Source organism: Rhinolophus hipposideros (assembly GCF_964194185.1).
Source record: "Rhinolophus hipposideros genome assembly, chromosome: 5".
NCBI lineage: Eukaryota > Metazoa > Chordata > Mammalia > Chiroptera > Rhinolophidae > Rhinolophus > Rhinolophus hipposideros.
The window spans coordinates 26,318,313-26,462,491 of record NC_138051.1 but is presented as its reverse complement, the minus strand read 5'-3'; positions in this window follow the sequence as shown (position 1 = coordinate 26,462,491).

Below are 144,179 nucleotides of genomic sequence, written 5' to 3'. Positions count from 1 at the left end.
AAACAGATTCTGAGAGGGCAATGCATATGCAGGAAGTTTACTAGAAAATGATCTTTAGCACAATAGCTGTGAGGTAGTAAGGAAAGCAAGTCTGAGCAGAGGAGAATGTTGAACTGAGATCCATTCACAACCTAAGATCCAAAATGTTCACAACGGAAGTCTGGAGGTGGGATTGTCCTTCATAATTTTCCTGAATTGAGCCAAAGAGAACGGGCCTTGGTACATCATATAGAATAGTCATTGAATGTGGGCTGCCTCTGGGGATTAGGAGCATAACCTTGGGCAAGACAACCACTTTTTGCTGAAGTCAGTTCTCAGGAAACGATTCAATTGTGAATTGTCAACAGTAACATTTCTGCCAGTTGAGGAAATGGGGTCCTGGAGATGGGATCTGGGTGGGGAGGATGGGATCCAGAGCATGCACTGTTATTTATCTGGTAGACGGTAAACACAGTTTTTTGTTTTTGTCTTTTTTTTTTAACAGATTTATAGAATTAGATGTATTTGAAATATATTTACAAATGGTTAAAGTACAAATGTGAATTCTACTTTTTGGATACCCTATTATTTTGATCTTAATAAAATTTAGAGACTGTAGTTCTAAACCGCCATCTTGTATCCTCTCTGTAGTTCTTAAACTTAATCTTATTTTATGTTCTTAGTCACTGCCTCCTACATCTCTGATGTATCTTCTCCCTTCCATTCCACTCTAACTGCCATAGATCAGCACGTCATTATCTTTTGACAGGAATATTCTGGTAACTTGCTCTTCCTGACTTATCTCTGTCCTCTTCAGTCTGATCCCACATTGCCACCATGGTGATCCTTCTACAGTACAAATCCTCTGCAGGCGATTTACCTTGGTTCAATGATATCCCTTTGCCTATAAGAGAAACTCTAATGACTCACCATGACATGAAAACCTTCATCTAGTTTCTATCTTCTTTTATTAGGTTGGTGCAAAAGTAATTGCAGTTTTTCAATTATTTTTAACCTTTTAAACTGCAATTACTTTGCACCAACTTAATACAATGTCATCTCCATAGTCTCTCCTAACTGCCCGTAGGCTCCAGCCAAATTTTTAACCACTTACCAGCTCCCTGTTCTTTCATAATTCTTGAGAGTTTTCGCATGCTGAACCCTCTTTCAGTAAAGTTTTTCCCTCCAATCATCAAACTTATGAACTTCTAATGAGTATTCAGGACCCAGCTAAAACATATGAAACTCTCAAGTGACTCAGGTGACTCAAAGCATTATGTTACCAATTTATCTGGTACATATTTATATTAATAAGCTATGTTCTCATTTTCATTTGTCTATTTCCAATGCTCAACCACGAGTTCCTTGAAGGCAGGTACCACGTCTTATTCATCAGTGGTTCCCCAGTATGTTGTATTTATTTGGTGTTCATGAATGTTGAATAAATGAATGAATTAGTGAGTGAATCACTAAGAGGGCTTTGTTCCTCTTTCCTTTACCTAAATGTATTCTATGTGCCCCATGAAATCTTTATGTAAATAGAATAAGTTTCATAGGCAGTCAAATACATTGTCCTTCCACATATCTTTCTAATAGGTTTGATCCTGTACGATAACCTTTTCTGCTTCTTCATTTTTTCTTTTTCTCCAGCTCCTACTGGCCTTTATAATACATATATAAGTTAATAGACCAAGTGAAATAGTTAACTGGTAAATGAATTGGTAAGAATGAGGTCAAGAAGAGAAAAAATCGTATTGCTAATGCCAGCTATATCACTGCAAATTTTAAATACCACCACACTTGTAAAATCAGTAAAGCAGACAAAAATGCATTTTCAAAAGTGCATTTCATCATCTGAAGATAACCATAATTTTTTCCCTTAAAATAATGTCTTTTAGTCTTAGCATGTATGCACATATATTTATTTTTGCAGTGTGGATCATACTATGCACAAGTTCAATATTCTGCAATTTTACTTACTATTTTATCATGAACATTTACTCATTTCTTTCCAAAAAAAATGTATTTTAATGAACACATAATATTGCTTTGTGGAGTTCGTATAATCAACTCTTGATTTTCTAAGCTAGAGGAGGCAAATTATATTGAGAGTGAGGTGACTCTAATACCTAGTAGGATGGCTAGAATTTGTCAAATATTAACTGCAATATAAGGAAGTTAAAGGGAAAGAGAAATGTTGAATATAAACAGGTATTTATTGAGTTTTTTTCCTCACAGAAGAAATTTATTGATTATCATTTATTTGATATTAAGTAGTCAAAAAGACTTTAGCAAGTTACCTAAAAGTCTTAAATTAAAAATTGATTGATTAATATTTCTATACAATTTCCCCCCCATTTCATTTAATCAATATGGCACTTTAGGCCTTTTCTCTCTTGCATCATTATGCACTGACCTTTCCATTGTTAATGCTTCTATTCTATGCCTGAGTAGAGAGATTTTTTTCCCCCTCTTTTCAGAGATTAGCTGCAAAGAAAATTTATGTGACATTCAAAAGAATTATTTCCAGCCTACCCTTTCAAATGCCTCCCTGACATCTAATGATGTAATTGAGCTACATTAATTTTAGGGAGCACCTATATCTGCATAATACTAATTTTATTTTAATGTACTTCAAAATATGCATTGCTTGATAGTTAATGCAATATTTTTTTTGCAAAAGATACTAAACCACATGTAGTTTTGTTACTCCATCACAGTATACTTTGCATTTTATGGTTGTTATAAAATTTGAGTCAGTATCAATATTGTAAGGTTTATTCACTCTATCCTGACACCAATATGCAAATTTTCTCACTAAGAGCCATTTGTTGATGCCCAGGGTACCCAACACATCAAAAATATTTTTGATACAGATTATATGCACAATCACATTATCTAAGTCCAAGCTTCTCAATATCTGTTCTATGTATCTTTATTACTTTAGGATAATAAAGGGAACTATGTGAATAGGAGTTTTTGGCTACATAAATTAGCATAAAACTAAGTTTAACAAATTACATGTTTCTTTTCTGATAGTACTTCTTGGAACCACTATAGAATAATAGAATAAGAATAAATGAGTAGAATAAGATTCTCTCTAAACCTCAGAAAGGATGCAGTACTCCTACTTCTCCAGCCATTTACCAGGAAACTCTATTCTTACATCATGGGACTGATTATTCTGTGATATGCGGGTCTAAATATGTTTTTACTATTCCAAAGATTTTTATTTTTCAATTTTCTGTTTAATTGGAGGTGGGGAGGCTAAATGACATAGTAAGAATATTGTGAGTTGCAGGAGGGAGAAATGGACTGAGGAACACTAAAAGGGAATGGTCTAAATGTGCATTAGAGAAGAGATGTTAGCTAAGTGTCCAAAAATGTCTGTGTCACCATGCTTCTATCCCACAGAGCAGAACAGGGTTCTGCTCAGGCAAAGTTTGAGACATTTCCCAGTTTTAGAGATGCTTAAGATTTGTTTTTCTGCTTCTTTCTTTGAAGGATTGACCTTTAAAATATATTCGGATTCTGATCATCTCTTACTACCTTCATCAGGAAAGTTCTAGATCAAGCCACCACCTTTTCTCTCTAAGTACTGCAACAACAGTCTCTTCAGAGGATTCTGGACTTCCTTCGTGGCTTTCTAGCATCTGTGCTTGACATAGCAGCCAGAGTTATTCCTTTAAAAATGTAAGTCAGGTCTAGTTTGACCCTCTAGTGGCTTAGAGTTAAAACCAAAACCTTTGCCATAGCCTATAAATTCATTAGTGATCCAGCCTTGCTCTCCGCTTCAAACTTTTCTTCCCAAACATTCCTTCCCAGACTTGCCACCTGCTTTTCCTCGAATATACCAAGTCTGCTTCCATCTCAGTCTTTGCCTTTGCAGTTCTCTCTGCCTCCCCAAATATCTGTATGGCTTATTAACTCTCTTATTTCAGAGAGTAAATGAATAGATGAATGTGTTTTAAAAAGTATACAATTGTCTATGAGGGAAATTGACCTGTGTTATAGAGTAAACAACACCAGCTTATTTGACCTTAACTCTTTATAATTATATACATTTTAAGTTTAAAAAGAATGACCCTAATGTGAATATAAAAATATTTAGGGAAACAAAATCAGAGAAGGAAAATGTGCTGAATTCTCTACTCTCCATTTAGGATTACATAGACCATGATAGACCAAGAGCCAAATATAAAAGTTCTTCTCTCTTTTTTTTTTCTTTTGATTCATAGAAACCACTGTGGTAGAGCTAGATATTATTCTACAATAACCTCCCCATTTTCAAACTAAAATGAAACACAGAAAATTAAGTGATTTCTCCCCAAATCTCACAGCTACCGTTAGAAGATCACAAGTAGTATGCACATTTTGTACCTCCTAATCCAGTGTGCTTTCCACTACCCCAGACATTTTTACATTTTGTACTATAACGTGAGATATCCAGAGGCACATGCATGCATTGGCCATGGTGCCATAATTACATCTTTGGGGTACAAATGAGACAGATTTGGCTGGATTTCTTTGTTTAGGGCTAAGAAAAAATAATCTGATAGGCTGGGTATTTTCCCTTCTTGCAACTTAAGTAACATCTTCCAAAATGGCTTCCAGCTTTGCCTCACTTTCTGCAAAAAAATTAAGCTCAAGTAGAAAAGCATATGAAACTGTTAAAGGGGCTTACAGTTGTATCCTTTTCCATATCAATATTCTTTATGAAATTTAAACAGTTTTAGTACAAAGTCTATACATCCCTCTGGCAGAGAATACCTAAACCTTGAAGCTACCTTTCATGGATAACTTCTAAACATAAAGCAGAATATTTTCATGTGTGAGATACTTCTTAAAGCAACACAGAGTTTTAAAGACCAGAAAGGAAAACATTTTCTTTCTGAGCAAATACATGGTTATTTTTGTGCTCCCCTTCCGACTCCCATCAACTTTTGGTGATTTTTGTACTTCAACTTTGAAGAAAACACTCTAATGTGTAGTTATAAATGTTCTTGATTAAAAAAAAATGTGTAGTATACTTAATCATACTGCATATAAACCAATTGTAAGATTCCTTTCTTGTCTTGGAATCCTTTTAAAGTGCCATTGACAAGTACATGGGCCACCTCTTACACTCTCCTACTAATGTAGGACAGAAAAGTATCAGAAATACGGACTTAATAACTCTTGTCAGAGGTATTTATAAACAAAAACTTGAGGGAATAATATATTCTTGTGAAAGAAATTTTGGTGAATTCTAAAAATAGGCCCCAAATAATTCTGTTTCATTTGTGGGAGAGCCTTACTGGTATTCCTTTCAGTCATGTCATTTTCTTTTCATTTTGTCTCTTTCAATCTACATTACAGGATTATGATAAGGAGGAATAAATTTTAAAATAATTTTAGGGGAAAGGAGATGTTCTACCGATCTTTATACTGATCAGCTTGCACATAAGCAGATTAATTTCTATTTTCAGAGAACTTTATTAATATTTTTTTTCTATAAAACTTTCAGGGGAGTTGTCATGCAGGGTGGTATGTGGGGTCTCTGGTCCCACTCCCCACATAAGAACGCAGTATATGGTGAGGCCAAAAAGGAACACCCACGGAGCCATAGATAGGGGAGTCATACCACTACATTCTCGCTGGCGGCTGGGTTGGAGACACAGGAAGCAGCAGCCACACTATCTGCAACCTGCCGTCCACTTCTCTCTGCCACTCTCTCTCTCTGCCAACCTCACTTGCTAGCTGGAATCTGTCTCGCTAACTGCAATCCGCTCTTGCTAGCTCAGCCACCATCTTCTTGCTAGACCCAATTTTTCTGCTAGTGTAGCCAAGGCAGTTATATTACTGGCCAATGACTCATTGGTTACAGCTGACGGCCAACTAGCCACAGCTGATGGCCATCCAATCACAGTTGATGGCCATTTACTACCTGAGCCAGCACCTTTCCATGTGTTGGCGAGAGCCTGGAAACTGCAGGAGTGTTGTCGCTCAGCATTATCAGCATTTCTATCCACATACCAAGTAAGCAAAGAAGCTGCTTATATGGAAAATCAGTGGCAGTTTGAGTGAGATATGTACCCATATCCCTAACTGCCACGTTGTACTAGTCCCTTTGTTACTATTGCAGTATACTCCCTACTGGCCACCTTGCAATTTAGTTTGCTCTCGGAACCAAATTTGTTATATTGCTGTTCTCTTTTTGTCATAACTGTTAAATCCACTTGGTTCCACAATACTACTATTGTTTTTAAAATATTTATTTGCAATAAGTGTATATCGAAAAGCTGTCCTGTACCCAATAAATACCCAAAATGATTACTAGAGTAGCTGAATAAATCAAGACGATTGCTTGCGTAATTCTACCTAACTCTACTATGCGCGCGCGCGCGCGCGTGTGTGTGTGTGTGTGTGTGTGTGTGTGTGTGTGTGTGTGTACTATCTGGTCAAACACAGTAGACATTTCAAAGATAGAAGGAGGGATAACATCCTTCCTAGAAGTCAGGCACTTGGAACAGGCACAGACCAGCTACTGAGGGAAACTTTGTGACTGATTACAAATTCTGTTGATTTTAGTATTTGCATTCTCAGTTGGGAAGCTACTAGTAAAACAGGAGATTGACAGAGACAACATCCTTTCATTTCTCTCCCCAAAATTATTAATTTTCACAAAAGATAGCACTTAGTATTAACATTTAAAGATCAGGAAAAGAGGATCAGCATTTGGGAAAGGGTCCTATGAGGCAGAGTGGAATCTCTGGGGGCGGTCCACAAAGAGCTCATGAAATAAAAAACTTGAGGCGAGGCTTGGTCTCTGGTTTATGTTCTCATTTTTCTCGCACCTCTGTGCTTTCCTTCTTTCTCATTTTATTAGTCTGTTAATGAGAGTTTTCTACTTCTCTTGAGTGAGAAAAAATGTGCTTGTCTCTTATTCTTTTATTTCAATTTAGTCAGAAAGGTCACAGAGACATTTTAAAATAGTACTTCTTGGCAATATTTTTGGGCTGTTAAAATCTCTTAATTCTCAAAGATTCCACCAGAATTGCCACACTTTTTTAACTTGATGACAACCCACAAAAAGAAACACCAAATGCCATTTTGTTTCTCCCCTCCCGCTTTTGTGCAAGGGGAAGAAAGTGTCAGAGAGAAGAAATGGGTTCTAAATGGACTAGGTTAGGATTCTACCCAGACTACAAACACTGACACATGATAATACTTTTCAGTTATTAGATCAAATTCAGAAAGGGTCACACAGTTCAAAATAGCCTTTAAAATTAAATCAGAAGGTTGTCCCCATTTCAACACTTTCTGGAAAGAATTATATTGTATCCCAGATGCACTTCGCTCCATCCTGTTTGTTAAAGCTGCTTCATTTTTCTCTCTGGAGTTTCCTCCATAATGGGGAAGGGACCGCAGTAGTTAAGTCATCTTCCCTGAGCTTTCTCTCTCACCCTTGAAATTCATTCTTTGGCTTCTGATCTGTGGATGGGCACACTTAATAGGGTAAAGTTAATTAGAGTGAAGCTTTTGAACATCTTCTCCCCGAACACCTTTAAATCCTCAAACTGTAGTGCAAATAGGTGATTAATTTCTGTTTTCTCTAGCTTACCATCTGGATGGCTTACAACTTTTGGCTCCAGCATTAAGTTGAAAAAAGAAAGCACCAGGTGTCATCTTTGTTTTTGTTTGGTTTTGGTTTTGCTTGTTTTCTCAATAAAATTTATAATTGCCTTTATTTTGTGTTATTGTCTCCCACCCTTATCCTTTCCTAGTGGCACAAGTGATGAAATCTCTTGACAGGAGAATGCAATTAAGCTCAGGGCTGCACCACCTCCTGCATCTCTGTGCTGACATTAGAGTTGGTCATAATATACCAGTCAGCTACATACAACCACTCTGGGGAAGCAGAGTCAGTGGACGCAAGGGAGAAAGAGAAGGACTGTCTCTTAAGTTCCTATTGTGCCGGACATGGTGAGCCCTGTTTTATACCTAACACTCTATGTAGTCTTTTTACAGCAACTTTACGTTAGATTACCTTCACATTATAGGTGCTGAAATTCAAGGTCAGATAGGTCTGTGTGATACCAAAGCCCATAGCATGAAGTCATTATGTCAGGCTCAGAAAGGGGATGTTATGGACTAAATGTCTCTGTCCCCTCCAAAATTCACATGTCGAATTCCTAACCCCGCAGTGTGATGATATTTGGAGACAGAGCCTTTGGGAGGCAATTAGGGCAACATAAAGCTGGTCCTTCATACACGAGTAGTGCTCTTGTAAGAAGAGACACCAAAAGCTTGCTCTCCCCTCTTCCACTTGCTCTCACAAAGGCGAGATGTGAGCACGCAATGCAAAGACACCAACTGCAAATCAAGGGGGAGACACCTCACCCAAAACCAGTCATATTGATATCCTGATCTTGTACCTCCAACCTCCAGAATTATGAGATAATTAATTTCTATTATTTAAGCCACCCAGTCTGCGGTGTTTTGTTATGGTAAACTAGTCTAAGACAGGGGATTTCCTTTCCATTATATTTAGAAAGAGTTGGAAATAACCTGTGAGACTGCATTTCTATACCCAGAAATATGGAAGATGGCACAGTATTTAAAACTGTGGAAGAAATGAGTTTTTATAATAAAGTGTTTTTAAATTCATTGATTTGATGCCAAGAAATTAAGAGAAATTCTTAGATACTAGATATCAGAAGGGGAGAATCCAGAGAGGTGTGAAAACACTGAAGCAGGCTTTTGCCCTCAGGCATCTGCCAATTCTTGATGGCCTAGAGAAGAATTTTAACTGACTGAAAAAACTGAGGTGCAGATTAAGGCCCATCCAAAGAGAAATGTCAAATCAGAAACTCAAAAATAAAGCCAAGGCCCTAGAAAGAAAATAGCTAAAGAGGCTAGACTTAAACATACACGGGCGTGCACGCATGCACACACATGCACTCGCATACAAACACACACATATATACAGATGAAAATCATAGGAATAATTACATATCTTTACTTTGGCTGTAAACAAAATGGGGAAAAAAATTGTCTCCCCTATGATTTCTTTAACAACCCTGTGCAGGTGCAGGCCAGAAATCATATTACTATATATTCTCCACCTGCCCACACCCAACAAAATACAAACTAGAAATTTACTTTAATGTGGTTCTGAATCAAGCTTTAGTCAACCTGTGTGGCTGTTATCATCGCTCTGAATGTCAACCCCTGTCAAACAGAGATTAGGGCAAAGAACCTTGCTGGGCACCTGAGAGAATGAAAATGAAAAAAAGGTGGAACGGAGGTAAAAATTAATGATCTCAGTAATGTGCCAGATGCTCTTTGCTCACTATTCTATATAATTCTCATACCCACCAATGACATAAGCACTGGCTTCTCCATTTGAAGATCAGGTCACTGATATTCAGAAAAGGTAGATAACTGGCTAAGGTACACATAGAGAGAGCATGGTGGAGCCACCATGGTAGTTGAGTTCTGTCTCCAAAGTTTTCATTTATTTACAGCCAAAACCATGTCCCATGATAACTATAAAGTGGAGACTAACGCTCACATTTCACATGGATATCATTAAGATCAAAGTGAGCTTTTGTTTGTTTAACTTCCATATTGTCCTCAGGCAACACTGGAAAAATCTTTTAAAATTCCAGGTCTTCAGGACGTCATTTTAGTGGTCCTAGAATTTGTAAAACAAATTGTTATGAACAGGCTTTTTAAATTGTTTCTTGGCAGTACTTGAATAATCAACTGCAATGAATTTCATTGATTACAGAAAAAAAAATGTTTCTTTGAGCTTATGCAGCAACTGTTTTGGGTCTGTTTGTGGCTTGAAATGTGAACTGATACATTGAGTACTCATTAGGTTTTGCTATTAGAAAAGTCTTCAGTGGAAAAAAATTGGAAATGCTTAAAGTAATGTGAATTATTTTTTTAAAGGATGCTTTCCAAGGATGTGAAAGTGATTGCCTCTCTAGCCTCCCTGCTTAAATCTTACCTTGATTCTATTTTCTGTGGCTTAGACATTCATTCTCCAAGGAGAGGCATGATTAAAACCATTCAGGTGCTCATGATTCTCAGGTCTGCCACTAATTAGTTGTGTGGCTTTGGTCAAGTTGTCAAACCTTCCTGCCTCAGTCCTTTCCTTTCTAAAATAAGGGGAATGATAATATCTACCACCTCACATAACCTTGTAATGACTAAAGGAGTTAATATCTTAATATGTTACCTGCAACCTGATAGGCAGTCAACAAATATTAACCGATATTATTAGTAATAGTGAAAATAACACTCAGTATCTCTTAGATAACATCTGCCATTACTGAAAATGTATGGATATAATTCTTGGATTGGCTTTTGGTAATTCTTTGAGATTTACATGGAATGAGAGAAATTACAAAATATAAAGATAATGAAAAAGAGGGAAACAAGAAACTATATTCCGGCAAGCTGGACGTACATAGGTAGAAAATGCTTGCAGCAGTGACTGGGTCTTATATGCCATTAGTTTCATATTCCAGTCTGTCCATGTTGAGTCCTGGCCTTCCATGTTATTTTCCTGTAGGCTGCTGTAACAAAGTACCACAAACTCTGTGGTTTAAACAATGAAAATTTATTGCCTCGTAGTTCTTAAGACTAGAAGTAAAAAAATCAAGGTGTTAGTCGGGTTGGTTCATTTCCAGGTCTGTAAGAGAAGGGTCTGTTCCAAGCATCTCTCTTTGGCACATAGTTGACCGTCTTCATGTTCACATGGTTTTCTCTTTGGATCTTCACTTTGTCTTCCCCCGGTGCATGTCTTTGTGCCCAAATTTCCCCTTTTTTGAAGGACACTGTTATATTGGATTAGGGTCAACCCTAATGACCCCATTTTAATTTGATTGCCTCTATAAAGACTAACTCCAAATAAGGTTATCTTTTCAATTACTGGAGGTTATGACTTCAACGTATTAATTTGAGGGGGACACAGTTCAACCCATAACCCTCTGTCCTTTGCCCTTATGTCTTTCTCATATACAAAATATATTCTCCCTGTCCCAACATCCCCCCAAATCTTAACCCCTGCCAGCATCAACTCTAAGTCCAAAATCTCACTTAATATTATCTAGATCAAGTATGGATGAGAAAAGAGGTATGATTCATCCTGAGGCAAAGTCCTTTTCCACTTGTGAACCTACGCAGCCGACATCAAGTTATATAGTCAGTGGTCAGAGAATATATGTACTAAGATTAATAGGTTTGAGCATCGGCCCATAGGAAGTCGCGTGGTCTGATTTCTAGATTAGATTTCGGAAAATAGTATAGATATCTTACTTTATCCCCCTCAAGACATTTATTACAAAAATTGAAGATAGGAGGAAAAAAGAGAGATACAGGAAAGTATACACTGAAAAGTCTGATTTGTATATCTAGAAAAATCTTCTTGCAATGAAATGTGGAGTCTCAAAGGAGAAGTGAATCTCCAATCAAAGGATGGATGACAAAATTAGAGAGGGTTGCAGATGCAGAATATATTTTTATATTGAATAGAAGAAATGAGCATGTAATTGTAAGGTACCTAAAACCTCAAAATCCAACTCAAAGCCCTTCCTTCTAAACAACACAATTTCTTACAGAAAGCAACAAAACTAGCTAATATACAATTTTGCCCACATAATCACCCTGAAGCATTTATGTAATCAAAAGCAACCTCTGGGAATGGAAACTGGAATCTGGAAGTGAAACTCAAGAAAGATTTCATCATTGCACAAACAATTTCAAATTAAGCACTAATCAGAGGGGAAAATTAGGTTTATTCACAGGGGCCACTCAAAATAACCCTCTTAATAATGTAGAAATTGGCTGTAGCTAAAATCCCACAAGTCTAGACACAAATACATTTAAAATACAGCAAAGCCAGTCAATATAAAATGTAGCAAATACAAGAAGTCAATGTAAAATAGATTTCCCAGTTATGAGAAACATGGTTCCAGGATTGTAAGCAAACTGCTCAGGAAAAAAAAAAAAAATGCATGTGATCTAGCAGAATTTTAGGCTTACAAGAAATATCTTTGCTTTTATTACTGCCCTGCTGTTGAAATGTCATTTCATATTTCCCTTTCTCTAAATAGGATTGATGCTGACCCAAACCAAAAGGGGCACTAGGCATTGAGGTCACATTTGTCAAGGTGAAAAAAAAAAAAAAAAAGTAACCTAAAATAAAGGGGGAATAAAAAGGGCACAAAATAGAAGCCAGTCTACCTGAGGTGTCCTTAAACTCCTCTGGAGTTGAATTTAGATAGACTCTTAAGAGTAGAATTAACAGACTGTTCCTCTCCACTTTCAGTTGCCCCCACATACATCACCAGATCCTGCTACACAAGCATCTGTGGCTGATTGGAGTATAAGTTTTCTGGTAAGAGGCCCCGGATTCCTGGGAGTAGACACCCAGAGGCAGACTGTGGCTAAGATCATCGTCAGTTCCATTCTCACTCAACATGGGTATTCTGACTCTGTCCTTTTCCTTCTTCCTTGTCCTTCCCCGCTCTCTCTTTTTTCACTCCTCCTCTCACTTTTCTTCATGCCTCCCTGGCTCAAGACCCTTGTACTAACATTGTTTATTCCTGCAGATAGCCAAAGAGGTTGCTGACCTCTGCCTTTGCTCATGAAATTTTCAAACACACCTGCTCCCATGCCTTGCAAATGAGCCCTATGTGAACCTCCAGTCCCACCAGGGTGCTCTGCATCACTAGCTGGAAAATATCTGGTCTCCAGGCAACCAGAAAGGAGCCTTCTGTCTTCAGAAAAGATACTAAGTGCTCTCTTGCCCTGGAAGCCCTATCAAGTTGAGGGGAAGGGGTCGGAAGAGAATCGAACCAAACTTTGTAAGCTAGCCCAGCTTTCCCTGTTGATGAGTCATTCTAAAAAAAAAGAAAAGAAGAGAGTAGCCAAAGAAGATATTAACTCTCAGTCATCAGCACATGAATAATACAGAAATGTCAGAGATAAAACAATTGGCCTAAAGCTGCACTGGCCAATTTGATACCCATTAGCCATATGGGGCTATTCAAATTTAAATTAATTTATATTTAATGAAATTGAATTCCATTCCTCAATCACAATTGCCATATTTCAAGTTCTCAGTAGTCCCGTGTAGCTGGTGCCTATTGCATTGGAAGGTGAAAATATAGAACATTTCCAGCAGCACGGAAAGGACAAATGGACAATACTGGAAAGTCCTGCAGGTGCAAAGAAAGAGATACAGAGAGACAGACAAAGGGAGAGAAAGAAGAGAGAAGAAGTGAGGAGACAAAGAGAACAACAAAGAGGAAAGAAAAAGAAATAATTAAAAGAGAGTAAAACTGTAGTTCTAAGATTGACACTTTTTCCTCCAGACTCAAGACACTCTGAGATACAAGACAAGGTAATACTTAGACGTAAAAAAATTAGAAGAAGAAAAAAAAAAAGACACTCTGAGAGTCATGTGAATAATATGTTAAGAGGAGCATCTCCTCAGCATTTAATTTTAAGAGGTTGTCTTGGCTCTAAGCAAAATAAGTGTGGACACCTACCTATATGGGAGGTTAGAGTTCTCGTAGGCAATTAGTTGCTTTGACCTGAATCTACTCGTTTTCATTTAGATGTTTTCTTGCAGTCCACAGTGAACATCCCACATCACTCCCCCATCTGCTCCTTTCTCTCAGTCTGGGAATGACCATGGCAATGAGGCTGGAACAGCACATGTATTAGAAGTGAAGAGCATCACTGAGAATTTAGACACTGTTTCTGGTTTGGAGGAACCCAAGGGAACTTCAAGCAAAGTAATCAGAGTGAGTAGGAAATGATACATAATGCAAAGTGTTCCCTCCAGGAACTTTACTTCAACAAGAACAAGAGCATTTCCCCGAAGGACATGAATAATGTCAAACGTAACTGTTCACCATGCTTCTCCAAGGCACCAAATGGGCTTTTAAGCCCCACTTTCCTGTGGGTTTAACAATGGATTCAAAATAGGAACTGTACATTTGTTCTCTGCCTTTCTAAATTTGCAATGAGAAACAGACTATGTTGGGGTTGTGATGTGACCTGACTGCAATATCTGCTTATAAATCAATGAGAAGTGTGTAAAAAAAAAAAAAAAAGAAATAAACAACAACAAAAATGGATCAGTGACAACTCAGAGGTTTCAGCATTTTTGACCCTCTATTTTATGGGGTGAACCACAGGACCGACCTAGAGCAAAACGTCTGGGAGCTTCTGAAAATATTTACAGAACGCATTGTGGAATGTAGGTTTATCTTATGAATAAACAATAATAATAAAGGTTTCATTTTCATTTATAATCCCTTAGAATTAATGAGCCTCTGTGTTAATCATTTTCTCAGAGGACAGAACAGGTCAAATTACAAACACTCTATGAAGACAGAGAAAACCACCCTTGTGACCCCAGACACTGCTGTAAGGAGAACTAGCCTGAAAGCTCTTCCACCCTTTACCACTGTACCTCCACTTCCAAAACACCATTTTTGCATCAATCTATCCCTTCTCTGTGGCTTTCCAAGGAGGAGCCCTATGATCCCCAATTGCCAACAGAAACCTCTTGCTATAGACATTCCTATTATTCCTAGACAGAATGATTTGTCCTGTTCCCCACTCTCTTTGGATCCTAACCACTTAACACCTTAAAAGAAGATTTCCCCAATGCTGAACCTCCAGGCCAGAATAGTGAGATTACTTAAAGCAGAAATCTGCAGCCATACCTCCTGGGTGTGAATTCTTTGCTTTGCCATTTCTTGTGTGTGTTTATGTTATTTAATCTCTCTGAACTTCTGGTTCTTCCTCTGTAAAATAACATTAGGAGGACCGAATGAGTTAACATTTCTAAAGTAGTTATAACAGTGCTGATAAATAAATAGATGAGGACAGATAGACAGATAGATAGATAGACAGACAGATGGATAATAGAAAGATAGACAGATACTTGGGAAGTAGTTCAGTTCGGGAGGATAGTCAAAGTCTGGCATTTATCCTTCATTCATTCATCTTGTACATGAAAGGCACTAAGGATACAAAGATAGCTAAGACATAATCCATGCACTTAGGCAACTCAAAGTTTAATGGGAGACAGACATGTATAATACATTATAATGGCTGTGGTAGAGTCAGATACTAATTGCTTTAGGAGTACAGAGGAAGAAGTAATTAATTCTCCCTGAGGGTTTAGGGAAAGATTCATGGATGAACCAGGGCTGCCCTGCAATTTCAATACCCATCCAAAAGCCACTGGGAATGAAGTCAAGGGCAGGCAAGTAAGGACCAGATACAGCATGCCTGTGGATGTAGCCTTTCGTAGTATAGTTCTCCCCACACAGGGTTACCTGTACACACTTATTGTCTGCAACTGAACAAACCCTGTACCTTGCTTTTGCCCTTAACACTCAAAGTGTTAAAGCTTCTCTTCAGGTCTATTACTTTCAAAGCAGCCTTCATTTCGAGCAGTCAGTTGTTAGAGCCACAAGGAGCCAACCACTTAGGTATATGCAGACACACATACATACATGTACTCATATGTATATTAAGTAAACAATATACATACATATATATCAAGCATTTATACATACATATATATTAAGCACTTGGGTAGGTAGCTCTTTGCTAGAGCTCAAAGGATAAAAACAAGTAGGATACCATAAAAAGTTTACAATATAGTGAAAGAGATGTCATGCCATCTCATAGGCACTGGTAGCAAAGGGGAAAAGGTGGGGTGAGGGGGGGTATTTGTAATACTGTCTTTAGCTCAAGCCACCACGGAGAAAGTATATTATGAGATATCCCAGTATTCTACATTTGCAAGCACTGTTACCACTAAGTGGCAGATAAAAAGGTAAAGAGAAAAAGGAACCACTACTAGATATAGTATGTTCATTATGTATATCCTGTGACTATCAGGAAGCCACATCCGTTCAGCAATGTCTCACTCAAGATATATGCTGTCTCCCCAGCCATATTGCCCAGAATAGTTTTTCTTAGGGTTCATGAGTGTAGAAGAGGAGTCCTATCTGGGGGTCAGAAAGTCTACATTCTAAACCAAATATGCCTACAAAACTAGTTGAGTGCCATCAGCCACTTTCTAGCTTTTTATTTCCATCTAAAAATGAAGAGATTGGCCTAAATGATCAGTAAAATGACTTCCAATTCTGATGTTATCTTAAAGACACAGGCAACCAATCCTGGGACCCCAATTGTACCTTTTTTGTGTTTCTCTTTTTCCCCAGCCAAAAAGGTTTCCCCAACCTTTTCTGTGTTTCTCTTTTTCCCCAGCCAAAGTATTCCCATTTTATCACACAACCAAATAATTCAAACTACAGTTCCCCTGGGGAATGAAGACAGTCACCTTGGATTTCTAAATGTTGGTCAATTCAAAATCTCTTCATGTGTTTATTTTCAAATGTATTTTGCCTGTGACAAGAATGTGAATTTGGAGGGTCCAGAGGGCAAACTGTTATGAACTGAATGAGATCACTCCCAAATTCATATGTTGGAGTCCCAGACCCTAGTACCTCAGAATGCAACCATACTTGGAGCTAGGTCTTTAAATGGGTAATTAAATTAAAATCAGGCCATTAGTGTGCGGCAGTGATCCAATATGACTGGTGGCCCTATAAGAAGAGGGAGAGACACGATGAAATGCACCAAGACAGAGAAAGGCCACGTGAGAACACAATGAGAAGGTAGTCATCTGCAAGCCAAAGACAAGGTCTGCAGGAGAAGCCAAACCTACCAACACCTTGGTCTTGACCTTGGAATCACAGCCTCCAGAACTATAAGAAAGTGAATTTCTGTTGTTTAAGCCACCAAATCTCTGGTATTTTGCTATGGTAGACTTAGCAAACTGAGGTAGTAAGCACTCAGAAGAATAAAAAGGAATTAATATCTTCTAAATCACAAATTCCTTAAACAGCATGATTCTGTGTATTTACATATTTCACAAATTTCCAAAAAGCCCAGGAAGTAGGAATCCCTAAAGAAAGGATTTCAGAACGTAGAATGGTTCACTCACCTAGCATTTGTATTTGAAATTATTTTCTTGTCTTCACAGAGACAGATACCACTTCTAGCAATCACTTTTGGGGAACCCAATATCTGAATAAGTGGGTTCACATAGACATCTCACAAGTGTATGTATGAATTCTTCTACATGTAGGAACTGTCAGCTATGTAAGCTACTCTGAATTGAAGAAAATTATGATATCAGAAGATGATCCTATGCAATGTGATTTGAAATCCCCTAAGAAAAGCTGTCCTCCACAAGTGCAACTTTTTTTCTTCTTCTGGTAAACTTTGTCTTAGCAAGTTTTATTCAGACCATCTGAGCTAAAAGCACAGTTGTGACTTGATTGATACTTACTTCCAAGTGAAAAACACTGCAAAGTTTCTTCTGCATTGAATAGTGTCTTCCAGCTGCCTAAAAACCCACAACGAATTCACAATGCATTAGGGATCGCATCAGGGGGTTATTTATGGGTGAGAAGCATGCTTATCGCCACCTCTATTGTGCTATCTATATGCCAAAGGCTCAGAGACTTATTATAGGGCCCTACTTGGACATTATTCCCACCCAGAGTGAATGACTGTTTCTGATTAGTCTTAAATTAGCTTCTCTGCAATTTATTCTTTTACAAAGGAAGCATTCATTTGCTTTCTTATAAAATAAGAGTTTATGCTGATCTGTCACCATGTCCTGCCATAAATCTGAACAGAGTGGCCTGTGGGCCTGAGCTACAGCTTAGTCACTAAGCACTAACACGTGACCCAATATGCTCATCACTGAGGTGTGAACTCAATCAGTCTCTTATCTGGCTCCACAACTGAAATAAATAAATAAACAAGCCGCTGAAAAATGAATAGAGCCATATCTTATTCAAAATGTTATCTGCATCTGCTGAGGAAGAACCCAAGGCAGTCAGCTCTGTTGTGGGGTTGATCTATGATGTTAAACATCATAGGGCATGCTGTCTAAGGAGACAATGCAGCACAGAACCGAGACCCCCATATCTGATTGGAATTTACGCAATATGAAGTAAATGATGAACTCCTGGATTCTTTGTTCGGCAACAGGCCTAGGTTTTATCATGGTCATGGTGATTTTTAATGAATGGGAATGAATCTGAAATAAAACTGCAGGAAAAAAACCACGAAGCTGAATTGAACTAAATATCTGTTCTCTGAAAGAAATGATTCTATCTCCCCCAAACCAAGACATGCAGCTTCGTCTGTGAGTGCTACCGAGTAATCAATAATCAAAGGCAGAAATCCTTTCAATGCCAAAAGCTTCAAAAATAACAAGAGAGAAGAAGATGGATAGAAGAAAATAAATGGAGAAATAGAGGAGCCAATTCTACTTTTAAATGATGCTTAAATGAAGCCTTACCTAATGAGGGATGACTGCAATGTCAAAAGAAAAAAAAAAGAAAATAATAACAACAAAAGCATACAAAAAATTTGATTCCATTTTTAAAACATAAAGCTTTTCCAACTACCTTCTCTTTGAAATAGCTATAGTATAATGTTTCTGAGTATACACACGCAATCTAGGAGATGAATTTTAGTTATTCTGTGTTTTTTATTTCTGTTGAACTTGGGGCTGTACAGATATCCCTCTAAGTTAATATCTCACTGTCAAGGATGGTGCCCCATAGGGCAGTTCAGTCACTTCCTTCAGAAGTTCTTTCAGATCCTACATCTCACTGTCAAAAAATTCTGGCATCTTCTATTGGTTTTTCATTCCCTTTTATGTATTTCCTTTTTATTGTTTTTTTTCTTTTTCTTCTTTATATGTTTTCCCTCTCTCTCCTCCCGCTGTTCTTATTATCTCTAGTCCCACAGGTTCTCAGCTGTTGTTTTCTTTGTTTTCTGTGTTTGACTGGTAGCTTCTTTGACTCGATCTCGGTATCTCTAGGATTCTCTTTCAGCATTTGCTTTTCCTCTAATCAATGCCTTTTTTATTTAAAGCTACAGTGGTCTTCAGTTTGTCCTGTGGGCTATTTGCCTTATTGTGACAACAAGGATGAATAGTCTTCTGCTTTTCCAGCAGACCTAAAGTGCTGCCATCGATCAACCTGGAGATGATTTCAAATATTTAGGATGTCAGGGACCGGAATGATACTAAATCAGTCCTTGATTGAAAAGTCCCAGTGAGGTTACTCTTATTCTCTGTGAAACCCCAATCTCTGGTTAGCAGTGTCTGCCAACAGAGAGATCAGTTACTGATCAATTTCATTGCCATTAACTTAAACTCTCAACTATTCATGTGGGTCTGCCAGTGTTTTTTTGCAAAACACCAATAGGAAGAAATATAGTATTTGCTAGTTAAACTACTTTTCATGTTTATGTTTGTAATCGGTGGGACTGAGAATTCTCTACGCAGATACATGTAACATGAACTAATTTTATCTTCAAAACTGTACAATATTCATATGACCCCTGAACACTCAAATAGCTGAGATGAAATGTTTATTTTTTATTTTTTATATATAATTTTATATAAAAAATTATATATATAATTTTTGTCAATTCCCAAGTAAATACTTATGTAGGTAAATTGTTTCTATACTACAATTTAGTTCTGAATATCTCGGATTTCTGAGCAAGTATTCAGTCAAATTAAGTCATAATTACTTATCAGTCAGTGATCACAGGTCATGCCCCTATCTCTTTCTGAATTCCCCCTGTTGTCTGTCTGACATTAAAATCCTCAAGTAGCCTTACTCGCTCCAATACCCCCAGAAGGAAGGGCAGCAGGGAGAAGAGATTCTACTTGTATGACTAACAGTTCATTGGTGATAAGAGACACCTCAGTTTGGTCTGGTTCCATTTCATGACTATCACCTCTCAAAGATGAGTCATGCCCCATTGCCATCTTTATGTGTAAGTCTTATAACATGAGAAAGCTCCAGTAAGTCAGCCATGTGTCATTTTCCTATTTACTGACTTCCTCTTCTCCAAATGCTGAGAGTCAAGGGAAACCTGGAGCAGGCATCTCTCTCCATTCTTTCTTCACATCTTCCTCACTGGAGTACACTAGTGAGTCTCCAGCCTTCAGACAAGAAGCAGGCACTAGTTTCTATTGTCAAGTACTCTGAACTACAAGAATATATGCCAAGTGCCCAGAAGGTCAGTGCAAAATGAAAACGCAGGACCTCTTGTTAAAAAATTAAGAACTTTAGGACAACTATCAGAGAGTATTAAACCAAGCTTCTTCTGAGTGCTGGGCTCTGTGTGACGGCCCAGGTAGCACACCAATAATACCAGCTCTACCAGGGCCCTGCTTTCTACATTATGGAAGAGCTCCAATGACTTGCTCTAAGAACAGCTGCTCACATAGTCTCCTCCAACCCTTTTGTTATATCTCCTCAGTGAAAAAGTGGTTCATCCTCTCTTAAACTTAAAGTGTACCAGAGAATCTCAAATATTGAACTAAATTTTCTTTGAACTTGGATGGTGGGAATTAATGAAACATGCTTTAAAAAATGCAGTCTTTATCTAGAGTGTACCTGAAATACTTGGTGATCTTTTGTTGTTATTTGGTAAGCCAGATTCTCTCCACACTCCTTGACTACCATTATAATCTCAGGGACAAGGGAGAGCCAGATACCATCTGAATAAGCAATATAATATCAGGGGCATAAGTTCTATGATATCTCAATATGCAATATGATATCAGGGGAATATGCCTGCCATACAGCAAAAGGAAAAAGTGAGCAGACCACTATTTCTAGTCCAATGGTTATGTGACAAAAGTAGATATGGAAGAAAGGAAAGGCATAGTCATATATATGTTTTGATTTTTTCTCTTTCTAGGTTTTCTCTGTAAAGAAGGGAGTCTTTTGCACTTGTGAATGAAAAGGGGGCTTTGTAATAAATCAGTGTCCAAAAGTAACCTCATAGGGTGATGTGATCACCAATTCCTAACAGGTCACGGTGGGTAGTCACAGCACATGTCTGTTTGGAACTTGGGAACATGACTGCTGTGTGCGGCAACCTGACACACCCTAATATAACAAAGAGAGAAGATCACAGAGGTAAGGTGGAGAGGTCTTCTACTTTACATACCTGGGTCAAACATGGCTTCTAGGTGGTATGGATCTGAAGAGGAGAAGAATATACTACCCCAAAATGTGTCACTTTGGCATGTGGATTACATTGAGGTGAAGCCAATCAAGACCAAGCACACTCAAGAAAAATGTCTACTTCTCCTATGATTACCTAAGACAATTTGGATAGGGGCCTAGCTCAGAGAGAGAACTATTACCAGAGATAACTTTTATCTGAATGACCTATCTGTATGGCAGGACAAACATCTAATTACCAAACATCTGCTCTTCTTATTGTCCTGTGAATTACCCTCCACCCCTTGGAAGCCCCAGGCCCTCATCCCATTCCATGGCATGTTAGCCTCAACTACCTGACTTGCCCTTGGGTCTCATGTTTTATGTGGTTCTCATAAATATGAAATTAAAAATTTGTTTTTCTCCTGTTACTCTGTCTTACGTCAATTTAATTTTCAGACTAGCCAAAGAACATGGAAGTATGAAAGGATATTTTCTTCCCCAACAGACTTTACTTCAAGAGCCAGGGGACCTGTTCTGGGCCCAACAAGATGAGTGTGTGGGGGAAATGATGAGATGATCCTGTGGCAGAGTCTGTGAGGTGGACAGGCTAGGCCTTGCGCTAAACAGATGACAATGAAAAGACTCAGAGGGGTTTGTAGAGGCCACAGAGGATAGGAAAGGATAAATCACCATGGTGGCATCACTAGGCCCTGGCCAAGACAAGAAGAAAAATAATTGATTATTCTCAGATGTCAGTAGTGGACGGCAGCTATAGGTAGGGGAGGAAAAATTATTTTTCCTCTATCCTTCTGAGTTCTTGGTTGAAACCCCTACAACAAAAGACATATTAACAAGAGAAAAATAAACAGAAGTGTTTTTTGTTTTGTTTTGTTTTTTAACATGCATAACTCGTATTGGTGGGGAAAAAACAGGAAAATATGAGTAACTCCCTAAGGGGTCCAAAACTATCAGTTTGAATACCATCTTCAGCTAAAGACAGAATGTTGAAAGAAAGAAATATGAGGAGAGGCCAGTTATGGGGACGGGACCAGGAAAAGCATGGTAAACAAAAGTAAGTTTGTTATACAGATTTAAGCCAGTGCCTACTCCATTGATAAGATCCCCTTGTGATTTAGAGTAATCCTTCTCTTCCTGGTAGAGAAAAGAAGACACCTTTAGGAATAGAGATTTCCTTTATAAATGTAAATATCCTTTACCAAAGGGTACCTCCTACTCTGTTCTCAGAGCTTCTCCAGTGTCTGCTGTTTCTCAAAATAATCAGCTCAAAATAATCCCTATGCCAAAGAGATATATTTTGGGGAGACACATTCCGCTACTCTTCACAACAGTGCCCCATGTACTAGTTAAGGTCACACTACCTTTCAGTGGGCACAGCAAATCCCACACCCCACGACCAGTACAAGCTCAGGGGTTAACTTCTACTACTTCTGTAAGGTCATGTGTTCCTCTTTTCCATGAACACAGATGCTGTTTTAGCAAAAAGAAGGGAGTCAATATCTGAGACACTCACTGAGCATTTTGCCTAAGAAACTGAGATAGCCAAAAGAGATAGATTGGAGTAGCCCTGATTGACAGTTAAACTTTAAATAGGGTAAATGCTGAAATGAACAAAAGCTTGTTTAAACCAGCATAGAAGAGGTTGCTAATTAGCCTCAGTGACAAGGTGCATTTCAGCAAAGAACAAAGCAAGGTGAGGAACTGAGACATGAGAATATAGCATATGGGAAGAATATTCCAAGGAGAGAGGAGAGCAAGGACAAACAAAGTCCCTGAGGTTGGGGGAAATGACTAAAATGGTCAAGAAATAGCAAAGGGGTTGCTGGAGTGGGCTGAAGGAAGGGGATAAAAAATAAAAGATAAGAGCATAGAAATAATGAGGAAATCAGATGTTGAGAAGCCTTTTGAGCTATTATAAGAACATTAGCTTTTTTTCTGAGTGAAAAGAAAGCCATCATATGGCTTTCCCATAAGAGTGACATGATCTGACTTCTATTTTAAAAGGATCTCTTTAGACTGTAGGAGTTAAATAAGAAGCAAAGAGATTGTTTAGAAGATGCTACAATAATCCAAATGAGATATAATGGTGGCTTGAACCAAGATAGTTATAGAGAAGTGAGAACTTTAATTTGGGGCATTTTAAGCTTGCATTAAGGTAGTGATACAAATCTGGGGAAATCTGTATCAGGGAATCAGGTCTGGAAATCTTCAGCTTCTAGATGTTATTCTAAGCCATAAGACTGGGTGACTGAGTGTAAAGATGAGAAAATTAGACATCTAAGGATTAACCTCTAAAGTAATTCTCTATTTAGAGGCCAGAGAGATGAAGACAAACCAGGGAAACAGACACATAAATGGTATCCAGGAAAAGTGGAAAGAAAACTAGGTAAGTGTTAGTATCTTGGAAACAAACTAAAGAACAACTTTCAAGAAGAAGAAAGAATATGATGTCAAATGATACTGATAGGCCTAATAAGATGAAGATTAAGCATTGATTGGATTTGGCTATACAGAAGCCATTGGTGAACTTACCAAGATCAATTTTGATGCAGTGATGAGGGTTTCTAATTGGAATGGATTCAAGAAGAAATAAAGGAGGAAAACTGGAAATGGCAAGTAAATACCACTCAAAATATTTTGCTGTAAAGAGTAGAGAAATGAGGCAATCGCTAGTTATATAAGTGGAGTCAAGAAGTATTTTTATCTTCAACATCAGAGAAAAGATAGCATATTGTAAGTTGGTGAGAATGATCCACCTGGGGAGACAGGGAAGATTTTGGGATGCAGAAGAGAGAGGCGAGAATTGCTAGGTAAGGTAAGAGGAGATGGCATATATTGCAAGTAGAGGAGTTACCATAAGAGGGAACCAGACAGTTTATTTCTATAACAGACAGCAGACAAGTTTTGACATGCTAACAATTTTCCAATATCTCATAAGGTATAACAGAGATTGCAAATACTGTCATTTTAGTTATAAAGGTGAAGAAGAAACATACACATGGTGATTTTCAAAGGCCAAGGAGGCAATGAAGCATAGTAACTTAGAGCACAGACCAAGTCAAAGGGGGTGAGTCCAGTTCCGCCATCCTAAACTCAAGTTTCTTAATCTTCAAAAAGTTATTGTGAGAATTAAGTTACGTACTGAGAGAGCTAATCATAGTGAGGGAGAGCCTAATGGCAGTTGCTCCAAGCTATCCATATTCTCTCTTCCTTGGCACAGTGCTTTGCCATATTTCCCAGCTATGTTTGCAGATAGGTAGGGCCATATGACTGAGTTCTGTCCATATGAATGTGGGCAGAGTGATAAACATCAGTCCCCACTCTAACTTCTATCACATTTTTCCTTTCTTCTGCTTCCATCATCATTCTGCCAGCAAGGGATAAATGCATAGAGGATTTTGAAGCCGTAGAAGATGACAGAGACACTAATTGGAAAGATAATGGGTCCCTTCTGACATGACCTGAGCAAGAAATAAACTTTTATTACATTGAACTACTAAGATTCTTGCCTTATTTATTAGAGGTGCAAGAATTAATTAACTAATGTAGCAAGTCTTTAATAAGTGTTAAATATCAGTATTAATGTAGTTAGCCCCAGACCACAACAACTGATGATGGAGATCAGCAAACATTCAGAATTCCTCATTCCTTGCCTAATGCTCTTCTACAATCTGAACTAGATATTCAATTTTTTTTTCCCACTGTTCATAAGAAACCATATCCCTTTCAGAGCATAAACTTGACTGTGCTAGGAAAGAAAGAGCAGAGTTAGGTCTTGTCAGAAACTCAATCTACAAGCCATCTTATAATTACCTTAAGCAGCAAACTCTGTTGCTTTGGTTCTCTCCTTTTAAGTTGAAATGTAAATGAAAATAAATAATTGAGGTTATGAATAAATCAGATCATGGGCATTTGATTTATTGATGCAGAATATCTGGTACTCTAAGGTTATTATCACAACTAGATCACAAGAAGCAACATTTCCAGCTATCATCTCTAAACTTTATGTGGGCAGACAATGGTTGACATTTTTCAATTAGCAATGTGATAATTTCTAGCCAAAATTTGCTTAATTTGTTCAATTAAAAAAAATCCAATTTTATTTCTTACACCTTTCTGCTTGTTTAATTGGAACATAACATTAGGAAAAACTCTTTAATATTCAAGAAGTATATCTCAAATAGCATCATGTCATGAATATTCCCCACTGTAAAGTCATACTTCTGCTTTGACCTTGTTGTCATTGTTTTGTTACATAAATTATTCAGCCTGGTATGTCTTATAGATTAAATACTCTAGAAACAAATTAAAAAGCATCCCAGTGGCTTAGAAATGTCAAGTAAGTCTTCTTTCTTCTGAATACCTCTTGTAAAATGGGATAGTAAAAATAACCCCACAAAATAGGCAAGATGATCTGTTTAGAGATCAAATTGCCAAGTGAGATAAGCATCTTTCTTTAAAAAAAAAATCTTACAACTCACTTCTCTTTGTTGAATTCAAATAGGCATATGCAACTTGTCCATTGATAGGTGGAAGACAGAAAGCAATACTCTTTCTCGTACTCCAATACCACAGGCTTTTTATAATCAGGACAAGGAGAGTTAAAACAGACGTATTTTCCCCAGAAGGCAGCCTACTAAAGCTTCCTTTCCCCATTGAAGAGAGTTGCCAGGAAGCCAAGAGAGTTCCTGAGCAGAGCTTTCCAACAACAGAATAGTGTGAGTCCTGGCCCCTAGAAATTTGCACCTAGAAGTTAGATGGTCAATTGTGGCAGCAGGTACAAAAGGGTTTCTTAATTGAATCAAAGACTCATTTATTTATTACTTCAAAAAACCTCTACTAAGAAACTAATCAGAGGGTAGGCACTGAGAATACAAATAGAAAAAGACAATATCCCTTGAGAAGCTACTACCTCTCCTCTAATATTTTCCCTGTGCCAGAAGCTGTTCTGAGCAAGTCTTAACTGTACAGGTGTTAATTCATCTACTTCTAATTCATATACAACAACATCTAATTCATCTACAACAACCCTATGAAGCTGGTCTTATTATGATACTTACAGATGATAAACTGAGACCCAGGGAGATTAAGAAAACATGTCCAAGTCACATAGCAGATGAGAAAGGGCTTGGACGCAGGCCCCCTGACTCCAGAGTTCATGGTCCATTCTCTGCCTCCACCTTCTGTAGGCTCTGAGGCTCAGCAGTCTACCAGAAGTGACTAATTGAGGCAGCAAGAACTATGCTTTGATAAGGGTGAGAGTAAAGTACAGGGATACTCATGTCTAGCAGGAATTTCCAGTTTGCTTTAAAATCTTTATGTCTGATTTTAAGCTCAAACTGACTACAAGAGGGAGAGCACAGAGTGGATTTTTGATTTATATGTTTTGTCCCAAATTTATATGATAGCATTGCTGCTACATAGAGTAGGACCTTACACATGTGAAAAAGGGCATCTGGCCTTCCCCCCTTCATAACACCACTCCTGTACTTTGTGAAAAGCTTTCTAGCTATGAACACTGTTGCTATGTCAAGCCAGCTCTCTCCCCCAATATCAGGAGAAACAGGCTGATGAGGCCATGACCTTAAAATTTAAAAACAAAAATAATAGTTATTTTAATAGTTAATTTAAGTTCTGGGAGTCACTTTCACATTAAAATGAATGGACTTCAAGACTATTATGATCAGCCATATAGAAAATGATCTATCAGAAGCTCTAACAAACCATTTTCCCTAAGATACAGTTGATTCTGCGGTTGTTTATAATTGCAGCCTAACTAGAAAAGGCAATTATTGTAAAGCCCATCCAGTAAATATTTGTGACTTCAGTAAATATCCCTAACATGTTCATGTTACACCATTCTTTTTTGCAAACCCATTACACACCCTGATAAAGATAAAGCTGCATTATTCAATTCTCTCCAAAGTTCCCTTCTCCTTAAAGATGGATATTAGTAGCTCTGATTTAGAGATAAAAGCAACAGTTTGTTGGTCTTTTTGCTTCAGAAATAAACCTCTCCATTTAAGAATAATAATTACCATGGTAACCCTAACAGCTTAGGAATCATTCAAGCATGTAGTTTCTAGGGAGAAAAAAATATCTCAGCATTTCTGAAACATGTTTAACCCTTCAAGATTCAATGTCCATTTTTTTTATGGCAGAGTTAATTTGGTTTAACCTTTTTGTCAAAATAGATAAGAAACCTTCTCACTGGAGGCATCAAAAAAAAAGATGGAATGAACAGAATGAAAATAATATATTTAATAGTAATCTAATTTCACTTAAAGAAGTACATGCCAAATAATTGTATTTGAAATAGCCTTTGGCTCAGACACAGATAGCATTCTTGCACATCTCAGCTCTCAGATGAAGGTATGAGTAATGAATAGCTCAGTCAGTATTATGCAATTAATGGGGAGATGGTACAGCGAGCCACTCAGAGTTGCCTATCCTTTTCCTCGTGTGGTACACAACTCAAATCATGTAGGAAATGAACAACCTTGGTAGCATAATTTGGCTGTAATTGTACCTCTTGAGTGGAAGTCAGAGGCTGGACCATTTCTCACAGTTTCTCTGTCTGCCTTTTTCTCTTACCTCACTCTGCCTGATGGCATGTTGCCTGCAGTATCAAATGTGAGAGCCAAACCAAAGCCTGAAATGTTGGCTACACGTGCAATTTAATTGGAGCAGATACATACCTCCTAGAAAAGTACAATTTCTACTGAACAAACACTGAATTGGATTTGCGCAACCATATTAGAGTATTAGAATAAACTCTCAGCTAATCTAATAGACTATGCACAAAATCTTTAAAAAAATTGGATATTCTTGCCAATATTACTTATTAGTATTTAGTAGAATAAATTCTTGTTCTGAATCCCTCTCCAGTAAAAACTATTCTGTCAATGCATTTGTAATACCAGTAAGAGTGATAATCAAAGGAAGAAATGGCAAATTATACTGTCCACATACAAGTGCATTCATCTTGTCTCCAAGTAAACCTAAGCTTGATGCATGAGGTTTTTGGTTAATATCTCAGAACGTATTTTTTCTTATTTATTTTTCTCCATTGTTTGCAATTTATCCATTGTTTGTAATTTAAATTGTATTGTCTGTGAACTCTACAGCTCATCTGGTGAAATTGTTTTGTCAGTAAGATTGCTTCTTTTGTGTGTTTATTAAAATTTTAATAAAAGTTTTAGTAGTAGGCAAACCAGTAGTACTTTCAGAGAATTGTTTAGTATGTTCTTCGTGTTGATGAAGATGTAGAAAGGGAAGGTAAAGGATGGAGGGATCTGATCTGAGCACAGTATTCTAGCAAAGATCTGAAGAAGATGATGATTAGCATTTCTTTCTTCTAGGTGTTCTCTCATGAAAAAAAAGAAAAAACAAAATCTAATAAGAGGACTAGCCAGGCACGTTTTTTGCCCTCACGCCCCCTTTATCTTCCCATCAAATCTTGATGCTCATACAGAGCAATGTGCCTCTGAAAATAATGGTTTTTGGCCTTGATAACTGAAGGCAAGAGCAATATAATCATTGCCGGATCTCGTGATGGGAATGAAATAAACTTCTATCACTACTTTTCTTCTTTCTTCCCAATTCTTTCACACCTTCAAATCATTCTTCACTTTACAGCCTTTAGTATTGCACTTCATTATTTATTTTATCCAAAAATATTGTGCCAAAGTCTACAGCCAGAGGAAAAACTTGCAGTCGACTAAACAAGATTCTTTCTCGAAACCATTTTAGGTGAGCTTTTCGCATTCCTTTGATTTGAATCCGTGAGCTTATATAGCACTGAATTCATGATACCAGGTTACACAGTTTTAACCTTCATGTTGAGAAGAAGATGGTTTGATAATAGCACCTTCCAAAATGACCCCAAAGTCCATTTGGCTGGCATCCAACCCTCCTTTTTATCACCTCCTAGCCCTCACCCACCTTCTCATTAGTGTGTTCATCTTTATTCATAAATATTATTGCCTCAGCTATCTTGAATGTAGTGAATTTAAGAAATTTTAAAGTATTAGGAGACGTTAGATAACTTTCCATAGTGTCTCTAGCAGACCTCCATTGGAGAGGCACCAAGAAATGTTATGCTTTCAGATCTCCTTTCCTTCTGTTTGCTATAGTGCCCAAACTTTCAGTGTTAGAGGCCCATTCTTGGGTAGGATCGTATTTTTTTACTGAATGGCTTCCTCTCTTAAAATGTAACTGCTCCAGAGAGGAAAAAGGCGTTTAGTTATCTCTAAGGTTCTATGTGAATTCCTACATCTGAACTCATATTCTTCCCCTGACATGCAGCTTAAATACAATATCAAGGGAATAGTATTTATTATTGGAAAAATTAGGAAGGCTATTGTGGTTATTTTAGAGCGTTGGACATTCTCAGGGGAATGCATAGTTAGGTGAAAAACCTCCATGAAAACTGTAGAGGGATTATGGAGATAATGTTTGCAAGCAAAGAGAAAAGAGGTCCAGATAGGAGATGAGATAGCAGATGGAATTAAAGAAACTCACTTCCTCATTCTATTACCTAGGGCCATGGGGCACATCAGGGTAATACATAAAGCCCCCGGGGACATAAATTTAAACTAAACCTTCTATCCCATGCATTTTAAAACTTATAACCTAATCATAACATCTTTGAAATGAGTTCCAGATTATTGGAACCACCAAACACAGAGGATGCCAAAAAAATGTATAGACATTATAAGAAAGGAAAACACTGTTAGAATTGTAATACTCAATACATACTAATAACAAAACATGAATACAAGTCACATTTGACTTCTGCAATTACAAGAGGTGCTCAAAGTGGTTATCATCAGCATCCAGACACTTCTGGTTATGGCAAACTACTGCTTGAGCAACGTTGACCAAAGTGTCCACGTGTATAGAGTTTTTGGCACCCCTGGTATACAGTTAGGTCTTAGGGTAGATGTATAAATATATATAATGTATATATGTACATATACAAATATGAATATATGTATATATATATATATATATATATATATATATATATATATAATCACTGCATCATCAGATTGACATGGGGTTTTATCAATTTTTCTTTTGCCTCCACCGAGTAGCTACACCCAAGTTAGAGACTAGGTCATTTTAATGTTTTTGGCAACAAAATAGAAAGATAATTTAATACTGTTCTGCTTTAGGATAACTATTTAACCAATTGTGTACTGAAGGGATAAAGAAAGTACAATAGAAGTGAGTGATGCAATGTTATACTAGAATACAAACTATTCCTTTTCAAGATAGCTGGGAACATGCACTGTAAAACAACTAGAGAAAAACACATTTAAAAAAGAAAAGGTGGGAAATTGGGTAAGGGGCATACAGGAACTCTGTACTATCTTTGCAACTTTCCTGGAAATCTAAAATTCTATCAAAATAAAAAGTTTTCTTAAAATAACAGAAAAGAAGAAAAAAGGAGGTGAAGAAGGAGGAGGAGAGAGAGAGACCACAATATTAAGATGGGTGAAAAGTAAGGAAATATGGGTAACTTTTAATGAGTTCCCACTCCCTGCCAGGCACCCAGCTAGATGCCTGATATTTTTTTGTGCATTAATTCTGACACTATTTTTAGGAGGTAGCTAATATTCTCATTTTAAGACAGACTACATTAGGATTCTAGAGGATAAAAATGTATGGATCACACAAATAGGAAGCCAGCCAGATAGAATTTGACTCAATATGTCCCAGATTTACAATTCTCTTCTAATATAAAGTTGTATGTCAATTGTACCTCAATTTGAAAAAAAATAATTCTCAGAGTTTTTCCTCAGGTTTACTTTCACCTCTGTGCCCCATGGTCTTCATTTTCGCCACACAACTATTTCATAGACAGGTATCCTATCAAACTCTCCTCCTATTCAGTTGATGTAATTTTTTTGCTTTGGCATAAAATATCCTGTCTTCGTGAAAGATCCAGGTCTGTGTTTAACTTTGTAAGGCCATGAGTTCAAGGAAAACCCAGCTGAGATACCCAACCCTCAGTGCTGTGGTAGGTGCATTTTATATCAAATAATCCTCTAATATTCTCTTTGACAAGTAGAATCCACACTCCCTCATGTTAAATTGTTAATGGCTTCCCTTGTGGTTGGCTTCTGGTTCTGATTTCATCATAATTTAGACTCTCCATTTTATGTCAGTAAAATCGCCTAGAATAACATCATGGCCCTTGGCTAGAAGCCCTTGATGTGTCCAAGAAACAAGTTGTATGTTCACATAAGACTCTTGCTTTCTCTCTTGCTCTTTCATTCTTTTTCTCCCTCTCCCTGGATGTTGATTGTTTCTCTCTCTCTCTCTCTCTCTCTCTCTCTCTCTCTCTCTCTCTCTCTCTCTCTCTCTCTCTCTCTCTCTCCTCTCTCTCCCTCCCCTCCATTTTGCTTGTAATATTTTTATTGTTTTTAAAAATATTCTCCAAGTGATTCTGTAATGTATCTATGTTATTTTGTTAGCAGGTATTCCAAAAAGATGTATCTGATCTCAAAATCTTTAGCTGCAATTGAGTGATGTATTTCATTACAGATTTGTGCATCATTGTTCTGTAAATATTAGCTATCTCAACCTTTGGGAAAAGGCAAAAAAATATTTAGCACAGTACTTTTTTCTTCTGGTGCTTTAGGCCGTGTTTTTATTTTATTTTATTTCATTTTTTTTGCTTGAAGGATTCTGTTTAGACAGTGAACTTATTTCAATTTGAGTACACAGATTTCTCCAGTTTTCATAACAAGCATCAATACTTTGGAGTGGCCTTCAATAAAATGCAGCACAGGAATTATTTATTCCTCTCAACATTCTCTCAAAGGCTGAAGTTACTTATTCTTCATATGTCCTGGTACCTACTAGAGTTGATGCAGGATACTCTAAAAATCTGCTTTCCCAAAGCACAGATTCACAGTGCTCTTCTCATACCAGAGATGTCTAAACCTATAATGCCATACTCTGAGACAAAACAAAACAAAAATCATAAAATAAAAGTAAAGGAAAGTTTGCCTGGCTTCTTTCAACCAGTCTATCTGTGATGGTCAGGGATATTTGCCCCTACAAAAACCCTCATATCCATCTCTCCACTGAAGTTTATGTGCTGGAGTTCTCTTCGATAGCAAACCTGGAACAAAGTAGGACAAAGCCACTGTTAATTAGTCTTATAATTACAGGGTTTATATAACTGATCTCCAAACCAGGACTCTTTGACAGTGAAACTAAAAGGTATTTTATATATACTAGGAAAACATGTAAAAACTGGGAATATCTTATGTAAGCTGGGATGTATTGTCATTTTATTGTTTCATGTAATTATCAATAGTATTCCCTTGCAATCTCAAAGTGTCCTCATTTGGGGCAATATATTACATTAGTGGTTCTCAAGCTTCTTGGTCTCAACTCCTTAAACCTATTAAAAATTAATTAGAACCCCAAATCGCTTTTGTTTTTATGGATTACATCTCTCAGCATTTACATGTTGTAAATTAAAACTGAGACATTTAAAAGTATATACTTATTAATTCATTTAGAAATAATAAAAGCAAATAAAAGCAAGTACATCATATATTTATATAAATAACACATTTTTACAAACTCTATTTTATAAAACCAATCAGTGAGAAGGTGACACTGTTTTACATTTTTGGAAATCTTTTTAATGTCTGGTCTAATAGAAGACCAGATTCTCAGACAGCTGATTCTCACTTTTGCTTCAAGACCAAATCTGTTATGATATCACATGTTTGTAGCTTCTGGAAAACTCTCACGAGAAAATTAGGGAGAAAAAGGAAAATACCATCTTAGTATTATTATTATGAAAATAGTTTTGACCTTCCAGACTCCCTGACCACACTTTGAGAACTGCTGGATTATATTCTCCTTTTATTTATGAGCAGGAGAAGGCTACTTCACAAAGCTTCCCAGAACTGGCAAAACTAGATGTGCCTTTTCTATTTTTAGCTGCCTAAGCACACACACACATGCACACACACATGCACATGCACCATCTTCAGTTGGCCATTTCCTTTATGTGGTTAACTCTAATGTGGTTTCCTATACAAAGTCTTGCCTGATTTCCAGGAAACCAGGTCAGAGGCTTTGCCTATTTGTTTGGAAGGACCACCATGCTTCCTTTATCAGAGTACTTATTGTAATTCTACATCATTCCTGATGGAAATATCTGTCTACTTCCCAGATGGTCAATCTCAAAATGGTGAGGACAAAGTCTCTGTCCTTCTGAACATAGCACATTAGACTGCTCAGCCACCCTGACTTCCCTAGCTATCCTTCTCAGTGGTGTGCTCCTACCACCAAAACAGTGTCTGACACACAATAAAAGCTTAATAAGTATTTTATGTTCAAATTATTTGTTGAATGAACCAATTAAAGATGTGCCTAACCTTCATATCCTGAAAGCCAGGTCATCTGTTTGTGACTAGACCAAGATAAGGCTACTGTCTGTGACACAATAAAACTAAATAAAACTTAAGTCTCATAATTTTAGTATAAGTTGTAATAAATACTCAGATACAGACCAAATTATAATAAGGACAAAGTAAAGGCAGACCAGAGATTGCAGAAATGATGAGACTTGGCTACTCCAAAAGCTTTCTATGAATAAAAAGCAGCTTAGTTGCAGCACACACTTATTACTTGTCTTATATTACATGGTCCTTCGGTATCTCATCTTCAATGAACCCTTCTTCTTCTGAATTTCTGTATTACCAAGTATTTTATATCCCTAAGATCCTTTTCTTATATTGCCCATAGACCGTCATTATTTTTTGTGAGCTCTGTCATATCCTTTACTAGATGATAAATTTGAGAGCTAATACTCTGTGCCTCATAACTTTTTCTCTCCCCATAATACTTATATAGGACAAGAACCTGCACTCAGTAGGCACTGACAAATATGTATGCAGGATGCAGAGTATACATTAACAGAACACCAAATTGCATCAAGTTTACCCTATTAAAAAAAAAAAAAAAGCAAAGGTAACAAAAAAGTGTTATGTGGGCTACGGAAAAGTTTGAAGACAAAACAATCTGTTCTTGGAGCCCTGCCGTGTATCCTGACTGGGACCCTTTGTGATGAATTTCTAACCTTTAGCAAATTTGCTACCCATGGGTATTCATGAGGGAACAGAGCTCCAGCTCCACAGTACGTCTTCAGCCTCAGGGTTTAGCCCAACTCATCCTCTTTGAATTATGGGTCCCTGTTCTTTTACTCAGATTTATGAATTCGGACAGCATCATAGGAGACAGGTACAGCACATAAATCAAATAACACAGGCGTGTGGCACAACCTGAAAAATTATCATTCTCCCTTTGCATACTTTACAATGTCAGAGTGAGGATGTACCTATTAGTGTAGAAGCTTGCAACAGTTAATGTGACTCATTAAGTGCCTAGCTTTTTCATGTGGGTTTCATCTAGGCGCAGGAAAAGGACTGGTTTCGTATATTTCTGCACTCAACCATAAATTTATAGCCTAACTGCATAAGACACAACATGTGATTCTGTTTGTTAGAAAATGGTGTTCGACTAGACATTCTCCAAGGTTTCTTCTAGTTCTAAAATTCTACATTTAATGAGATGATACTTTAAATGTTTGCTATTGTTTAATAACACTGGTCCTGAGAGCATTAAAAATGATCTTCCTCATTAAAAACAATAACATTTAGTGTTTCTCAAAGTATTTCCACCCTTCAGAGAATACACAGTGATAACTGTCAAAAAAGTATTATCTTTACACTAACAGATTTTGAATGGTCTAATCAAAATAATCATGTAAGTGTAGTACAGAGAACTGGTTTTTCATCAAAGACTCATGCTCACATCTCTGGTTATACAGCTGTTTCTGGGAACTAATTGCCCAGCGAATATTTACAAGTCCAAGTTCTCCTTTCATCTATGTGGACAATGGAATATAGCCATACAACTGTAGCCAATGAAACCTGTGCACAAAGGCTATATATCACTTTCAGGACTAGCCCATAAAAAAACTCTGTATAATCTTTCACATCCTCTTTTTTTACACTAGAACAATTTCAGAAACCAAACAATGCACATCAACAGAGCCTCTATTTGCCTGGGGCCCTGAATGATTCCGTGGAGCAGAGCTTCCTTCCCACTCTTTGAACAACCTACCCTACCCCCCAACCACTAATGATTGAACTTTACATGAGTAAAAAATATGCTTCTATTTTCTAAGGCACTCATATTTTGGAGTTTATTAATTATACATCAGCTACTACTACTGTAGCCAGTACAACTGTGCTTATATACCATTTCTTCTGAAACAAACCACAACAAAAAGTATTATTTTCTTTAGAATTTTTAAGAATGTTTTCTTTTTCCTCCCATGAATCTTGACATAAATGCATATTTTTGAAAAGCAAAAGGATGTGTTTTGGTTGAAATATTAAAGTAGGTTTATTGTAAGTGCCTACGTTACTTAAATATTAAATTCTGAAGAGAATTTAATATTGACAGAGAATGAGGTCATGCAAAATAGGATTTCTACTATAGCTACAATATTTAAAAAAAAAAAAAATTCCCTAGAAGGGTTAGACACAGAGTAGATTTCATACGGTTTGAAGTACCTACATTTTCCCCAAAGGATCTGTCATTTCAATTAAATAAACTAATTTTTCCATGCTGGTAAAAATGAAATTTGGGGTAACAATTCCCCTTGTCATTTCTATTCTTCTAAAAACTGAAAAAGAATGTGTTGAATGCTCTATTTTTGACTGAAACTTTTTCACAGTTGTTCAGACAGCTGAGTTCCCTCCTCAACTCTATAACAGTTTGAATGCCTGTTCTGGTGCACCATCACCCTTCTCCTCTCTGACTGGGTGGTCTTTAGCACACTTACACAACTGTATCATTAGTTTTGTTTTGCCACCCTTTTATTTTTACTCAAAATTTACCCAGATGGGATTCAACTCCAGGTTTGTACATTGGCCTGCAGGGAATTTTCTAAACACAAACTGCTTCTCTGCCTTTCTTTCTAAAATGCCTGAATCTTTGGGATTTACTACATCTTTTTCTTCAGTTATTTCTGTTACAGAATGGTACCAAGTCTCAATTTTACCTAATATGTTATAATCACTTTGCTACTTTACAATCTCAAATTCACTTTATTGTTATACGAGGTTTGGACAATTACATTCACAAACTCATCCTAGAAAAAAAGTGCTACATACCTCATTGCTGAATATCACTATGGTAACCTTCGAAGTACTCACCTTGGGAAGTTATGCACTGATGTCAGCACCTAGTCCACCCTTCAAAGCAATTTTGGAACTCTTTTTCTGGAATGGCCATCAGAGCTGTCGTTGTATTACCCTTGATTTCCCGAATGACGTCAAAATGTCTTCCTTTCAATATTTTCTTTATCTTTGGGTAAAGACAGAAGATCGGATGAGAGGAGAGGGTGTTCCAATGCAGTTATTTGTTTACTGGCTAAAAACTCCCTCACAGACGGTGTTGTGATGTACTGTTGTGATGTAGGAGTCATGAATTTTCAGTGAAAAGTTCAGGTCATCTAAATTTTTCACACAGTCTTTTCAGCACTTCCAAATAGTAAACTTGGTTAACTGTTTATCCAGTTGGTACAAATTCATAATGCATAATCCCTGTGATTTCAAGAAAGGTTAGCAACATCATTGCAACATGTTTGCAAATTTAATTGTCAGATCCCATACTTTGTGCTATAATTTATAGATATTAGAGTCACTGAATATTATTTTCAATCCTTATGCCAATTATTTTTTCTTGTGATAACTTCATTATTATTATACCCACATCATATAATATATTGACTTATACAATTTCTCCAAGAAATTCATGGGTGATTTTATGAAATTTTTAAAGAGATTAATTACTCTACAATACTTTTTTTCTTGAATCGTCAACCTACTAATTATCTATTATAGAGAAGCAATAGTTGTTTTAACTCAAACTACCAAATTTGAGATTATTCTATTATGTCTTAGGTTTAGATTACATGTTTTTATTACTAATAATCATCTTTTACTAATACTAATACATCTATTACTGATAATAATTTTTTTTGAAATCTATTTACTACTACCCAATTATGTTAAATTTATGTGCCTGATTTATGTTTTCACATATTTGTTTTTTTAGAATATTTCGATATTTGTCCATTTTCAGTCTTGTGCCATCAATCACATTTTTCATTCCTCTCCATGATTAATTGTAAAAGCTATGAAATAATATGAAATTTCCAGGCATAAATTAATCTCAGTTTAATGTTTTCTTTCTATATCCTGACATTATCTGGTCACAAATTTGAAGGTCTTTTTCTTAAATGAAAGTAAAAAAGAGTTGAGTTAGTTGTTTATCCCCCTGTTTATCTTTTTTCATCTTTCCCAACAGTGTGCCTATTCTTTCCTTATTGACCTTTCCGATTGGATGATAAACTTAAAAGCATTATTTTTTTGTTGATATGAATATGTGTAGGTATCAAACAGGTCATTTGGCGTTTTAACCAAATGGACATATTCTGAGGGTTTCCGGTTACTTCTTTTGTTTGTGTCCCTGTTTATGTGCAGGTTTTTCTATAAATTATTGTTGTCCTTTTAAAGTTTCAGTTCATGTGTAAGCGTTTTATTGTTATGTTGATTTAATGAAGGAAATTTTGGAAACCTAGAAATTAAATGACCTGTGAGAGAGAAAGAGAGAGAGAGAGAGAGAGAGAGAGAGAGAGAGAGACAGAGACAGAGACAGAGACAGAGACAGAGAGACAGAGAAAAGGGAAGAAAGAAAGAGAAAGAAGCAAAGATAATGTTTGTAATGCCAAAGAAGGAGAATCTTTGAAAACTCATTTTCATGATATTTGCCTGGTTTTCACTTGTGTGCTTTTCCAAGGCAATTTCACTCCATGATGTATTCACATAGCAAAAGCATTATATGCAGTTATGGCCCTTGCATCCTTGGAAATTTCAGGAGCAAAAGTCAGTGAACTTCAATTATACTTGTGCTCAATTAGCACCTCCCTGCCTTTCATTTTGCTTGCCTTTCTCAGTTTCAATGAAATTTCTACCTCTAGAGGTTTACCTGATTTCAGATCAAAACTTTGAAAAGGTTGATGTTGTAAAGTTTCTGAAGAGAGCTTAGGGTCTTTAAATTTGATATCTTTCAAAGATTTTCCTGGGATCTAGAATTTCCCTTCAATGAGAAAGATATATTCCATAAACAGAGGAATTTTCAACTTTATGGCTTGCAGTTTCTTTAGAGCTATATTACTTTCAAAAGCGTGTTTTGATTTGGGTTTTGGTTTTACATTTCAATCAGGATCACTGCTCTCTATTAGGCCTCATACTCTGTGCAAGCTATTTCAAAGTGTTCATGGAAAAGGAGAAAATCTTTCATACTTTAAGATAAAAATTAATTCATAAGGCAAAATGAATACTGAAGCCTGTAGATACAATGACTAAAAGAGAAGTGTTTCAGTTGTTGCTCCAGGGGCCATCTTAGAACACTGCTGTCCTTTGTGATCTTAGAAATCTTGTTTTTCATGACTTCTACTGCTGTTTACACACCTGTTTTTACTTGTTTTGTCATGCTGTTCAGAACAACAAAAATACATACTGCTTTCTCATTTTTCCCAGTTCCTTAAATGGAGGATGTGTTTCAGCCATTCGTATGAAAACAAGAATAACTTTATCCATTTCTTCCTGAACAGGGTCCTGATGAAGCGCTACGCTTGGCCATAATTTACTCATGATTACATATTAACTGTGAAAGCAGTATTAAAAATTTCTTTTCATTTCTGAAAAACAGACTGCATCTAGGCTTGTAATTTATTTTAATTGGATGCTGAGAGAATTGCTGGCTGGAAAACAGAGGAAAACAGTTCATTTGGATCTAAAAGAAACGGATACAAAACCCAAATGCTTGCAGGGGTCGGGCAGGGAATATAAATGAGTGAAGTGGACAAGATGGATTCAGCAGTAAGCTGGAGAGGCTCAAGCCTTACCCAAGGTGGTGCTTCTGCTGTTGAGAGCTGGCTAGCCACTGGGTGCCCTAAGGGATTTTGGTTTCCCGATCTTCTCATTTTTTAAAAGATGCCAGGATCCTGGACTTTTATTTGAAACATTCTGCTTTTCAAATGCTGGCAATCAACTCAAGATATTTTAAAACCTTATGCACTCCTTTAAAATAGGTGGGGGGGAGGCAGTGGAAAAAACGTACTTGAGGATAGATTGGGCCTGGTAATTAACTTCTCACAATCTGTGTTCTAGTAGGTGAGAAATGAGTTTTACTCTAGGTAGACATGGTTTTCAGTTTTTTGTTATGGCTTCATTCTCTTTTATTGCATCTTTTTTTTGTTCTATTCCCTGGTGTGTTGCAATCAAAAGATTTGAAGAAATTAGGATGAAATTAGATTTATATATATATATTAAAAATATTATATATTAAGAATATATAAGTATATGTATACATACATATATACGTTTAGAGGCCAGAGAAGAGAGGAAAACAAGTACTTACTTTTTTAGAAATCCTGAAGTAGGAAAATTGTCAGAACCTCTAAAAGATAGTGACATTCAGAAGATAACATGAGCATAAAGTTCAGTACACTTCATCATCTTGAACGAAGGCCATCAAATCTGAATATGTGTGGATCTGTGTGTTTATTTATAGTGGTAACCTTAAAGCACTGGATATGCTCTGATTAGTTTGCACTGTACCATGGCAATTTATTCCATTGTAGAATTCAAAATAGCCTCTGTATTTTTCTTTTCCCTCTATCTTTTAAATCTCCATTTCAGCGATTTCCTAATTATGTGATGGTGGCATTATTTTGTGTATATGTGAAAAGTTTCACTAGGCTCAAATAGTATGACTAAATATTCACAACTCTAATTGATTTGCATTCTTTTTCCAGTATTAGAAATTATATGTTATTCAAAATATGCCTCATTATTTATAGAAAAATGAATTACATTAAATTAACGTATTAGAATATTTCATATCCCTAAGTCATTTTTTAATTCTTTTCTCATGATATAAGAAGATTAAAACAAGAATAACAACATCAGTTAATTATATGTCTATATTCCTGAGACCTGTTAATTTGTTTTGGTTTAGTTGTTCAGATTGGAAAGCAACTGGTCCATTTGGTCAACTGATTCCATAAAATAATCTTTGGGAAAAAAATAATTATCTATGCCAGTTTTACTTGGCACTTATTAATTAATTATTATATTCTACTCCCCCTAAATATTTAGAATGGTATAAGCAGCTATATATATATTAAATGATCATCTGATAAGTAAAACATATCTATCAATTGATTTCTCTGTCTACATTAGGTTAAACAACATTTTTTTTTTTTTTTTTTTTTTATGTCTCCCTTTGTTTAATTCTTTTCATAATACAGTATTTTTATGACATCATCCAATTCCTGCCCCCCCCCACCCCCATATTTCTCCCTTTACCTTCATCTAATTCATGCTGATGGTGGTTAGTTTTGTATTCTTTGCCTCAGGGAAAGTTAAACAACATTTTTAATAAATTATTTAAAAATGTATCTTTTTATGATGTAAACTAATATTGTTACCTCTAATCTTAAATAATAAATTTGGAACAACTTGTAAAGATAATTACTTTCCAATATAATCTATATTTATAATTTATTTGACTTTTCCCTTAGATCTTGCTTTGACTCATTTTTTTTTCTCTTTAGAGTCATATTAGTTATGAGTCTTACAATTACTTTCTACTTAGTTACTATAAAGAAACCTTTAGTCTCTCTACCTCAACAGAAAACAATCTAGCTCAAATTGTTATTAATTCATTAATTAATATTCAGAAGAAAATAGACATAAATCTTCATTATGACTTACGTGATGGTTTCTCAGATGTGACAGAAAAAGTGATTATAGGAAAAAAAATAAGTTGGACTTCATACTGATGGGGCAACTGACCTAAACTGGTGACCTGAGCAAAGAGAGAAGTCCCCAGCCTAAGCCCCATCCCACTTCTGCATAAACCCCTCCAAGCCACACCCCGAGCCAATCACCAGACGACATCTACCTCTTCCCCGACTCAAGGAAGTCCCCAACCCATAAAAATCTGCTCAGAACCTTGCTAGGGGCTCAGTATTGGGGGAAAGATCCCGCTGAGCCTGCCGTAATAAAGCTGAGCTTCCTAACTCTCTGAGTACCGTTTGGGTTCTTTCTGGTGCTGGTATCCATAACAATACAAGCTGAACCATTCATGACACAAATGACACCATTAAGAAAGCGAAAAGACAACTCACAGATTAAGAGAAAATATTTGGAAATCATATATCTCATAAGGGATTTGAATCTATAATATGTGAGAATATGTAATATATAAAGAACTCCTACAACTCATTAATAAACAGATAAATATTGCAATTTAAAAACAAATAAAGGATCTAAGGAGACATTTTTCCAGAGAGGATATACACATGGCTGACAAACACATGAAAGGATGCTCATCATGAGCCATTAGGGGAATGCAAATCAAACTCACAATGACATTCTGTTGCCACGCAGCAGCCTACCCATCTGTCTCCTCGTACCTGCCCCTAAAGAAAGGAGAGTCTGTGAGACAATCCTTTCAGGGACTTTGCTTTACCTTTGTACTTGTACCTTATGTCTCCCTGTTTGGCCCCCAAAAGATGGCTGGTCAGCCAATGACGAGTAAGATTCCCCACGGGGGGGGGGGGGGCAACTCAAGCCAGGCGCAGTCCAGTGGGGACCAACAGGAGAAGCCACAGGGTTCATAGAGGTGGGCACAGCCCCCCACCTTCCCCCAGCTAAGGAAAGCCTCTGCCTCTGGCTGCATTCCTTCCCAAAACCTGCAAGGGAAGTGATTCAATGATGTGCTCTCCATCTATTCAAATGCATAGAGGTTTTGTCCCTTGGGAAAGTACACACATCCTGAGACTTATGGTTCAGCTGCCTGTAGGCAAGAGTGATTGAATTGAATCAGTTTCCTATTATGATGTATAGGATTCACAGATCTTGAGGTTGATGATAAGCTTTATCTTCTTTACTTCCCCACTTAACTAAGAAAAGCTAATGCTAGGCCAGATTAGGCGTGTCTAGTCCTTGAGGCTGGAGTTCCCTTGGCCCCATGGCTGCTGTCTTTTCTTAACCCTGCCCCACCCTCCTCACTCCCCACAACCCTCCTCGCATGGGACGGGACAATATTCCACTTCACATTCACTAGGATGTGGTGAGGATGTGGAGAATTTGGGACCTTCATACATTGTTGCTAGGAATGTATAAAGTTGCAGCTACTTTGGAAAAGTTTGTTGGCTCCTTAAAGGGTTAAACACAGATTTACTATATGAGCCAACAATTCCACTGCTAGCTATAAATCCAAGAGAAATGAAAATATGTCCACCCAAAACCTTGGACAAATGATCATAATAGCCAAATAGTAGAAACAACCCAAATTTCCATCAGTGGACGAATGGATGCAGAAAATGTTGTATATTCACACAGTGGACATACAGTGTTGAATAGAAGTGGTGAGAGGAGACATACATGTCATTTCCTGTCTTTGAGGAAAACCATTCATTCTTTCACCATTAAGTATGTTGTTAGCTGTGAGTTTTTCATGTGCTCTTTATTTGATTGAAGTTCCCTCTATTTACAGTTTGTTGAACATTTTTATCATGCGAGAATTTTGAATATTGTCAAATCTTTTTTTCTGCATCTATCAACATGATTATATGATTTTGGTCCTTTTTCTAGGAATATTGTATATTACATTGATCATTTATCAGATGCCATACTGTAAGAGTAGGTTAGCATAAGAAAGGAAGCCATTTTCTGGATGACCTTAACAGGGTGTGGACCAGATGTCCTGTTTGAAAAGAGCTTATCTTGTTAACTGCCGACTGGGTGGGGTACAAGCTGGCTTATCTTCTCAAATCTCTAGAATGTGGTACAAGCCCATGATATGTATACTCTTTGAAGCTATGGAAAATTACTGAATGCTTTAAAAATGCTATATAAACCCTTGGCTTTGAGTGCTCGGGGTCCTTGTTGAAACCCGCTGCATCGGGCAGATACTCGGACCCCAGCTAGCTGGAAATAAACCTCGCTGTGTGACTTGCATTATCGCGTGTGTCCTTTGTCCAATTGAGGGGTGGTCGATTCTAGACCTTAACAATACCAATTTTATATTGTTGTAAAGAATCCCCACTTGCTTATGGTGCATACGTTTTATGTATTGCTGAACTTGGTTTGTTAATATTTTGTTGAAGATTTTTGCTCCTATATTCATAGGAAATGTTGTTCTGTAGTTTTCGTGGTCTGGCTTTGTATCCAGGAAATACTGGACTAATGGAATGAATTAGAAAATGTTCCTTCCTAGTTTAGTTTTTAGAAGGGTTTGTGCTAATTTTTTTAAAGTTTGGTAGAATTCACTAAAAATGCTCTCTGGACCTGGGCTTTTCTTTTGAGAAGTTTTTAAATTACTAATCAATTTATTATAGGTTTATTTAGATTTTCTATTTCTTTTGAGTCAGTTTCAGTAATTTTTGCCTTTCTAGAACTTTATCTATTTCATCCAAGTTATCTAATTTATTGACATACAGTTGTTTGTGTATTCCCTTATAATATGTTTTATTTATGAAAAGTTGGTCATGATGTCCCTTCTTTTATCCCTGGTTTTAGTCATTTGAGTAATCTTATTTTCTTAGAAATCCAAACAAAGGTTTGTCAATTTTGTTGATATTGAAAAAATCAACTTTTGATTTAATTGATTTTTCCCCTACAATTCTACAGAAACTCTCCCAGAAGAATCAAAGAGGAAGGAATATTCTACCTTGTTTTATAAGGCCAGCATTATTCTGATATCAAACACACAAAAATATTCCACAAAAAGAAAATTTCCCTCATAAACACAGATGCAAAAATTCTTATAAATAATTTAGCAAATAAATACAATAGTATATAAAAAGATAATATATCATGGTCAAATGGGATTTATCCCAGGAGTAAACAGTTGATTTTAAATTAGCAAATCAATCAATATAATTAACTATATTAACATATCATATGAAAACCATATGATCATATGAAAACCATATGATCATCTCAATACATGTGTCATGCAGGGTGTCATGCTGGGTCTCTGGTCCCGCTCCCCACACAAGAACGCAGGACATGGTGAGGCCAAAAGGGAACACCCACAGAGCCATAGATAGGGGAGTCATACCACTATAGTATCGCTGGCTACTGGGTTAGAGACACAGGAAGCAGGAGCCACAGGATCTGCAACCCACCGTCTATTTGTTTCTGCCAACCAACCTTACTTGCTAGCTGCAATCTGCTGTGCTAACTTCAATCCGCTCTTGCTAGCTCAGCCACCATCTTCTTGCATTTTCTGCTAGCGTAGCCATGGCAGTTATATTAGTGACCAATGGCTCACTGGTTACAGCTGATGGCCAACTAGCCACAGCTGATGGCCATCCAATCACAGTTGATGGCCATCTACTACCCTTTCCATGTGATGGCGAGGACCTGGAAACTGCACTCCTGGCTCTGTCCCTACAACATACAAAATAAGTTTCTGACAGCATTCTAAATCTGTTCCTAATAAAAACCCTCAGCAATCTAGGAAGAGAAGAGAACTTACTCAATCTGATAGAGGATATCTATGAAATACCTACAGCTGATAATCATAGTAAAAGTTAAACGACTGAATGCTTTCACCCTGAGATCAAGAACAAGGCAAGAATGTCTGCTGTTGTTATTTCAATTAAATATTGTACTTGATGTAATTAGGCAAGCCAAAGAAATAGAAAGCATCAAGATTGGGAAAAAAGAAGCAAACTATCTTTTTACTCAGGTAATATGATCGTCTGCATAGGAAATCCAATTGAATTTACAAAAAGAGCTCCTGGAACTACCGTGTTTTCCCGAAATTAAGACTGGGTCTTATACTAAGTTTTGCTCCAAAAGACACATTAGGGCTTATGTTCAGGGCATGTCATCCTGAAAAATCATGCTAGGGTTTGTTTTCTGGTTAGGTCTTATTTTGGGGGAAACACAGTCGTAAGAGAATTTAACAAGACTGTACAATATAAAATCTATATACTAAAATCAATGGGAGATCAGAAATTAAATACCATTTAAAATAGTTTCAAAACAGTAAATTGCACAGAAGACAACATAAGTACTAAACTTATGGGCCTAGGTTTTAGAGGGGATTTTATGAATCTGACCTCAAAGTCAAGGGAAGTAAAAGCAAAAATAAATGAATGGGACTATATCATTAAAAAGCTTCTGCACCTCAAAAGAAACTGTTAACACAACACAGGCAACCAATTAAATGGGAGAAGATATTTGCAAATAACACCTCTGATAAGGGACTAATGTCCAAAATATATAAATAACTGATACAACTCAACAAAAGAACAGACAATCCAATTAAAAAGTGGGCAGAGTACCTACACAGACACTTCTCAGAAGAAAACATACAAATGGTCAACAGATATATGAAAAGAAGCTCAGCCTCACTAGCTATTAGGGAAATTTAAATAAAAACTACAATGAGATGCCACCTCACACCTGTTAGAATGGTTATCAACAAGGCAAGTAATAACAAGCGTTGGAGAGGCTGTGGAATCCTTAGTCACTGCTGGTGGGAATATAAATTGGTACAGCCACTGTGGAAAACAGTATGGAGGTTTCTCAAAAATTAAGAATAGAATTACCATACGACTCAGAAATCCCTCTTCTGGGTATCTACTCTCAAAACCTGAAAACATTTATCTGCAAAGATATAAGTAACCCTATGTTCATTGCAGCATTATTCACAGTGCTTAAGACAGGGAGACAATGAAAATGTCCTTTGATAGATGACTGGATAAAGAAGATGTGGTATATATACACAATGAAATACTACTCTGCTTTAAGAAAAGATGAAATACTGTCATTTGCCACAACATGGATGGATCTTGAGACTATCACGCTAATTGAAATAAATCACACACAAAAAAGTTGAGAACCATATGACTTCACTCATATGTGGGATATAAAACTGACAGCAACAAACAAACAAAGACAAAAAAACTCATAGACACAGACAACAGTTTAATGGTTACCAGATGGTAAGGGGGGAGGGAGGTGATAGAAGAGAGAAAAGGGGATCAAACATGTGGTGATGGAAAGAAAACTGACTCTGGGTGGTAAACACACAATGCAATACATAAATGATGTATTATAGAATTATACACTTGAAAACTATACAATTTTATTAACCAATACCACCCCCATAAATTTAATAAAACAAAACTAAAATAAATAAATAATAAAATAGCTTCAACTTATTAAATACTCAGGTAAAAATTTTATTGAAAGATATACAAGACTTTTATGCTGAAAATGACAAAATACAGCTGAAAGAAATTAAAGTATACCTAAATAAATGGAGAATATACTGTGTTCATTGATTTAAAAACTCAGTATTATTAAAATATTAATTCACCCAGGTTTGATCTATAGATTCAACACTATTCCAATAAAATTACAGCAGCCTTTTTCCTAGATACAGGCAAGCTCTTCTAAAATTCATACAGAAGAGCAGAGGAACTAAAATAGCCAAAACAACTTTGAGAAAGATAAAGAAAGTGGGAGAAGTTACATTACTTGACTCTATTATAAACTTACAATATCAAGACCGAATGGTACTGACACAAATATAGACAAATAGATGAAGGGAACTGAATGAAGTTCAAAAGCAGACCCACACTTGTATTGTCAATTGACTTTCAAAAAGTAACAAAGATGTTTCCATGAAAAAAGGAGTGTTTTAATTAAATGGTACTAAAATAATTGAATATCCATATACAAAATTGAACTTTGATTATTATCTCACATCGTATATAACAACTAATTCAAAAGAGGTCATAGACATACATGAAGGTCCTACAATTATAAAATTTCTAGAATAAAACGTAGTAGAAAATCTTTGTGACTTTGGGTTAGGAAATGATTTCTTAAATACAACACAAGCAACATCTATAAAAAAATATATATAATGAGATTCTTCTACACCCTATTAGTATATCTAAAATTTAAAAAGACTGACCATACCAAGTGTTGGCAAGGATATGGAGGAACTGGAACTCACATATTTGTATACTATTTATAAATTCCTTGAAGGTAGTATCTGACTCTAATTCAGCTCAGTATTCCTGTTAGTAACAAGCTAAACAAATATTCATAAAAGTTAACAATATAATGTTTATAATTTGTTAATAACTAACCAATTATGACAAAGTAGAATCGAATTATATCTCTAATCATAATACTGAGATAAAAATTCTCAAAATCAAATGGCATGTCTAAATCACTCTGTCATTTATTATAATCCTAATATACACAAATTTGTATTTACCAAAAATAAGAAATTATTAATGGATGCTTCTCTGGTCTATTTTCCCCCCAAATTCTATAAATTTATGATGAGGAAATTCTACTCCTTGCATCATTTTCCTGTTTGGAAATGTTCACATAAATTATCTTTATTTAAAGAAAAAGACAAGCAGACACAACAGGAAAAATGTGAAAAACAATCCCCGCTGCAATCTTCCTTTATCTTTTAAATTATAGAACAAAGTCCTCTAGCCATTTCTTGCCTCATAGACCTTGGTCCCTCCTGCCAGTTCTGATACTTCAGTTAGTTCTCATTATACGCACTTCCCATAGGGAACTGGCTAACCCGTCCACAGTCACAAGTTTAATAATTTGGAGCATCTTCTAGTTTTTACAGTAGGGGTAGGGATATCCTTTACTTAAATGTGGCTCATTAGCTAAGAGTTGAAGAACTTTTAACAGCCTTTTTGAGCTGCTTTCCAGTTACGAAGTTTAATATTCCTATGCTAGAGCAGTAAATGTTCCTTGTGAAATATGATTTCAAATTTTATTATCAGAATGGTGCATATACCAGGATGATGTCCTCATGATTATTTTTTATAATCTATGCTGGCAAAGATCTCCCTTTGTCTCAGGACCATGACAACTATACATGCATCTTCTATTAGTTTTTTCTCTGTCTGAATTTAAGATGGGACAAAATTGATAATTTTTTACTTTACTAGTTATTTTGTTGCAAAAACGATCCATCATTCTGCAAATATATTTATTTGGTGAGTCCCTGAACATGTTGCTATCTGAAAGCTGCACGTAAAGAATTAAACAGCTCTGGTTCCTACCCACTAAGAGATTAGATATGAGAATAGGCATTAAATTTACTCTGCTGAATTGGAATGTCAAGTATGAGGTATGGATTACAGAACTTCACCTAGCTGTCTGGAAGAAATAAAGCTCTTAAAATAATGGAAAGTATTGGTGAAAAATCACCAAGTAAATAATTGTAAAATGGGTTACTGATTTTTATCTATATTAGTTAAGAGATATTTTATATTTAAAATAAACCTTGGAAGATGATGTAAAGTGAGAAGCAATAAATATAAGATGCATGCGGATGAACCTTCTTAAAAAGGCGAAGCATACCTATTCTTAGTAATATGATGCTTTTAAGGACAGGATAAAAAGATTTGCTGAATCCTGAAATTCTGCATAGGGGTAATTATTATAGCAATGAAAGTTTCCCTTACTGTTCACATATGAATTCCCTGCAAAGCTTTTGTTGTTTTGGAACAGTAGTAATCATACTTTCAAATGAACTGCATCTATCAAAAGGGACAGAAACAATTAAATAATGTTAACCAATTATCATGAGTGAAAAACATGCATAACTCCAGTTGCAAGCACTTGTGTACTAATGATTTCCACCATGGGGTAAATAGGTTGCTAACATTTTGTGCGTCTACTCTGCATATGTTACAGAAAATAGTTGTCAAGAGGTCTAAGCTGTTAAGATAGATTTGAAGTTCAAGGAACCAAATTTGAGAATAGAGTGGTAGAGAACATAGAGAATGGATTGCCTTAGAGACCACTCTGGTGGGCAAACCTTTCAAATTCAAAAACGTGCATCTCTTTAGTCTCATGATGACTTAAAATATAATGTTCCATATACATATATATATATATATATATATATTCCATATATATATATGTGTGTGTGTATATATATATTCCATATATATGTGTGTGTGTGTGTGTGTGTGTGTGTGTATATATATATATATATATATATATATATATATGTGTGTATATATATATATATATATATATATATATATATATATATATATGTACTGGTGGTGCCCTAAAAACCTATACAAGTGAACACTTTGGACAATGTTGCTCAAGCAGTAGTTGGCCATAATCAGAAGTGTCTGGATGCTGATGGTAACCACTTTGAGCACCTCAACATACTTAAAAAGCTGCAATTATAAGTAATTGCAGAAGTCAAACGTGACTTGTATTCATCTTTTGTTATCGGTATATATTGAGTGTTATAATTGTAATAGTTTTTTTTCTTTCTTAAAATGTGTATACATTTTTTGGCCCTCTCTCTCTCTCTCTCCATATATATATATATACATATATATTGAAAGATATCTGTGTATATATATATGTATATATATACATACATATATATTGAAAGATATCTGTATATATATATATATATATATATATATATATATAGAGAGAGAGAGAGAGAGAGAGAGAGAGAGAAATATATATCTGTATATAGAGATATGTAAAATGTTCCATTGAGCAGCTAAAAAGTCATCTACTTGGCTCCAAATGTGAGAGACAAAAGACCTACTTGCTAAACTCTGAAAAATGTAAATTTAGTTTTGAAGAGAGACAGAGTTAAATGAGCTTAAATCACTGAATGAGAAAGAGGAAGAGGGAAAAAAAAGGCCGAGTTAGAGTACGGGAAGACTTGCCAAATTGAGGTCCCATTGGCTGAGCTTTCAGAACTCCTGACTCCTGACTTAGCACCAGGAAGAGTTAGGATTCAAGTGCAATTAACAGAGGTGGGGAGAAGGAAAGGGTTAGCAGGTTTTAATATTAAGTTGGGAATTAGACTAAATCCCCAAGTTCATCAGGGAGAAGTGACAAAGATGTATTTAAAATTTGCTAAACTCTTGGGAAGATAAAGCCCTTTGAAAAAGATAATAGAAATATGATGGATGTATATCCTCTTCCCTTTCCTCTAAGAAAAGGATGAGTGTGGTTTATTACCCTTAATTATTGTAGTCAGACTCCTTTGATTCACCTGGCAACAAATTGACTTATCAGCCAGGGACTATTACTTGTGCATTAACATCAAGTTAGACACAGTATTAGTTTTCAATAAACTCAATGAATAATAGCTTTACATTTGAACAGAGCTTTATAATTTGAAAACTATTTTTCAAAATATTATTTTTTCTCTTTCCTTTGAGACCCTAGACCAGGGGTTGGCAAATTACAGCCATGGACAAAATCCTCTCAGGCACCTGCATTTATAAATATTTATCAAGACACATCCATGCTCATTCTTCTATGTATTGTCTATGACTGCTTTTGTGCTACAAAAGCAGAGTTGGGCAGTTACAGCAGAGACTGTATGACCTGCAAAGACTGAAATATTTACTATTTGGCCCCTTACAGTAAAAATTAGCTGAGCCTTGCCCTGCAGCTCAGTCACTGTGACTTCCTAAAGTACAGGCTACTTGAAGGCATGAGCGGTGTTGGACTCATGTTTGTATTCACTGAAATACTTAAAACAGATTATGAAACTATTAATAAAATTATCTTATTTGATTCTCTTAAAAATGCTACCAGATTACAATCCTCATCTTTCAGATCTGTAAATGGAATAAAATAAAGTGGGGGTTTGTCTTATTGTCACATGTAACTGATTTTAAAATGCTATTCAAATACATTAAAAATATGTATTTTTATTTGTTTTCAAACTTCATTGAACATAACATTTTCTTTATGTTTTAAAACAATTTGTTAATGGTGTTGTACATTATATTTGCAACCAGGACTTACTAAATCAACGTGTAATCAATATTTCATTATCCGTTACATACATGGGCACTGTTTATTTGGTTTGTAGGTGAAATAAATTTTTCAAGGCCTTTCTCTGTCTCTATTCATAAATTAGTTAGACTCTTTAGAATAAGCATGTTGCATGTCAAGTCATTTCTAGTAATGATTAGTTATCAATAGGCTATAATGGCACCAACAGAGAAACTACGAAGTATTCTCAGTAAAGCTAATCTTCTCATCTGAGTATCAGCTGTGCCTATAAGTCATCTTTTTCCGCAGTCAGCACCTTTGGACTCAGGAAAAAGCATACCCAGTAAGGCAATGAAAAGAGATAGAGACCAATTCTCTAAAATCTCTTCCAGAAAATAAATGCAGAGGGAATACTTTCAAATTCATTCTACTGTCCAGTATAGTCTTAATAACAGAATCAGAAAAGACATTACTAAGAAGGGAAATTACATACTAATATTTCTTATGATCATAGATGCAAAAATCCTCAGCAAAATATTAACAAATTAGATCCAACAATGCATAAAAAGAATCATGTACCAGGACCAAGTGGGATTTATTTGAGGTATGCATGGCTGGCTCAACATTTGAAATCTATGAATATAATCTACCACATGAACAGTTTAAAGAGGAAAAATCATATGTACTATCAATAGATGCTGAAAAAAGAATTTGATAAATTCCAATACACATTAATAATAAAAATAAGAAAAGAAAATTAGAAATAAAGGTAAATTGTCTTAACCTGATAAATAACATCCAAAGAAAAACTAAAGCTACCCTTATACTTAGGGGTGAGAAATAGATATTTCCTCCTAAAATGCGAACAAGACAAGGATCTTCTCTCTCACCACTGCTATTTACCATCATACTGGAAGTACTAGCTAATGCAATAAGACAAGGAAATGGCATAAAAAGTATACAGATAAGGGAGCAAAAAATAAAACTGTCCTTATTTGGAGATAAAACAAAACAACAACAACAACAACAACAAAAAAAACAACAACAGGAACTAATAGACAATTATAGCAAGGTTACAGGAACAAGGGCAATATAGGAAAATCAATTGTTTTTCTATATTCTAGTAATGAACAATTATAATTTGGAATATAAAACAAAATATTACTTATATTAGCACCAAAAGAATAAAATAGGTATAAATCTAACAAAATATGTTCGAGGTCCGACAATTAAGTTCATGAACTCATCCTAGAAAAAAGTGCTACATACCTCATTGCTGAATATCACTATGGTCACCTTCCAAGTACTCCCCTTGGGAAGCTCTGCACCAACACCAGTGCCTAGTCCACCCTTCAAAGCAATTTTGGAACTCTTTTTCCGGAATGGCCATCAGAGCTATCATCGTAGTACACTTGATGTCCCTAATGACGTCAAAATGTCTCTCTTTCTATATTTCCTTTATCTTTAGGTAAAGAAAGAAGTTATTGGCGGCCAGATCAGGTGAGTACGGAGGGTGTTCTAACACAGTTATTTGTTTACTGGCTAAAAACACCCTCACAGACAGTGCTGTGTGCGCTGTTGCATTGTCGTAATGCAAGAGCCTTGAATTGCTGGCGGAAAGTTCAGGTCGTTTTCATTTAACTTTTTCACACATTCTTTCCAGCACTTCCAAATAGTAAACTTGGTTAACTGTTTGTCCGGTTGGTATGAATTCATAATGAATAATTCCTTTGATATCAAAAAAGTTTAGCAATATTGTTGCAACAAGTTTGCTAACTTAATTGTCAGACTTTGTGTAAGATATTTATGAGGAAAACTATAAAACTTTGATGAAAGAAATGAAAATCTACATTAATTAAAAACTTTTCATGGTCATGAACAGGATGACATTATTAAGATATCAATTTTCACAATTTGAGCTATAGATTTAGTGCATTCCCAACCAAAATCCCAGCAGGTTGTTTGGTGGATAACAACACACTACAGTTCACCCTTGAACAGCAAAGGGGTTAGGGATACTGACCCCCTACACAGTCAAAAAACCCATGTATAACTATTGACTCTCCCAAAACTTAACTACCAGTAGTCTACTGTTGACCAGAAGACTTACTGATAACATAAACAGTTGATGAACACATATTTTGTATGTTATTTGTATTACATACTGTATTCTTACAATGAAGTAAGCTAAAGAAGAGAAAATGTTAAGGAAATCATAAAGAAGATACATTTACAGTACTGTATGTATTTATTAAAACAAAATTCGCATATAAGTGGACCAGGCAGTTCAAATCCATGTTGTTTAAGGGTCAACTATAATTCAAAAGTTTATATGAAAGGCAAAAACTCAGAATAACCAACACAATACTGAAGAAGAATAAAGTTAGAGGAGACTGTCCCTAGCTGATTTCAAGACTTAATATAAAGTTATAATCAAGAGAGTGTGGTCTTAGCAAAAGAATTGACAAATACATCAATGGAACAGAAAAGAAAGTCCAGAAATAAACCAACATAAATATAGTCGACATTTTCTGAGTTCTCCTCCGGATTTTATTACAAACGGGACATATAACCCATCAAACAACTCTTCGCTCATCACGCAGAACAGCTAAGAGACTCCTAAGAGACTCGTGTAAGGATTACTTGAAGCTGCGCAAATTGGGCGAGCAGGGGAAGAAAGAAGGGAGCGGAGAGGAAACGCGCGGTCGCGCGGTGGAATCAAGCCGGCGGCGGCGGCTGGCGGTAAACTGCAGCTCTAAAGACACAGGGAGATATAGAACACGCAGAACAGCGGGGAGACTCGTGGAGGAATTTGCCTGAAGGTGTGCGCGGATTACAAGCAGGGGAGGAGGCGGGACAGCGAAGTGGAAGCGCGCCCCCCCACCCCCACCCACGCGGAGCCGAGGCCGGCGGCGCCGGGACTACGGAACGCAGACTCCTGGAAGCGGAGCACAGGCCGTGCAGCGTTGCTGCGCGGCTCCCAGGTCGGACGGAGGCTCGTGGAAGGTTTGCTTTGAGGTGCACTAGGTGGGCGAGCGGCGGGGAGGAGCGTGCTCACAGAAAAAGTGGAGGGCAGCACCCGGGGCTCTAGAGTCCCACGGGAGCCCAGGGTGTGGCGGAGAGCGTAGGGTCCAGGAGGTGAGCTCTTTCCCTGCGTCCCACAGTTGATCGCTCCCGCCGGGGCGGGCAGCTCGTGGGCCCTAGGGCAGACAAAGAACTGAGACGCCACACCTGGGCCCCTCACCACGCTTTTCGAATCCTCCCCCCCGCCCTTCCAGAGACTCAAACTACCCCTAACTGAGAAACAGTGTCAGATTACAGAGGGGCGTCTGCGCTCAGGCGCTGGGAAGATTGGCAGCCGGCTCTGACCATCGGAAGAGGCTGGGAGGAGGGGATTTTCGCTGGACGAGGAGAGAGGAGACTCCCACACCCCCAGCCACCACCTTTTCAGGCCTGCGGGAGGAGTGTGAGTGGCTGGCCTGGGAGGGAGGAGACCCCTCCATCCCCAGGCCCCACCCTTTCTGGCTGGCCTGCGGCGGGGCAAGGGCAACCACGGAAGCAATCCCTGAGTTCAGCAGTAAGCAGCAGTCGCAGCTCCCGGCTTTCAGCAGCTTAGAGATCTCCCGCCCGCCCCCTCCCACTCATCCTTGGAAGGAGGGCCCTAAGACTCAGGAGTACTGGGCACAGGGCTGTTGGAGCTACTCTCAGCGTGCATTTGTGCAGGAAAGGACAGAAACTGCATGGTCTCTCTGAAAACTGTCATCCAGACCCCTCAGCCCCTCGCATTTAAATCTACACTCCCAAATTCACTCTGGGCACCAGGTGACTAGCGATGCCTGCGCACTAGGCAGGGAACTCTTTGGCACAGCGGAGGACAACCTGGAGATCACCTGGTGGGCTTAAGCCAAGACTGGTGCTGCTTTCTGTTTTGCTTTGCTTGGTGGTCTTTATTTTTATTTATTTTTTTATTATTATTTTTTATTTTTTATTTTTTTATTTTATTTTATTTTTTTTTCTTTCTTTCTCTTCTTTTTTTTTTCTTTTTTCTGCTTGTTGTGATTTGCTTTGTTCTGTCTTTATTTCTTTGATATCTTTGCCTATGTAGAGTGGGGATTGTCGGTTGTATTTTATTTGTGAATGTACTTGATTTGTTTTCTTTGTTGTTGTTGTTGTTGTTGTACTTGCTAACTTTATTTGTGCTGAAACTGCCCTACCAGGGCCCAGCTTAAGAGGCACAAGATTCAACATATCCAGAAGCCAACTCTGGACCAAACCAGAGTACTACCGGGTTTGACCTACAAGTCACCCACGGAAGGAGGGCCCTAAGACTCAGGAGTACTGGGCACAGGGCTGGTGGAGCTACTCTCAGTGTGCATTTGTGCAGGAAAGAACAGAAACTGCATGGTCTCTCTGAAAACTGTCATCCAGATCCCTCAGCCCCTCGCATTTAAATCTACACTCCCAAATTCACTCTGGGCACCAGGTGACTAGCGCTGCCTGTGCACTAGGCAGGGAACTCTTTGGCACAGCGGAGGACAACCCGGAGATTACCTGGTGGGCTTAAGCCAAGACTGGTGCTGCTTTCTGTTTTGCTTTGCTTGGTGATTTTTTTTTGTTTGTTTGTTTGTTTGTTTGTTTTGTTTTGCTTTTTTGTTTTTTTGCTTTTGTTTTTGTTTTGTTTTGTGTTGTTTTGCTTTGTTCTTCTCTTTTTTCCTTTCTTTTCTTTTTCTTTTTTTTCTTTCTTTCTCTTCTTTTTTTTTTTCTTTTCCTTGCTTGTTGTGATTTGCTTTGTTCTGTCTTTATTTCTTTGATATCTTTGCCTATGTTGAGTGGGGATTGTCGGTTGTATTTTACATGCGAATGTACTTGATTTGTTTTCCTTGTTGTTGTTGTTGTTGTACTTGGTAACTTTATTTGTGCTGAAACTGCCCTACCAGGGCCCAGATTAAGAGGCACAAGATTCAACATATCCAGAAGCCAACTCTGGACCAAACCAGAGTACTACCGGGTTTGACCTACAAGTCACCCATGGAAGGAGGGCCCTAAGACTCAGGAATACTGACCACAGGGCTGGTGGAGCTACTCTCAGCGTGCATTTGTGCAGGAAAGGACAGAAACTGCATGGTCTCTCTGAAAACTGTCATCCAGACCCCTCAGCCCCTCGCATTTAAATCTACACTCCCAAATTCACTCTGGGCACCAGGTGACCAGCGCTGCCTGCGCAATAGGCAGGGAACTCTTTGGCACAGCAGAGGACAACCTGGAGATTACCTGGTGGGCTTAAGCCAAGACTGGTTCTGCTTTCTGTTTTGCTTTGCTTGGTACTTCCTTTTTTTTTTTTTTTTTTTTTTTTGCTTGTAGTGATTTGCTTTGTTCTGTCATTATTGCTTTGATATCTTTGCCTATGTTGAGGGGGGATTGTCGGTTGTATTTTATTTGTGAATGTACTTGATTTGTTTTCTTTGTTGTTGTTGTTGTTGTACTTGGTAACTTGATTTGTGCTGAAACTGCCCTACCAGGGCCCAGCTTAAGAGGCACAAGATTCAACATTTTCCAGAAGCCAACTCTGGACCAAACCAGAGTACTACCGAGTTTGACCTACAAGTCACACACCCAGAGGGAATTCTCTGAAGGCACAAGAGCCCATAGAGGCCAAACCTCATTTAAGTGGCCAACCCTCACTTAGCAGAACACCCTGTGGTGAGCAGAGCCAAGTTTCACAACTAGACGGCCTAGGAGTTAAGCCCACCTACTCACAAGCAAAAAGCAATCAAAGTTCTTCTTGAACAGGACGATATACTAAACACACGAGCCTCCTGTGGAGCACATGCAGAGAAGAACGAAGTAGTCCAAGTCAAATATAAAAGACACATACTACATAAGATAACCCAGCAAGAACTAAGAGCTCTAGGGGATCTTCCTAATACATCAAAGCAAACACAGAGAGTCAGTCAGAATGGGGAGACAAAGAAACATGTCCCAAATAAAAGAACAGAAGAAACCTCCACAACTGGAACCAAATGAAGCAGAGGTAACCAACATGTCAGAGACAGAGTTCAGAACACTGGTGATAAGAATGTTTAAGGAGCTTAGAGAAGACATAAAGAAGGATATAGAAATCATAAAGAACAACCAGTTAGAGCTAAAAAAGGATGTAGAAATCTTAACAAACAACCAGCTAGAACTAAAAAACACAATTACCGAAATTAAGAACTCACTTGAAGGAATGACCAGCAGGTTAGATGAAGCAGAGGATCGAATCAGCGACTTAGAAGACAAGTTAGCAGAGATCACTCAAACTGAACAACAGAAAGAAAAAAGAATAAAAAACAATGAAGATGGGTTAAGAGACCTTTCGGATAACATCAAGCGCAACAACATGCGCATCATAGGAATACCAGAAGGCGAAGAGAAGAAGCAAGGGATTGAGAACATATTTGAGGTAATAATGTCCGAAAACTTCCCTAACCTGATGAAGGAAACCAACATACAAGCCCAGGAAGTGCAGAGAGTTCCAACCAGGATAAACCCAAACAGGCCCACACCAAGACACATTATAGTTAAAATGGCAAAGCTTAAAGACAAAGAGAGAATCTTGAAAGCAGCAAGAGAAAGGCAGAAGGTTACATACAAGGGAACTCCCATAAGACTATCAAATGACTTTTCTACAGAAACATTGAAGGCAAGGAGGGAGTGGCAGGAGATACTCAAAGTGATGGAACACAAAGGCCTACAACCTAGATTGCTTTATCCAGCAAGGCTATCATTTAAAGTTGATGGAGAGATAAAGAGCTTCCCAGAAAAGAACAAACTGAAAGAATTTATGACAACCAAGCCAGCATTGCAAGAAATACTAAAAGGACTTCTGTAAATAGAAGAAAGATGAAAAGAATTTACTACAAATCTAAAAATGGCAATAACTATGTACCTATCAATAATCACTTTAAATGTAAATGGATTAAACGCTCCAATCAAGAGACATAGGGTGGCTGAGTGGATAAGGAAACAAGACCCTTGTATATGCTGTATACAAGAGACTCATTTCAGATCAAAAGACACACACAGGCTGAAAGTGAAGGGTTGGAGTAACATATTTCATGCAAATAAAAGCAAAAAAAAAGCTGGAGTTGCAATACTTATATCTGACAAAATAGACTTTAAAATGAAAAAAATATTAAAAGACAAAGATGGGCACTATATAATAATAAAGGGATCAATCCGACAAGAGGACATAACCCTAGTAAACATCTATGCACCTAACATAGGAGCACCTAAATATATAAAACAGGTACTGATGGACATAAAGACAGAGATCAACAGCAACACTATCATAGTAGGGGACTTCAACACACCTCTGACAACAAGGGACAGGTCCTCCAGACAGAAAATCAATATGGAAACAACAGCCTTAAATGATACTTTGGAGCAGTTGGACTTAATTGATATTTTCAGAGCATTTCACCCCAATGCTGCAGAATACACGTTCTTCTCAAGTGCTCATGGAACATTTTCTAAAATAGATCATATGTTAGGACACAAGACAAGCCTCGATAAATTTAAGAAAATTGAAATCATACCAATTGTCTTCTCTGACCACAGTGCTATGAAATTAGAAATGAACTACAGGGGAAAAAAACCAGGAAGATACACCAATTCATGGAGGCTGAATAACATGTTGCTAAATAATGAATGGGTCAAGCAGCAGATCAAAGAAGAAATCAAAAGATATCTTGAGACAAATGAGAATGAGAACACGACGACCCAAAATCTATGGGATGCTGCGAAAGCAGACCTAAGAGGGAAGTTCATAGCACTGCAGGCCTACCTAAAGAAACAAGAAACATCACTAATTGACAGTTTATCTTCACACTTAAGGGATCTGGAAAAAGAACAGCAAAATAAACCCAAAGGGAGCACAAGGAAGGAGATAATAAGGATCAGAGCAGAAATAAATGAAATAGAATCCAGAAAAACAATACAAAAGATCAATGAATCCAAGAGTTGGTTCTTAGAGAAGATAAACAAAATTGACAAACCTTTAGCCAGACTCATTAAAAAAAGGAGAGAGAGGACCCAAATTAATAAAATCAGAAATGAAAGAGGAGAAGTGACAACAGACACCACAGAAATACAAAAAATTGTAAGAAATTACTATGAGCAACTATATGCCAACAAATTTGACAACCTTGAAGAAATGGACAATTTTCTAGAGGCGCACAACCTTCCAAAGCTAACTCAAGAAGAAACAGAAAGCCTGAACAGTCTGATTACCACCAGGGAAATTGAATCAGTAATCAATAATCTCCCAACAAACAAAAGCCCTGGACCAGATGGCTTTACAGGTGAATTTTTCAAAACGTTCAAAAAAGAATTATCACCTATTCTCCTCAAGCTCTTCCAAAAAATCCAGAAGGAAGGAAGACTCCCAAACACTTTTTACGAAGCCACTATCACCCTGATCCCAAAAGCAGACAAAGACACCACAAAGAAAGAAAACTACAGGCCGATATCTCTAATGAACATAGATGCAAAAATTCTCAACAAATTATTAGCAAACAGAATTCAGCAATACATTAAAAAGATCATACACCATGATCAAGTGGGATTCATCCCTGGTATGCAGGGGTGGTTCAACATCCGCAAATCAATTAATGTGATACACCACATTAACAAAATGAAAAATAAAAATCACATGATCATATCAATAGATGCAGAAAAAGCATTTGATAAAATACAGCAACCTTTTATGATAAAAACCCTTAAGAAAGTGGGAATAGAGGGATCATATCTTAACATAATAAAGGCCATATATGACAAACCCACAGCTAACATCATACTCAATGGGGAAAAGCTAAAACCATTCCCCCTAAGATCAGGAACAAGACAAGGTTGCCCACTTTCTCCACTTCTATTCAACATAGTGCTGGAAGTTCTAGCCACAGCAATCAGACAAGAGAAAGAAATAAAAGGCATCCAAATTGGTAAGGAGGAAGTAAAATTATCATTATATGCAGATGATATGATACTATATATAGAGAACCCTAAAGACTCCACCAAGAAACTATTAGAACTGATAGATGAATTTAGTAAAGTAGCAGGATATAAAATTAATATTCGGAAATCAGTTGCATTTGTATATACCAATGATAAAATAGCAGAAGGAGAAATTAAAAAAACAATTCCATTTACAATTGCTCCAAAGACTATAAAATATCTGGGAATAAATCTAACCAAAGATGTAAAGGATCTGTACTCAGAAAATTATACAACACTGAAGAAAGAAATGAAAGAAGACATAAATAGATGGAAACACATTCCATGTTCATGGATAGGAAGAATTAATATAATTAAAATGTCCATACTGCCTAAGGCAATATACATATTCAACGCAATTCCTATCAAACTACCAACGACGTTTTTCACAGAAATAGAACATATAATCCTAAAATTTATATGGGACCATAAAAGACCCCGGATAGCCTCAGCAATCTTGAGAAATAAGAACAAAGTGGGAGGTATAACGATACCTGATTTCAAACTATACTACAAGGCTACAGTAATCAAAACAACATGGTACTGGCATAAAAATAGATACATAGATCAATGGAACAGAATAGAGAGTCCAGACATAAATCCATGCCTATATGCCCATCTAATCTACGACAATGGAAGCAAGAATGTACGATGGGGTAAAGATAGTCTGTTCAATAAGTGGTGTTGGGAAACCTGGACGGACACATGCAAGAAAATGAAGCTGGACCACCTCCTTACACCATATACAAAAACAAATTCAAAATGGCTTAAAGACTTAAATGTAAGATCTGAAACCATAAAATATCTAGAAGAAAATATAGGAAGAAACTTCATGGACATTACCCGGAGTAAGATTTTCACTGATATATCCCCTCGCGCGAGCGAAGTAAGAGAAAAAATAAACATGTGGAATTACATCAAACTAAAAAGTTTTTTCACAGCAAAGGAAACCATCAATAAAACAAAAAGGGATCCTACTGTATGGGAAAAGATATTTGCCAATGATATATCTGATAAGGGATTAATATCACAAATCTATAAAAAACTTACTCAACTCAACTCCAAAAAAACAAACAACCCAATTAAAAAATGGGCAGAGGACTTGGGGAGACATTTCTCTAAGAAGGACATACAGAAGGCAAGAAGACATATGAAGAAATGCTCAACCTCACTAACCATCAGAGAAATGCAAATAAAAACCACAATGAGATACCACCTCACTCCAGTCAAAATGGCTATTATCAATAAATCAACAAACAACAAATGCTGGCGCGGATGTGGAGAAAAGGGAACGCTAGTGCACTGTTGGTGGGACTGCAGATTAGTGCAGCCACTATGGAAAACAGTATGGAGGTATCTCAGGAATCTGAAAATGGAACTACCCTATGATCCAGTAATTCCACTCCTAGGCATCTACCCGGAGAAATCCAAAACTCCAATTCAAAAATCTGTATGCACTCCTATGTTTATTGCAGCACTTTACACAATAGCCAAGATATGGAAACAACCAAAATGCCCATCGGTAGATGACTGGATTAAGAAGCTGTGGTACATTTATACAATGGAGTATTACGCAGCCATAAAGAAGAAAGAAATCTTATCATTTGCAGCAACATGGATGGATCTAGAGAACATTATGTTAAGTGAAATAAGTCAGAAAGAGAAAGACAAGTACCATATGATCTCACTTATATATGGAATCTAAAGAAAAGACTATGTGAATGAACTAATCAGAGTCAGTTTTGGGGACGCAGAGAAAAAACCGAGAGTGGTTAGATGGGTGTGTGGGAGGGGGTTGGGGATAAGGGGAAAGGTGAAGGGATTTGGAAGCAGCTGGTAACCACAAGATGGCCTCAGGGTTTTTCTTTTGAAAATTAATTTGGGGAAGGTATTCTATAATGTTGTAAAGATTTTGTTGGGTATCCGATGGACATGCGTCCTATTTGGGAGACCACCTCAGGGATACTGTGGATACCTGATCATGGCATTGTACATCAGAAGCTAAACATTAGTGAATGCCAACTATAATTTTATATATATAATGTGATGGTTCAGTGTGAGGTCGGAGGGATAGTGGATGGGGGGAGGGGGGTTCACAGTATGAGGGATATAAATGATGAACGTCTAAGTATTACCTTGTTTTGTACACCTGAAACTAATAAATAAATTAATTAATAAAAAAAAAAAAAAAAAAAAAACATAAATATAGTCTTTGACTTATCTTTGTCGAGGAGCAAAGGCAATTTAATATAGAAAGGATAATCTTTCCAACAAATGGTGCTGGACAACTGAACAAATACATACAAAAAATAAATAAAAACAGGATCTACATTTAGAGCTTTCACAAAAATTAGCTCAAAATGGATCAAAAACCTAAATGTAAAATGCAAAAATATAAAATTTCTAGAAGATGAAATACATGAAACTCACCCATAAGATTAAAAGCCAATGGAAAAAATATAAGTTAAATAGCAAACGAATAATTTACAATTTTCTGTTACTTGAAAACAGTGATTAGGCTATTCATCTATGACTAAAGCTTGTCTTCAATACAACAACATATATAGCTATTACTTATTGCATAAGGATGCAGGCACAGGAGTAGGCAGCTGAGTTCTCCTGGTTGGTGCCTGGTGGTAGCCCACTGTGGTCTCTTGCCCCACTCAGTCACCTTTCATGGGACACCAGGTAGCAAACAGCTTGCTGGAGAGCGGACCCACTGAGTATGAGAGCTACATCCCTCTGGAATGCTGCCCACTTTTACCTAGTCCTTCTAGGAATTCCAATTAACCAACTCTATAATTTAATATCAACAATTCTTATCTCATATATAATAAGAAATAGCTGTAGATAGAAATAACAAAATATATTTTTGAGATTTATGTGTAATGAACTCTCTAACTTTGTTCCTTTTTAGAAATTAATTTTAAAGCATCTTCTAATTTCCCAGTAGAATGAAAAAGACAGTAAGTTATATAAGAATGAAGAGAAGGGAAAAGCCCCTGGAGGCCATGGTGTTTGAGCAAAGCTTGTGACAGAAGGGAAACTTGGGCTAGACTTGGGAACAAAAAAGGGATTTAGTTAAGCACGGAGAAGGGGGCACTGGGGAACAATCACTACTGTAAGTTCGATGAGGCACTAGAACTACAGCTTCCAGAAGGACATTGACTATCTTAACCCACTTTCCTTTTTTGTATTGAGTTAGCAGAAAACTCCTCATTAGACTCATCTATTTAATCTCTGGCTCTCCTTTCACCAAACCATGATAGGTGAGAATCTGCATCCCCTTCCCTGACCTCTGCTGTCTTGACTGTGATAAGGAAAGGTAGCTAGTGTTTTTGTTAGAATCAATCCTCTACCCTCCACTGGCCAACAGTTCATAAGCTTCATTGGCATAATCCTTTTCTCCTGCGGTAGATGAAAAGCTCTCATGTCAAGAGCAGAGGAAGTCCACCCTAGAAAAATTAAGAATAACTTGTCTTAACTCGTCAGGATGAATAGGCTGCTCAGTTTGGCATAGGAACTTCAAATTTCACCTTCTATAGTATTCTTCAAGATGCTGCAGTATATAATAATTTGTATGTCTTCTACTTCATTTCCTTCAAGGCCAGTCATCAGTAAACATGGGAAATGCACTCAGGGAATCTTAAAGAAGCTTCTTTAGAAGGAATTTTATAGTAATAATCATGTTGCACTTGAAACAAGAATTGAAACTTTAATCTGTTTTAACATGCAACATACCTAAATCTATCGGCTTTATTTTGCTTACTACGTTAGAGAAATCTAACACAATTGGCATGGGGGATTTAAAATAGGGATGATTAGAAAGGAGAAATATGCTTGGGTATATGGATGATATACTTACCAGGCAGGGTTATGGAAGACTAAACATAAGCCCCACGAAAGTTATTCAAGAAGAGGAAGAAGCCAGAAGTCGAGATGGTAGCATTTGGAGACCTGGCTTGGAATGCTGCCTTTATCACCCACCATTCTGTGATCTTGCACATTTGTGACTATTATTATACGTTCAGAGAACAGATGCCCTTAGGATCTTGGGGAACTTGTCATGGTTTCTACACTTTCTAGATGTCTATGCGTATTCTAGATATAATTGTAAAAATGGCCAATTGTCTTTCATGAATTCAGGTACCTTTTCTTTAATAAAGCATAAAAACTGAAAAGGTTTTAGTTGTGGCAATTGTGATGAGGTGTTAGTATTTTATCTCCCAACAAAGAATTGTAAGTTTGTGGAACTTCAGACATTGGTAAACAAACAGGGTAAAGACAGAGGAAGTCTCATTTTGATCTTTAAAACCACATCATGGAATTGTTGATATGTAAACAAGAGTATTAATGATAATCACTAAAGTATTGACAGGTGAAATGATATGATGTCTGAGCTTTATTTTAACATAATCCTTGAGGGAAAGAGGGGGAGTGAGTGGACCAATAGAGGTAATTATTGATAATTATTGAAGTTTTTGATGGGGCATGGGACAATATTACTAGTCTAGGTTTACGTATGCTTGAAAATATCGATAATAAACAGTTTTTCAAAATCGACCCTTAGAGTGGGTTATACAGAAATATAGGGTAAAGCTTATCCTACAGATATACTTCCTGTCTTTACTGTACCTTATACAGATTGACAGACTTTAACTAATTAGAGGAGAATCAGACTTCAGAACTTAACACTTATTGTGAAGGTTCCATAATAGCTTTTTGTCCAAAGTGTTAAAAGTTGAGACTCAAGCAACCATGTTCATTTTCATGTGGATCTCAATAGCCAGCAGCAGCAGCAGTAATGCCCACCCTGAAATTGAAGTTATTGAGTGTGATGCTGGGCAATAAAAATCTCTGTGCATTAAAACAAAATATAAACTCATCAGACTTATTACTAGTGGGAATAATAGCAGCCATACGATCATTGTTTTTGTACTCTGATCTTGGCATGAACTTCTTAGGGACAGCTGAGATCCCATTCAACTACCCATCTTCTATGGTTTTGCACACATGATGTTTAAAATCCTGGAGACGATGCCAGCTATATGAAAAACAGCATTCCGAAACCAATTTACCAATTTTCTGGGGAGCCACAATTAGTCAAAACTCTTCTTCAGTGCCTTGGGGACCAAGCCGTTGTACTAAGATGACAGTGGGGACACTGTGTACATTAGCTCCTTTTCAATGAAAAGTTCTTTCACTCGGTGATTGTCCTTATCCAATTATTGAGGATGTTGCTATCACTTTATTTCTCCACCCATTTTCTCCCAAAGCACAGCTCAATTTTCCATTGAGCATCCATTGACAAATTCAGGCTATAAGGATTTTGTGCATATTCATGCATTTAAAAACATTAATATTTACACATACACAAACTACACACAGACACATTAAGCAGTGACTACATGGTCAATGTTCAGTAAATACTTTTTTGACTGATTGATTGAAATATACAGATTTTTTAATGGAATAAGAAAAATGTTGTGACCCAAATTTACCATATAAAATCCAAATGCTATTTTTATCATATAAATAAATGCTGATTATGTGTGAAACATCTTACTAGTCCCATGTGGAAACAAAAATAAATAAATGGCTCTTTCTCTCTAAAAGCTTACTATCCGGAGGTATAAGCATAGATTGATAGATGATAGATAGATAGATAGATAGATAGATAGATAGATAGACAGATAGATAGACAGATAGATATAGATATAAATATATAGATATAAACATATAGATATATGAATGAATTAAGTGAAATCAGTTAATGGAAGAGTAACAAAGTTGGTATATTCTAGATTTATTCCAGGATGTTGCTCTAATGATCTCAGGTTGCCTCCATATTTTCCAAGAAAATCTATTGACAAATTCTTGGCCCCCCTACTGCCAACTCTACTAATCTAATGAGTAGTAATGATGACACACAGTCAAATATCAGTCTCATCTTTCCTTAGAAGACTGGGGAATAGTTGTAGAACCTGAATCAGTAGTTTTGTTTTTGTTAAGTTTTTTTATTCATTAAGGTTTTTATTACAATATAGCTCACATACAATATTATATTGGTTTCAAGTGTACACCATAGTTATTCAACATCTATATATCTAAAGAAGTGGTCACCATAAGTCCAGCAACCATCTGATACCGTACGACGCTATCACAATATTATTGACTCTATTCCCGATGCTGTACATTACATTCCCATGACTTGAATCAGTAGTTGTTTTGTCACTGATGCCCAGCCACTGTTTTTTCCATTAAGCCATGTATTTAAATGTATTGATCATGAAGCACAGCAGTGATCCTGAAAATGCTGTATCATCACTTGACACAAGTTTAAGGTGTTTGTTCTTGCAAGTATGCAATAAAAAAGTGGCTTCTTGATGTAAAATTTGAATTTGTTTGCCATGACATTTAGTTAATGGTCTCAATTAATTGGTTAAGAAAACCTTTCTTATCTTCCAGAAGAGGTGAATACATGAAAGATAAATTCCCTTGCACAGGATTCACTTAGAGAAGATCTCTATCTCTTTCTATTACTTTTAATGGAATTGTAGCTTACTTAGATTTGTTTAAAGTTTTCTTCTGAAAATAAAATCTGAACAAACTTTTTATCCATTTTATAGAAAGGAAAACTAGAGAACCACTAAAATTACATAAAAAATACATGTGGTATTTGACTCTCCATTTCTATGTATACAATTATAACTGGAAGTTGATATTTGAGAATAAAAATTATAAATGAAAAAACTTCAGTGAATTGCCCTAAAACAGAGCTTGGGGGCTTTAATTTTGAGCTAGAAATTCTTAAATAAAATTATTTGGTTTTATAACATCTAAGTTCAAATTGCATTTATGCACCAGTATTCTGAGCAAAGAATGAATAAAATCCTGGTCTTTTCCACAAAATTCTAAAATCATATTACTCCACAGTTTTCACTTTATATATTTACTTACAACGTGATCACAAAACTTATTAAAAAAAATATTCCGGGGTACCATCAGTTTTCTCAAAATCTTTACAAAACCTTTGATAATTAAATTATTTTGACTGATTTGTGCAATTGGTTTGCATTGAATTTTCTGATGTTCATCAAAAGATTGATAAGCAAACTTGATAGGCAAGGGTAGATATTGGTGTCAGGAGGGTTGTTTGAGCAAAAACTTATTTTATAAGTTACAATATTAGTAAAAATAACTCTCTTGACAATAACTTTTACTTTTCTATGCAACTTCTGTAACTGGAGGGTCTGAAACAGGAGTGATGAATATTCAGGTGACAAGGATAACTTAGTAAATACCACTTGTAGCTGGATGCTGTTGTGCATACCCATGTTCCTCCTTCAACACTGAGCTGCGCATTCCCCCAGCTTCTGAGGGTGTTAACCCTCTGACAGCTCACAGTTGAGCCCTTTCCCAGAAGTGGCCCACGACTGAAGGTCTCATTATCTCTCTCCCTGAGGTTAGCCCTCATGACTAGTTAATGCACAAGGACAAAAGCCCAGGAAACTTACTTCAACTAGAATTCTGAAGAGCCAATTCCAATTTAAAATTTTCCCAAGGGATTAGCTGACACCCTTATTGTAATTTCATCACGATTCAGATTTCCCCTCTACCCAGTTCTAGTCCCCTCATTCTTTTTACAGGTATTGTTCCAAGGAGCACTTGTTGACATATAGCTGAATGCCTACCTCCATCTTAGAGATTGTTTCCAGTGAACACAACCTGAAACTGTTGGTGCCCTGAGCAATTCTATTCAGAAAAATTTAAATACAAGTTTGGAGTTGGATCGCCTACCAGCAGGCTGGCAATAATCGACAATCACCACTTGTAAGCATAGTACTGACAGTCCTTGGTATCAAGTAGGAATAATTGTCATGGTGGTGAACTGGAATGGGATTTTTCAAGAATACAATATACTGGCAGGTGCAAGATCTCAGCCATTTTAGAGGTTTCAGAAAATGAGCAATTATGAGGATTCTTATATGAGATCTATTGAGGCATTGGAGAAAGACATGAAAGACTGAAGGTGAATAGTCACCAATTTAAAATAAAGTATGAACAAATGGGACATATAACCCATCAGAGGACTCTGCTCATCACGCAGAACAGCTAAGAGACTCATGGAAGGATTACATAAAGTTGGGCAAATTGGGCAAGCAGGGGAAGAGGGAAGGGAGTGGAGTGGAGATGTGACCCACATCTGCAGCTGTGGAAACGCGGTCTGCACTTGCAGCGGTGGAAACGAGGCTGGCGTCTGCGGCTGTGGAAACGCAGCCCGCATCTGTGGGGGTGGAAATGCGGCTGGCACCCACAGCTGCAGAGATGCAGGCGATCCCAGGATGGAACAGAGGACACAAAATCCAGGAGGTGGGCTCTTTTCCTGCATCCCACAGCTGATCTCTCCCGCCGAGGGGGCAGCTAGGTGGGCTCTAGGTCGGACAAAGAACACAAACTCCCTACCTGGGCCCCTCCCACTGCTCTTCCAATCCTACCCCCGCCCTTACAGAGACTAAAACTGGCCCCTCAAGTGAGGAGTAGTGTCAGATTACAGAGGAACCTTAGTGCTCAGGCTCTGGGAATACTGGCAGGCAGCTCTGACCCAGGGAAGAGGCTGGGAAGAGTGTGATTTTTGCTGGGCTGGAAGAGAAGAGACTCCTCCACCCCCAGCCACCACCTTTTCTGGCCTGCAGGAAGAGTGTGACATGGCTGGGCTGGGAGAGAGAAGACCCCTCCATCCCCAGCCCCCACCCTTTCTGGCCTGCCTAGGGCGGGGCAAGTACAACTGCAGAGGCACTCCCAGGGATCAGCAGTAGGCAGCAGACGCAGCTCTGGGCTTTCAGCAGCTCAGAAATCTCCCGCCCGCCACACACACACACACACACACACACACACGGAAGAAGTGCCCTAAGACTCAGGAGAACTGGACACAGGGCTTGTGGCACTTTCTCTTAGTGTGCATATGTGCAGGCAAGGGCAGAAACTGCACTGATTTTGTAAAAACTACCATCCAGACCCCTCAGCCCCATGCATCTAAATCTACAGTCCTAAAGTCACTCTGGGCACCAGGTGACCAGCTCTGCCTACACAATACGCATGGGACTCTTTGGTACAGCAGAGGACAACCTGGAGATTACTTGGTGGGCTAAAGCCAAGACTGGTGCTGCTTTTGGTTTTGCTTTGTTTTGTTATGATTTGTTTTGTCTTCATATCTTTGATATCTTTGCCTGTGTTGAGTGGGGGTTATCAGTTGTTTTTACATGTGAATGTATTTGATTTTTTCTTTGTTGTTGTTGTTGTTGTTGTGCTTGGTGATTTGCTTTGTTCTGAAATTGCCCTACCAGGGCCCAGCTTAAGAGGCACAAGATTCAACATATCCAGAGGCCAACTCCAGACCAAACCAGAGTACTACTGGGTTTGACCTACAAGTCACACACCCAGAGGGAATTCTCTACAGGCACAAGAGCCCATAGAGGTCAAACAACATTTAAGTGGTCAACCCTCACGCAGCAGAACACCCTGCGGTGGGCAGAGCCAAGTCTCACAACTAGTCAGCCTAGGAATTGACCCCACCTACTCACAAGTGAAAAGCAATTAAAGATCTTCTTTAACAGGACAATATACACAACACAAGAGTCACCTTTGGAGCACACGCAGAGGAGAAGAACGAAGTAGTGCAAGTCAAATATAAAGGACACATACTACATAAGATAACCCAGCAAGAACTAAGAACTCTAGGGGATCTCCCTAATACATTAAAGCAAACACAGAGAGTCAGCCAGAATGGGGAAACAAAGAAACATTTCCCAAATAAAAGAACAGAAGAAACCTCCAGAAGTGGAACCAAATGAAACAGAGGTAACCAACCTATCAGAGACAGAGTTCAGAACAAAGATGATAAGAATGTTTAAGGAGCTTGGAGACGACATAAAGAAGGATGTAGAAATCATAACAAACAACCAGTTAGAACTAAAGAACACAATTACCAAAATCAAGAACTCACTTGAAGGAATTACCAGCAGGTTAGATGAAGCAGAGGCTCGAATCAGCAACTTAGAAGACAAGTTAGTAGTGATCACCCAAACAGAACAACAAAAAGAAAAAAGAATAAAAAAACAATGAAGATGGTTTAAGAGACCTCTTGGATAATATCAAGCACAACAACATGCGCATCATAGGAATACCAGAAGGTGAAGAGAGGAAGCAAGGTATTGAGAATATATTTGAAGTAATAATGTCTGAAAACTTATCTAACTTGCTGAAGAAAACCAACATACAAGCCCAGGAAGTGCAGAGAGTTCCAACCAGGACAAACCCAAACAGGTCCACACCAAGACACATTATAGTTAAAATGGCAAAGCTTAAAGACAAAGAGAGAATCCTAAAATCAGCAAGAGAAAGACAGAGGGTTACATACAAGGGAACTCCCATAAGACTATCAAATGACTTTTCTACACAAATATTAAAGGCCAGGAAGGAGTGGCTGGAGATACTCAAAGTGATGGAAAACAAAAGCCTATAACCTAGATTGCTTTATACAGTAAGGCTATCATTTAAAGTTGATGGAGAGATAAAGAGCTTCCCAGAAAAGAATAAGCTAAAGGAATTTATTACCACCAAGCCAGCATTGCAAGAAATACTAAAAGGACTTTTGTAAATAAAAGAACGATGAAAACAATCTAACTACAAATTTAAAAATGGCAATAACTATGTACATATCAATAATCACTTTAAATGTAAACGGATTAAATGCTCCAATCAAGAAACACAGGATGGCTGAGTGGATAAGAAAGCAAGACCCTTGTATATGCTGTATACAAGAGACTCACCTCAGATCAAAAGACACACACAGGCTGAAAGTGAAGGGTTGGAACAAGATATTTCATACAAATGGAAATGAGAAAAAAGCTGGAGTTGCAATACTTATATCTGACAAAATAGACTTTAAAATGAAGAACACATTAAAAGATAAAAATGGGCACTATATAATAATAAAGGGATCGATCTGACAAGAGGACATAACCCTAGTAAACATCTATGCACCCAACATAGGAGCACCTAAATATATAAAACAGATACTGACTGACATAAAGACAGAGATCAACAGTAACACTATCATAGTAGGGGACATCAACACACCTCTGACAACAAGAGACAGGTCTTCCAGACAGAAAATTAATATGGAAACAACAGTCTTAAATGATACATTGGACCATTTGGATTTAATCGATATTTTCAGAGCATTTCACCCCAATGCTGCAAAATACCCGTTTTTCTCAAGCGCACATGGAACATTTTCCAAGATAGACCATATGTTAGGCCACAAAACAAGTCTTGATAAATTTAAGAAAATTGAAATCATACTAATTGTGTTCTCTGACCACAGTGCTATGGAATTAGAAATGAACTAGAGGAAAAAAACTGGAAGACACACCTATTCATGGCGGCTGAATAAATTATTACTAAATAATGAATGGGTCAAGCAGGAGATCAAGGAAGAAATCAAAAGATACCTTGAGACAAACGAAAATGAAAACACGACGACCCAAAATCTATGGGATGCTGCGAAAGCAGTCCTAAGAGGGAAATTCATAGCATTGCAGGCCTACCTAAAGAAGCAAGAAACATCACTAATCAACAGGTTATGTTCACACTTAAGAGATCTGGAAAAAGAACAGCAAAATAAGCCCAAAGGGAGCACAAGGAAGGAGATAATAAAGATCAGAGCAGAAATAAATGAAATAGAAACCAGAAAAACAATACAAAATATCAATGAATCCAAGAGTTGGTACTGAGAAGATAAACAAAATTGACAAACCTTTAGCCAGACCCATTAAAAAAAAGAGAGAGAGGACCCAAATTAATAAAATCGGAAATGAAAGAGGAGAAGTGACAACAGACACTGCAGAAATACAAAAAAAATTAAGAAATTACTATGAGGAACTATATGCCAACAAATTTGACAATCTGGAAGAAATGGACAATTTTCTAGAGGCATACAACCTTCCAAGGCTAACTCAAGAAGAAACAGAAAACCTGAATAGACTGATTACCATCAGGGAAAGTGAATCAGTCAGTAATCAACAATCTCCCAACAAACAAAAGCCCTGGACCAGATGGCTTTACAGGTGAATTTTACAAAACGTTCAAAAAAGAACCTATTCTCCTATCACCTAAGGAACCTATCACCTATTCTCCTCAAGCTCTTCCAAAAAATCCAGAAGGAGGGCAGAATCCCAAACACTTTTTACGAAGCCACTATCACCCTGATCCCAAAATCAGACAAAGACACCACAAAAAAAGAAAACTACAGGCTGATATCTCTAATGAACATAGACGCAAAAATCCTCAACAAAATATTAGTGAACAGAATTCAGCAATACATTAAAAAATCATACACCATGATCAAGTGGGATTCATCCCCGGTATGCAAGTGTGGTGGAACACCCGCAAATCAATTAATGTGATACACCACATTAACAAAATGAAAAACAAAAATCACATGATCATATCAATAGATGCAGAAAAAGCATTTGATAAAATCCAGCAGCCATTTATGGTAAAAACCCTTAAGAAAGTGAGAATAGAAGGATCATATCTCAACATAATAAAGGCCGTATATGATAAACTCACAGCTAACATCATACTCAATGGGGAAAAACTAAAACCATTCCCCGTAAGATCAGAGACAAGGCAAGGGTGCCCACTATCTCCACTTCTATTCAATATAGTGATGGAAGTTCTAGCCACAACAATCACACAAAAAAAAGAAATAAAAGGCATCCAAATTGGTAAGGAGGAAGTAAAATTATCATTATATGAGGATGATATGATACTATATATAGAGAACCATAAAGACTCCACCAAGAAACTATTAGAACTGATAGATGAATTTAGTAAAGTAGCAGGATACAAAATTAATATTCAGAAATCAATTGCATTTGTATATACCAATAATAAAACATCAGAAGGAGAAATTAAAAAAAAAAATCCCATTTACAATTGATCCAAAGACTATAAAATACCTGGGAATAAATTTAACCAAAGAAATAAAAGATCTGTACTCAGAAAATTATAAGACACTGAAGAAAGAAATGAAAGAAGATACAAATAGATGGAAACACATACCATGTTCATTAATAGGAAGAATTAATATAGTTAAAATGTCCATAACTGCCTAAGGCAATATACATATTCAACGCAATTCCTATCAAACTACCACCGACGTTTTTTCACAGAAATAGAACATATAATTCTAAAATTTATATGGGACCATAAAAGACCCTGGATAGCCTTAATAATCTTGAGAAATAAGAACAAAGTGGGAGGTACAACAATACCTGACATCAAATTATACTACCAGTCTACAGTAATCAAAATAGCATGTTACTGGCATAAAAACAGACACATAGTTTAATGGAACAGAATAGAAAGTCAAGAAATAAATCCATGCCTATATGGCCATTTAATCTATGACAATGGAAGCAAGAATGTACGTTGGGGTAAAGATAGTCTATTCAATAAATGGTGCTGGGAAACCTGGACAGACACATGCAAAAAAATGAAGCTGGACCTCCTCCTTACACCATATACAAAAATAAATTCAAAATGGCTTAAAGACTTAAATGTAAGATCTGAAACCATAAAACACCTAGAAGAAAATATAGGAAGAAACTTCACAGATATTACCCGGAGTAAGATTTTTACTGATATATCCCCTCGCGCGAGGGAAGTAAGAGAAAAAATGAACATGTGGGATTACATCAAACTAAAAAGTTTTTTCAGAGCAAAGGAAACCATCAATAAAACAAAAAGAGATCCTACTGAATGGAAAAAAGATATTTGCCAATGATACATCTGATAAGGGGTTAATATCACAAATCTATAAAAAACTCACTCAACTCAACTCCAAAAAAAACCAAACAACCCAATTAAAAAATGGGCAGTGGACATGAAGAGACATTTTTCTAAAAAGGACATACAGATGGCAAACAGACATATGAAGAAATGCTCAACCTCACTAACCATCAGAGAAATGCAAATAAAAACCACAGTGAGATACCACCTCACCCCAGTCAAAATGGCCATCATCAATAAATCAACAAACAAGTGCTGGCACGGATGTGGAGAAAAGGGGACACTTGTGCACTGTTGGTGGGATTGCAGATTGGTGCAGCCACTATGGAAAACAGTATGGAGGTATTTCAAAAATCTGAAAATGGAACTACCTTATGATCCAGTAATTCCACTCCTAGGTATCTATCCAGAGAAATCCAAAACTCCAACTCAAAAATCTTTATGCACTCCTATGTTTATTGCAGCACTATACACAGTAGCCAACACATGGAAACAACTGAAATGCCCATCGGTAGATGATTGGATTAAGAAACTGGTACATTTATACAATGGAGTATTACGCAGCCATAAAGAAGAATGAAATCTTACCATTTGCAACAACATGGATGAAGATAGAGAACATTATGTTAAGTGAAATAAGTCAGACAGAGAAAGACAAATACCATATGATCTCACTTATATGTGGAATCTAAAGAATAACTGAAGAACTAATCAAAAACAGTTTTGGAGACAAAGAGGAAAAACTGAGGGTTGCTATATGGATGGGGGTGGGTGGGGATAAGGGGAAAGGAGGATTAGAAAACAGTTGGTAACCACAAGATGGCCACGGGGTTTTGAAAATTAATTTGGGGAACGTAATAAAAAATGTTGTAAAGATTTTGTAGGGTATCCGATGGACACGTGTCCCATTTGGGAGACCACCTCAGGGATGATGTAGATGCCTGATCACTGCACTGTACACCTGAAGCTGAACAATAATGAATGCCAACTGTAATTTTATATATATATGTGTATGTATATATATATATATATATATATATATATATATATATATATATATATATATGTATACACTTACAAGAAGTGGAGTACAGCATTAGGAATCGAGACAGTGGAAATGTAATGGCTCGGTGCGATGTCAGAGGGATAGTGGATGGGTCCACACAGTGTGAGGGATATAAATGATAAACGCCTAAGTATTACTTTGTCTTGTGCACCTGAAACTAATAAAAAAAAAAGTAATTTTGATAGATATGTAAAAAAATAAAAAATAAAATAAAATAAAATAAAATAAAGTATGAAAGCAGAGTCCCTTCTTAATTAAAAATCAGGCTGATTAATATTTACTTATAAATAATTATTTAATAATATTTATTAATCGAGTCCAGCTCCAGAGAATATTGAATTTGCAACACTGGCAAGTCTGCTATACCAGGTCATCATATAGTTGAAATTGAATTAAACTCTGAGAATGGAATGGAACCCCTTATCAATGAACTTGAAAACCTTGAAATCTGAAAATTTCCCAAATCCTTTGAACCTGAGAACTGGCCAATTTCTCCTAGTTGAAGTTGAATGTGCCTCCACTGCTTAAAGATATCTAGAGTACTCTGCCTTGCAAGATAATATACCTCCCCCAATCCTCGTCCCCAGGATCTACCCCACCTTCCTTCCTGGATGGCTGTTCAGTAACTAAAATCAGGTCACAGCAATACCCAATCAGGGAAGTTCTAGCAAAGGGACTATAGCCTGAAGGAGTTCCAGGACTTAGCTAATATATCCTGAAGGATATGGGAAAGTATATAAGATGAAACATAAACTTCAATAAAGAAGAGCTTATTGATATGGAAGCAAACTCGTGATACAAAAATCAACACTCTGGCAAGGACTTTGGAAAATAATGCTAACACATTGCTAGACTGCCTGTTAAAATCTTGGAGAAAGCAATGTCCCACATTAAGCGATGAAGAAAGTCCAGATAGTAGAATTAGGGATTAAAAAGCTCAAGAAAGTAGATTGGGTAGAACGAACATATTATTGTATTAGTTTAATAAAATACAAGACTGGATGGCTTAAACAACAGAAATTTATTTCCCACATTTCTGGAGTCTGGCAGTTCACAACCACGATTTTGGCAGATTTGGTTTCTTCTGAGGCCTCTCTACTTGACTTGCTTTCTTGCTGTGTCCTCACATGGTCTTTTCTCTGTCTGCACACATCCCTGGCATCTCTTTGTGTGTTTGAATTTCCTCTTTTAACAAGGACACTGGTAAGATTGAATTAAGCCCCACCTAACGGCCTCATAAAATGACCACCTCTTTAAAGGCCATATCTCCAGATATGGTCACATTCTGAGGTTAGGGTTTCAACATGAATTTGGGGGGTGGGGTTAGACACACACAATTTAGCCCATAGCACTACGTGAAGCTAAAAACCTCATCATCCACTATGTTCCAGGAAAGGGCCTAGAGGACATTCCTTGTACTAAAGTAATAATGGATGTGCTGGTGAGAAGGTCACCTAATACCACTGAGTAATTCAGTAACACCACATGTGAGCTTGGGCAGAGTCATTATTGAAGAGCAAGTTTGCCCGCCCCCTCTGTTACCCACCCCCATTGCACTGCTGCTGCTTTCTCAGATCATATCTGTGGCTACATGGAACCCTTATGACTAGCAGACAAAGGATGAACATGTGAAAGCTGGGAAAGAGCTCCTGCTGCAACACATTGGCCCCACTCAGTGATATTCCTGAAAAGCAGTGGTAAGGGAGAAGCTTCACCTGATTATCCACTTTCTGTGGGAAGGTAAGTAGCCCGAAGTAAGACTATACATGGACCCATGGGTAGTCACAAATAGTTTGGCTGGTTTGCCACAGGCTTGAAAGGAGAAAGATTAGACTATTAGGTGCAAGGAAGTACAGAGCTCACCACATTCCCAGAGAACTCCTTGAAAGTTTTTGTATTTCTCATTCCCACCATTCTATGTCCCGACCGGCAGGACAATGCAACGTGGGACGAGGGGAAGAAACCTGTTGAGGATGAAAAAAAAAGGGGGAGACAGGAGACGCGAAGAATGGAGGCAAGACAGGGATCTGATCAAGCCTCAAAATTTTATTAAGATGGCGGGTTATATATATAGCTATGTCAGATGGGGGTGGGATATGCTATGTCATAGGGTGGCGAGGTACTTGTCGCGGGCTGATAGGCTAGGACAGGGCGATGCCATATGAGGTACAAGGAAATGGGCAGGCTCTGGGTTTGGCGCGCGCGGGCTCTGGGTTTGGCGCGCGCGGGCTCTGGGTTTGGCGCGCGCGGGCTCTGGGTTTGGCGCGCGCGGGCTTTGGGTTTTGTGACCAGGAAGTTCTGCCTAGGCAAGGCCTGGGGATTTCTATGGCTTCCGACATCTCCTCCCTTTTTGTTTGTTTTAAGGAGGTGGGCCTTGACCGAGTGAGGGAACAGAGGCCTGGTTCCTCCAACGAGCAGAGCTCGTTATTGGATGGTTTGGGGTATCTTTTGTGGAGGAGAGGTAGAGATTTTTTGATACCAACCTCTATGCAAACCAGGTATGTTCTCAGGAAAGTTAAAGGGAGCCGACCGTTGTGAGTCGAGCCCTTTCCTTGCAAATGCTTTGCTTTGCACTCACCTCGGTGCCCATACCCCTCCCCAACTCGTGGGGGGAGTAGACATACCCTTAGTATTATGTCGTCCCCGTGGGGAGGAAGCCAAGATAGCCTTCTTCGAGACCGTCCCCTGTTGCTAGCCGCTGATAATGGATTTGGATTGGTTTGGCCAAAACAGCATCGATTTGGTTTTTAATGAGGTCAGTAATGCGCCTAAAAGCCCATGGCCCGAAGGCTATTAAGAGAAGGATGCATAGGAGGGGGCCAAGGGTGGGGAGCAGGTAGGGGAGAAGTCCGTTGAGACCCGTCCAGAGTGGGTTTTCGAAGAGTTCTTTGCGTCTTTTTACTAGGTCCTCTTGTAGTTTTTTGATCTTGTCTCGGACGATCCCAGACTTGTTAGCATAGAAGCAGCAGCGTTCCTGTAAAGCTAAGCAGATACCTCCCTGTTCTGCAGTGAGAAGATCTAGGCCTCGACGGTTTTGTAAGACTACTTCAGCTAAAGAGTCAATCTGATCTTGGAGATCATTGATGGTCCCAGAAAGTGTTTGGACATCATCTATCAGCTGGCGTGATAGTTTATTGTAGGACTGGACCTACTCCCGCGGTACCCGAGGCTATTCCAGCAGTAATTCCTAGCCCTACGAGTAAGGGAATGGCTGTAATAGCACGCTTGTGGCGCCCGGTGGCAAATTCTAGGCTGGGGAGAGGGACAGGTGTGTCTCCTGGGATAATAGAGATATCAGGGAGGAGACTAGCTGAGACACAAAGTCCAGTCCAGTTGGTGGGTAACGTGGTGTAAGCGAGGCTGTTCCCACATATGAAAACTTGTCCAGGGCTAGAACACAAGGTTCCGTTAACTTGAATGATGTCAGAACAGTTAGTAAAAGTGACAAACCCTAGATCTACATCAAAAGTGTTGTTTTGAAATCGTCCCTGATAGCAGGGGGAGGTATTAAATCCTACAGGTTGAACTCTAAGAGGAAGGGAGAGACGGGAACAGTTAGAGATTTGTGTGTTTACTGTGATATTGGAGGGGATTGCAGTAGGTATGGGAGTTCCCATAGTCATGCAAAGCCAGCAGTCCTGGGCAAGAGAAGGGTTGGAATGATTTAAGGCCCAGAAGGTGGATTCGAGAATGTTGTTGGTTTGTGTGTCTAAATCCATATCCCGGGATTTTGGGAGAGCCAAGGGGTGGTAAGTTAAAGGGGGGAATAGGTGGTGGAGTATTTTTTGAATGTGCTCAGTGACAAGAGTCTCTTTTAATATGTCATTTGGCCCTCCGCCATCTGAAATGTGGACAGGCATTTTAGTTGGCCAACAGACTTTATTTCCAATTGTACCACTGCAGCCCGCCTGACTATATTTGTTATTGTCAGAGAGGGAGGTGGAGTCCCAATCGCCTCCGAATGTGGCGGACCTACGTCTCAATAACATGGCTGTGAGATAAGTTTGGTTGTCTGAGCCAGTACAAATTTGGGTGGTTGTGTAGCAGGAAGAATGCATTTGATCAAAATAGCTGCATTCGCTGGGGCAGGGCGGTGGTAGTCCTGCAATGGGGGGAATAATGCGGGGCTTATTGGTACAGGTCCATTGTGTTTCATCTATTCCTAGTCCGAATCCCCCCTTTATATTAGGATTATAGGCGAGGTAGGCTACTTTATTACCGCAATCAGTGGATGCTAAGTATGCTAAATCTACCTGTCCTTGTGGGGCTGGCTCCTCGGTGTGGGCACGGAGGTATCCACTGGGCACTGTGCCTCCCGGGCAGTCACATGGGTTGCCATAGAGCTGTCTGTATAGCTGCTCGCGGCTTACGGGGGGCCCAAACCCTCCGTAAACGGGGATGATGAGGAATGTGAAGAGTGTCAAAGTGAAGGACTCCATGAAGAACTTTATGTCCTGTGAAAAGAGAGAGAGATTTTCTCAGGGAAGATATCCCTGGAGTCTTTATGTGTTATTTGGATTTGGGGTGTTGACAGGCTTAACGAGACGCTCTGGCAGCCATCGCGCGCCGCCTTCCTGAGAATCATAAATGCAGGCTGACCCACGTCCCCAAATGAGGACTGGATCGGGGCCGTTCCATTTGGAGGTTAATGGATCTTTCCACATAACTGTAGCATATTGATTTTTTGTTTCTTGGTGCCAGAAGCGATCGGCAGCCGATTTTCCCTGAGCGTCAAGTTGTAGGAAATTAAGGGTAAATAATGCATGGCTGAGAACATTACGAGGAGATCCTTTGGTCGGATAGGCAGTGGTGGTTTTTAACTTGTTGATGGTGTTTTTGAGTGTCTGGTGGGCTCGCTCTACAATGCCCTGGCCTTGGGGATTGTAAGGGATGCCAGTGACGTGTTTGATTTGGAATTGAGCACAAAAGGCTTGAAATGCCTGGGAGGTATACCCTGGTCCATTGTCTGTTTTTATAGTTTGAGGTTTTCCTAGTGTGGTAAGGCATTGGAGGGTATGGGCTATGATGTTTTTTGTAGCCTCGCCCCCATGAAGGGTGGCAACCATGAAGCCGCTGAAGGTATCTATAGTTACGTGTACATACTTTAAATGGCCGAATTCAGGAATATGTGTAATGTCCATCTGCCAGATTTGTCCAGGGAGTAAGCCCCTTGGGTTAACTCCTAGGTGAGGAAGAGGCAGAAAGGTTATGCACCCTGAGCAACTTTTAACAATGTGTCTAGCCTGATCTCGGGTAATTTTGAATAACAAGCGAAGTGTGTGGGCATTGACATGATGTAAGTTGTGGAATTGGGTGGCTCGCGTTATAGGATCTAAGGTTAAGGGACATACTAAGCGGGTATGATTGTCTGCTATAGCATTGCCCTGTGAAAGGGGTCCAGGGAGGTCAGTATGAGCCCGAAGATGACTAAGGAAAAATGGGGTCTGTCTTTGTAGTATGAGATGTTGTAGTTGTTGAAAAAGTTTGGCAGCGCTGGTAGAGGGCTTGATATATGGCACTGTTTCTAGTTGGGGCACAGACAGGGCGATATAGGCACTATCAGTGTACAAGTTAAAGGGTGACTCCTGTAGTTTTTTAAACACTTTTATAACGGCATAAAGTTCAACAAGTTGGGCAGACTGAAATGGAGACTGCACCTGAAATCTTTGTGAGTTAATGACATATGCTGCTACGCCAGAAGAAGACCCATCCGTGAAAACCAAGGCGGCATTTTGTAATGGTTTAGTGGCTGTTATCTTTGGAAAAACAAAGGGATGTAGTCTGGAGAACTGTAGGAGTTTATTAGGGGGATAATGATTATCTATCTTGCCCTGAAATGATGTAAGGGAAATGATCCAGTCATCGTTATTTTGGGTTAGCCAATTAAGCTGTTCTTTAGTGTAGGGGAGAATGAGCTGATCAGGGTCCCTGCCAAAGTGTTGTCGGCTTTTTTCTCTTCCTATCTTAATAAGTTTGACTACCAGGGATGGGTATGTGACTAGGACCTTAGACGGGGAGGAGGGTAAATGAACCCAGAAGAGGGGATTATCTTGCCATAAGACCCCAGTAGGTGTATGAGGGGTTGCACAAATAATGAGGGAGAAGGGCTGTTTGTATGATAGAAAGGTGACTTGTTGTTGTTGAATTGCCTTTTCTAGTAATTGAAGAGAGCCCTTTGCCTCAGGCGACAGCTCTCGAGGGGAGAGAGGGTCTGAGTCTCCCTGAAGAATATCAAAGAGGGGCTTGAGGTCTCCTGTAGTGAGCCTTAAGTATGGTCGAAGCCAGTTAATATCTCCCAAAAATTTTTGAAAGTCATGTAAAGTGTATAAATGACTAGTTTTAAGTTGGACTTTTTGGGTGGTTATGGACTGATTATGTAGCTCAAATCCCAGATAGTAGTAGGGGTCTTTGAGCTGGATCTTATTGGGGGCAAGTTGGAGTCCATAAGTGGTAAGATTGTGAGTTAAGTGTTGGCAGCATTGGAGTACCTCTGTGGTGGTCTTTCCTGCTAGAAGGATATCGTCCATATAATGAATAATATAAATAGTGGGCCATTGTGTTCTAACAGGATCCACAGCTTGTGCCACAAATTTTTGGCATAGGGTGGGACTATTGGCCATGCCTTGTGGGAGGACTTTCCACTGAAAGCGCTGCATAGGACCCTTGAAGTTGGTTACAGGCAGGCTAAATGCGAAACGCTCTCTGTCCAGGGGGTGTAAAGGAATGGTAAAGAAACAATCTTTAAGGTCTATAATAATCTTGTGATAGTTAGCTGGGATAGCTGTCGGGGAAGGGAGGCCTGGTTGGAGGGCTCCCATGGAGAACATGGTTTTATTAATTTCTCTGAGATCCTGAAGGAGGCGCCAAGACCCAGACTTCTTTTTAATAACAAAAATGGGTGTATTCCATGGCGAAGTAGTTGGTTCTATATGTCCTGCCGCTAATTGTTCCTGCACTAACCGAGAAGCTGCGGACAACTTTTCCTCAGGTAGTGGCCATTGGTCCACCCAAACGGGGGAATTATCTTTCCATTTTATCTTCTCCGCATGGGGTGCAGGAGGATCAATGGCCGCTAGGAAAAATCCTGACTGCCTAATCCTTGTCGGTTAGGGTTGGGCTTTATAGAGAGGGGATTTTTTATCCCTTGACCAGCTTTTCCCAGTCCCTGTCCAGGGAGATAGCCTTGGTTAAGCATCTGTTGAGCAACTATTTCGTTGGGGCTGCACATGATAAGTTTGAGTTGTGATAGGATATCACGGCCCCACAGATTAATGGGAATTCCAGAAATAATATATGGCTGGACCTTACCAGTATTGCCCTCTTCGTCTTCCCATGAGAGTATTTTAGAGCTTTGTCTGGGATTGGCTGATTGTCCTATGCCCTGTAGATGGGTATATGAGGCTTTAGAGGGCCATGTTGAAGGCCAGTATCTATCTGAGATGACTGTTGCGTCCGCTCCCGTGTCTATTAAACCTTGAAATTTTTTTCCATCTAAGTACAGGGTTAAAAGTGGCCTCTCTAAAGTGACCTGTTGTATCCAATAGGCATCTGAGGAGCCGAAGGCGGACTCCCGTCTCTTTGGTGTCAGATATTGTTTATTAGAGGTGTCTAATGGGAGAAGCACAAGCTGTGCTATCCTTTGGCCTTTTACTATGGATACAGGGCCCAGAGGGGCCGAGGCTAAGAGTTGTATGAGTCCTGTATAATCATTATCTATGACTCCTGGGATTATATTCAGGCCAGCGAGGGAAGAGCTGCCCCGTCCCAATATAAGTCCAAATGTTTCCGGGGGCATAGGTCCCGTCGTGGTGGTGGGAACGAGTTGGACCCCTTGGTCTGGGGTTAGTATCGAGTCGGCGGCGGCACAGAGGTCCAGTCCTGCGCTTCCGGGGGTAGCCCGGTGGAGGGAACCGACACTTGAGCTGGGAGGATCTGAGGACTTGGTTGTTGGGGAACAAACCTGACAGCCCCTAGGTTGTGTCCCGATGGAGGGGCCAGGGGCTGGCCCCGACTGGGGTTTCCCGGTTTCCTGGAAAGGGGGATACCTTCAATATCTGTTTTAGAATAACAATCAGAGGCCCAATGTTTGCCCCGTCGACATCTTGGGCACACGGTGGAAGGCATTGGTCTGGAGGGTGTCGGTGGGGGCTGTGATGAATTTTGGGGTTGTGGACCTCTATTTTTTATTGGGCAATCTCGACTAAAGTGTCCAGGTTGTTTACAGGAGAAACATAACCTAGATTGTTGATTAGGAGGCTTGTTTGAGGCAAAGTCTCGGAGGGCGGCTCCGATAGCGAGTCCCAAGGTATGGGAGGCTCCAACCCCTGAGCATAGTTTAATGTAGTCAGCAAGGTTGCCTCCACGGTGGGGGCGAATGGTTGCCTGGCAAGTGGGGTTAGCATTTTCATAGGCTAAATGTTTAACAAAGGCGCTGTCGTTCTCGCCTTCTCCGACCAACCGTTCGGCGGCGTCGGTGAGTCTGCTGATAAACTCACAATATGGCTCCTCGGGGCCCTGACGAATCTTTGCCAGGGAGGTGGTAGCGGAGCCTCTTGGAGGTAGGCGGCGCCACGCCTTGAGACCAGCGTTCTGAATTTGAGCTAACAGCCCCGGGGGAAAAGTTGCCTGGATTTCATTGGTATGATAGGGTTTTTCTCCTAGTAATTTATCCCGAGTCCATGATCTTGTTGTTCTATTTTCACTATTGCGCTGTGCTATCTCTCGGCAGTTTTCTTTAAACTCTGTGTGCCAGAGGACGTGGTCCCCCCCAGAAAGGGTGGCACGAGCTAATTTAAACCAATCATTGGGTGTGAGCCAACGGTCACTGAGACCTTCAAGAATTGCCAAGGTGTAGGGCGCTGTCGGGCCATAAGAGCTTACTGCACCTTTTAAATCTTTAATATGTTTGATGCCTAGCCGGTGATATTTTTGGCCAGTGGGATCATTGGAGTTGGGAGTGTTATCTTCTGGGTCTTCTGTGTCAGAGGCCTCATCGGCCGAGGGGGGATTATGAGAGTCGGGGGGTTCATTGTCAGTCTCTTCCATTGTATCCCCTTGAGAGGGTGGGCCACGGTTTTGGCTGCGGGTAACTGGAAAGGTCATTAGGGTCTTTTTATTAAGTATTGGGCCTTTTTGAGGTTTTTCAGGGTTTTGGTTAGGCATTAAGGTTTTAAGTTCTTTTTCAAGGGCATGCAGCTCCTTTAGGAGTTGCATATGTTCGCGTTTTTGTTGGAGTGTCTCTCTAAGAGAAGAAATTTCTTGGGTTAAAGATATTTTTGCCTGCCTAATGGGATCGGTTAAGGATGGGGTGTTTTGAACTAGGATGTCTTGAGGGAATAGGGGTGGGTTTGGGTTTAAGACTGGGTCATAGAATGTTGGGAGTTCCTGAGGGGGGACATAAGGGGGAGGGGTATGTATTTTTTGTGAAGGGGCGCGCAAGGTTGGCGCGGCAAGGCCCCAGGGATCTTCTTTTTTATTATAGCGGGCAGCTTGTTCCTCTAAATCTATCTGGTCTCTTGGGGAGAGCTGGTCCTGATTATTAAAGGCCAAAAGGGAAGGGTAGATTTTAGGGGGGTCTTTTAATGGGTGATTCTCTAAGGCAGAGGCTTCCTGATTATCAGCTTGTTTTTTAGGTTCCTCTGGCATGTCTATTGAAACAGATTGGCAGACAGAAGGGGGGCGGGAACTCTCTTTTAGGACTGTTTCCCCTGTCTGTAAGATCTCTCTAACATCTGGGTCTGAGGAATGTATTTTTAGGATATCATTAATCAGATTCCAATATGAGAATGCCGATACAGGGACCTTGTTGGGTCCAAAAACCCGATAGTAATCATTAAAACAGTCTCCAACTCTCTTCCAATATTTTTGATCAATCGTTCCTTCTTGGGGGAACCAGGGGCAGATATCAGAGACAAAACTGAAAAACTCACGTAAATCTTTTTTTCTAGCCTTAACTCTCCGCATCTTGAGAGATTCCTTAATACCCTTAAGGAAGAGTTCATGTGAACTCAACTCCTGTCCCATGTCAATCACCTACTCACCAATCTCTCGTCCTTCGCTGGGCGGCTACTCCAACGTCGGGCAAACTTGGAGTCTTTTCTTACGGGTGAATACCTCGTGAACTCCAAACGAGCCTTTTTACTGCCGAGGGGGCTGTCGAGTCTTGTCCCTTACGGGCTCGAAACAAGCCACACTCGCGCCGGGGAGGCCCTCGAGTCTTGTCCCACGAGTGAAAACTGCGTGGGCTCGAAAGAAGCCAGCCCGTGGAGGCTCAGGGAGGGGGGGGGGGCGCGGCGGTTTCCAGAGTAGGTGTCCTCATAGAATCTTCGTACCTCGGGCCCCACGTTGGGCGCCAAAATGTCCCGACCGGCAGGACAATGCAACGTGGGACGAGGGGAAGAAACCTGTTGAGGATGAAAAAAAAAGGGGGAGACAGGAGACGCGAAGAATGGAGGCAAGACAGGGATCTGATCAAGCCTCAAAATTTTATTAAGATGGCGGGTTATATATATAGCTATGTCAGATGGGGGTGGGATATGCTATGTCATAGGGTGGCGAGGTACTTGTCGCGGGCTGATAGGCTAGGACAGGGCGATGCCATATGAGGTACAAGGAAATGGGCAGGCTCTGGGTTTGGCGCGCGCGGGCTCTGGGTTTGGCGCGCGCGGGCTCTGGGTTTGGCGCGCGCGGGCTTTGGGTTTTGTGACCAGGAAGTTCTGCCTAGGCAAGGCCTGGGGATTTCTATGGCTTCCGACAATTCTACGCTGAGAAGGAACAGAGATCCTCATTCTTAGGGCAGGGGGCACTTCCACCAGGAAACATTGCAAAAGTCCCATTAAGCTTGAAGCTATCTGCCACAAATTTCTTTAGGTTCCTTGTGCCAAGAGGCCGGCAGGCAGGAAAGGAACCACCTTCCTACCAGAGAAGGGATGATGATGTTTGCAACAAGGTGATTGATTGGTACTCTCCTGCACACTTTTAATTTTAAACAAGCAAGTACAGCAGCCACAGCCTGAGCAGAGTGTGATGACCAGTTCTCAAAACCTGTGGGTTGGCAGCCAGTGTCATATCAAGGGCAAAGTGAATCCAGAATAGGTAGAATAGAAGGGGTGGTGAATATCAGTTGTAGCTGCAAGACAAACTGTTGTGACAGGGGCTGTACTAATTTTCTCTCCCTCCCTTCCTCCCTTCCTTCTTTCCTTCCTCCCTCCCTCCCTCCGTCCGTTCCTTCCTTCCTTCCTTCCTTCCTTCCTTCCTTCCTTCCTTCCTTCCTTCCTTCCTTCCTTCCTTCCTCCCTTCCTTCCTTCCTTCCTTTTCTTCCTGTTTTGCAATTTTCCCCCAGAAAAAGAGACTAACCAGAATTCTAGAGAAGCTATTCCTAGATTTGTTGAACTTATATAAAGCAAGAGGATCTGAGCAACACACGTAGTGACCTGTAGTAAAAGTTGTGATGTGTGCAACCTGGAACATCCACCCCCCCACCCCCCACCCCCGCCAAATCGCTGAGACTGAAGAGAGCTGCCTTGCCCAGCATTATGCCCATCCCCAGAAGCAGCTTGCATCCATCTACTGACTGGTGGAGTAATTTCAAAAACCTTCAGCCCCTTTGCCTCAATACAAGGCAATCTGAGTTATTTCTGAAGCCTCACACTTCAGAGAGCTCCCTGAAATGGTGGAGTTCTCTCGTATTGCAACCATATCACAGTGCAATGTTTCCTTTTGCCAAATCCTGGTTCCCTCACTCCATTATAGGTGTTGTTTCAGGAAGTACTTTCCAATAAATATCTGCTCACAAATCTTCATCTCAGCCTGTTTCAAACACTAAGACATTGCTAAACCCATGACTGTACCCAGTACTCCCACCAGCACCACCCCTATTACTACTACTACTAAATGCTTATCAATTATGGAAATATGATATCTATTTCTGGAGTTAAAAACTCTCAAAGCCATATGTGCTGTTCTTTTTTTATTATAAGTTTGCAATTACTTAATAATATCTAACATTTATGGAGTGCTAAGATGTGCCAGCAAGAAGTTTTTATACATTAAGTCAAATAATCCTCACAAAGAAGGGCTTCTGTTACTAGTCCTTTTATACGGAAAAGGAGGCAGAAATATCAAGAAGTTAAATAAATTACCCCAAATTGCACAAGACGAAAATGGCAGCTAAGATATAGAAACGGGGACTGTTTAGCTCCAATGCTCAAGCCCTTAGACCACTACCACTTCACTTGCAGGATATACTGTATAAAGTGACTTCATGGGTTGACAAACCTTCTTTTCTAAACTCATTGTGATATTCCACTTGTGTCCCTCTGATTTTGTTGATGGGAGAAAGGCCAAGATGCAATACGGACTGGGTTCTTCCTTCTAGACATTCGTTTCTTCATGGGAACCCCATTCTTCCTTGGGACACCTTTTTGTTTGCCTGACAATTCCATCATGATGGTAACCTAATGGTTACCATATTTTGGCCTGACAATTAAGTTCATGAACTTGTTGCAATGAAGTTGCTAACCTTTTTTTGATATCAGAGAGATTATTCGTTATGAATTTGTACCAACTGGACAGTTAACCAAGTTTACTATTTTGAAGTGCTGGAAAGGCTGCATGAAAAAGTTAGATGACCTGAACTTTTGGCCAACAATTCTTGCATCAGGACAATGCACCAGCTCACACGGCACTGTCTGTGAGGGAGTTTTTAGCCAGTAAACAAATAACTGTATTGGAACACCCTCCCTACTCACCTGATCTGGCCCCCAATGACTTTTTTCTTTACCCAAAGATAAGGAAATATTGGAAGGAAGACATTTTGATGACATTCAGGACATCAAGGGTAATATGACGACAACTCTGATGGCCATTCAAGAAAAAGAGCTCCAAAATTGTTTTGAAGCGTGGACTAGGTGCTGGCATTTGTGCATAGCTTCCCAAGGGGAGTACTTCGAAGGTGACCATAGTGATATTCAGCGATGAGATATGTATTTTTCTAGGATGAGTTCGCTAACTTAATTGTTAGGCCTTCATATGTCTGTTCTATATACTGATTGTGATGTAAAACTATCCAGTTATACTTTCACCTTTTAAGAAGCCCTTCTATGTACTTATTTCAGACTAAATCCATCTTAGCAGACTGGCAGCTTTGTGTTCCTAGCCTGCCGTTTTATGCAGAATCACAGCAACATCTTTTCAAATCAACATCTTTTCTAATTTAGTAAATTTCCCAATGAAAGGTGAAGTGGAAAAGGTAGATGCATATTATCAGAGGAACGTTTTCATTTTTAACATGTTCTTTGACCATATTTTCTGCTTTTCTTTCTAACTGTTGGAAATTTCAACTGCTGGCCTGTGGCATAAACATAGGATATTTCTAGCATGTATTTTTCCCACAAACATGTTCTATGCCTTATTACGATTGCTATGAACCTACCATAACCAGAATCCTTGCAGAGAGTATGGAAGAGAGCAGGGAGAGCTTAAATTGCAGCAGCCATAGTCCGTGGACTGTACTGAAATCAAAAGCAAAAAAGAGGAAGATAGTCTCTACTTTGACCAATTTTCAGTTGAATCTTTTCTCTCATACTGGCTGACTTCTGAAAAATAGATTGCCTCCCAGTCTTGGATTATAAATCTTTGTGGTGTCTATTGTAAAAATGCTTTCTACCATCATAGAATCTGATAGCTGCCCTCCCTCCTGAAATGCATCACAGTCTGGTAACACTCAGAGCTTTTAGCTTGTTAGTGCAAATCAACTTTTATTGCCTGCATTTGAGAGAAAAGGACAGTGAAATTGCACATCCATACATTATTTGGGCTATTTGTAAAAGGTTAAAAAAGAAGAATGGAGGATAAAACTGCAGCATTTTCTGAGGGCTTACGAAATTACTTTGAAACTCACATGCACACACACACACACAGGCACACACACAGCAGCTGTGAGTGGTTCCTGATAATACACCAAAGACAAACTAAATGTTAGCTAAGTGATTTACTGTCAACATGGGATGACATGTTGACATGCCTTGTTTTTATGTGTTTCCATTTCCTGTATGAAATGTGTGGAACTTTTAAAGCTGTTGGACTCCAGAAGCCTGCTTAGCTGCTCTGACCACTGAAACCGTACAGACAGTAAGTGGCAAGGGGAGGTAAAGAATTACACATAAATTGGGAGTTGAGAAGCAAGAGTGATAAGTGAGGCAAGTGTTGATATTAGAAACTTTGATTTGGGGGTTTATAAAGGTAACTGAATGTGACATTCAGTCATCTGGATTCTGAAATGGGTGAGTGCCAGGATTACAGATGATAGCTTTTAGAGAAGGGCAAAATCTTTTAAATCTTTTATGGCTGAAGTTTCAAGGCAAAGTCAAAACTAGATTAGAAGATAATCAATACTCTGAGGCTTACCAGGAAGGAACTTTAGAGCATTTTTACTCAGAATACCTATCTTACAAAATGGGTTTGGAAAACTGTCTCCAAACGGTTTTGAAGTAGAACCAGTAAAAGGGGCCTTTTTAAGGTAACAGAAAAATATATTTTAAAAATACAAAATGATAACAACCTGCATATAATGTTAGCATTTCTGATGTGCAAAAATAAAAAAAAAACTTCTATTAAGCTAATCATTTGACTTCACCAGTTTTTTCACACAAATTAGAGGACTTTGGCAATTAGAAGATAATCTGACTGTTTCCTTCTAGCGTAGGGTCTTGATACATTCTGTAGGTCACAGCCGGAGCAAATTGACAAGTGTGGTTTTTACAGTTGAGCCTTTTAGAGATTGTGGCAAAAAGTGTTTTTGAGGGCTCAGACGGTTGGAGCTCTGTGCTCCTAGCACCGAAGGCTGCCAGTTCGATTCCCACATGGGCCAGTGGGCTCTCAACCACAAGGTTGCTGGTTCAACTCCTCAATTCTCACAAGGGATGGTGGGCTCCATCCCCTGCAACTAAGATTAAACACGGCACCTTGAGCTGAGCTGCCACTGAGCTCCCGGATGGCTCAGTTTGTTGGAGCGTGTCCTCTCAACTAACAGTGACAACTGGACCTGGAGCTGAACTGTGCCCTCCACAACTAAGACTGAAAGGACAACAACCTGACTTGGAAAAAATCCTGGAAGTACACACTGTTCCCCAATAAAGTCCTGTTCCTCTTCCCCAATAAAATCTTTAAAACCAAAAAAAAAAAAGTGTTTTTGAACTAAGTCTGGTATATGAAAACATTTTCTTAGTTTTCCATTGACACTTAATTATAAATTTGTTTTTATAACTAAAACATTACTATTTGTTGACAAATGTGTATTAAGCCTGTACCAAACACTATGAACACCTATATGTGTAAATGTTTCCTAAAGCTTTCTACAGCTTGCTAGATATTTCTCCTCTCAAAATTCCTGCCCCATACTTGCCCTACTTCTCAGGTCATTATTCTGCATTACACTTAAATGACAAAATCCAAATATCCTCATTTTTCATTTTTCTGCCTCTGTATCCACTTTTACCTCATTCTCAATTTTTAAAGAAATTCATGCATCTATTGTAGATCAAACTTCCCCCACTGGCTCTAGCCTTCTGACAGGCTTTGCCTTCCTTCCCTTTAAAAAAAATAAATAAATAAATAAATAAATAAATATATATATATATATATATATATATATGTATATTAAATTTATTGGGGTGACATCGTTTAGTACAATTATATAGGTTTCAAGTGTACATTTCTGTAGTATGTCATCTATATATCACATTGTGTGCTCACCACCCAGAGTGAGTTCTCTCTCAATCACCATATATTTGACCGCCTTTTCCCTCTCCTACCATCTCCTTGTCCCCCTTCCTGCCTTACCCTGGTAACCACTAAACTGTTATTTGTGACTATGAGTTTTTGTTTGTTGGTTTGTCTTATTCGTTTGTCACTTTTAGTTTTATATCCCACATATGAGTTAAGTCATATGGTTTTCAACTTTCTGTCGGACTTATTTTTACAGGAATACTACCCTAAACATGCCCGATCTCAGAAGCTAAGTATGTCTTTCATGATTGTACCATCAAATTCTTTCTCTGCCTTACCTTTCCCATTAGCAACATACATGCTTATTTTTACAATTCAGGAAGAATCCTCTTAGTCTCATATTCTCTCCAGATATCACCCTTTTCATATTCAACTTTACAGAACAACTTTTCAAAAATTGTTTGTACTTGCTGTCTCCATTACTTCACATCACTGTTACTCCTCATTCCACTCAATTTGGGCTACATCTCCCCTCCCTGACTCCACTGAAAAGTTATTTATTCCAAGATTACCAATGCTGTCTGTGACGTTAAGAAGAAGGCTTCTTTTCTTTTGTAACTTCACCTGCCTCTCAGCAATATTTAGTGGGGTAGACCACACCCTTATTGAAATACAATCTTCCGTTGGCTTCCAGGACACTACTCTCTTCTGGCTTGTCTCTGACTTTTTTGACCTAATTTTCTCAGTTTGGTCTGTGTTGTTTTGTTTTGTTTTTCCTATTGACCACAGAGCACGGTTCCAGACTCTCTATACTTTTCTCCATAGCCTTTTTCATCAGTGACCTCATCCATTCCAATGGCTTTAAATATTATATTTTAACATCTACCCAAAAAACTTTGGGTAGAAGTTAAACTTTGGGTGGAAGTTATCCAAACTTTGAGTTTGGATATTTTGAGCTCCAAACTCAAATATCCAACTATACCTTGATATCTGGAATTGGAAGGCTCACCATCATCTCCATCTTCAAGCAGGTTGAAATGGATTTCTTGATTACTATCTACTCTCCCACCGATGTCTTTCCCATCCTTTATCTTCTCATACATGGCACCATGTAGCCAGTTTCTCAAGTCAGAAGGCTAGAAATCACTCCTGACACCTCCCTCTACATCATTTCATTTCATACATCCAACTATCAGCAAGTACTGACACTTCTTCCAAAATGTATTTAAAATCAATTTGCCTGCCTTGATCTCCACTCTCACTACCCCTCGTCTAATTTCCCATCACCTCTTGCCTGGACCAGTACCATTTCCGTCACTGTATCTCCCTGCCTATCCTTTTACCTTTCTACAATTTATCCTTTCCACAAATCCATACCAATTGTTTTAAACATAAATCACCTCCCATTACTTTTCTGTTTATAAACTCATCAATGACTTGCACTTGAATAAATCCAAATCCTGTACATGCTAGAGCTGTTTTCTCTAACTGCAACACTCTGTGTCCTCAAACACTCTCTGTCCCCAAACACTCAGTGTCCCTAGTTCTTGTTCTTTAGACCTGGGCAATTGATACTTCCTCAGAGAACACATCCTGACCACCTATGAAGATTTCTAGATATAGGGCTTTATTTATTTAATGGTACCCACTGTAACAATTTGTTTATTTTGTCTCCATTACTTGGTGCCAAACTCCTGAGAGCAGGAACAATGATTGTTTTCTTCCTTGACACATTATCCAGTACCTACTTTGTGCCTGGAACACTTAGTAGTTCAATTATTACATCTCAATCAATGAAGGAAAAAATAAAAAAGGAATACGATTCCTAGCAAATTTATGAGCACTTGGTCCAAATCATTCAGTTTCAAAACTTGGAATACCTGGGCTCAGCAGTTTAATTGTTGTGACAACCCATTTCAATGAAAGAAGAGCTGGACATAATTCATGTTTCCTATCTTTCGATCCACAACTCCTTCATTTATAATACAGGGTCATCCTATACACTATTACTTTTTAAATCTATTTAGCCAGCTTTAATTTATCAAAATGGTCATTCAATTTTCTCTCCTAGAACAAACCTGAGTGTCGCATGCAATTTTAGTTTCAAGCAAAATATAAGCACTGTAGTATTATACTTATTTTTTTTTAAAATAGACTTCATTAAGCGATGAATCTCTGTACATTGTATTCCATGTTAAGAGCTCATCAAATGTTAAACACGATAAAGAAAGTTTTGTAAATTTCACCATTTTCACAGATTCCATGTTTCCTTAGCAGTTGAATTATTTATATGATATACTTAGAGATGATATAACTTTAAGGACGACTACACTGAATCACAAGTTTTCAGACAAGTTAACAATCAGCCCCTTTGGGCAATGGAATATTATCAAATATTACTAGATGTTAGACGCCTTTCTTATTAAATGGAATTAGATGAGACTGTTCAGATGAGGTTTAGACTTTAGGGTGTGACTTGCATCCATCTGGAATTGGGTAGATTGGTACAGACCGGAGCTAAAGGAAACCAGCATTGGCCTGATAAAGGTCCAGAGTGTCCTTGTGAAAATTTTAATATGCTTCCACTTCTTGGCCCTTTACATCCAGTTTTTAAGAAGATCTATAGTTATTGAATAACCAAGAGGCTGTATTGATATATGACTATTGAATCAGTCATTTTTCCATTAAATCAGAGCTTTTCCTTGCTGTGATCCTGATGATCAATATCTATACAATCAATTGGATTGGACACTCGATCAATATGGACTGACAGTGGAGAAATTGTTATTCATCGGATTCACATTTCTAAATGCTATATTTTTACCATAAAACCTAGTTTAAATTGGTTTTCTTTGGGCAAATGTCTGCCTTAACTCAGTGTGAGAAAAGCAGGAACATTTAACAAAAGAGCACATATTTGCAATGTTTAATGGGGAGCAAGGCGAAGAACCCCAATAAATGCTAGGATGAAACTCTGCTTGTTGCATGCTCTGTTGCACTTCTGTATCATAACTTTCAGATTTCCATCTAGACTCTAAGTTCCCTAAGGCAGTGTTGTAAATTGTATTATTGGCAAAAACATTCACTGCCCCTCATTTCCAGTATGGCTTGACAGAAGGATTATTCTTTCTAATTGGCTTGTAGCTGGGACTTAATTTGGCCAATGAACTGTGAGTCAATGTAACATAAGCCACAACCAAACAGAAATTTTAAAAGCCAATGCAGGATCCTACCATTGTTGTGTTCCCACCATGATGATACTGGTATGAATGGACAGAGGTGTTCCTTCAGCTTAAATTGCAAAATGAGGACTGACAAGGAGCAGAGTCAAAACTGCTATATAAGATATAATATAAGCAGATGTGTAATATAAGCAACAAATAAGCCTTTGTCATTGAAGACATCTAAGATTTTTGGTGGTTTCTTTTTTGTTGTTGTTGTTATTGGAATAAAACTTATCTTAAGCTGACAAGTGAAAGCTATATGACCTCAAATCCTGGCAGAATATATGGTGCAAAGAAGATGAAAATTTGTTGAATGCACAAATGAACCAGAAAAAGAGACACTAGATGCATTGCTGCTCATTACAATATTTTATTCCTTTACAAACCACTACTGGTATAGAGATATAATGTACTCTAGTCACTAAGATGAATTCAAGTTCAAAGTGGAGATCTATGTAAAAGGAAGTTGTCAGTAGCATCAATACTCTAAGAAAACTAACAGCAATTTTGAAACTTGGAGATTTCAAGGTTTTAAGTAGAGCAAAATATTTAAGTACATATATTATTAGTTCTTTCAGATTAATGGTAATCTCTATCTCTTAACTTCTCCTGCCTGTAAAGCTTTGACATCAATAAATGATGTTGTGTGGCCTATGCTTAACAGACAGGCATGCATTTCCTAAGGGGAATATCTATCAGGCACCCCTACTGCCTGGGGGGGGGGGCTTTAGTCAATGTAAGAGGAAATAATAGCAGTTAAGCTAGCCTTAAGCATCCCTACACTTAGTTTTGGTAAGTTCTTTGAGTGTCTTTACTTCTCCTTCCCAATTTAAATGTTAAACTATTAGCATTTCACAACCTATCACAAGCAGCATCCTGAGGAACTTCTGTGTTCCATTGTCTTTGCAACCTTCTTTTTTTTTCCTCCATGGAACTGACTATTGGTCTTAGAGTCTTGCCTATTTTACCTAGGAGTCATCTGTGGAACAATCGTATACTCCAATCAAACATGATGCAAAAGTGTAAGTCTGAATTTAAATAGCACTGGACAGGAAAGAAATCTGGCAATTATGTAGCAAAGTTCATCTGTATACACAGGTATATTTGGATGTAATTTGGGGTGTCTGCATGATTGGCCATTGCAGTTTTCATTCATGGTTATACACTGGCCATCTTGATGACTCTCTCATGATCAGAGGGTGATTTTTGCCCTCCTCTAAGAACGATCTGGAACGATAAACAAGCAGGATACCAGGAAGAAGAAATCTGTCATTTGGCTCTCTCCAGCAGGTCAGGAGCAGAGTTAATCACAAGGAACATTTTCTTCCTCCCCCCCCCCCCACCTTTCGTCTTCTACATCACTTAGAACGAAAGTAAGGCTGAGCCAAGATATAAATAAAAAATACTTATCCAGTCACATAGTAACATGAGTTACTGTTCTAGATAGGAGAGTATGCCTCTGGTTCTTACTAGATTTTTAAAAAATATATAAGAAAAGGGAAGAAAGCAGTCTGATTTCTAACAAATCCAATGACCCAGTTACCAAATAATCATTTGAATTCAAAATATCTCATTTGGGGATATTTGACAGTAACATAGATGCTCAGAGCTCCTATTTTTGTCTCCTAGTGAAGCACCGTGAAGACCTTCTTTGGTACTTTTCCTTTCACTGTATTCTACTCATGATTGAAAGCAAGTAATTTATAATGAATGATGCCTTCAAGGTAGGGCGAGATTGCTACCTACTTTTATAGCTTGTAATGGAAAAGCTGCAGACATGCTGGGTAATAACTTACCTCATTAATTTTCTCAGACGTGTTTTAGGCAATAAACATCTGATTTGAAACTTTTTGGGTACACAAAAACACCTTGGTCTTCAAGGTGGAACATATCTGCTCCCATAACACGCCAACTTTTGATATTTGTTCCATTTCGTGTCTAGTGAATTAGGACATTCTGAGTATGGCCTTACCTTCTATGGGATAATATATATATATGTGCCACTTTGCCTTGCTTTCATCATGGAATCACATTAAACGAGAAAAGTGCATCTGTGTGGTTTGTGAATGGAACACAAAGGTAATTTCAGAACATTTGTCTGTAATTGAAGAGCCCCTGCCTATGAAGCTACAAAGACTGGGTGACCCTGCAGATTCTTGTTTTGAGAAAGTAACTAAAGTGCTTATATTCAGGCACTGTCAATACATGAAAGTTTGCTCTGATGGGTGATTCAGAGAATAGCAATAATGAAGATAATGACAATGATGATCATAATGACAGTGGGAGTATTTTTGGAAAACAATGTTCTGCCTCATTCAAAGCTAACAAAACAGAGTCACCAGGGGAGCCTGTCAGGCATAGAAACTGTCTACAACTGTCTACAAAGGGCTGCTGCCCTTTTCAGGCAATCCAGCTACTGTGACTATACTCTCTCAAACACCTTTCCAATATCTGTGGAGCCCAAAATATTTATTTTTATGAAAAGCGAAGCAAAACAAAGCAACCACAACCTTCCTACTATTAGCACTACCTCGAATGAAGTGAAAAATCCATTCATTATCAGGGCTGCCCTCACCCAGGAACCTTCTAAGTTGGTTTCGTTATTAGGAGAGTAGTAGCTTCAGAAGGTTCTTTTCCTGGTTTCACAATGGTACCACAATATTTTCTACATCCTCAGGATAATTACCCTGAAGGGTCTGCTTATTGCTGAGAACACATTCTATATTCACAGTAGGCAATGGGAGGTATTCAGATACAGTAAGGGAGCTCAAGTCACCATGAACATCAAACTAGAGAAGCAGGAAATTATTTGTATATTCTGAAATTTAGGAAGGAGTGTAGCTTTATGCCTCACACAAAGAATCCCAAACTGTCAAGTTGATCTGTTTTGGCCTTCTCCACCTCTCATTTCTCCTTTCTCTTTGAAAAGTTATGCCTCTATTCTGCTTATCCTGCTATCATTTTAGCTATACTCTCATTCAGATTTCAGTATATTAAAAAAAAAATCCATAAGAGTGGGCTATATAATTAATATAGCCATGTTGACAAGGATTCAAGCAACAAAGCTGGATGGTACATTCAACAAAGGCCCACAACATTCTCATAATGTCAGAGATAGTAGTCTTTCATTTCTTCTTCCTTTTCACTTGTTATATATATATATATATATATATATATATATATATATATATATATATATACTTTGATTTATTCCCCCAGATGACAAGGGAAATAAAATTATCTACCCTCCAATTTATGACATAAGATTCTTCTGACCTTATGTTTTTATGTTTATTTAAATTTCACTTAAAATCATATATAAAAATTGCATACATTTCTGAACTTTTGTATTTAAATGCTTACAAATTTTAAGAAGCATAAACATGGATGAAACCTTTGTAAGATTGCTGAGAAAACACATGGAGAAAAATATTGGAATATGGTCATATTATAAAATCAAATGGAAACTGCTGTAAAATCAATAAAGAATATTGAAAAGAGAAAAAACTTGTTAAAAGTGTAGGTGTGAAACAGAGCACTGTAAAAGTAATTGAATGGATCTAGTCAATGCAAATAGTCACCAAGCTGCAATATATATGGAAAAATAAACTGGAAATAAGTGTTTCAGTTGTAAGCATTACCACATACATGTTATGAAGGGTTGGATCGTTGAATTTTTTTGTCTTATCTAAAAATAAAGTGTTTGTTTTTATAATGAAAAATGCAAATATATAAATAAATTAATGATGTTTCATTGATAATAATTAAGATCTGCTAGTATAGTATATGTTGAGTACCTGTGACTATTGAAATTTTTAGGAAGCTGTAGATTGTCAGCAAATTTTTTACATTGCGAGATTTAAATTTGGTCATCAGTTTTCAATGTGTCCAAAAATTTTGTGGAGTTATCCTGCCACACTAGAGTCTATAAGCAATGGAGAAACACAGGGCATTTTCAGTAAAGAATGACATGGAGAAAACTGGACTTAGCCTGATAATAGAATGTTATATGAGTTGGAGAAGGAAGTGATTAGATTTTCCCTAGATTGAAATCGCCCTCATTAGCCAAACCTTAGCACTTTCTTACAATTTCCATCAGCATACCAGTGACATACAATTATTTTGTTTTGTTCTACCTACATTCTTATTTGCCCCAGTTGCATTGAGGAGCAGCAATTTGTATCCTTAGCTTTAGAGAAGATACTTTAGGAAGACACTGTGCTGATATTTTTTTTTACTCCTTCTCCTAACTTTTCCTGGAAATATATGAATGTGAAATTTAAAGCTGCTCTCCAGCTCTGCTAGGTGGTAACTGAATTCCCTATTACTGACACAATCTCGGCATCAGTGGAGAATACACGAGGCTGCCAGCTCTTTCTTCTTTTCTGTCTTTGATCGCTGCTCCTCTAAATAATATAAGAGATTTTCAGGATTGGGCTTTAGTGTCAATTTATTACAAAGGAAGCACTGTTGCTTGTTATTGGTTCAAGCCGCATTCCTATGGAAGCCTATTTTTGTATCAAAATTATTACCAACCTGGTAAATGATGAAGCTTTGGTGTATTCAAATGATGTCGCATCGTGGGGGAAAATCCACCCAGAGAATACATTTAGGCATTGAGCCTTTGAAAATTCTCTAGACTAAGCAATCTCCAATTTTCCACCTCCAAATTGAATGAGAGAAGATTCTTTTAATTTAAGCTTTAAAGTTTCTATTCAGTTCCCTAAGCAGAAGGTAGGGAGGAAAGAAAAATAGAACCTTTCAGGGAGATCTGTATCTTTTTTGTATAAGATGAACCAATCAGTGGTATTAGTTTAAACTGAGGCTGCTTTACAAACTAGTTGATTTAAAACATTTCAACCTAATCTCAGACACCAAATTTTCTGAGTTCCTTGAAACTTTAAAACAGCAACCACTGACATGAAAATGAAATTGATTAAATAATACAGGCCTCCATATGTTAATGGCATAAGGTAATAATGCTTTTCTACTTAGGAGACACAGAGGAGCAAACTACTATTAGGGTTTTAATTTAACTTTATTTTTTTAACGATCTGGTCCTGTCTCTCCCTTCCTCCAGTTCCCATCCTTTCTTCCTCTTTTCCTCTTTCGCTCTCTCCTTCCTTCCTCCCTCCCTCTTTCCTTCCCTCCCTCCCTTCCTTCTTCTGTTAAAAGATAAACTAAGGCATTTAGAGTTTATTTGTGCAAAAATCTATTTGAATTGGGCAGCCCCAAGCTGGAAATGAACAGCAGTTCAGAGAGAGACTTTAGAGAAAAGGCAGAAGCAAAGTACAAAAATTACTGATTAGCTAATGCTTAAATCCTAGTTGGCTGTTTGTGATTGGTTGTCCTTAGAGTTTTGATTTTGTAAGTTTCAGGCATTTACAAGCTTAGATTTTGGTTCACTTAAGTAAGACACCAAAGCATTAGAGCCACATCAGTTTAATGACCTCTTTGTTTAATTCATTTAACATTAAGCATTTAACATTTCCATTAAGCATTTAACATTTCCTCCTTTCTTAACATTAAGCACTGAACATTTCCTAAGAAGGACTCTCTTCCTGGGAGTGACGAAACAAGTCAGGACACAGATTTGAAGATGTATTCTCACATATACAAAAAATAATTGCTCTATTTGTTGTGCCACCTAAAAAAATTGACTCCTCATTCACGCTAAGCTCCATCTGAACTAAATAGAATCTCAGCTACTGCTGCTTTCTGTCTAAAGAGAACCACAAGGTATATGGTTATGGATTTTCCCATATTTTTGCCAGCTAATTAAAAGCTGAAATTTTTCTAACATTCAATGAAAGGAGGAAGTAAAGAGGTTAACTTATCACTCTTTTGTAGTCTTTGTATTTTTAAGATGCTTTGAAACTTCTTAAAATGCTTTAAAACTTTCTGTTAATAAAATTCTTGAAAACCTTCTAATTTTTAATAATTGAACTACTATTTAGTAATAATCACATTGCCTATAAAATGCATTTTAGACCTGAAGAGTCAGTAAGTGCATTATTTAAAGCATCTAATGGTGTACTGTTTGCAAAGGGTCAATGTTTATTAAAGCGTTATTTTTCATTCACCAGTAAGTTTGAAAGCTGTGAATTTGAAATATTCTTCTCAGCAAAAAAATATGAAAAAAAAATCATAACTTTGTCTTTAAAAAAGGCTTTGGTGTTAGGTGGAATTTAAAACATGATTTGAATTTGATTGGTGACCTCAAGAAATAGGAAAAAAAAAAAAACTAGTGTTGCCTTCTAATCAGTTAGTAATTCACACTTCAGACACCTTCTTAGCTGATCCCTGGTGGACTGAACATCTTTGAACAAAGATTCCTAAGGGCTCATTAGAGTTTTATCTTCCTGAAAGTGAAATCGTTTCTCAGATATGAGAGAGAAGGCACAGAAGGAGCACTGGGGAATATGTGGTTGGCAAGGAAGTTGCCCAGTTGATCAAACACTTTAAATGGAATTGATTGGTATATGGCAAAATACATTACATTCCTAAGTAAATCTGAAACATTAATATAATGGAGGACAACACATGTGATACAGAGTATACTAGTAGAATACAGTTTTTTCCATACATTCTCAAGTAACAAAATCAGGAAATCTAATAAGAAAAAAATAGATTTTTGATTGTCTTTGAATATATGCCAATCCATAGACTAGGTAGAAAAGCCAGCTGGAAATTTTGAACAAGGAAGTAGATTTTATCTCATATGCTTTGAAACTTGGTGACATGGGATTCATGTCTAAAATGGGACAATAAAAATATATCACCTCTTCTAAAGATACTGATTTAGGAGAAGGATAGCATTAAAAGTAACATGATTCCACACCTCTGTAGCCATGACCACATGAGAAACAGGCCGTTTAGTCAACAGAATCTAACGGATTTTTTTGTTTGTTTCAGGTGTTTCTTTTTTTCTTATTTTCTTATTATTAACTTTTGTGTGTGTGTGGTCTACTGATTTTTTCCATGCCTCTGGATTACATGAGGTCTCAGATCAAAGCTAATGAGAGAATATTTCACAAAAAATTTATCACTGTCTAGATGACAATAAAGTCTCTGGTTTCCTTGCAATATAATCATTCACCAATACAGTTGACTCTTGAACAATACAGGTTTAAACTGTGCAGGTCCAAGAAAAAAGAAAACAAAACTTTTTTTTTTTAATTGGGGTGACAATTGTTAATGAAATTACATAATTTCAGGTGTACAATTCTGTATTACATCATCCATAAATCCCATTGTGTGTTCACCACCTAGAGTCAGTTCTCCTTCCATCACCATATATTTGATCCCCCTTACCCTCATCTCCCACCCCCCACCCCCCTTACACTCTGGTAACCACTAAACTATTAGAAAACAAAACTTTTAAATCTACATTTTCAGTAGGATGACTAACAAGGAAGACAGGGATGAGCTTGATGCTTAGGGAGGTTATTGGGACATCAGATGTCTGAGAAGATGCAAATCAACAATCAAGTGATCACCTTCCGAATGTGCATGGTCCTTCAAACTAGGCATGGAAGAACAGGATAAAGAGGAATTTTACTTTAGGATAAGAAAAGTAACATTTCACTTTAACTCATTCTTAAATAGATATCTGTCTCCTACTAGTAGAGTACAGTGCTAGTAATACAATGAAAACAAAGCAAATCGCTGTTTCCCTGGAATTTATAATATAGTGGGGAGACAATAAATAAATAATAACATAGTAAACATATTTAGCTCTACATCTGAAAAATGCCAGGGCATTTTTGAAGTATTTCAAAATTCAATATTTTTAGATTTGATAAAGATAGTATATGTGTATACTTTGTATTAAAAATAAAGGTCCTGTCAAATACCCCATAATTAACTACTTTAAAATTTCTCCAATAAAATGTATAAATGAGCACCAAAAGTCAGATAAAAAGTACAAATATCATTACTGTTTATAGAAATAAACCGATAAACAAAATATATAGAGAAAAGCATTTATTTCTAATTTTTTAAAAGTTTCACAGATTCAAACTAATTAGACTTGTGCTAACATTCCATAAATGTTTATAACATCTGTTTACATGAGGGTCTCAAAGAAAGGGCTACATTTGTGTGAAGAGTAGCAGAACATGCTGTCCCAAAATATGCCACTTTGGATTAAGAATTTTTTTAAAACAGTTTTTTAATTTTTCAATTACAGTTGGCATACAGTATTATATTAGTTTCAGGTATACAACATAGTGATTAGATATTTATATAACTTACAAAGTGAACACACCAATAAATCTAGTACTTATCTGACACTACACATAGTTATTACAATATTATTGACTATCTTCCTTATGCTGTGCTTTACATCCCTGTGACTGTGTGGTAACTACCCATTTGTATTTCTTAATCCCTTCCTTTTTTTTTCACCCATTCCCCCCAACCTCTCTCCCAGCTGGCAGCCATCAAAATGTTTTCTGTGTCTGAGTTTGTTTTATTTGTTTATTGTGTTCTTTAGATTCCACATGTAAGTGTAATCATGTGGCATTTTTCTTCCTTTGTCTGACTTACTCCACTCAGCACAATACCCTCTAGGTCCATCAGTGTTGTTGTAGATGGCAAAGTTTCATTTTTTATGGCTGAGTAATATTCCATTACATACATACACACACACATACACACATATATATATTCCACTGTATATATATAAATATAAAATATAAATAAATATAAATATAATAATATAATATAAATTAAATATAAATATAAATATAAATATATATCATATATATATAATATATAATAATATATGTATTACCTTCTTTATCCATTCATCCATTGGTGGATACCCAGGTTGCCTCCATAGGTTGGCAATTGTAAGAAGCAGATACAAGAAAAGCTCTCTGCCCTTCCCCTATTTGACAAAAAGCAGGACACAAATTTGTATTGCTATCTTTCCTTCCCTCTCTACCAGGAAGGACAAAAGCTATCCTTACTATCCCAGAGATGGCACCAAACTAATCTACATAACAAACTTCACTAATTGGCCCTTGTCTTTTATTAGTTCCCTTATATATTTACTTTCACATAATTTGCTATCTTAGAAACTCAAAGCCCTTTTCCTTTTATCATGTCATGTCCTTTTCCATTTATCATGTCTCTAAAAATGTATTGGTCTTTTGTTAAGATGTTATATAAGCCTGAGTTCTAACCACCGTTTCGAGTTATTCATCTCAGAGTGCTCCCAGGTATATGTGCAATGCACATGTAAATAAGCTTCTTTTTGTTTTTCTCTAGTTAATCTGTCATTTGCCAGTCCAATTTACAGGGCACCAGCCAATGAACCTAAGATGGGTAGAGGAAAAAGATTTTCCCCTCTTCCTTTACAAGTGTCACCGTTGTCATATGTATCAGGTTGGAGTGGGAAAGAATAAAAATCTGTAGTCACAAGGGCAAATGTCTCATTGAGAGAAATTAAATGCCAAAATATTTTCTATTGATAAGAATTTCCAGAGTGAGATTTGTGTCCAGAAGCAATAAAATTTTTTCAGATTGTTTTTATTATAGCTTTTTTTGCAATGAACTTATGCTCCTAGAAAATATTTCTTGTCCACATAATGTGCAGGCAAATTGTACACCTCTTTTAAATATATCATGCTGGCCTTCTGTTCTCTATCTCTGATATCTTCAGTTTATGTGTGTCTACAACATTGGGTTCTAGGAAAAGGATCTCTCATATCCTATTCTGTTAATGTTCTCTCAAGGTCTACGTTTAAGGTTTTTGTAGGAACACAGCAGCAGTACATTGGCATTATAAACTTGTTCAACATGCAGCGTGTCTTTACTTCATCTATTATGCTCTCAAATCCATCAGTGTGATTTTCAGCTGCATCGTGGTCCATGTAAACCCCTTCCCAACACATGTTCTGAAACTTTATACCATGGTACTGCTTAATTTTTGTAGACAACTTTCCAAATATTTACCTTCAATTTTCTATTTTGCTTGTGGTATTTCAGCTTGTTCATGACCAACAGACCAATTACTACCTATATTTTCTACCTCTTGTCAAACTCACTTGATCAATAAATGGATAAGATATTTAGGTTTCGCTTTATGCAATTTTTTTTTAAAAAATTTTTCATTAACGTCACCAAAATCCTTCAACAACTTGTTTCTCTCTTTTTCTAAATCTTACCTGGTTCCAACACCCTACCCTTCAGTAATATGCTTCATAGATGTACCACACTGGAGCCTTCATAGTAACTCTACTCTCTATGCTCTTGATATTGACAGATGTGTCTGTTTCTTCTCCTCACTGTTAACCACAGGCAGCATTTTTACCCTTCTGTAATTTCTTAATGCAATTACACCCAAAGTCACAAAATAGCAAAAAAAGCCACAAAACTTTCATTGTCAGCAGAGGCATGTGGGATGTGGTAGTGGTACTGAGGTATAATTAATGACTTACATCAGTACAAGTTAAAAGAGAAAGTTAGCACCAACTTTAAGGAGAAGAAAAAAAAAAAAACATCCTTAGTGATTCAGAGACTTTTAGGTTTTGAGATTCTGAGATGCTGTGGGATCTTTTAACCAAACTGTTTAAATGTTTAAGTCCAAATGACTTATATCTCATGGACTGAAATAATTTACAGATGTAATCTGTCTCTGTTTAGAATATTTGAAAATATATGAATATTTTAAGAAGACAATTAGGATAAAAACATGCAAAAATCCCAATTTCAAAAAAAAAAAAAAAAAGGAAAAGTATATTGCAGACAAAAGTCACGGAAATGAATTTGAGTATCTACCACTGACCACACTCCCAGTTTTTTGAGGACCAACAAGTCCAAATTTAAGTGGATGCTGGAGCAGAAGCTGATTTGCCCATGAGGTTTGTTTTGGACTCATCCCGCAAATTGAACCCTCCGTTGCGTTCTCTACTCTGCAGCTGACCAACTGCTTCCATCTCCCCTATGCCCACTATCGCTCCCATTGTTTCCTGCATGTGAAAGTGCTAGTCTACCACGTCTCCAACCTCTTCCAAACCATTACTTCATTTTGCATTCCAGGCTATTCCTCCCTTCACCATGCGTGCATTTCAAACTGAATGTTTACTGCTTAGCCCAGTACTCTTACTCCTCCATAAGCAGACCCAAGATTTGAAATCCATTGTGCCCTGTGCCTCTCCTTAATCTGGGCCACAAACTACAGTGGGTTCTAGGTTAGACAGTAAACACATCTATAGTCAGCACAAGTGTGCTCATAGGAACAAATTTGTCTACGATATCTTGTAGAATAGAATAGTAAAATGTGTACAAAACAACTTTTTTCTTTTTTCTTTTGAGAATGGAGAAAATAAAATGGAATAAACATTGCTAAGAGAGCCACTTAAAATAGAGCCAGGAAGCTACTAAGGAAGTGAGGCATGTCTTATACCCTCAGTTCTCAGAGCTTCTAGTAAGTTGCTAAACCTGTTGCTAAACTCAACTGAAGTGCTGAGCCATAAACATCCTGGAACAACAACTGCTGTGTGGCCACACATGGACTTCACCTCCTCCTTCTAGTTTTTGCCCCCTCATTTGCATAGTGGAACTAACCAATCACTATTAACCTATTAATCCTTCATTTACATGAAAAAAAATTACACTTTGTGGCTTTTGCCTTTATGAACTCTGCCTTTCTTTGTTCTCTCCAGAGCACAATTTGAATTGCTACCTGAACCTGCGTCTCCCAGGTTACAATTCTTATTTTTTCCCCCTCAAAGAAATTTTTCTTTTGTTCTTTATCACAGCCTTAACTTCTTCTTTGTTTAGTATCTTATGAGCATACTACCCAGTATTGAGTAACAACTGGAGCCCTAATAAAAATAACATTTATAAAGTATGCAAATGGCACCAAATTACAAGAAATGACAAAGATTGGGCCAAAATAATAAAGTAACATTTAATGAGAGTAAAGGTTAATGTTATTTGGTTCCAAATATGTTTGTAAATTCATTAATATAAAAATACTTGAGCTCAGGGCCCATCACACAACTTAATGCTCTTAATAGTATCTTCAGTCAATAATTTTCCACTTTTTAAACCATTGGTGTCAGGCAGCTTACTTTTGCCCAAAACAGCCTATGCCACTTTTTAAAAAAATCTAATGGTAAGAATTCATTCCAATATTAAACTCAAATTTGCCTTATTTTAACATATATTAATTAGTTTAAATTGTACCTTTGGATAGCAGTTGTTCAGACATTTGAAGAGAACTCTCAAAAGAAATAGCTATCCAATCATTTCTTCTTTATGCTGCCTTCCCCGTTCCTTTGACAGTTCCTCATAGGACATTGCCTTAAACCTTTTAACTATTCTTGTCTTTCACCCCAGAAATACCACAGAATATCAATATGTCTCAAAGTGAAGGATGCAGAAATTAACACGTGGTTGGAGGAAGTCATCGAGAGGATGTGACTGCTGATTGACCCTCAAGCTGGACCCAGGCAACCAGAGGCTCTTAACATGCTCCCCTGGCCCTTAGAAAGCACATTCGACCCACCATTTTCATAGGCAGAGCTGTTTCAAGGACATGGCCTTGACAGAGTAAGTGTTGTTGAGACCATCTGGACTGTGCCTGTGACTGAACACACTTAAGGCCTCTATATAAACTTAAGATTCTGGTGAGTGAGTGCCAAAATCGACGCGTCTTGTGGCCACCCAAAACAAGCCTCATATGTAAGTTCCCTTGCTTATTTAATCTGCCACCTACTTATCTGGAGCGGTCTGTCTTATTCTTCTATCTCTCTTGCCCTCTGTGTAGAGGGGCCAGTTTCAGATTTCATCCAGGAAGCTCCTGAGATTGTAAACCAACACACATACTTCAGAGGACAGCTTATAAGTACATCAGAGAATGGTTATTTTATCTCCCTTTTTCTAAACACTTTCTCTGTTAATATAATCTTATGATACATAAAGACAGGATAGTAAAGACATAACTGGAAAATTATATATACACTGTGGATGAAAATGTCTGAAGTTTTTAAATGACTTCAAGTTTACTATGAGCCAATTCTCATCAGCCATTTAAGCAAATTCACATGGCATTAGTAGAGGTATGATATCTAGACCTTAGAATTCAATATCCCTATTACACACTACATTGATTACACCATATCTGGAATATTGTTCCCATTCTTCGAAAATATTTATTGTTGGTATCTTGACAAACCAGTGTGCATTCAGAAAACAGTAACCAGGAGGATAAGGACAGTCTCAGAACCATGTGACTTGAATAATATCTGATGTAATAGCATGGCATTTCTGGTCAGCAAAGGAGGAACTCATTACATGTGAAAACTCTGAAGTCTAAGTATGACACCTGGAAGAGAGTTGTTTATTATGGTTGTCCCATAAGATAGACTAGATGAATGGGTGAAAGCCACAGGAAGCAGAATTTGGAATAGCTACTTTGAGACATGGTAAATTCACTGTCACTGCAAGTAGTCAGGTAGAGATGGGCTTCTATGCAGCAAGAATGATGTGTTATGGATTCAGGCATTAGGTGCTACTTTGAGTCAATCTTTAATTTCCCTTCAAATGTTAAGCTACTATGCTTACTAATACCAAATTCCCACCAGTTTAATAGAAAGCTAGGTATATTGGTAATAGATAACGTAGAGGAAGAAAAAGAAAGCTGTATATGCGTCATGCTATTTTCCAGTAAATCACGAAATGTGTTCTGGTCCTTTCTGTAGCATTAGCTCATCCTATACCCCTGGATCACTTTGATGCTTCCCCCTGGCAGATCATTTCCTACCAACCTGTTCTGAGACTTCCAACCAGTTTGCCTTGTACCTCCTGTGTTTGATGCTCCCAGAAGCTCTAACTCAGAGAAGCAGCAAGAAGGAGCCATTTAATTCCCTCGATTATCTTACCATTTTAACTTCTGGAGACCCTTTTGTGTGTTTCCATATTAAGTTATAATTTTTTGATGAAATACAGCACGTCATTTAAATCACTAAGGAAAATTAAGCATATTAATATGCATCCACACACATATTTAATCAAGAATACACGAACATTGGTTTCAAATGTCACTCTCAAGTCATTTCTCAAAGCAGACAAAAGGTAAGATGTTTCATTTCTCTGTTCGTACTTTATAAGTTAGAAATTAAATTGGTAAAAATGGAAGTTAGATATGAAATAATAAAACTGCAAGATTCCAAGTATATGATAAATTTGGTAGGCCAGTGAAGAATAAAAGTTCTGAGAAACACTTGTGGATCTAAAAGACACTGTGATTTATAATAATGGTTTAAATATTAGTTGTTAAAGAAGTATCACAGTATTTAATGTACATGTCCTTTTTAAAAATTATGGTCTGCCTGGTGGTAAGACAATACAAGCAAGTATTTTAGGTATTTCTTTTTTCTTTCCAGAAAAACAAACAACAACCAAAAAAACCAACCAGACAAAAAAACCTGCTATACCAAGTCGTTGGTAGACTTGACATTAGATAATGATTTATAAATTTCCATAAAGTGAGAAGGGCTGAAGTTATTTTTATAAGTGGCCTTTGTCTCTCTTACCATCTTAGCCATGTTTTGGTAAATAATAAATAAAGAGACTATTAAGATTTAAACCCCATAAACAATCCATATAAAGAAAAGTGCTTATGGAAGAAGGTCTTTCCTTACTTGACCATCAATCCCCCAAAAGTATGCATTGGTGAGAAATACTAGAAAGATGAGGTGTATGACTAGAGAATTCAGGTATGATTTCACACTCTGACAGCTCTGCCTCTCTTATTTAAGCCAATAACAAAGAAAAAATCCATTTTCTTGCTACCAGCATCTCAGGTAACAGGTGTTCTCTAGATGAATAATAATGATGTCCCAAAAATTAAATAATGACAACACAAAGGGATGGCAAATGAGACAATAGAACATGTAACTGGGATAGCTATAACTTGCCTATTATGGAATCTATGTGCTGATATTTTGTTTCTAAGATTGTGCATCAATAACTTACTCTCAGTGGAATTAGGAAATTTGAATAAATTGTATTGGAATGCTAACTCACCAAACTAACTTTGTGCAATGGCATAGATTGCAATCTTTTGATATATTTGACAAAACAGTGGAGCTAACTGATCATGCAGTGTCACTAAGCAGAAATCTTTCCAGAACAAACATAGCAAAGAGAAATATGTACGTCTGTCTGATAAAGGACCTGTAACAAATTTGAAGATTGAGATGCGTCAAAGTAAAACTCATCATTTCAGCGACAGGTATGTCTGTGCACGCACTAGTTAAACATCTTAAATTACTGGGGATTTGTTATGCATGAGCAGCTTTTGTTAGTTCAGAATAGAGTCACCCTGGATACTTGTGGCAGAAATTTAGAGACTTTTTAAAAATACCAGTGATAGATAATTATAAATATTTATACGTGATTATTTTTATTACGAATAAGAAAACAGAAAAAATAAAGGACTACCGACTAATATTCTGCTCACAATTCGTAAGGTAGAAGATTGCAGCCGTATTCTCTACACAGCATGACCAACAAGATAAGATTTGGAACTAAATTATGTTGTAAGTACACTACATAATAATATAGAATGTCCAGAACATTAGTCTCCTCCACTGTACTTTCCACTTTACCCCTTCTCCTTCTCTTGTCTTCTCCAAGTCCTGAATGCTTCTGATGTGTGGCAGAATCTGTTCTTAATGTACTTCAAGGCCAGAAGCACATGTCTGTTCATTGAAGCATGTACAGTGTCCTCAGAGTCCTTAATTGTTTTACAGTTCCCTTCTGAAACCATTACCAAATACTCTTCCTGTCTCTTGACTCTTTAGTTCCACATTCACTTTTGAAATTTCATCCCAAGACAGAGACAGGCCATGATCTAGTGGTTAGAGCAAAAGGTGTGGCAGGAGCTCTTTGGCATCTCTGTTTTTCACACGGGGCCTGATTCACCACATGGCGCTGGGTGAGTTACTTAGCCTCCATTAGCCCCACGAACCTGAGTCTTAATAATACCTACCGCACCAGGGGTTATGAGAATTCCTTAATAAACTATCATTATCGGTCTTCATTATGCACCTGTGTGCCACCCAAAACAATCCCTCTTATTCTAATTGAGCAGTATAGTGTGTGTTTTTTCCCGTGGTTTATTTTTTTATGTCTGGGAAGGGACCAATGTGTGTTCTCTCTACTCCTGCTCAAGACAGCTATTAGGACCAGACCACTTTATCTGGGTAATTTGGCTTAGTGGGATTTTTTTATTTTAAGTCATATGGCAACCTAGACGTTGACACTGAGAAATTAAAATGATGATTATTCGTCTGGGTTCCCATCCATTACAAAATGACTGACTCATTTTTCTCTCTTCAAAGCTGCCAGCTAGCTGGGCCCTTTGCTTCTCAAAGCAGCAAAGTTTTAAAGAACGGAGGCACATTACCCAAGGCACAGTGCAATAACTCTAATAAACTGCACCTGTGGATGACTCTCTGCTTTATTTATATACTGTATCACAGGTCATTAACAGAAAATAACCCACTGAGATACAACATTCTTGTTTACAGTGAGGTTCTGGTGGTGACAGCAGGAATATAAAACACAAAATCAACAGGGAACACTGAACTAATAAAAAGACAAGGGTCTATAAAGCATAGAAAAAAACAAAGCCAACTGTGCAGGCAAAAATAAAATAAAATAAACTTCCATCATAAAACAATCAAAACCTACGGTATATTTATAGAGACTGGGGAACCCAAAGACCCACTGAGCTAGAAAATTTATGGGTGTCAGATTGAAAGTCAGGAAATCTGTGTGCTGTTGGGAGTGAAAGCTTGATCAGCTGGATATATCCTTAGAAAAACAGATTTGTTTCCCCTTCTTTCTGTTGCCTTTATCAAACTTTCCAGCCAATAAGCTTTTGAAAATCTTGGTTATTAGGTTCTAGAATTAACCTTTCAAAATGTAGTGAATGTTGAGTTTATAAAATGCTTACTGAAAAGTTCTTACGCTAAAAGGTAAAATTTTTGGCACACTGTTACTATTATACTACTTCTCTACCTCTGTTGCTAAGAATGAACAAGGCTTTCTTTACAAGCAGTTGATCACTGATAGGTAGCATAATTTGAAGTTTTATTGAGACCATTTGCCTCGATAAAATTTCTTTACTCCTGAATCATAGTATTTGAAATTCTATGATTTTATACATAATACTATATCCCTTTACTACTCATTTCTTAAATGCTAATATTTTTAAGATGAATAATGAAAATATTTTTAAGATGAATAATGCAAAGTTCACAAATGTTATTACAAAAAGTAGATGATTCTGGAAGAAAAGGAGAATAGGGGAAAAAAAAAGAAGGAAGGAAAGGAGGAGAGAAGGGAGGGAGGGAAGGAGGGGAAGTTGAGAAGGAGGGAGGCAGGTAGGTAAGTTGGACTCTGAAAAGCACACATTTTACTTCACAATCATTCCTAAGATTAACTTAAACTATAGCCCTTTCAATGTGGATACAGTGGCAGCGATGCAAATAGTAGGTAATTTTCATCAAATTATCTGTCGAGTTGCTGCATGACAATTCTTATCATCTCAATAATATACCTGAAGTTAGTCTTATTGTTCCCAGTTTTCTATATTTCTGCTTTTTTAACATAAGCAGACATAACATCTAGTTTTCAAACAAATATTTATTTTCTACTGCATGTAAAACAAAACCAAACAAATGAAAAAAATAAATGAATGGAGTCCATTTTCTAGGAACTTGTGATCTATTTAGAAGCTAAGCTCCATGAAGGCCGAAACTGTTTTGCTCACTACTATATATCCAGCACTTAGAATAATACCACACACGGTAAATGGTCAAAAAATATATGTTAAATGAAGCAATAAATGAATGCATGAATCAATCAATCAATCAATGAGGAATGAATGAATGAATGAATGAATGAAATAGAGGTGAGAAATGACATTAGGACTTTAGAAATCTGTGGACAGAGATAATTTATGTATGTAAAGAGTCTATGTCAGTGTCTGTCACACATAATTGCTCAATAAATAGCAGCTGTTCACTTTTTTAAATGGAAACTAACATCATTGGACAAATATTTGTATAGGAAGTAGCAAAATTCTTCGGTCAACAAGAGAGGTTGATTTAGGATGGATAAAGATTACAAGGGAAGGCAATCTAAGTAGAGAAAAATCACATTATCTGGAGAACCAAGAGGTCAAAAATTCATAGCACTCTATGCAGGTTTTGCTAACCTCTATAAAATGATCAGTGATCACCCTATCTTCAACACTGGAAGCTATTTTTAAGATGATACAGAATCTTTAGCTAATAAAAGCCACAGATATTGAAAATAGGCTAATACTTATAAATTAACTATTTACAAGTACCTTTGGATTTTAATTAAGCAAGGTTCGCCCCAGCTTTGTAAAATTAAATGGGGTAGTTCATGCCGATTTAAAGTAATTTTTCTTCATAGTCATTTTTAAGAATAATAAACCAGATGGTGTCAATTTAAACAAAAAGTTCCAGAAAACCTACTTCAGCATACCAGGGTGCAGGCTCCATGAGGCGGTTCACCAGTAGGAATCCCAGTAGCTATCACAGTAACTGGAAAATTGCAAACACTCAATATATTTGAATAAATGAAGGAGCAACCAGTTCAAACTGGTTTCTTTTACACAGGCAGAGTTTAAAGCTCAGAGAACTTACGTGACTTGCTCGGAGTCACAGAACTTGTTAATGTCAATGTTAGGCCAACTGTTCTGATTCCTGGCCCAGGGTTTGATCTGTTTTCCTCTGTTTTGTTTCTAGTGATTCCATTAAAGGGATTGGACCCATCTAAGAGCTGCTCCCTAAATATTTTTCTGATTTGAGTCTTTAGCTATGAGACATTAATCTCTATTGTTTCTAGTGAAAGATAAATTGGCATCTGTTTATTTGTAAGGAAGAAATCATTTTGAGTTGAAACACAGCCAGACTGAGGAAGTCCTGCTGAGTCTGAAGGAAGTTCACTCATCCTTTGCAAATGCTCTAGAAGAAAAAATAATTTTTGTCTTTGCAGTTTTAGTTAGCAAATAATGGGCAACAATCCACTGGATTATTTCCTATGCACCTGTATGTAAATAATCCGAATGAAACTGATTAACATTTAAATTCTAAGTTACTGAAGTATCCAAGGGGAAATTGATTAGATTGACTTGATTTGGTGCCAATGTGGTAAACGCCTTAATGTTTTATACAAATCGAGGCAACAATCTGTGATGATTGTGAAACATCACTTTTTCTTTTAAATCCTCGTGTTGAAATCTACAAGAAAGTACTTCATCTCAAACAGTTTGTTTTCCTTCTCCTTAGCATCAAATAAATTTTTATGTTTATTTTTATAGTCATGAAGTACTAGCAATGGGTCACTACTGTGTTCCTCTGGTGCATTATTTCTACCAAAATGGCTTTTTATGTCCTTTGAAGAAACCAAATACCTTTGGGGCTCAGTGTGCTTGAAAAATATGTAAATGATGGCTTTCCCCTGTCAATCTGGGAGTGACAATTCAGTAAGCCCTTCATCCACATCATCTGGAGCATAATAGCACTTTAATTTAGAGTGAACCTTTTTGCTTAGCTCATAGGTATCTTGTGCATTTTAAGAGAAACTATTTACAGAGAAGTATAAAAGTCCCTAGAGATGCAACATCTCATTTTCAATTCTTTTGGCAGGAATACTAATTACATTATCACATATTCAGCAGCATTCAGCAAAGTTATTTATTCATTTATTCTTAAGACCTGGGATACCTACCAGGTCAGTTTCAATAAGCAGTACCTGAGAATCTAGGCTGATGGTACACACAGATAATTAGGTGTGGAGCTGCGAGAAAAATCTCACCCCAAAAAGCTCAGCTTTGGAGATTTGCCTGCTTCCTCATTGTTTGAGTGAAAGAAAAAAATACAATAGTTGCTAGAAAGGAAGAAACATTTATCACCCAACTCTCTCATCTCCACAGGTTCCGGTTTCTTAATTGAAGTTTGATTTTATTTCTTAGAATAGCAAGTGAAGTTGCTGACAATTAATACTGATCTAAGCTGATTGTCCTCAAGATGGTAAAAATATTCAGAATTTACATGTAGAACAATTTTTGTTTCTCAGATGATTCAGAAAGTGAATATTTGTTTAACAATGCATACCTTTGAAATCTTTAATAATCATTGCTTACCAATCATGATTTATACCGCATACCATCTTTTAGTAATCTTTCTCCACGGAGATGTTAAAGGAAATAGAGGAATGTAAATATGCATGTTTCGTTATACATGTCAGATTTTTCGTTAATAGTTTTAACTTAAATATATACAGAAAATGAGTACTTGACGATGAGTAGACTTGGGAAGAAGACAGTTCTGAAACATACAAATAATGTGATCCCAGAAATTGTTCCAATTCACAAACCCATGGTAACTTTTCTATCATGCCAGATTTGCAGCAATGAAAACTGCCCTCTGATCCATTTCTCAAAAGGTGGAGAAAAAATAAGCTCTCAGAGACCACAAGGCAAACACCTGGTAGGATCATTAGAGTAGCTTTTGTGTCAGGCTTGAATTTTCTTCCTTTTTGTCTTGAGGGATCTGTGAATGAACTTGGATTAAATGTGACATCTAGGCTAGATCCCATTTCATCCTGGGTCCAAGCATCCCTTCCCTTTAACATAGGAAAATTCTCTCTTCCATCCCTACTAAAGGGCCCAATGGAAATTCAAACATAGGAGAAAAGTTTCATTCTCAAGGCATTGCTACACATTCAATGTCAAAAAGCAACTGGAAGTCTAGTTAGAAAATATGACATTTTGCGCATCTTTAATGTCACTTTCCCCTAGGAACAGGAAATAAAAATGGGAAGGCAGAACAAACCTACTGGGAAATATTTCTGAGACCTAAATGCTACAGAAAATTTTAACATTACAATCTATTCCTTAGAGATTTAAGATTCTTAATAAAGATTCCAGCATGCCCAAGTATGCAGCAGATGACAATGAAAAAAAAAAATGTTCCACTTTCTGAGTTCCTTTTCTTAAGTATTGTTTTCTTTACTATAGATAATAGTGATTTAGGGATCAAAATTTTAGTCTTCTGATTAATAATATAAGTTAAAAACCTAAAGAGAATTTGACGTGGGCAAAGAATACATCTAAGTTCTCCTAATAAATATGCTTAAATTTTATAATGGCTTTCTTTTTCTGGTTTCCTCTGATGTATTCCTCTATTGTGAATGTAACAACAGCTCACACAACATTAGGAGATGAGTAAGCTCTACTCTCTCCAGCTGCTGAAGACAGAAGGATATTTATGTAGTTATACAGTTCAGATTCCATCAGGAAGTTTCTCTTCTGGTCAATAAGATGGAATATAATCTCTTCCCAATACTGCAGTAGGGCCAAAAACATAGTGACAAGAAGTGAAAGAGCCTAAAACTTATGTTGGTCAGGGAATGATTCAGGGCAAAGCAAGCAGGCATGCCATTCCTGGGATAGCAGGGATTGACTAGATCTTAGAGTTTATTTTTAGGAGAAATAAAACTTCCCTTCAGCAAAACAAGCAACAAATTTTGATGATTAAAGTGAACATTTAGTGATTGCAAATACAATGTTAAAAAACGTGCAAATAGCAATAATGGTCCTAGTAGGAAAAGCGATGCTCACGCACGCGGACTTGTGTGAGATAAGGAATCGTGTGGAGATGAAACAAAGAAGACAATTTACATGTACTTTTAAGGGCTATGCTGAATAGGAATGTGCATCTGTAATCACACTCATAACAGTGAGATGCTTGCATTAGAAGAGGGCTATGGGGACCACGTTCTCAAGACATACTCACATGGGGGCATTCCTTCAGGTAGAATGTCAGGTGAAATATGGGTAATTATAAACTATTGCATGTGTGTGTGTGTGTGTGTGTGTGTGTGTGTGTGTGTGTGTGTTCCCTTGAGCTGAGCATGTACAGTAACTACACTGTATGAATGCAACCTACCATAATGGATTGTCTGGTCACTTCAATAGTCACTCTTATATAGACTGTGTTTCAATCTGGTATTTTTTTCTGTACAGACATTGCCTAATGTTTATTCAAATTTATCAGGACTAAGAATATTTATTCTTTAACCTTCCTATGGTAGCCCCCACTGTTCTACCCGCTGAGACATAGACAAACATCAGTATGTTTTAGAAATGTTTTTGTTGCTGCTATAGTTAGATGCATTTTCAGGGGCCCTCAGAATAGCAACAACCCAGGAAACTATCAACATTATAGTTACCTGCCTGAGCTTTGGTTACTCTTCTAGCACTTGAAGCTGAGGTAGAGGGAGTGGGTGGTAACACACCTGAAAGATTCATTTGGGAGAGATCAGAACATTCTTTTTCTGTCTTACCAGCAAAGCTCTTGGCTTGCTGATCCTTTTAAACATCCCCAGTCCTGTTCAAAATAAGATCATGACATAGCACTATCTTCATAGATACTTTCTCACTCTTTCGAAGGTTCTCACAAAAAAAAAAACAAAAAAACAAAAACAAAAAAAACCCACACACGCCGCCAGGGTTGAATCCACTTGAATTGTCTAAAAACAATTACAGCAGCTTTTATCTAAGCAAAAATTTTAAAAAGTATCCATTAAATCTTATCATTAGTGGCCTTGATGGTGATGTAGTCTAAGCTAGAGCTTCTAAATAGGAAAGGGTTCATTTTCTAAACAGGCCCTTGTGGGGAAATTGTCCCTTCATAACTGATGACTGATAGAATTCAATGAACTAGAGTTTAATATGAGTGTTCTGGCCTCGTTGTGGTGTAATCTGATAGTGTGTACTGCAGGGCTTCTGACAGTTGTGGTAAGAGATGCCATTCATTTATATTAAAAATAAAAGTTCATTTTTCACTTTAACTTTTTCTCGGTGATTTCAAAACTAACGACCACATTTACATTTGACCCGAACAATGATTACATAAAGAACAATCTGAAACACTCGATAACCTTTAGACGTATATAGACATTAAATGATGTGCAAATAAAGAATGAAGACTGCATATACATTCTAGAAGGAATGGTGCAGGAAGTGGAAACAGGCAAGTTAATCTTTAGGAAGCATTATACCCTAGTATAAAAAGAAGAAGGAAGAGAAAGTGGCCAGGGAGGAAGATAAACAGGGGCAGGGGGTAGAGAGAGGCAGGATAAAAGAGGAAGAAGAGAAGGACTTGATTAAACCTGTGTTTAAACTGAGTTAAATTGCACTAAGATTTTTGTGGGAAAAAAAGTAGACATAGTCATACTTTTTAAATTTAGAAAAGAGCAGATTAATAAGGGAAATGCATTGTTCTAAGGGAAACGTACCAACGAGCAATCATGGTTTTAATACAAGCTGTGTACAATGTGAGAAAAACACGAAGCTCAGTGAAACTGGATAACAAGTCCCACTTTGCCTGACGTTAGGCAAGTCGCTTTGCCCCTGGGTCTTTGTTTCCTCACTGGTAAAAGGTACCACCATTTTTCTCCCAGTTTAATTATGTGCAATGTAGAGGATGTAATCAAAGTATTCCACAAATTATTCTTTTCTTAGTAAATCTTATTGGATGGAATAGAAATGAGTTCTCCTTCTTACACTGCCACTGGTGAGAAGTAGGATCTGTAGCAATGTTTTACCTCTCTAGGCAGGTGGAGAGGAGGGGGAGTGTTAGACAAGACAGTCCATGTGGTCTCTTCCAGCTCAGAGCTGTGATTATATATTAAGAAACTACAGGCCAATAGCTATTTCAACTAAATCTCCCAGTAACTGGTACATTTCTAGAAAAAATATTTTCCAAAGAGGCTCTTGGTCGCCTGAAAGAGTTAATGTAGATTCCTAAACACCTTAGTGACAGCTTGAGAATAGTGATATTTGGTTGACTATGACAAAGAATCTGATCTTCCCTTATTTGTAGTGCCAAAGTGGCACTGCATCAGCTGTCAAGCCCCAAGCACCCGAAGCCTATCACCAAATATTAATTTACCTGTTGTGTGCATCTAATAACTGACAGCTCTGAATCCCATATCATTCTTGGTGGCCTTCCCACTGACATGTTCTTTGATTAAGAAAATAGTCAGCCAGAAAGCCAGTGTGTCCCTAATGTGGCCACCTCAGTTTAGCCTCCTTATTATGCTGGAATATTTTCCTCTAAATTAGATTTCCTGTCTTCATAGTGGCAGCTTACATGAATTTAATACATTACAAAATGTGCAGTCCCCTTGAGATTCTGTGATAGATTGTGGTATTTGAAACCCACATTTCCATGGGAAATAAAAGCCTAGGCCATGGCCAAATATTTTATCAGCTTAGCATTATTTTGAGATAATGGCACTATTAATGCTTGTCACCCCTGTCTGCTTCCCAGGGTTTGTGTTGGCTCTTTTCTTGCTTCTAAACAAGGTGCTGAAAGTTTTAGAGCTTTGAGCTCTACTAGCGATAATGAACACAGATAGCTACCCTTTGTTCTATGTTGTCTGGCACATAATCATGCACAATGAGCCCCTCTATTATTTTCCCTTTGCTGATACTAGATCTGATTACCAATTATGCTACATGGGATGGGATCGCTATATATTACAGCTTGGCTATGATGGGCTGGTGATGCAGTGTCCAAGGATGGCAGTACAGCTGTGAGCTCTTATGGTAGGATGGCTGGAAGAAGGTTAATAGTGTGAGGAAAAGGTAGAATACATAACTCAAGATGCAGCAAAATGAAATCTGAAGACCAGGATGATTAAATTATCAAGTGAGAAATACCAGAAGCTCCCAGATTAAACAGAAATTAGCAATGGGAGGTAAATTTTTCATTGTTCATTCAGCTCCATTTATCTGTTTTACAGTAAACAGAATCAAGAACTATAGGAATATATACACTTATCCTCACTCGTTTGCCTTCTTCTCTACCCATCTTCACTTCATTCTAGTTATTTGTCCAGCAGTTGAGTCCTACAAGTAGAGGGTTGTTTTTGACTTCTCAGTTACATCAGTCTTTTTGTCCCTTGTTCCACATTTTGCCCAGATAGAGCTTGTGTCTGAGCAAAGAGTGCATTGCTCCCTAAGGGATTCAGAAGTGATATCTCAGTCCACATTTCTGCTTTGCTCTCATGTTCACAGTCTGGTACCTTAATAGTCACCAGCTAACTTCTATCAGTTGGCTGTGCTCTACATAGTGACTGAAAACAAACAAACAAAAAATGACTTTCTGTTTTTAATAATATTCCAACCATGGTCCAAACAGCAACTGCATATGCATGGCAGAATTCAGGTGCAATGAACGTGTTCTGTTACTCTGATATGATAAAAGCATGAAAGAGCTGAAATCTAAGAGTTGTTAGATTCACAAGCAATGACTTAGAGATTGTTTTTATAATTCGCATGCAAAAGGCAAAAGTTAAAATTTAGTCATGTGTTGAAATGAAAACTTAAAGAGTATGGGACTGGTTTTAATCAAATGTCATCAGAATTTAAAAATGACTAATATATGTATGTCTTATAACTGCAATGAGTCAAAATAATATCCTTACATATTCTGGATAGTCTAAAATGATTTAAACTAGAATTACGCTTCCATTTTTTGTTTACAGTGCTCACAAATATTGTCAACCGTCATATTTGCACAATGTACAGGAGTTTAAAGGAGTTACTTGACGGGAAAAGGACAACACAGTTTATGCTGCCCTGTTCATGATAAGAACTTTTTTTCTTGCAATTGAAAGCAAGGAGGTAGGAAAGTACAGTAGTAGTAACACTTTACAACAAGCAATAGCTTTCACGGTATATATTGGAAGTCTTTCTAAGAATTTTTAGTTTGTTTCATGAATAGCCGACAAGAATATGTCACACTCTTCTTTTAACCATGTGGTGTGAGACATGATACAGGTTTCAGGTCAGTTCTTTGGGAAGCAGAGATTTACATGACAGAAGTGTATGAAGTGGAGTTCCTGAAATAAACATAAGGGATGGCATAGTGAAGAAGGCAGGATTGGGTAGAGGGAAAGGTTGAACTGTAATGGACTTTCAGGATTAGCCAATCCTGTCCAGAACTGTGGAATTCTCATGCCATTTGGAGTAGTCTCATCATGCACTAGTCACTGAATGTGGACCATCCCAGGAAGTGGGCACTATCTTGGGTGGGGCTGTTCTCTTCAGCTGAGAGCAAGTCCCAGAGAGAGACACAGCTAATGCTCTCAACCATCAACATTCCCAGCTCCTGGAAGAATGAGTGCCTCTGTCCCAAAGGAGGAATCTGGGCAGTGCCTCAAGCATCTAGTACAGGAAATATGTGTAATAAGGAGGTAGTATGGTGAATTTGGGGATTCATGGGCTTTGAATTCAGGCAGATCTGGGTTCAAAGATTGTATCAGAGAGTGACAAATTATCTCAATCCTAGTCAAATGATTTCACCTCTAGATGTCTCTGTTTTCTCATCTGAAACCTGGGAAATAAGAATATCTTCCTCACTTTACTTTTATGATGATAAAATTATATAATATACATAATGGCCAAACACTGTGTTTGCAATGTATAGATACACATTAAGTGTCTGTTCTATGTTTCTCCACACTCCTTCCAAACAAAAGAAACATTAGACAACTAATAAATATAATATTGAGTACCTGCAACTCTCTAACCACTATGGCAGTAATGTCAGAGGATAAGAATAAAAACAAGACATAGTCCCTGCCATAAAGAGTACTTACCACCTAGTTAGAACAAATAAGACTCACACATATAAAACAATTGTAAATAATAACATAAAAAAATCATTGACTGTTAAATGTATGGTTATAGGAGAAGATAAATGATAGCCAGACTACTCAGAAAACCAACAACAAACAAAAATGTTCATGAAAAAAGTAATTCTTGAGCTGGACCTTAAAGGACAGGTTAAATTTAAATGCTTGGCAGAAGTAAAGGATCTTAAATGAGGGAATGCTACTGAATACAGATGAGAAAGAGCAGGGCTTTCTCTGATGTAACTGCCATTGTGTATATGGAGCTACACAATTTTGAACAGCCATTCATAAATTGTCTCCCCTACAGTTCAACCTAATCCCTCTAGCAAAGCTGACTCTCTTTAACCTCTTAAAACAATGCTGGGCTAGTGAAACTGAGCTTTTGTCTGAAAAAGAGGGAAGCTAAGGCTTATTTCTATGGTCATGTATTGATTGATTACTGGCTTCTATTGGCCTTCATATTTTAGCCTACTCCCCATCAAATAAGTCACTTGCCACTAAAATTGGTTTATACTGCTACTAAATATTTAGCCATAGTCAAACTGTATTACCATGAATTGTGTGCAAGTAAATTCTATGTGTATTTTCCACGTCTGGTACTTATCTGCTAGTGTCATTATATGAAGGGCAGGATTTTTTCATTTCTGTATCCCCAGTATCCAGCACAAAATGATTACCTCATTGGGACTGGATAAAATGAACTTGATAACAGTGAATAGATTTGCTTAATTAGAGCATTTGTAAAGTAAAAGGATAAAAGACAGTTGACAAAATTATGAAAAGCCTTGGGAACTAGATAGATTAGTTTACATCTAAATAATATTGATTGTGATTTTGCATCAGAAGAGCTGTATAATAAAATTTTTAAAAAATTGTATAACAATCTAATAACAGATTACAAGATAGAAGAGACAGTCATGGGGAAAAACTGCCAATGTTATTAGTAATAGTGCAAATACATCTCCTAGATGAGAGGTCACGACATAAAAAAAATTCAGAAGTCACAAGCTTGACAGTTTAAACCTATATAATAAATGTATTCTCTAAGAATTAAAATTTGAAGAGATGAACCCAAAACGAAGAACTAAGCCTTGGGGAATGCACATGGTTAAATAGGTAGGAACAAAAAACATCAGAAATTGTATAGAAATCAAAAGGAAAAGAGTGGTTCCATGAGGGTGAAGATGGCCAAGTATACCAAATGTTACCAAAAATTACTGGAGTTATTAATAAGGAAATCCTTCTTATTCTTTAAGAAAACTGCATTTCAGGTTAGTGATAGAATTGGGAGGTAGCTTGTTAAAGTTTGAGCGAGGGAACAGAGAAAATATGAAAGTCATGTATATTCATTGTTGTGGTTAATTTTTTGTGTCAACTTTGCTAGGCAATTGTAGCCAGTTGTTTGGTTAAAAACAAGTCTAGGTGTTGCTGTGAAGGTATATGTTAGATGTAATTAACATTTAAATCAGTACACTTTTATTAAAGCAGATTGTCCTCCTTAATGTGGGTGAGCCTCATCCAATCAGTCAAAGACCTTAAGAGAAAAGACTGAGGTCCCCCGAAGAAGAAGGAATTCTGTCACTAGTCTACCTTCAGACCCAAGGTTACAGCACCAATTCTACCCTGAGTCTCCAGGCTTTCAATCAGCCTTATGGATTTTGGATTATTCCAGACACATTCCACAAGCCCCTGCCCCCATGATATGAGCTAATTCCTTAAAATAAAAATCTATATCTACGTTGTATGGTTCCGTTTTTCTAGAGAACCCTGAATACTACAGACATTAACCTTTCATTTAAGAAATGTTAAAGTAAAAAAGAGAGAAACGGTGATAGAGGAGTAGAAAATCAAAATATTGTTATTTCTGATATACAGAAGATAAGTTTGAGAGTAAAATGACTTCCAGTTGTGCTTTGCAACTACATTTTGGTCAGACCCCCTCCAATAATAAGGACGAAAGGTGATTTCATCCAATAAAGTCAGATTGTCCCCAAATGCACTGAAGACAAAGACCACAACGAGATCAGTCCAGGCCAAGGCTTAATGAACCATTCTCACAATAGGGGTTCTGTGACTAATCATTTAGACAAAATGTGTACTAGAGCTGCTACATTTCACTCCCTGTCATCCATTGTCATTCCCAAAGTGTAGTACCATCTTGCTATGAACTAAATTGCTGTATTCTTATCTTCACTGTGCTCAGTGTTCCCCACCACCATCCTGTGCCAACCTTCTATTGCATACCTGTTACCCAATCATGTTTAGGCAAGGTGTTCTTGTAGAGTCCTAAGCACCTTATACTTTCCTTATTTCAACCTATTAAATGATGTTCTTATTGCTGTCTACTTGTATACATCTTACACCAGACTTTAAACTCCATGCGACCAAAGACAACGTTTAGCAGCACACTTATAAGCATTCAACAGTTGTCTGTTTATGATAGAATAAAGGAGTGAATGAATAGTCTTAATACAGCAATCACTACTTATATCTGACAAAATAGACTTTAAAATGAAGAACGTATTAAAAGACAAAGATGGGCACTATATAATAATAAAGGGATCAATCTGACAAGAGGACATAACCCTAGTAAACATCTATGCACCTAACATAGGCGCACCTAAATATATAAAACAGGTACTGATGGACATAAAGACAGAGATCAACAGCAACACTATCATAGTAGGGGACTTCAACACACCTCTGACAACAAGGGACAGGTCCTCCAGACAGAAAATCAATATGGAAACAACAGCCTTAAATGATACTTTGGACCACTTGGATTTAATCGGTATTTTTACAGCATTTCACCCCAATGCTGCAGAATACACGTTCTTCTCAAGTGCACATGGAACATTTTCCAAGATAGATCATATGTTAGGACACAAAACAAGCCTTGATAAATTTAAGAAAATTGAAATCATACCAATTGTCTTCTCTGACCACAGTGCTATGAAATTAGAAATGAACTACAGGGGAAAAAAACCAGGAAGACACACCAATTCATGGAGGCTGAATAACATGTTACTAAATAGTGAATGGGTCAAGCAGCAGATCAAAGAAGAAATCAAAAGATATCTCGAGACAAATGAGAATGAGAACACGACGACCCAAAATCTATGGGATGCTGTGAAAGCAGTCCTAAGAGGGAAGTTCATAGCACTGCAGGCCTACCTAAAGAAACAAGAAACATCACTAATTGACAGTTTATCTTCACACTTAAAGGATCTGGAAAAAGAACAGCAAAATAAGCCCAAAGGGAGCACAAAGAAGGAGATAATAAGGATCAGAGCAGAAATAAATGAAATAGAAATCATCAATAAATTTCTAACAGGAAACAGAGTGTACTCGAATCAGGAAAGTTTATTTACAAAATTGAATCACAGTGGCATGGACAGAACATGGGAGACTACAAAAGGACAATGCAGGAACTGCCACCCTTATGTCCAAAGCAACAAGGTAAGGGAGAGGTTACTAGAACCTGGAAAGAAAGAGACTCAGAGGTAGAACAGGTCAATTTATGACTAGTAGTGATCATTAGTTAGTGGACACAGCCAGTCTAAGACTACCTCCCCAGGAGGGGATCCAGAGGAACATATATCTTGTTCTCTCTCTCTACTCCCTCTGGTATTTTCCAATTGGCCAGACTAAACTGAAAGCCAAAAGGTGTAAGAGCCTCTAGTTATAGTCCATATAAGTCAACTTGTGAGGCAGAAAGCAAAACAGAAAAGAGCAGAAAATGGAGGTGGAGGAAAACCAGAGACCATCTGGCCTAACACGATTTACAACTGATATCTGGATCTTTACAACCATGTCTTACTTTTGACTTCTTCCACCCAAAGAAATAGATTAATACTTCAAGACCTGGGTCAGGAATATTCTTCTCAGTATCTATTCCAATCCCATTGCAAATGATACTAATTATAATACATGCAAATGATACATGCAAATTTTTCTTTTATTCACTTAGTAGTAATGGTATCAGTAACAGTGGAAGTAATCATAGTAGTTAACCAATTATTTAGAACATATATGATATATATCATATATGATATGATGTCATATATATTACAGAACATATATGATATGATATGTATGCATATGTGTATATATATACACACACACATACACACTCATATACCAGTAGTGCCAATAATATATACACATGACTTGTATTCATCTTTTGTTATCAGTATATATTGAGTATTACAATTTTAATACAATTTTTTCCTTTCTTAAAATGTGTATACTTTTTTTGGCACCCTCTGTATATACACGTCAGGAATTAGAGCTTCCACATATAAACTGGGGTGGCGGGGCAATTCAGTTTGTAACATACGTAATCTCATTTAATTTTCACAACAACCTATAAGATATATCCACATTTTACAGATAAAGGAACTGAAGATTATAGTTTATTTTATATGTCTTAGTTCCTATAGATTTTTAAAAAAATGATAAAATCAGAATGTAAATCCCCATCTGTCTTATTCCAAAACCTATGCTTTTTAACCAGTTCCTTCTATTACCATGAGTTGTGTGTTTATCCACTAGGCTCCCACATTGGGAAGGAGCCATATCGTACTCACTTTTAAGCTATAGCACCTTACATAGTGTCTGCTTCACACAGACATTTCATAAATGTTCCTAGAATTAAATATTAATGATACAGTGAAAACAAACAAAAAGAGCTTATAGCTTCAAAGTCCATTTATCAACCATAAATAATAGAAAAATGAAAAAATATGAAACAAAGGAAAAGCAGGCAAAAGCTAAGTACAGTCATTTCTTTTTTCCTACATATGCAATAGGATTACTTTGATCCACTAGTCTCAGCTGGATTCAAGTTAATATTTCTTTTCTACTCACTATTTTGCTAAGAGCCATGAGATCAGCTTCTTCTTCTTCTTTTTTTTTTTTTTTCTTTTTAAAGTTTGAAACAGACAGTCTCCTTTACATGGAACAGTCTTCTCCTGAAGCAAAAACCCCTTTTTGGAGCAAAGCCTCCCTCCGGGGGTTCTTTGTTTTGCCAGTGCTGAGTTCCTTTGAGATTCTCTCTGGAGCAAGTTTGGAACTAGGACTTCTCTCTTCTTTTGAACAGCTGAGAAGGTGTCTCTCAACTTGGTGTCCCTTGCTGTGCTGGAGGCCTGTGCAGTCTGGTCTCTCTGTCTCAGCTCATTTCAATAAACCACCTCCAGCAAAAGCTGGTTGAATACCTAAGCAGGTTAACTTTATTTTTTAAAGTTAAGATTATTGTGATATAAAACCAATATCTTACATAAAAAGTGAATCACTTTACATATAAGACAGTTGACTACTTCACAACTGAAGCAGGCATAAGACTCAACTTCAGTGGTTTAAGTAGAGAATGAATCCAATGATCGTAAACTGTTAAGATTTTGAAAGGATTTTCAGACCAACTGCCTATCTAATAAAGAAGTTTTACTATAATAAACTGAGCATTAGTTGTCCAGAATGAAAATCTTTAAGACTTTGAAAGAATGGCTTGGTTTTGTCTTGGACAGCTTTATTAACAGAGCTGCCTTAAATTATACGAAAATCTACTTCTCTTGAAATTTTATTATTCATTATTTTAAATAACATTTACTGACTCTGTGCTCAATTCACAGGCACTGTCCTAGATGCTAAAATTTCTACTAATTTATCTACCAAAACAATATGCAATAACTCCACTCAATTGTCTGTGTTGTCAGCTGGGAGGTCTGAAAATGAAATTGGAGTGGAAGAAGGTGGAGATACCATTGGTGAGAAAATGGAATAATTAGCACATGATGGAAATAGAAAACCATAGAACAGGACATCAGAAAATAATAGGAGTGGAGAAAACATTGGGTGTGGGTGGCCATGGCTTGGGGTGAGTGTGAAATGGATGGTGAAAAGCAGATGTAATAAGCAAAATAAATGATCACAAAAGTTACAGATAAGCTACAAAAGCAAAACATATGTTGCAATAGAAAGTGAAATAAATCTCTACATAATTATAGATCTTCAAATACAAACATTTCATCACCTTTCTCTATCTCTGCTTTTTACGAGATAATCATTTTCATTTGTTTTGTAGAGTTTGACCTACAGAATATCTTCTGTCACTGCCTCATCCCCTCACTTTCGCAATCAGCATATATTATGGATGTTGGTAGAATTTCAAAATAGCAAGAACAGCAGGGTAGAGACAGTGTACCAATTGTCGGCCCCACCAAGACTGCCTTTTCCAATGATCATGCAGCTTTGTTTGATCTATTCACTTATCTTCCATGTCCCCTTTCATTATAGAAATAGATACAGATAAAATGTCCTTATTGTCACCAAGGAGGAGTAGCTTTAATAGATAGGAAGTACTTTTATCTATCTAATTCCTATCAGAAAAAATAAATAGTGTTTTAAAACCAATGTCATCATTTTTGGTAAAATTTACCTCCTAAATGCTGGATCACCCCCTAAAGGCATGAAAGCATATCAGAGTATTACCTAAATTTATCCATTATCTATATTTATCTTATTGTTTATCTTAATCTATTGCTCATCTAAAAATACCCTCCTAATCCTGCTCCTTTCATCTAGAACCTCAAGCACATACAAACTTATTAAAACTATGTCTGTTTCTATAATTATGTTTTATTGTCCTTTCTTCAATTTCTCACCCTCCCCACCTCACTTTTCTCTCAATGTGCTCCATTCAAACCATTCCAACGAACCATTTTCACTGAGGTCATGAATAACACAGTTGAATTCCTCTTGCTTTTCTTTCATTTAAACCTAATTCAATTTAAAGGTAATAAATACTAATCCCACAACTTTAAAAAAATGCAAAAGAGGTCTAAGATGAAGTTCCCTCCCTCCCTTTAACACTACAACTCCATTCTCCTCCCTAAAGTAAATTGTTACGCAGTTTGTAAGTATGCATCTAGAATATTTATACACATACAAGCATATAAGCATTTTTTTCACATTTTTTTCTTCAAATGTCAAGATTTATGACATTTGCATTCTATTCTGTAACTGCCACATTTGTTTGACTAGTAGTTCTGCAATTCTGATACTTAGTGTTCCAATTGTGGCCCTACAATGATGGCCTTACGGTTCTAGTGTCTTAGTCTTACATTCCTATTGCATTTCACCAGATCTTTCACTCTAGCTTTTTTATTCATTTCTTGATTGCCTAAATATCAACCTCTTGCAGTGTCTTCAAGAAGACCTCATGGTAATTATATCATCTGAGCTCGTGCATGTTCAAGAATGTTTATTGCTTTTACCTTAGAAAACAAGGGCGGCTCTACTACATTCTAGTGCTGAATATTGCCTCAGAGAAGTCTGATTATGATCTCAACCATCAGAAAATATAGAAGGACATAGGCCAGACTGCAAAAAAAACAACAATAACTATTGATATTCACATGCATTTGGGAATACAGACTCTCTGTGGGATTGTTTTTGTTGTAATATTTACTCTCATAGCATTCACCCATGAAAATTGGCATATATTAAATACATCATTCAATGACAAATAACAAATGTTAAGCAATGAGTACTCAAGCATTATACCTTTAACACTAAATTTTCTTTTTTTCCATTCTATCTGGGATTCTTGCTGTTAAATAGAGTGATGTATAACTTGGGATTTCTGTCACAAAGATTTCACAAGAAGCCCGTCTTGTGTGCACTGAGTCTGCCCTAAACCAAGCTATGTCTCTGCCTAAGATAAGGTAACATTTTTCTTTCACTGAAAGTCAGAGTTTGTTAAACGTTTCTAACATCTATCAATTTCATTTCCCTCCCTAAGTCGTGCGCTGCATTACTTTATTTTGTTTTAGAGAGTCAGTAGAGATCTTTCCTTCAATCACTAAGGAGGTTGTTTGGTATTCTAGCATCTTCAAAACATATGTGTGAAAAATGTTCCTTCAATGCCAATGCCGTCACTTTTCTTCTGGACATAATTATTGGATAGCTAACAAATATTCTCTGATGAGATGTCAGTCAGTTGTAAAATCTTTAGTGAGACTTTTCTTAATGATGTTACCTAATTTTACTAAGTACCAAGTGTCTGGCATTGACTAAGCTCTTTAACACATTTTGTAGTTGAATGGGTTAGCACGTTTAATCCCAATAGCAAAACTACCGTAGATACCGTCCATACATTTTGCAAAGGAAGAAGTTGAGTTCCAGAAAGGTTAAGTAACTCACCTAAGATCACACAGCTGAAGATGGGCAGAGCCATAATTTGAAGCCAGGGATTCTGATTCCAGAAGCCAAGCACTTTACAACTATTGTTAACGCAGACACTCAGCCAATATCTGGAACAATAATAGTATCTACATTACACAGTATCTTTACATAGTACCTACATTTGGTATCACCGAGAGATGGATGTTTTGCCTTATCATTAGGGCCACAGATTTTCTTATTCTGGCTCACATTAACAACATTAAAACAATGGTTCATCCAATAAAATTGGTGCACTGTAGTCAAAACAGTTTTTTTTAGTGTTGGCAGTTGTTTGAATTTTTTACTGTTCAATCCATTGTTTACTATTAATATTAAACATAATATGTCTCTAGAGAGAGCATAATATTGATAGCTCTAGAGAGATTGTTAAGGAATAAAAGGTGGACACACACACACACACACACACACACACACACACACACACCACTACATGTGCAGACTTTTGAGAATGGTGCTATAAATTACAGATCTGTGTGAGGCTCTTTTTATGCTCCAGAAGATGTAGAAGGCAGAACGTGGCCTGCGCCCTGATTGTTTACTCACTTTGCCTCTCACCTGTGCTCTTTGGGAAACAATACTAACAGTATCATTATCACATTCTCATGCTTTTCAACTTAGAGCATGATAAAGTTGCAGTGGGTGCAATTTCTTCTGGAAGAATATAACTTGTGCCTCTTCTGTAGTAATTTGCAAAAATGAATAAAAGCAAAACAAAACAGAGAAAAAAACTTGAATGAGTTGCTCTGAAAAATGTGCTGCAACAGAGACAAACTTAAAGAAAAAAGCATTGTTATCAAGCAAAAGATAACACATTTGAATAAATATTTATGTATGTTTTCATAGTTTTCTGGCTTATGCTCCTTCATGTACCTTGCAGGCAGTTAAAGAAACAACTATAAATCATAAATAAGGAATAAAATGAACTCCAGGAAAGTCTCTGATTACTCTATTACTGAAATCCAGCTTAGCAAATCATTTCCTTTCCTTCCAAGTATACTTCTATAAACAATCCAAAACAAACCTGTATGATTTATAGAATGCATTTAATGTAAATGAAAGTAAGACCATGCACAGAACTGGCAAGAAATTAATTCATATCTCCCTCTGGCAAAAAGAAAAAAGAAGTGTGTTGGGAAAACAACATATTCTTTAGGAGAAACACCATGAAAGAATTTCAAGTAACTTGATATAAATGACATAGGGTGTTTTTGTGGAGTATGAATCAAACTGGAAACTTGTAGACTGAGCATTTTAATATCTCCTCCTACCACCGACTATTACATAACAAAGAAACATCATTTTACTCTGATTTCTTTAATAATAAAAGTGATTAAATGAGCATGACCCAGACTAGCAGAAGGAATGACAAAACTAATCTACCAGAAACTAAAATGTCTGGTTTTGGCTGAGAAGTATAGTTTGAAAATCATCCATTAGAAGTATGGAGCTTTCATATTGTAATTGGAACCCCCGAATACCATACAGCAGAATACATTTTTTTTTCTTCATCCATATATATTTGGTCAAAAACATGATTTTTAAATTCCTCTTTCTCTTAGGAAATCTGGACCCCCATATTCCCTTATGTTGGAGAGTTTTCTAGACATTTTTACTGCTGTACCATTCTCCTACAACTAACCTACATACATCTCATCCATTTTGGATATTCACTCTCCAAATTTAATACAAAAAAAAAAGTCAAGTGATTTGTAAATCATAATTCTGGATTATAACTTTATAAAGACTTGATCTAGTATTAATTAAAGATTATATATAACTTTAATTATGTTCAAAATGCATAAGAACACCTGATAATGCCAGATAATCCTCATGCTTCATGTTGTAAAAATATAATTTGAAATAAATTCCAGTTATTGCCAAAAATATATTTTTTAAGTAACTGGATGTGGGCTCTATTTTTGAAAAAGAAGTTGAGCCTTCCCAAGTGAGTTCACAGCAAGGCAGAAACTAATATCTATTTTTCTCAAATGTGTTAGACAAGGCCACCAGAAACTATGTTAGGGACTAAAATTAGCCATTGTAATAAAGCATAAGGCAACACTGCTAGGTGCTGTCACTGTCTTCCAATATATAATATGCTTTGATGGAATTCAGTAGTTTTTATAAGTTGAAGTCATTCAAACAACTATTTTTTTCTTTGTGTATAGTGTGATGCTAAACAACCAGTTTTCTAGTCTTAACACTTTTTTTTTAATTAATTTTATTGGGGTGACAATTGTTAGTAAATTTACATAGATTTCAGGTGTACAATTCTGTATTACATCGTCTATAAATCCCATTGTGTGTTCACCACCCAGAGTCAGTTCTCCTTCCATCACCATATATTTGATCCCCTTTACCCTCATCACCCACCCCCCAACCCCTTACCCTCTGGTAACCACTAAATTATTGTCTGTGTCTATGAGTTTTTGTTTCTCATTTGTTTGTCTTGTTCTTTTTGGTTTATATACCACATATCAGTGAAATCATAGGGTTCTCTGCTTTTTCTGTCTGACTTATTTCACTTAGCATTATTCTCTCGAGATCCATCCATGTTGTCACAAATGCTCCTATATCATCTTTCCTTAACGCCGAATAGTATTCCATTGTGTATATGTACCACAACTTCTTTATCCATTCATCTATCGAAGGACATTTTGGTTGTTTCCATGTCTTGGCCACCGTAAACAAAGCTGCAATGAACATTGGCGTACACGTGTCTCTATAGAGAAATGCTTTTATATTTTTGGGGTAGATACCCAGGAGAGTGAAACTGGACTGCTATCTGTCACCATGTACCAAAATTAATTCAAAATGGATCAAAGACTTAAGCATAAGACCTGACACAATAAACTGCATTGAAGAAAACATAGGTACTAAACTTATGGACCTTGGGTTCAAAGAGCATTTTATGAATTTGACTCCAAAGGCAATGGAAGTAAAAACTAAAATAAACAAATGGGATTATATGAAACTGAAAAGCTTCTGCACAGCAAAAGAAACTATTGACAAAATAATGAGGCAACCAACTGAATGGGAGAAGATTTTCGCAAACAGTTCCTCTGATAAGCGGCTAATATCCAAAATATACAAGGAACTCATGAAACTCAACAACAAAAAAACAAACAACCCAATTGAAAACTGGACAGAGGACCTGAAGAGACATTTCTCCAAAGAGGATATACAAATGGCAAATAGACATATGAAAAAATGCTCAACATCGCTAATCATCAGAGAAATGCAAATGAAAACCACAATGAGATATCACCTCACCCCAGTCAGAATGGCTTTCATCAACAAAACAAATAGTAACAAGTGTTGGAGAGGCTGTGGAGAAAAAGGAACTCTCATACACTGTTGGTGGGAATGCAGACTGGTGCAGCCGCTATGGAAGGCAGTGTGGAGGTTCCTCAAGAAATTACGAATAGAATTACCATGTGACTTAACACTTTTTAAGTAAGTGTTTTGGTATAATGCAGGCACATTCTTTATGCAATTATTATATACACTCAAACATATGGTATAAAGTGTATATTATTGTATACTTAATATATCATGTGCTTTTCAACTAAATTTAAGGCAGTTTTATACATGAAAATTAATGAATATCTCTTTAATTAAAACAACGTGAAGGCATGATCAGTTAGTCAAAACAACTGTATACTAGAATATTTCAAATCACAATAGCAAGCTTAATTTATTGCACAATAGAGGCAAAGAAGAATGCACAGTGAGGAATAATTCTAAAATCCCACATCAAAATAACTGAAATTAACTTTATCGCTGGAGTGGCTATGGGAGAAAATATTACCGTTCATGTTCTCTCTGGAGATTTTTAAAACAATAAATACACTCATCTGTTGAATTTAGCATTGGTGTTATCTGGAAATTAAATAGTCATAAGTTCATGCTTCTAATTCTCTGGTAGTTAAAATTACAGTATTATTTGATTAATGATAGACATTATAAACCCATCTTATCCACAAATTCCTAACACACCATAGATTTATTGCAAGAGGTTTATGAATGTCTGTGTCCACCAATTTTTTAGACTAACTAAAGCTCTCTCTCTCTCTCTCTCTCTCTCTCTCACACACACACACACACACACACACACACACACACACAAACACATTTATATACAGCTATTTTTCCAAAATAGCTAGTGCTGAGAATTTAACAAAGTTAATTCATATTACTGCTGCCTCTGGATCCATTTTGTTTGGCCAAGTGGCCTGCAGGCACCTTAAACTGACACTTGTCCCCTCATGCAAGTGCAGGCCCTAGACAGCAGCTCACAAAGTCACAAACAAATGTAAGTTTCTGAGATGACTTCCCTAAGAGCTCTTGTGATCAACAGTGTCTCCTGCCCCCCAGTGCCCGCATGTCTTAGGGACCCCTATATAAAAATCCTTAGGTTGAGGGGGCGGTGTACCAAAATCCAGCACTTTTGGTTTGAATTGACCAATGTGGCCCTACCCCAGGCACCCCAAAGCACTCTGCTCAGAGACCTTAATAAAGGTGTGTACCCCAAGACCTGTCTCTCTCTATCTGCACTCTGCCTTGATCTCCCGTCTGGCCCCTCTAGGTGTGCCATGTACTTCCTCTAGGACCTGTGAGTAATACACTTCTGTATTTCAATTTCTCTTGAGGTCTGTTTCTGAATCACTACTCACCATCTGCCACCCTGTGCTCCACTTGACAAATGCTAATTTAATGAAGTCACAACAGCTAGACACTATTGTGTTGAATAAGTTCAATAAACATGTCTGACAAAGTCAGTGCTCCCAAATTCCATGGGCTCCCTTACATTTCCCAGCTTCTACTGCAGATGGATTAGTGCTATGTGGCTAGACTTGGCCAGTGAACCATGAGATGGAGTGACATTGGTTACTTCAAAGCATGCCACGGAAGATAGGAGTCTTGACACCTACTCCATTCCTCACTGCCCCTCCTGCAATGACCTGAGAGTCTAAGTCTTCTACAAATACGACCATCATGTGTAAGAGGATCACCTGACCCATACTGGTCTCTATATGACGAGAAAATAACCATCTGATATCAAGCAGTGAAGGTTTCAGGTTTGTTTGCTGCAACAGCTAGTGTTAATTATGCTGAACAATGCTAAGTGAAATAAGTCAGTCACAAAGGACAAACATTGTATGATTCTACTTATGTGAAGTAGATAGAGTAATCCGTTTCATAAAGAGAGGGAGTAGAATAGTGGTTGCCAGGAAGGAATGGGAGGTTGTTATTTCATGGGTATAGAGTTCCATTTTTGCAAGATAAAAAAAAAATGTTCTGGAGATTGATATACAACAATGTGAATTTACTTAACACTATTGAACTGTACACTTAAAAATGGTTAAGATGGTAAATTTTATGTTATGTATATTTTAGCACAATTAAAATAAAAGCAAAGAAGGAAAAAAATTAAGGTATCAGAGTGATAATTTATTCTGTTTTGGTAAAAAAAAAATCTCACAAAAAATAAGCCACAGTTGCACAGAACTACAAGGTGATTCCCTCAGGAGCCTTCCAAAGAGTTTTGAACTGAAGCCATATAACTGGAATAAGAATAGAACAGCTTTACCCAAAATGACTGTCTAGGTCCATTTGATGTCTGAACGAAAAAGTGTTTCTTGGCTAAATATTCCATTTTTGGAAATCACAATGTCCTTTTGCGAGTTAAAAACTCTGAGATATCTTGTAGACAGAGAAAGATAGAGGGGAAAAAAAACACAAAAAAAACTTCTAGTTTGTGCAAGACACCCTTTCTTAATCATTTAGCTAATGAATTAAAAAGCTTTCCAGAATACCTATTAATATCTGAAATAAATATATTTCTTTTCAAAATGCTGCAATAGCATCTCCAAGGGGACATGTTAAACTATTGTCTGTTTACAAAGTGTCTCTTTTTTTTTTTTTTTACACAAATTTATAATTGTGCCTTGAAGTGAAAACTGTTATTTTTCATGATCAGGCCTAAGCCACCATCACAGGAGTAAAGCTAAAAGTTGTTCCTGGCAGATAAACACATGTTTAAGCACACAGATAAGCCCGCACATGGGCACACACAAATACACAAAACAGCCAACATTTAACTGAGTACTTACTATGAGCTGGACATTATGTTAATATATGTACCTTATCTTATTTAATCATCACAACAGCCCTATGACAAAGTGTTATTATTACCAGGATTTTAGAATGAGAAAATTGAGCTTCCAAGAGTTTAAGAAACTTGCCCAAGTTCACATGATTAGCAAACAAGTATAGTTCAGTTTAAACCAGAGCTATGAGACTCCAGCATCAAACCCTAAACCCTTATCTCATATAGATTACTTTCCGATACATATAGATCTGAATCTATCAAGTACTTCATTCATCTGGAGGGAAAACAGAAACAAACTAGCAACAGCAAAAACAAAATATAACCCACAACACACACAAAGAAAAACAAAGTGTGGATATCCAAGTTTCCTAAAACTACAATTTTTATTTTATAAACTTCAAAAGTTAGTTAACAGCCTGTATGGATCTAAAAGTTGGAGAGAAACACAAGCTTTTTTTTTTTTTTTAAAGGGTCCCGTTTACACATAGGGCATGAAATAAAAGAACATTGGGTTAAGGGCCAGGCTAAGATCTGGGGGACAGTTCTAGTCCTGATTCTGCCCTTATCTAACTAGCCCTTACCTTGGCAACATCCATCAATCTTATCACGCGTCAGTTTCCTTATTTGAAAAATGTGGAGAGGCCAAACTAGCTGATTTCTAAGGTCTTTTCCAAGACCCAAACTTAGTACAATTCTATGAAGTACTTAGCGGAAAAACAGGGGAAGAGGGTTTTTACAACATGATGGAAAATGTATTCACCTTAAATTTGATACAAATCAACTCTCTCAACAGAGACAAGCTACTCCGTTGTTGCACTGGCGGATGCATCATTTATTTTATTTTAATAAAAGTTCATGCATACAGACGAATGCAGGGGACAAAACAGCTCTTTAAGGAGAAGGCCACAGAGTCTGGAGGAAGTTCATTTTTCTGTTACCTCTTTGTAGTTTTTGTGCTATTGATGCCTAAAATTCAGCTTGAAAAACAATTCTCTCTCGATCCAGATTCCTTTCTCCTCTATGGCTGGCCAATCGGACGTTGATAAGTTTTCCCACCCTTGGAAATAGAAGACAAGGGTGGGAACAGCCCTGGATATGGAAACCAAAGTATAGGACTCAGAAAGAGACACAGTCATGTCCTAGCCAGCCTCTTATTTCTGAATTTCATCTGGAGTCATTATGTATAGTAGGAAACCAATAGAAATGATATATGTATCATTCCTTGTCACCTCTGCACTTGTCCTGCTGATGTTAACGGGAGTAAAAGAGAAAAAGAACTGCTGAGATAGATAAGTCATACCCTTATACTGCCACAAGGTTTTCCACTGAGGCAATAGGTTCAAAGACAGGTACACAAAAAGAAAAACCATATGAGACATTACGTGTTACACAAAGTAACTGGCTTTGCATAGGAGTTTAAGCAGCCAGCTTAAGCTTCTGACCCCAGAACACCTTTGTATACTAAAAAAAAAAAAAAAAAAAAAAGTACCAACCTCAACCTAAGTAGCCTTGGATGGGAAAAAAATATCATTACTGTATATAAGTAACTGTCATAGAGTAGATGAATGTTTCCAGAGTCTCCTTTACTCTAAAAATGTCATTGTAAATATTAGTCCTATTTATTGTTTTTCCCAAGTTTCTGCTGGCTGACATTTGGCCATTTTTGTGCCTCTCAGTAGAAGTGTATCCGTAATACTTCATGGGGGGTGGTGAGGGGGAGCTGTAGTAATTCATTTCTTTTATTTTTTTAATTTATTTTTCAATTACAGTTGACATACAATATTATATTAGTTTCAGCTGTAGAACATAATGATTAGAATAGATATTCAAGTAACTTACGAAGTAATCATCCTGATAAATCCAGTACTCATCTGACACTATGCATAGTTATTACAATATTAGTGACTATATTCCCTATACTGTACTTTACAACCCTGTGGCTATTTTAATAACTGACAATTTTTACTTCTGTAGGGATTCCTTTCTTGAGTTGCTAGTCTCTGTATTATTCTCGCTCTCTCTCCCCTTTCTTCCATTCAAACACTTCAACCCAAACTCTGTCCAGTCCTGGTTTTGTTACTGAGTTTTTGTCACTACTGCGGAATGAACACCTGAGCTTTCATGCTTTCATAATTATAAATCATGTCATGTCCGATGATCTTTGTTCTCCTGTAGTTATTCATCAACTGCTTTCCACTTATCTAAATAAGCCTGTCTTTGGTCACTGTTCAACTCTCTGAGGCTCATATCATCATCATGTTAGTCAGTCGGAAGATTTACAAGTCAAGAAGCCAGTGAAGTCAGCCAGGATTTTTGTTTTTGTTATTTTTATCATTTTCCCCTCCACTGTCTCACATCAGACACGGGAATTTACATCAGAAAAAGAAACTTTTCAAACAGGTAGCAGGCATTCCTAAACAGTAGACCCACGTCATCCTTCTTGTCAACCTTTATAGTGCATTCTCTCCTTTTCTCCTTTCACTTGATGTAGTCTTTAAATAATTTCACACCATTGTTTTTTCGTAAATCAGCCATGAAAAACAGGCTCAGGGCTTAAAGTATCCCTCACATAGCAGGAGATTAATATGTTCTGGGATAAAGGAAAGTTCCAAAGACCCAGAAGACACCAATAAGTCATTTCTAAAACACAAGTCTTCAGATTGTATGAGACATTCACCACTCTTTCTTCAAACCCAGGCTTGTTTCTTTCATGAGGATGCTCTCGAGAACTAGCTTCTTAAGTTAGACAAGAAAAAATTGAGAGTGAAATATCAAGCTCTTCAATAAAGAAGGATCCAATACTTAATACTATCTCACTTTAGTCAAGTTAAGAAGATTTGGGCAAGGCTGAACCAACATGGACAATTACTGTGGCTCTTTTAAGTATTATGACCATGAGTTAGTTGGTAAACTCTTCTGGCCTCTATGGTTTCACCTATTTTATGAAGTTTATAATTCCAAAATGTCATGTCCCAGGGAGAGAAATAGACCATCACCAACTTTACAGACTAGGTACGCTTTATCAAGTGTTTTTAATGTATAATTATGCTTCTGTGCATATGTCTATGTCTTGCAGTGTACAGAGTTGCTATAACTGAAATTGTACTATATGCCTATATAGATATTGATCAAACAAAATAAATTTTCCCACCCATATCCCATTCAAGGACACCATTCTTTGGTGGTACAGAAAAGGACTCTGAGGGAGTAGAGTCAACAGCAGAAATGAGACTCATCCATTTAGTACTGCTTTGTATAGATAACAACAACGTCTCCCAGATAACTACTTCACAAAAAATGCTTTGAAATAAGTTAACCGAAAAATAAAATGAGGTTAATAAATGAAATGGAATGAAAAGAAAAGGGAAGAATAAAAGATCAAAAGAATATAGAATGTAAGGGGAAAAGTAATAGAAAAAAAAGAAACAAAGAAAGGAGGGAAGGAAGAAGAAAGGTAGGAAAAAAAGAAGAGCAAGTTTCTCTGAAAGTCTTTCCATGTACCACATGCTAATTAATAATTTTATGAATTTAAAAATATGGCATGATGCTTTATAAAGGCAAACATGTCTATAACAAGAATCAGCTTTGCTTCTTTCAACCTCAATGAGTCTTATCCCTTGGCGGGGCGGTGGGGAGGGGTGGTGCAATACCAATTCTTTTAGAGCCAGAAGTTTTCTCTTCCTTGTCCCTTTGGCCGGTGTAGCCAGCAACTGCAATCCCACACAAAGGTCATCAAAGCAGAGAAACTGCCGTGTGAGGCCTTCTATAGAATGTTAGAAAATTTCTGTGGAGGGTTCGAATCTCTCTGTGCTCACAGTCAGCACACACAAGCTATTTGTAGAATTAGTGGTAAGCCTAGAGAAGAAAAGGGATTGTTGGAGAGACTTAGATGGACTTTAGGAATAGCATGACACTACCATAGTCAAGTTCTTCTACAAATAGAATGGACGTCTTTAGTCTCATTTGTTCACTTCAAGATATGCTCAGATTATCTAATCTCTAAAGGCTCAGTTCAGTCATAAAACACCTAATCTCAAAATGCTGAAAAGTGAAAAATAATGTTGTTTTAACTGAAAATTTCATAATTTCAAGCATTCCCAAGATTATTGCTATTTTTACAAATAGAATGTGTATACTGAGTGTGGCTGCAGAGGGATTAGAGTTCTAAATTGCTATTATTTACCCATGTGCTGCTTTACCTAACAGGTAATAAATTCCCAATAAATGCTATTTGTTAGTATATCACACTATGCCCAGCTTCAAAAACTAGAGCAATTGGAAGAATTTTTTTAAATGTGCATATTTAATAATCGACACACATAACTAGAAAATAAAAAGCAAATAAAAGGGACTCTAATATCTGGGTCATATTTATGATTTGTAAAGTTTTATACAAGGTTCTATCTAGCATTGCTCAATGACTAAGAATACAAACTTGATGTCAGATACAGCTAGATGTGAAAACAGCCCTACCGCTAGTTATGCACCATGAGTATGTTAAATTTCAATTCTCCAGGGTTTTTCCTTTCTAGCTATAAACTGAGAATAATTATACGATATAGCAGTACTTAATTGTGTAAATGTTAAATTAGACTATTTATGTAAGATCCTCACTTTAATATCTTTTATATGGTAAAAGCTCATTAAATATTATGTAATCTTATTTTATTATTCCTTTGCTCCCTTTCCCTTGTCTTTGTTTAACTTAGTAATGATATATCTTGTCATTATGCTTTTGAAAAATAAAAGAAAATTCTAATGAAGTCTGGAATAGATACTTTTGACAGTCTTCATATTAATAAGCTCTTGAGTTCATCAGGCAAGTCTGACAGAGGTTTTCCATTTCTTCAAAGCATGCTGTGGGAACCACAGAAAGCTGTCATGAAATTTCAACAATATAAAAGACATAACCAAAACTGAAAACCTTTAACTTTGGGAGAAAGTATTAATATCATCTTAGAGCTTGCATAGAAGAGACAATACAGTAAAAAAGACCGCTTTAGATTCAGATAGGCTGATTTTTAAATCTCTATTTCACCACCAGATACGTGACCTTGGCACATTATCTAAACCTATTTTCCAGCTGAAGAAGTAAGGCAGAGCTGTTGGAGAAGGCTGAAGTTGTAACTTGAATGCCACGGCCTCTCATTGTTCTTATTGAGTTTCTATTAATTTTGTTGAACAAATGCTTCCAAATTTGCCGTGCTCAACCTTCAGGAGACTTTAAATGATCACCTTTGCTAATTTTGACCAGCATAAAAGAAGTTTATCGGGGAGAGAACTCTCCCTGATCACCTCATACCATTATTCTGGAAGTCAACCTCCAAATCTGTCCATTTTTGTTCCATATTTTGATGTTATATTGACAGGTACATAAAAGTTAATGGTAGCTATATTTTCTCATTAAGTTGTTTCTTTAAATATTATATACAATACTAATTCATTCTTATATTGTTTTTCATCTAAGGTCTATTTTGTTAGATATAAATGTTGCTATATTACTTTATTTTGGCTAATATATTAGTGATAATTCTTTTTTATCACTTTATTTTAGCCTTTTTCATGCTTCATGTTTTTAATTTCCTTTCCTTTAAACTCTTTTGACCTTTTGATTGTAAGAATTTTTATTAATTATTTTCCTCTCTCCTTTTTTGGAAATTTTATAATCTAATTATATGTTTTTAGGTGATCCTTTAAAACAGAATACATAGTTAACTATGAATTAATCTAGCATGTATCTATCCTCCTGCTGAATGCCATAAGGAACCCTAGTAGGGTCTAACCCTTCGTTTAGCAAGCTCATTTCTGATCTGTTATTGCTGATAGATATTAGAGTACTATTTAAAAGTATTTTGATTTGTTTTGATGTTTTGATCAAAACATCAGAAATGTTTTGATCAAACCATCAAAAATGTTTTCATTAGTATTCTTATTTTATAGCATATGGCTAATTAAATTTACTATTTTTATCAAATATCATGTTTTATTGTTTCTTTATAAGTCCTTGCATTTAAATAGCAATTTTATCATCTATAGTAGATAAAAATCCTAGGTTTTTTTTGTGTTAAAAATCTGTTTTCAAACACTTTATATTATATTTACATATGCATAAGTCCTGGAATAAAACTCGCACATTTTCAAAGTTGAATTTGGCTTGAAATGATCTAACTTGTTCAAAAAGGTATGTCTCTGTTTAAATGCCAAAATTATAATACATGGCATGGACATTTGTAAATGGCTACAGAAGTTTATTTTCCCTTAGAATGTTTTATTTACAGCTCACCATTCTTCAGACCTAAACTCTAGTTTGTTGATTGTTATTAAAATGTACAATTGTAGCATTTTTTGGAATCCACTCACCAAAAGAGAATTCCCGGGATGCTCTAACGGGGATATCTGCAAGTCGAATGCAATGTGTTTTCCCTATCTGGAAAGGTCCTTGGTTTACCTCCAAAATAGAATGATTGTGTAACTAAACATAAGAAAAAATGTTGAAAGTTATTTCCCTTAAACATGTTGAAAATTGATATCATTGCTTTCTGTTATCTATTGAAGTTAGTGGACAGTCCGCAGTTGGCCTAATTGACTTTTCCATCCTTTCTCTATATAACTCTGTACTCCAATACAGTAATCACCAGTTACATGTGGCTAGTTAAATTTACATTATAATTAATTAAAATATTCTTTAAAAATAAAAAAATAAAACTTTAGTAAGTGCACTAGTCACATGTCAAGTACTCAATAACCATATGGTGCTAGTGGCTATTATACTAGACTGCAAAGATGTAATATTTCTATCATTGTAGAAAGTTCTATTAGCACTACTCTACGAGCATTTGAATTTTTTTCTTTATCTTTGATATCCTTTAATTTCACTGTAATGGTGTCTAGTGTGGATTTATATTTATTTATCTTGGGTTGTTATATAAAATTTTCTGAGGAACACATATCTTTAAATCTTGAAAGTTGTGAAAGTTTATTTTTAAAGAATGCATATAAAAATTTTTCTTCATTTTCCTCTTTTGAAACTCCTTTTGTATATATATATAGGAGCGTCTCAATCTACACTTCTCATTTTACAAACGGCTTTTTCCCCACTTTTTCACACTATGCTAAAATCAGATAAAACAATGAGTTAGACATAAACCCTAGTTCATAGTTTATCCTTTATATTGATTTTTGAATTTTCAAATACTGCACTTTTTATTTCTAAGAGTTACAGTAATATTTCTATCCAACTCTATTATTTTATTTCTTTGTGGTTTTGTTTTAAAATGTTTTAAAATTGATATTATTAAATTATTTATCTATTTTAACATTCTAAAATAATTATTTTAAAGATTTTGTCAAACTATCGTGAATTAATTTCATCAGAAGTAAAATCATTTTCTAATTTTTTACTTTCTTCCGTGTCATTATAAGGATTACATGTGTTTACAGACTGTTCAATTTAGATTTTTGGGTTACAGTCATTTTAAGTGGGATTTTTTTGGGGGGGTTTCATTAGTGTATTTAGATAAAACCACAATAATGTTCAGTAATAAGCTATCGCAAATCTCGGTGACTTAAAACTGCAATCATTTATTCTCTTCATTGATACACCAGTCAACAGTGGAGGACTCGGATATAAAAAGTGTTTGGCTATGCTTGGTTCCAGGTCTACTTTACATTTCTTTTATCCTCATATTTTCATGGCTATGAATGAAGGGAGATAGTCCAACCTTAAAAGTAAAATTCATGCTTCTGCTTTTATCACATCTGCTAATATCCCCTTGGTCTAAGAATATCACATACCTAAGCCCAACGTATGGGATGTGAGGGAATATGCTTCTTATGTGGAGGGAGGGAGGAAATCAATATTTTTGAAGAATAAACTAATGGACCAGTTTATTTTGTTCTTTTTGTTTCCCTTTTCCTCTAGATCTATAGTTCTGTGATTGCTTTTGCCTGGTATGCTGGGCCCCTAGTCTACATTCAACTTTTAAAATGGCTTTTTGGGATGCATGCTCTAGGTAATATTGGTAATTTCAGCACAGGTCAGTGAGCCAATGAATAGTTTGAATCAGTTTCTCATCCTGAGGCTCTGTCTTTCTCTTCCTGCCTCGCTAAGCCCAAAACTTCCTATAAAGCCATAACCCAAAGCAATAAGTCAGAAAATTTTCAGCCTCCTTTAGTAAGTAGAAGCACATCCCAGGTTCCCGACTTTACTTACTGTGGCACATTTGGTAGCTATTAAATTTCCAGATACTGCTGCCTACATCTGTCTTGAAGACCAGAAGACCCAAATTTTACCCTAATTCACCATTATATACAGCTGTTTTATTTCATATACAGGGAATTGTGTATAATACATGTCCTTCTGGTTATGTCTTTAATATTTCATATAGTACTACTGTGTATCTAAAGAATAGAGGAAGGGAATTGTATTTAAGATGAACTACTTTGTCATCCTCGTTAAAATTCTCTAACTTTTAAAAACCTTAATCTTTTAGCATAATAATCTCAAGATCCACCCATGCTGTCTTAAATGGCACTATTTCATCTTTTCTTATGACAGAATAGTGTATATTCTGCCATGGTGTATATATACCACATCTTCTTTATCCAATCATCTATCAAAGAACACTTTGGTTGTTTCCATGTCCTGGCCACCATAAATAAAGCTGCAATGACTATCAGAGGACATATATCTTTACAGATAAATGTTTTCAGATTTTTTGGGTAGATACCCAGGAGAGTGATTGCTGGGTGTCACCCCAATAAACTTTAATTAAAAAAAGAAACAGAACAGAAATCATCAGAGTGCATTTCATAACATAAGGAAAAAAGAAAAACCCTAATCTCACTTGATTTAACACTCGTAAAATCACTCTAATATAGAGATGTTCATTTGGGAGGGCATGCTTACTAAACTGGGAGAATCTGACACTAATAAAACCAAGTGATGGTGCAGGGCAATCTGAGACGTTTATAATGTCCCCATAGGACTTGGCTTCACCCCAACACAATGACATCCCTCCTGGTAGGATTACTCTCCTATTCTTAGTTGAAAAGTATCTTCTAGAGCCTAAAACAGTATTTCTC